The sequence below is a fragment of the Odontesthes bonariensis genome, chromosome 1 (assembly GCF_027942865.1).
Source record: "Odontesthes bonariensis isolate fOdoBon6 chromosome 1, fOdoBon6.hap1, whole genome shotgun sequence".
Classification (NCBI taxonomy): domain Eukaryota; kingdom Metazoa; phylum Chordata; class Actinopteri; order Atheriniformes; family Atherinopsidae; genus Odontesthes; species Odontesthes bonariensis.
The window spans coordinates 43,202,528-43,346,706 of NC_134506.1; the positions used below are offsets into that span (position 1 = coordinate 43,202,528).

The 144,179-nt window shown below is 42.2% G+C and overlaps 2 protein-coding genes and 1 pseudogene across 14 annotated transcripts; 2 read left to right on the plus strand and 1 right to left on the minus strand.

Annotated features, from left to right (window-relative positions):
* Positions 1-304: 304 nt before the first annotated feature.
* On the plus strand, positions 305-7,896 carry LOC142382063 (uncharacterized). Of its 2 annotated transcripts, XM_075467528.1 has the most exons (15): positions 305-478; positions 2,009-2,220; positions 2,363-2,500; positions 2,577-2,715; positions 2,807-2,997; positions 3,049-3,728; positions 4,271-4,412; positions 4,500-4,643; positions 4,726-4,794; positions 4,956-5,014; positions 5,299-5,489; positions 5,587-5,987; positions 6,149-6,248; positions 7,032-7,233; positions 7,320-7,896. In XM_075467528.1, exons 1-15 carry the CDS (start codon positions 353-355, stop codon positions 7,454-7,456), a joined length of 2,931 nt encoding a protein of 976 aa, XP_075323643.1. In that variant the 5' UTR covers positions 305-352; the 3' UTR covers positions 7,457-7,896. The 2 variants fall into 2 exon arrangements, with proteins under 2 accessions (XP_075323643.1, XP_075323634.1); XM_075467519.1 differs by having other exon boundaries at positions 2,807-3,728.
* A 5,748-nt stretch (positions 7,897-13,644) lies between these two features.
* On the plus strand, positions 13,645-89,089 carry ppfia1 (PTPRF interacting protein alpha 1). Of its 12 annotated transcripts, none has more exons than XM_075467559.1 (32): positions 13,645-14,769; positions 17,626-17,895; positions 38,368-38,469; positions 40,121-40,285; positions 41,500-41,574; positions 44,853-44,954; positions 46,207-46,434; positions 47,218-47,364; positions 47,849-47,983; positions 55,169-55,252; positions 55,345-55,476; positions 55,614-55,676; positions 56,665-56,744; positions 56,825-56,975; positions 57,310-57,533; positions 58,314-58,545; positions 61,426-61,455; positions 63,022-63,146; positions 63,623-63,795; positions 66,476-66,569; positions 66,922-66,933; positions 69,226-69,307; positions 70,901-71,101; positions 71,430-71,492; positions 76,597-76,623; positions 78,533-78,708; positions 81,043-81,140; positions 81,222-81,397; positions 84,640-84,708; positions 85,383-85,551; positions 85,701-85,763; positions 87,558-89,089. In XM_075467559.1, exons 2-31 carry the CDS (start codon positions 17,626-17,628, stop codon positions 85,754-85,756), a joined length of 3,741 nt encoding a protein of 1,246 aa, XP_075323674.1. In that variant the 5' UTR covers positions 13,645-14,769; the 3' UTR covers positions 85,757-85,763; positions 87,558-89,089. The 12 variants fall into 12 exon arrangements, with proteins under 12 accessions (XP_075323674.1, XP_075323665.1, XP_075323717.1 ...); XM_075467550.1 differs by having other exon boundaries at positions 87,536-87,625; XM_075467602.1 differs by lacking the exon at positions 85,701-85,763 and having other exon boundaries at positions 87,536-89,089.
* A 14,921-nt stretch (positions 89,090-104,010) lies between these two features.
* On the minus strand, positions 104,011-104,707 carry LOC142383879 (ankyrin repeat and BTB/POZ domain-containing protein 2-like; annotated as a pseudogene).
* Positions 104,708-144,179: the final 39,472 nt, after the last annotated feature.

The following is a 144,179-nucleotide window of genomic DNA, read 5'->3' on the forward strand; positions in this document are numbered from 1 at the left end:
AAACCAAAACAAAGTGAAATTTTACTAAAATCAAAGCATAATTTTCATTGTTTTTACTGACCTCTGTGCAATGAAAGAGTTAAGAGCAGTTTATGCCCAAATCAATGCAACCACCGTGCTTAGGTTTCTTTTTCCCAAGCCTGTCTTTGTGCTGCTTTTACAAGCATTTACAGTAAGCATCTTCAAACAACTCAAACCAGTTCTGCAGCTGCTTTATTGTTCTGAAACACTGAGTACATACCAATAAATCTCAGCTCAAGTGTCCCCACCTCCTCCGGACAGGTGTATATAAGATGCTGCAGGTGCATGTGAGCATCATCCCGGGAGACAGAGGTGAGTCTGGAGCATCAGGATGGCTTCATCAGTGCTGCTCCTCCTTCAGCTGCTCCTGCTGGTGTCGCTGGTGTCGGCGTCTCATTTCTTTGGTGGAAGCACAACCTTCAGCTACAAAGGAAGAAACCCTGATGGATCATATAAGGTGAGACATGGAGCTTTATATCTTATTCAGCGCGAGCCACAAATAATGTGTGAATCTGGACAAAATTAATCAGATTTTCACATCATTATTGCTACTGTTTCATATTTAAATCTAAGATTAGTTTCACTTTTTACTTTTTTGTCAATGTTTTTCTTTGATTTTTTACAATATTTTTTCTTCACATCTTCGATTTCAAGTTTTCAAAACATGTTTCAGTCTCCTCAATAGTCGTGTGAAATAAGAAAGACGGACTAGAAACTACAGAGAATAAAATATTTGGTTGCTTGGTAGTTTTCCAAGAATTTCTATGTGACTTTAAGAGACTTCATACGTAGGGAACAATATAATAGATGACAAATAATGATAATAATGGTGTATATACATTATATATACATATATTAGGGCTGGGCGAGTTAACTCGTTATTATCGCGTTAACTCGTTAATTATTTAACATCGATCGATATTTTATCGCGCATTAACGCAGGTTTTATTATTGTAAAAGTCTGTTGCTCACAGGCTTTTATTTTGTAAAACTCTGTTGCTGTCTGCTGTGGAACAGGAAAAGAAAGTAATCGGCGGATCCACCAAACATGGAGAAGGGTACGGAACTTTTACTCGGCCATTTTCATTTTAAAGTTCTTCCAGACGGCGGAGTGGACAGAACCAAAGTCATCTGTAAACACTGCCAAGTTGAATTGTCTTCTCAGCGTAGTAGTTCCAGTCTAAAATATCACTTAAAGGCAAAACACACAACTGATAGCAGCAAGTCATTCAAGGAAACAGACAGTGGAGCGAGGCTTCTACATAAAAACTACAGAAAGATGCTGATGTTAAAAGTGTGTTTGCACAACAAATGTTATGGCACTTTCATTCATATGGCAGCACATTTAAAATAAAGCTAAATGCTAAAAGCTATACACTACTTTTGGATTCATTTTTGGGATTCTGCGTACAAATGCGATTAATCGTGATTAATCAGGGAAATCATGTGATTAATTAGATTAAAAATTGTAATCGTTGCCCAACCCAAATATATATATATATATGTGTGTGTGTGTGTGTGTGTGTGTGTGTGTGTGAGTCTACAGAAATTGGTCAAATTTGCAGGAAAGTTACCAGATTATGAAAATTAATGATGAATTAAATATTTTATTTAATTTAGATTAACTGATAGATTTCTCTTTTTTTTACCTGAAAAAACCCAAAGAGTTAGTTTAATTAAATACTGTATTATCTGTGTTTTATCAATACATTTTCATTTACAGTATATGGTGTCACCCATGTCGTCCATTATTACTCCTTGTTGCCAACCTCACAGTAACTGGCCTGAAAATGTATAATCACACACCCAGCACACATCTACATGATGATCTTATTGTTAGTTTGTATTTTTCTGTGTCCTGGTTGTTGGGTCAAGCTGAGCTTTATAATATCATCTGAACTTTTCTTCCAGTCGTCATGAACCTTGGAAGTAAGTGAAGTCATGTCAGAAATCTTTACTTCAATATTAATCCAGTCTTTTCCCACAGTTGGTCATGCGCAACAGGGAAACCTTTGATGGATGTTGGTCTTACTGGTGGTGGTGGCAGAACTGTTACAGCGGCAACTGTGGTTACACCACTGGAACTTCGACAACTGTAATTGATCAGAGCACCAATGCACCACAATACAACAGCCAATGGTGTGAAACTGAAACAGTTGAGACAAGGATTCTCAGTAGTGACAAACCGTTTCAGATGTGGTGAGTTTTTACATTAAATTAATAATGTTGATGCTGTTGATATAATTTATCTGTTGGGTAGAGTTTGTAGATCTGACCCAACAAGACTTGCATAAAGTAATTTGCTGCCACATCTGAAAATTGTCTTGTCTCCTCATAACAGGGCAGCAAGCTGTTGCTGGGTTTCAACACGTAACTCAGTCTTTAGCTGGAGGCTGAATACTCTTGTGGATTTGGGAATAAGATCAGACACCAGAGAACCCAACAGATCACCAGACATTGCCATTCTTCCCTTCATGAGGTAATTCTTTGTCCCATTTTGTTGTTCTGATGTTTTTGGGAAGACTGTTTCTAACTTGTCTGAATGTCTGTTGAAGAGTTCCTCAGAACTGCCCACGGACTTACAAGCTGGCATCCTTCGATCCTGATGGTGATAAAGTCCGATGCAGGTATGGGAATATCCCGGGTCTGGAGTGTGACCGATGCGACCAACCCTCAGGCTTCCACCTCGATCAGGTTAGTGTGAAAGTTGAGTTATAACCGTGCATTAGACATAAACCAGGTTGCTGCTTTGCCTCATTTAATAGTGAAATGCTTACGTTGTCAGGACTCCTGCACATTACACTACCAATACTCCCCTGCTAATCCCAGCGTTTATGGATTTGAGATGGTGGTAGAAGACTACTCGCGAGGGCACATCGATCTATCTTACTCAGATGGATCCCGCTCTCACAAGCATCCACTGATTGCAAGGAGAAAGAGGCAAGCCGTGTTGGGTCAGACAACCACTGCGCCCACCTCAACTCAACAGCCCTGGTGGTGGTGGGGTCAGACAACCACTGCACCCACCTCAACTCAACAGCCCTGGTGGTGGCAGTCTACAACCACTGCACCCACCTCAACTCAACAGCCCTGGTGGTGGTGGGGTCAGACAACCACTGCACCCACCTCAACTCAACAGCCCTGGTGGTGGCAGTCTACAACCACTGCACCCACCTCAACTCAACAGCCCTGGTGGTGGTGGGGTCAGACAACCACTGCACCCACCTCAACTCAACAGCCCTGGTGGTGGTGGGGTCAGACAACCACTGCGCCCACCTCAACTCAACAGCCCTGGTGGTGGCAGTCTACAACCACTGCACCCACCTCAACTCAACAGCCCTGGTGGTGGTGGGGTCAGACAACCACTGCGCCCACCTCAACTCAACAGCCCTGGTGGTGGCAGTCTACAACCACTGCACCCACCTCAACCCAACAGCCCTGGTGGTGGTGGGGTCAGACAACCACTGCACCCACCTCAACTCAACAGCCCTGGTGGTGGTGGGGTCAGACAACCACTCAAACACCGACCATCACTCAAACACCGACCACCACTCAAACACCGACCACCACTCAAACACCGACCACCACTCAAACACCGACCACCACTCAAACACCGACCACCACCACCAGGTCGTACCGAACCTCAAGTCAGGCGTACGTCAACACTCCTCCCCTCAGTAAACTACCACTGCAGTTCTCTTTACTCGGTAAGGACGGTTGTTGTTGATGATTGTTGAACAAGCATGAACTGCACCCAACAAAACTCTGGGGTTGTAGTTCAACCAATCAAGTTTTTATACACAAGACGAACTTATAGGTCACATGACTTGAATGTGAACCTCCTTCCTCACTCTTACCACCCTGTCTGCAGTCTCTGTCTGCCCACACAGTCTGAAGGTGGGGAAGAGACTGCAGCCATGTCTCAGTGAAACAGCTAATACTGCATATTCTTTATACCGTTTCATTTACCACTTATCTCACCTTTCAAAGAATGTTAAAAAAAATCCCCAAATTACCAGCAGAGATAATTCCAGCAGGTCCAACAATTTACAAGATGATCGAAATAACCTTCAGTTGAACCTTTTTTTGGCTCAGCTCAAGATTCTTAAAAGAAAACACCCTAAAATTGTAGGAAGGAATAAATATTTAATTTTATTTAATTTTACTATTTTAACATAAATACCTGTTATTGTTGGATCCTAAATTGAGCTTTGGAACTTCATTGGATGTTTCTTTTTGTTAACTCCAGTGGACCCACCTGCTCCATCATGCCAGGAGGGAGTCTACCTGCCTAGGTTTCTGACTCCGACACCTGAAAACGGAGCTCACATCCAGGCGGAGGTCAACAAAGAGCTGGAGATCAGAATCAGAGCACAGGCGACACATTCAGTGTAAGTTAGATGGAGTTTAGCGAGGCCTGGTGGCAGCGTGACAACATCTGCTGTAATTAAGAGATCTCTGCTTTGTTTTTCATGCAGACTGCAAGATGTCATCTTCAGTGGCCCAACAAACGTCACCATGCACAGGACCACGCACGATGAGTTCGTCATCAGGTGGACACCCATCGAAGACGACCTGGGAGATCATTATCCAATCTGCTTTGCTGCGGAATCTGCAACAGGGTGAGATTTGGTCTCATTTAATTAAGGACAGAATTAGTTTGAGAGTGAAAAACCGTGACATGACTCTCTCCATATTTTGCAGGTCATCTATAAACAGCTATCAAACCCCTCCCCAATCCCATTCTCATTTCCATGCAACTCCAACCTCACAGTAAGTCACATTTACTGAGTTCTATCAAAGTATTTGATCAATTAATGAGAATGAAGCAGCCTAGATTTGAATTTGACAACTTTTGATTGAATGTAAGTTAAAGGAAGAAGTTCAATTTGAGAAGAACTTTCAACTTTTTTGCCTGAAATCGATGTTTGCAGGTCTGGCATCTATCAGTCCGAGATGAGGTGTGTTGTGGTGGACATCGTGAAGAAGCAAAGTGAGACTAAAGTGTATTTTCATGCAATGCAACAACGCTAAAATGACAGTTTTTGGTTAAATTGGCAAAAGTGTACTTAGAGGAGCTATTTTTTTAAGCTATGAAACATTGTCCCTTGTATCATGCTGCATTTGGTCATTTTAGCCATCTTCATAAAGAGATAGATATTTATTGATCAGATTATCTGATCAATAAAGTCAGAGCCATAATTGTGACACACCATTTCCAACCATCTGTCGTCGGATGTGTTTTTAAAGGTTTAAAGTATGTGTTTCTTGTTCCAGTCAAAGCCAAAGTGACCTGCGGTGAAGCCACGATGACCGTGGAGGTTGACAAATCTTCCTTCTTTGGACTCCAAGAGGATCATCTTCGCCTCAGTGACTCCACCAACACCGCCTGCAGCCTAGAGAGATACTCCAACAGCACCCACATTATCGCCGTCATCCCCCTCAACGCTTGTGGCACTCAGATCGAGGTAACCGGCCGTCATTTGTTCTATCACAAACACATTTCTGTCGGTTATTTATTGATTAGCAGCACAAGGACCGAACGCATCACCTTTCACTCTGCAGGAAGACGACGACAACCTTATTTTTAAGAATGAAATCACCACAGTGAAGGACAACAGCGCGCTGATCACCAGGAAGCACCTGGTGGAGGCTCGGTTCTACTGCCAGTACCCCAAAAAGGGGAACGTGACCCTGGGCTTCACGGCGCACAGAAAGAACGTCACAGTGTGGGAGAAAGGCTTCGGCACGTTCACCTACCAGTTTGAGTTCTACCCCGACAGCCAGTTCAGAGCCATGATTGACCCGAACTCCTACCCTCTGGAGTACGACATAGGGAGCAGGATTCACATGCAGATCGAAGCCTCGTCTTCGGTCAACAACACCGAGATGTTTGTGGAGTCCTGCACAGCTGCACCGTACGACAACCCCAACTACCACCCAACCTACCCCATCATTGAGAACGGGTAGGCATGAGAGCACGCTCAGGTGGAGATAAAGGACCATCAGGGCTTTCAGACTTACTTTTTGAGTTTTAAAATCAATTATTGTTTAAAAATGACAACAACCAGGCTCAGAGAAAGACTCTCCTGCCATTGTTTGAGCAACATGACTTTCTCTTTGACAGCTGCACGGTGGACCCGACCGTTCAGATCTACTCGCCCTCCAACGACAAGCAGTTCAAGTTCAGCATGGAGGCCTTCAAGTTCATCGGCTTGCACGACCAGGTGAGGAGTCTTTATTCTATCCCTGTGTATGTCCCATTCAAAACTTTCCATTTTATTTGATAAATGTGATAGTGACACAGCGATTCAGTCTCAGACTTTCATAAGGCCTTCAACCGCCAATAGAAAGAAAGAACCAAATTCATAGACATCAAAAATCCTTGATAAGACGCTTAAAAATGCGGCAATCACAAAAACGACCTGAGCACATGCGACGCCAATGCCAAAACACATGCAAGAGAGAAAAACACAACGGAAGTTCGCCAGGCCACTAGGGGGGTCTCGACCTGTGTGGGATAGGCCCTATACGATAGGGGATCGACTATGGGAGATCGACCAAAGTAACGAAGGAGAAGAAAGTCAAAAGGTACGTTGGGCTTTATGTCTTTATGCCAAGTGTTTAAAAAAGACATAAAGGACAACGTACCTTTTGACTTTCTCCCCCTTCGTTACTCCTCCGATCTCCCATAGTCAATCCACTTTCCCAAAGTTCGAGACCCCTAGTGGCCTGGCGAACTTCCGCTGTGTTTTGAGGGAACTTGCAGCGTTTCTTTCTTGCAGTCGTTTTGCCGTTTGCGTTGCGTGTGCTCAGGTCATTTTTTGTGATTGCAACATTTTACTGTTGGATTTGTTTTGCCGTTTGCATCGCGTTTGCACGTGTCGGCCACCGTATGATTGGGATGTTGAGACAAAGCTTTGAGGACGTTTTACTGCTATTCTGACATTTGCCCACTAGAGGGGGGTAACGCCCGCAGCTGCAATGATGCTGTGTGTTGTTGTGCTCAGGTGTACATCAGCTGCTCAGTCATGATGTGTGAAGCAGGGAACCCCAACACCAGGTGCGCACAGGGGTGCATGAACTCCACGTGGTTCAACGGTCACACCCACCACCACCGTAAGAGAGAGGCTGTCATCCAGAGCGCAAAGCACCTGGTTTCCCAGGGTCCCCTGCGCCTGAGGCGCTCAGCAGACAGCAGCGGAGGCTCAGGTATGGAAACAGTGTGGAGTGTTTTCTGAGTCCCACATCAGACGTGGACGGTGCTAAATCAGGGCTGTGCCTCTCCCTTTTCCCAGTGGTCAACCTGAACCTGAACCTGGTTTTCATCGCTGGATGTCTTCTTGCTGCTGTTGGGATGGTCTGCGGCGTGATCATTTACAAAAACAAAGCGTCACGGGTCAAATACCAGCCTCTGCCTTCCTGTGAGAGTTAAACCTGCAGCGCGGGCCAGCTGATTACATCAACCCGCTTTGATTACATCTGTGTCTGTTTTTTTGGGTTTCTGTGTCGTTTCTCGTGTGCATTGAAAGTAATTAATGCTTCTTTTTTTTTCTTAAACATCTGGAAGAATTTAAAATGCAGCTGTGTTCAGTTAAGCTAAAGGAGGAAATATTCTAGTGAGGAGAAATGTGAACAACTCAGGAAGAAGGATCATCTGCCCCTGCAGCTGCCGGTGACTGTCCAGTCACTTTAAATCTGATTCTGCTGTTAAAGACAACATCATGATATAAAGCCGGTTATAATCAGTACTCTGCTGCTTCAAATGAGCCGGCTTGAATCAGTTATTGCTAATTTTCTTTATGATTCAGCAAGAAATATCTTCTTTTAATGGCTTTTCTTTATTAATGGGTCAATAAAAAATGCCCAAGCATTTGTTTGTGTCCTGCTTATTTCTCTTCTTCCCATTTACAACATCTATCTTCTCTTTAAGCCAATAATAAAACAGTATTTTCTACCGTTCAATACGATTGTTTTCAAAGTCAAAGTCAAAATCAAGTTAATTTGTAGCACATTTCATGTACAAAACAGTTCAAAGTGCTTCACATAAAATAAAAGCATTGCAGCAGGGAGTGGAAGAAGCATTAAATTACATAAAAGAATATAAAGAGAAACAAATAAAATCATTTAAATGATTAAAAACAAGCAACAGTCCAGATGAGTTCAAAGATATCGTGCAGATTTCATGCATAGACACATGAAAACAGAAATGTCTTTAACCTGGATTTAAAAATGTCTCCATTTGGTGAAAGTTTAATCTCCACTGGCAGTTTGTTCCACTTGTTTGCAGCATAACAGCTAAATGCTGCTTCTCCATGTTTAGTCTGGACTCTGGACTGGACCAGCTGACCTGAGTCCTTGGATCTAAGAGCTCTGCTGGCTTTATATTCTCTGAACAGATCACAGATTGTAAACCATCAGCAGGCTTTTAAAATCTATTCTGTGACTGACTGGAAGCCAGAGTAAAGATTTTAAAGCTGCTGTGATGTGTTCAGATCTCTTAGTCCGGGTTAAAACTCCAGCAGCAGCGTTCTGGATGAGCTGCAGATGTTTAATGCTCTTTTTGGGAAGTCCAGTTAAAAGAGCGTTACAGTGATGGAGTCTGCTGGAGATGAATGCATGGAGGAGTTTCTCCTGGTCTGTTTGGGAGAGGAAACCTTTAATTCTGTTGATGTTTCTGAGGTGGTAAAAAGCTGCCTTGGTGACAGCTTTGATGTGGCTGCTGAAAGTCAGATCTGAGTCTATCAACACTCCGAGGTTACCAACTGGGTCAGTGATTGTAAGGTCCCGAGTCTCAAGATATTTACCAACGCTGACCCTCTTCTCTTTGCTCCTAAACAGAATGATCTCAGTTTTGTCTTCATTTAATTGTAGAAAATTCTCTCTCATCCAGATGTTTACTTCCTCCAGACACTGACTGAATTTCATGCAATTCAGCCATTTATTTAAATTTAATCTTCCACGTTGTCTCGATAAAGATCCTGGGGTTTATTATTTATAACAAATATTATTCTAATTAGTGGAATGTAATCTACATTAACTGAATAGTATCAGTATAGATGCAGTTCATGAGAATTTCACAATATTGAAGTCAATGTAAAAATCAGTCAAAATTGTGTTATTATCGGATTGTGAACGTTCACAGCCCTCAACGAACATAACTACAGTCACAAAAATGTAAATATATTGAATAAAAATCAATGTAATGCACATTCTGTCCTGCAAGAATTGTTGTGTTTGTGCACCACAAGATGGCGCAGCTACTCGCTTTATCCAGACAGTAGAGAAGATGTTAGATATCTGTAACTGTGAAAATACGATGTGAAAAGATCAATTCGAGGCACCACTCTCCATTTTCATCTGTTTGTTTACTTATCCGTTCATTCATCCTTGAAACATACTTGTGTACAAAGCTGTACTGTAAATGCTAAAAAATACAATACAGAGGGTTTTCTGTTAAAATAATCACATGTTTAGTGATGTCATCGGTGTAGTAACAGACCAATTTAAGGTCGCTTGTTAAAATCCGTTCTTTATTCCAAGTAAATCTGGTTTCATCCCCATCTTGTGTATCTTATTGGAACTCCTTCGTGCAGAATGTTAATTGGGAAAAAATTTGGTCTCTCCCACACAAGTTTTTTCTCACTAATAAAGTCAAAGAAGTCTCTTTTAAATTAATTCATAAATTTTATCCAACTAAGCACTTTCTTCAGAAATATAAAGCTGATGTTGATATTTCCTGTTCTTTTTGTAAGCTTCACCCAGAAACATCTGTTCATCTGTTTTGGAACTGTACATGCTCGAAGAAGTTCTGGAAAGACATTGTTGCTCTGATATCCAACTATATACAACCAGATTTCCTTCTTTTCTTTGAAAATTTTTTGCTTGGTATCACAGATTTCAAGGCGACAGATTCCTCTCCCACATACCTTATCAATCTAATATTGTTGCTTGCTAAATTTCATATTCATAAAAGTAAAATAATGCACAGGAAACCACTTTTCGACCTCTTTGTAATAGATGTAAAATTGTATCTTGACTCAATCTCAAATTCAATTAACAAAAAGGCTATAAAAACAATAAGTATTTTGAAAGGCTATAACTTATTTTTGTAACTCGCATTTACTTGTGTAATTTTTTTTTTTCCTTTTTCTCTCTCTTCTGTTCTAACAGTTTTCTATCGTTGTATTTTTAACTATGTTCTTCTTTCATTTTATGTCCTTTCTTCATTACTGTACACTATTTCTTTCATAACTACTGTTACTGTGATTTTGTGAAGTTAAATAAAGTTTATAAAAAAAAAAAGGTCTCTTGTTGAATCTAATCTGATCGGAAACAACAGTTCCGCCTTAAATTCTGATTCCATCAAAGAGTTTTAATTCAGGTTTCAGTGTGTGGTCGTGTTGCAGTGGAGGGTCTGTCTCTCATGCATTGTATTTAAATTGTGTAGATAAGATATCATGATCAGTCCAGTCCAAAAGCTTAAAAGTCCAACCTGAATTTACTCCTCAGGCTGAACTGATACACAATTAGAAGAATGTTTCTCCACCCAAACGCCTCCAATATGTCTGATTTTTATCTGTTTCTGTAGATCTGAATTACAACGTGTTGCATCAAAAGTTACATTAAAACATCCTGAAGAACGGCTTCCTGACAGCCACCCTTCCATGGAGCCCATTTCTGATGAGGCTTGGGCCAACAGCAGATGGATCAGCTGAAGGTCCAGATGCATCTCTCAGCTCCTGTGTCAGGTCTTTGCTGGATGTTTTCCTCTTTCTTAAGGACATCACTTTCAGATCCTGTTCATCTGCTGGAGATAGTTCTTTAGGCCTGACACTTCTTCTTCTGTCCTCCACTTGTCCAGTTTCCTCAAATGTTTTAAGGACACACTGCACACCATGCTGAGATATGCCAAGTTTTCAGCTAACAGCTCTTTGGGAATCACCTTGTTGCTGCAGAAATCCTGTTTTCTGTCTGTCACACTGTGTTATCTTTGCTGTTTTTCACACATGCAGCTAAAGAAATGGGAACAAATCTTAATTCCAGTCTAAAACCCACAAAGAGCTTCTAGATTATTCATTTCTGGTGGCATAAAACAGTTTATAATCATTTAATTTATATTAATTGTTCCATAATTAGTCATTAGATTATATCTTATATTCCTTTTTTAAGCTTTAAAATTAATCTTATTTACATTTTCTTGATGTTGTATAACATATAAATCTTATTATTGTCTATTTTTTTCCTACTTTTCTACTTTTAGACGTGATAACATTCATTTTTTCGGGAGTAGGATTTTTTTAAACTGAATTTCTTATATTAATTTGACTCTTTTGGTAACTGAAAGCAGTTTTAATGTAAATGTAGAAAAAAGTTGAAACTATGAAGCTGTTTTTCACAGATGCAGCTAAAGAAATGGGAACAAATGATGTGTCTCTGTGACAGGCTGCTGGGAACAAAGTGCCTAAAGATCCAGTTTAAAATGGCTTCTTTGCTGAGTTGTCTGTTCTGTGTGGACACAACACTGGTTCATCGTCCTTATCCAATCAATAAAGAACAATATCTTGAACATTCCAACTCCAAATTTGCATAAAATAAAGTTAGATGATTTGGACCTAGTAAGTGAAAAATGTAACAATAAATAATTAAAACACCTTATAACCAGGTATAGCAAAAAGCTCATTCATTCTTAGAGATTATAACAAATCTGAAAAATCAACTATTCAGACAAAATACTTAAAATTCCCAGTTCCCCCAAAATGTTAAGAAGTTAATTTAAAAAATATAAACAACATCTATCCTTCAAATGAATTTTTCAAAAGAAGATTTAAATGTCTTGTGGAAAACTGTTATAATTGCAAAACAAATCTGGAAACAACAGAACACCTATTTTATGAAAGTGAGACTGCCCAAAAAGTTGTGGAAATCTCTCCATGACTTATTATCGTCCAGTTCCATAAACACTGATTATTTCTGGTCTTTTCAAAACATCCAAGTAGGTGTAATCCTCAAAGATTAAAAAAAAAAAAAAAAACAGAGTTCTTGGTAAATAACCTCATCATTATTACTAAATATTATATTCACAAGTGTCGATATGCCAAATCCCCACCTTCATGGCTTGCATCAAAAAATGATATATCCTTGTTACAAAAATGTCTGAAACATATAAATAATCCCCATGCAGATAAATTATACACACTCTTAACCTGTCCTAACCCCTTGTAACTGTTTAGAATGGACTTACTTTTTCTTTTCTCCTTGTTTTTTATTAATTATTATCCCTTTTTTTCATCTTGTGCATCTAAGATCTTTCAATATTTATTTTTCTATAAGAGATAGCTCACACTACAATCATTTATTTTCTTTCAATTTGTACTATATGTGGAGGTGTGAATATGTGAAGTTAAAAAAAACAACACAAACTGTATACTTTTGAGTATGTCATTGTTCTGTCAATGTGACAAGTTTAAATAATAAAAAACGAAAAAACCAACACTTCATCCCTTGAGTTAGGAGCCTTTTTCTGCCTGGATGATTCATAGGTCAGAGTTAAGTGGTTTAACAAAGAAAAAACACATTTTTTCAGTGAAAAAGCAGAAAATGTCCAAAGAAAAACTCTGAAAGAGCTTCAGAAAGCTGGAGAACTGTTGATCAGGACCACTTTAAAAATGACAGGAAAGTCCGGCTGGTTGGAAGGAAAATATGAAGAAATGATGGCTGAATATTAATTTTTACGATGTACAAACCATCAGAAAATCCCCTATTTTATTACATTACAACGAATAAATAAAACCTTAATTAAAAAAAAATAACATAAATGTTAAAATCTTATACACATGCAGAATATGCGACTTTATAAAAAATAGTTTTATTACTGTGACGGTGAAAGTTTGAAGTTAGCAAAAACAGTAGAAACAATGCAATTAACTGTTGTAGTGACCATTTGTCCATAAAAAAACAAATCAAACTCAAACCAAACCAAACCAAAAGGCCACTGATGCATCATGGGGGATGTGGTTTAACACAGGCAAAAGAAGATGAATGTCCAAAAATGAATTCTTGCGTTTTTCTGATTATTTATTTCCAAACAATAAAACAAACAAAAGAACAAAGAAAACCAGCTGCTTTCCCTGGTAAAAAACTATCGGCCCACCCCGGTGCATGCTGGGACTCCAGGTGCCCAGTGTGACCCAATTAGCAAAATATTCTAAACAAATAACCAACAAGGAATATTAGCAAAAAAAAAAAAAAATCTAATCTAAATAAAGCACAGAAATTAATCAAATAAAGTTACTCATAATTAGCAAATTAAATTTACAACTAGAACAAAAAAAAAACAAAAAAAAAAAACTAACTCTACAAATAGCTCCTAAAAATGTAATTCTGAGACATTTCTTCGTGTTATGTGATGTTTTATAGTGTGATGGTTAATAATACTCAGGAGGATTGATCTTCTTTTTAAATCGTCGGAGACAAAACAACACATACTTGTATTGTAGTTGTCGACAAAAAACACCTGTTAGAACAAATAAATGCATTTGTTGATCACACATTCCTGCTTCCGCTTTGTAATTTGCTGCTGTGCGGTGGAGACTGAGCTGAGAAAGTCCTCGGGTCCCCACAGGAACTGAGAGTGCTGCTGCTCTTCCCTTTCCTCCTGTTGCCTGCCTGAGGAGCGCTCTCCTCCCGCAGACTGCAAGCCGAGAGCTCCTGACTGAGAGCCACCATTGGCTGTCCCGACTGCCGAGGCTGGCAGGCAAGAGGCGACGGGGAAGGACCCGGACTCACGGACTTTTAGGGGTGGAAATCCCGAGAACGACACCTGTAACTCCGAGGGAAAGGAGAGGGATTTAAGTTTTTATTTGCACTTTGGATTTCACTAACGGATTTAAAAACGTCGCCGACGTTCAGTTTTCAGGTGGAAGTTTCTTAGCTGAACGGTACCGTGATGTGGTGACGCGACTCCGCCGCATCGACGGGAAGCTAACGTTAGCCGCTAACGTTAGCTTGATAGATTAATTATTTTTAGCAGAGCTTTGGAGACCTATTTCAGGACAATAATATTTTAGATACTTCAAAATCCATTGTTGTCACATATTGTATCATTACATGTCATTTTATATCAAATAAATATTAAGATTGAGGGAGTTAGTACACCAAACTAGGGATCATTAGCTACCTAGCAGGCTAGTAGCTAACGTTGGCTAGCTGACGACTTTAAACTGACTCCAAGCCAAAGATTTCTGTTTTAAATTAGCTAGCGAGGCTGCATCAGTTTCCACGTCACCTAACTGTGTCGCTACATGAGTGTTAGTTATGAAATGTTATTTTCGTCGAGTTGAACTTTATATACTGCTGGGGCCGTTTGTTTTGAGGTGCAAAAATAGACACTTTACTTCCAAATCCAGGTATGCAATCATCGAGTCTCCAGCTCACTTACTGCTAGCATGCTAACGTTTAGTTAGCCGGCCAAACTTGGAATACTGCCCCCTGCTCAACTTTGTGTGGGTTTGAGGCCTTAAAGAGAAATACTTTCTAAACCATTTTTATTTTTGTTATTTTTTTTTAAACCAAGAGGACCGTTTCACGGCCTTAAAGCATCCCCGGCTTTCTGAACGAGTTTGGATATTTGTGCAGCTTGATTAAGGCTGTGCACTCACAGTTGGAGTACCTGGACTTTTGTTTTTTACTTCATCTTCATAACGGGGATTATTACAAAAGAACCTGGAATAACGCTGTATTTCAAAGGTGAGGAAGGATTGCAACTTTTATAGCCTTATTCCAGCTGTGCTGTCATTCTTTTCTCTAGTGGGTGATTCTGGACTTTTCCATTCACTTTTTTTGGCTCAGGATGCTTCATGATGAAAGCGTCATATAGACAGTCACACCTGTCTTAAGTTTAAAAACACAACTAATTTTACACTTGTATATGCAATGTGAATATTCCACGTTAATTGAGTGACAAACAGAGCAGCTGTCAACCGGTTTAATCCCAGTTCTGTATCCCCGGCTGTGCAGAAATGCTCCAACATTGTCCTCCTGCGGGGAGTAATTTTTTAAAGGAGTATGCTCCAGGGTTTAAAGATCCAGATCTTGATGGGTTCGTATTTAGTTTTTGACGTATGCCACACGTCTCTGCTAAGTTCCACTCAACCCACCATCTGTCACTACCTCTGATGCTTAACGACCCTCCCCCTCATTCCTGATCCTGAGTGGCCTGACCTCGATATGAAGCGTTGCTTTTAAATTAGGTTAAGTTTGGCTCATTCTACCAGGAAACAGTGTTTATCCTGTGAAACATGCGGATGATGAAGAGCTATTGTTTTGTCTGGTTAATTAGCATGTCACAAGTATGATAAACCAGCTCTGCAGCTGAGCTTTGGTGCACTGGACCGAGCACAGTGGCTCCTTAAAGGAAATGGGTTTTGGCACCTCTGGCTTTTGTAAAGAATGTGCTGAAGGGGGATAGCTCTGCCTGCCACGGAGCTCTTACTCCACTTGTTCTAATTTGTAAGTTGTTCCGTGTTAGGTATGTTAAATCCAGCTCACATGATTCTAGGCTTTTTTGTCTGGAAGCCTGTCTGCAGGACGTTAAGTCCCTTGGTTGTTGTGGGTGGCTTTAATTCCTGAGATCTTCCATCCTAACTGCATCATTCAGTGAGCTCAAGACACCCCCAGCTTTCAGATTTATGCCTCATTGTTTTTTTTGTCTAAGGTTAACTCGTGTCCCAGAAGTAGTTAAATGACAAATAACAGTTTCTTTTCCCTTCTGCTTAATCAATAAGCAGCTGTATGGGTCATGCTGATTAAATCACTTTTAAACTTGCTCCCTGTCTTATCTCAAACCTGTTAAGACTGGGATTGTGTCTTAAAACACGAGCAAAACCGGGCCAATTTTTTAAATCAAGTAAGCTGTGTTAGTCCTCGTATTTCCTCACTGTTTGCGTAGTTCTTTCTTTAAATGTAATTATTAGGGCTGGGCGAGTTAACTCGCTAATTATTTAACGCCGATGATTTTTTTTTTTTTTTTTTTTTTTTTTTAATCGCGCATTAACGCAGATGTTATTTTTGTAAAAGTCTGTTGTTCACAGGCTTTTATTTTGTAAAAGTCTGTTGCTCACAGGCTTTTATTATTGTAAAAGTCTGTTGTTCACAGGCTTTTATTATTGTAAAAGTCTGTTGCTCACAGGCTTTTATTATTGTAAAAGTCTGTTGCTCACAGGCTTTTATTATTGTAAAAGTCTGTTGCTCACAGGCTTTTATTTTGTAAAAGTCTGTTGCTCACAGGCTTTTATTATTGTAAAAGTCTGTCGCTCACAGGCTTTTATTATTGTAAAAGTCTGTCGCTCACAGGCTTTTATTATTGTAAAAGTCTGTCGCTCACAGGCTTTTATTATTGTAAAAGTCTGTCGCTCACAGGCTTTTATTATTGTAAAAGTCTGTCGCTCACAGGCTTTTATTATTGTAAAAGTCTGTTGCTCACAGGCTTTTATTTTGTAAAAGTCTGTTGCTCACAGGCTTTTATTATTGTAAAAGTCTGTTTCTCACAGGCTTTTATTATTGTAAAAGTCTGTCGCTCACAGGCTTTTATTATTGTAAAAGTCTGTCGCTCACAGGCTTTTATTATTGTAAAAGTCTGTTGCTCACAGGCTTTTATTATTGTAAAAGTCTGTTGCTCACAGGCTTTTATTATTGTAAAAGTCTGTTGCTCACAGGCTTTTATTATTGTAAAAGTCTGTTGCTCACAGGCTTTTATTTTGTAAAAGTCTGTTGCTATGGAACAGGAAAAGAAAGTAATCGGCGTATCCACCAAACATGGAGAAGGGTACGGAACTTTTACTCGGCCATTTTCATGTTAAAGTTCTTCCAGACGGCGGAGTCGACAGAACCAAAGTCATCTGTAAACACTGCCAAGTTGAATTGTCTTCTCAGCGTAGTAGTTCCAGTCTAAAATATCACTTAAAGGCAAAACACACAACTGATAGCAGCAAGTCATTCAAGGAAACAGACAGTGGAGCGAGGCTTCTACATAAAAACTACAGAAAGATGCTGATGTTAAAAGTGTGTTTGCACAACAAATGTTATGGCACTTTCATTCATATGGCAGCACATTTAAAATAAAACTAAATGCTAAAAGCTATACTCTACTTTTGGATTCATTTTGGGATTCTGCGTACAAATGCGATTAATCGTGATTAATCAGGGAAATCATGTGATTAATTAGATTAAACATTTTAACCGTTGCCCAGCACTAGTAACTATGTTTTTCAGCTACTAGATTTGACCTTTTCTGTTGTTGGTTAGGGTGGTTTCTGAGGAAGGGATATTGAACTCTGAAGGGAAATTATACGAAATTGTTGAGGATATTTTTAAATGGTTTTGTTGAGAGTGAATTGTAGGAGACATGAAGTTATGATTCTATTTGGATGAAGTGTTTCTGTTTAGACTGTAATATATATACTGCTATTTCCAGAGAATATTGGTAAAACCAACCATTTGAATGTGTGTATGGGAGAAACTGGACCTTCTCTCCTCACTTTTTTTGTGTTTTTTTTTTTTTTTTTTTTACAAACTCCTGCTCCGTCGTGGTCATTTTGGCTGCAGATGATGTGCGAGGTGATGCCCACCATCAGCGAGGCCGAAGGGCCCGGCGGGGGAGGTGGCAGCGGCCGCCGAGGCTCCGGCTCCCCGCTGCAGTCAGACTCCGAGGGTCACTTTGAGTCGCTGATGGTGTCCATGCTGGAGGAGAGGGATCGTCTTCTGGAGACTCTGAGAGAGAGTCAGGAGAATCTGGGTCTGACTCAGAGCAAACTGCACGAAGTGAGCCACGAAAGGGACTCGCTGCAGAGGCAGCTGAACACCGCTTTACCACAGGTGAGTCAGAGGGTTCATAACCCACCCCCCCCCCCGCAAACAAGATCCAGGTGGAGCGTTACCCTTATAGCCTTAAATCAACGTGTTCCAACGCGATTTGGCCTAAAAATAAAGTCTTGTTTTTTTTTTTTGTTTTTCTTTTAATGTATATATTTTTTTCCACTTTTTTTTCATAAATCTTTTATTCCTTTATAGATAGGACTGAAACCACTTAACTCACAGGAACAATGCGAATGTGAGTCAAGAGCAGCTGTTTTATAGATGAGCTTGAACTCGATCTAAAGAAAATTGATTTCCTACATTGTTGCAGTTCTAATTTCAGCGAGATTGAAGTTTTTATTCAGTTTTTATTTGAGGTGGGTTATTATGAGTCTAGAAATGTTTTTAAATTGCGATTTGTCAGTTCAACCATTTCAATAATCGTAGGAAAATAACATTGCGGTTTAATATTTAAACCGAAAAAAATCGCCCAGCCCTGCTTTGAATATGTTTTATAATGGATATTAATATATTGGGATGGGTGTAGTTTTCCTTTCATTGCAATTCCGAACGCGGTCACCAAGCGATCCATCACCGATGCGGAACCCCAAGCCCTGCTTTTTCTTGTTAGCGTCTTGTACAGCCAGGTAGCCAAAACAAGCGCTCCCGTTGTGAAATTAAATCACACAACGAGGTACAAAACTAAACCGCCTGAAAGGAAAGTGACGCAGAAACGATCCGTGTGAGTCCTTCCAGCATCAATGGCCAACATGTCGGTGTCACTTTTGAGTAAAAGTGAGTATATCTGCAGGGATTCTGCCCACTATGTCATGTTTAAAAGGCACTTTTCTTCCTGAAAGAGCAGCTAAACAGTGCTGTTATAAACATCCACCTGAAACAGGATAAACTCTTTAAAGTAAATGAGTCTGTGATGGCTATAACATTAATGTGGAGGAACTCCTGACCCTGGCTTTGTCCATCTGCTCGCAGGTCTTTGTTCTATTAATTACTCGTGTTTTTAAACCTTCCAGGGTTTCGTATTTGAAACGAGGGCTTCAGGTTCCACTTGTTAATTATGCAAAGGAAAGTAGAAGTCCGCTCATCTGTGAGGCGTTGTTGCAGTTTTTGTTTGAGCGTGCATCCATTACATAGAACCCACGTCGGTGTGTGTCTTGGATTTTACTAAATAAGGAAGAGAAGTGACGGGAGTCGCAGGCCGTGAGCGTTCACAGCCATGTGTTTAACAGCCAGATGAGTTGTGTTCTTTATCTGGAAAACAGCAGAGAAAAGATCTCATTTCTAACCTTTGTCTGGGCTTTAATTTACTCTGTTGACACTTGATATAAGTAGAAAAATACAAATATAAATGCGATTATAAAGTGTTAAACCACCAACATTCACAAACTAGTTTATCTGTTGATTATTGAAGCTACTCTCTGCTTGTTTAATCAACCTCTACAACAAATATATAGTTGCAATCTGTTACAATGCACAAGAGAATAAGGAAAATGTTAGTCGACATCCCGTGAGACTTGGAAATCTGCTGAACCTTGGAAAGATTTTTGAAACCTTTAGACAATGAATCTAGGATTTATTCAGGCTAAAAAGCTGAAGATATTAAAGCTGTAATCCTGTCGACAGAGGGCCATATCGCAATCATTTGCATGTGTAGGTTATTCCGGACTCGTCTTCAAAGCACCGCTTTTAAGCGGGGGGGGGGAGTGTAAAGAGAATATATATTTTTAGAAACGGTTTGTGCGAGCGTAGTTCAAATGTTTTTAATCACAAGTACATCTTTAACCCTTTCAGACCTGAGGCGGCATATGTGGCCCGATCATCTCATCCTCATTTTATTTAAAGACGCATGCAAAATAATGATAAATTTGTATTTTTTGGCAAACTTAAAGGCAAAGTCGATAATTTGCAACATGTTTTATAATTTATTCACGTCCCAACTATTCGTTTTATTTAGTAAATTTGCTCTTTAGCCTCTTTGTTTGGGTTTGAATATGTGCTTTTTGCTGTTGTAAAGCTGTCATCTATTAGATCTGCAGGTGCGTGTGTATCTGGAAGGCAACAGCGTCCAGATGTTCATGGTGTCGGAGCACATCTGTTCACATAAGTTACACTCTTTTCTTTTTTTTTAGTGCAGAAATAGTTGAGCAGCATTCAGTTCTGCCTCAGATTACTCTGCAGCAGAGGTGGATAGAGCAGCCAAAAATTGTACTCAAGTAAAAGTACTGTTACTTTAGAATAATAGGACTCAAGTAAAAATAAAAAGTAGTCATCCAAATAATTACTTGAGTAAGAGTAAAAAAAGTGCTCGGTGAAAAAACTACTCAAGTACTGAGTAACTGTTGAGTAACGTCTGATTTATTTGTTAACACAAGCATTCAATCAGACAGACAAAAATACTAAATAATCATCTTTAGGGCAAATTAGAGTTCATCCTATCGATAAAATAAATTTTAATTAATTACAAAATAGCTTAAATTAAAATAATCCAGATAAAATCAAGAACTTCAATAAAAAATAAGAGACTTAGGAAATGTTTAAAACATATGTAACCTAAAAAACAAACATTCACCTATCCATGGGGGTAATAAACGAGTTTAGGAAACTTAGCGCTACATGTTTCCTCAAGTTAGATGTTGAGTTTCTGCTGAAATGTGCGTTTGTTTTGGTTGACACAGAAGACACATAATGTAGCTGCTGTTTCTCACTCTTTGTAAGGTAAACATGCTTTCAGTATGAGGCCTCGTCTGCGTCTTCATTTCCCACCGTTGGTTCTGACATTTTTCATCTGTTTCTTTGTTTGTTTGCTACGACTGCTAATGCTAAAGCTAACCCGTCCTGCCGCTGAGATCGAGTACGGTCACGTGACCAGACTGCACGGCTGCGTCTGATTGGTGGAACACAGTCAGGTGGTAGAGCCTTTGGCGGAAGTCTCTCTCTCTGTCAGAATAAAACATTAAAATGAGGCGTACGCGGGGGGATAAAAATAATGAGGCGTAGAATACCAAAGAGGTAAGAAGAAAAGTAAGCAGCTCATTGTAGCCTAATGTAGCGGAGTAAGAGGACAGTTTCTGCTGCACACATCTACTCAAGTTAAAGTAAAAAGTATAGAGATTTAAAACTACTCCTGGAAGTATAATTTTTTTTAAAACTTACTCAAGTAAATGTGACTCGTTACTACCCATCTCTGGTCTGCAGTCGTCTCTGGTTTTTATCGTCCTCCGATTGGCCCGATAGGGTCCTGCTCTCGGGGCTACAGGAGTGGGCACAGCTCGCCTTTTTCTTCATAGAAACATGTTTAACAACCAGAGTGTCCGGATCTGACGCTGATGGGAACAACTCATGGACTTGAAAGGCTCCTCTCTGTCCGGCGGTGCAAGGCTGACGTCTTCGTTGCTTATCAGAAATCGTGGTTCCACACTCATGCGGTCACACTCAGAAGCTTTGCCCCCCCCCCCCCCCCCCCCCCGAGAGGTGGTGGTGGTTACTGGACCGGTTCTGAAGGCGCCGTAGCCTCCAAATCTGAGGATAAACACGGTAGTACCAGCTGTGGGATAGGATTAAATCAGCTTTATTTAACCAGATGTACCCATTGTTTGAGAAACCAGACGAGTTGAAAGCGAAACAAAGACGGAAAGATAAGGGTTTGACATGGTTTTTCATTTTAATTGCATCATGACTTAGCTGTGTCTAAAGCCCTTCTCAGACATGATATACGAAACATTAATGGCTTCATCGGTCTGGTAAAGCGACAGCTTTTATCATTCACACATTTCCATGACAATGAGAGACAGAGAAATGCTGCATTTCTGATATTTGTCACGACATCAGGACATAACGCGTGACGTCACCATTTTAATTACAACCAGAAATGTCCGAATATTCCGTTTTTCACCACCCTGTCCTTGCAGCCAAAATAACTCATAGTCATAGTTTATTTATTGAGCAGATTTAAAACAACCTCAGTCGACCAAAGAGCTGTACAGAAGCTAAAGCATAATGAAAATAATCATAAATACTACAACAACAAATACAACACAAGGGATACTAATTATTCAATATAAAACAAATTGAGATTAAAAGTGAAAATAAAAAAAGAGTAAGAGGGATAAAGAGAAGGCGAGAGAGAGCCAAGATTCCTCGCTCAGCTGGGAGTGAACTCCAAGGAGAAGAGATGCGTTTTGAGGAGTGTTTTAAAATGCTCAGCAGACTGTGCAGCTCTAACATGGAGAAATGTGCTGCTCCACAGCTTAGGAGCCACTGAGAAGGCTCGAGCCTGGACCGAGGGACCTAGCTCTGATAAATAAGGTGGGACCAAACCATTTACACATTTAAAAGCAATTAATAAAACCTTAAACTGAATCCTAAAATTAACAGGCAGCCAGTGTAAAAGAGGCGAGGACAGGGGGTGATGTGCTGCACGCCTTTTCTTTCCGGTCAGCAAGCGGGCGGCAGCATTTTGAATTACCTGCAAACGGCGCAATGCTGTCCGGTCGAGCCCAACAAACAAGGAAGTACAATAATCTAAACGTGCCGTAATAAAAGTGTGAATTAATCTTTAAAGGCCATTTCCTGGGAGATAAGCTTTCGCTTTTGCCAACAGTCTTAAGTTGAAAGAAGCGTGTCTTGACTATATTGGATATCTGTTTATCAAACCTAAAGTTACTTTCTAGGATAACGCCAAGGTTCCTTGCAAAAGGATGACGATGAAACTTAAGGGAGCCAATGGCGCTGTCACATCCATCAAGCAGATTTTGTTGACCAAATAAAGTTATTTCAGTTTTGCCTTTTGTTCAAAGACAGAAAGTTTACTTCATCCAAGTCTGGATGTCTTCAAGGCAATCTAGTAGAGCCTGAACAGAGGCTCACTCATTTGTCTTTAGGGGTAAATAGATTTGTACATCATCGGCAAAGCAATGAAAAGAGATGTTGTACTTTCTAAAAATGGATCCCAAGGGCAACATATATAACGAGAAGAGGAGGGGGCCTAAAACAGAACCTTGTGGAGCTCCACAACTTAGCTTCTGTCTGAGAGATGGGACTGAAACCACTTAACTCACAGTAACAATGCGATTGTGAGTCAAGAGCAGCTGTTTTTAAACAGGTTTTATAGATGAGCTTGAACTCGATCTAAAGAAAATTGATTTCCTACATTATTGCAGTTCTAATTTCAAAGTCAAAGTCAGGTTTATTGTCAATTTCTTCATATATACAAGACATACAGAGAGATCGAAATTGCGTTCCTAACTATCCGACGGTGAAGACAGGACAAGACATTTACCAACAAGTAACACATGACAGTAAACATTAAAGTGCACAGGAGACAGCAAATGAGGACAGGCTTATCCTCGTCATACTAAAATAAAACAAAATGAAAGTAACGGTGACAATAAAAGTGCAAATGAGAAGACAAAGTGCAAAGACAGACTGCCATAAATAGAGGCCGGAGTCTTGAGATCGGCGTGGTTGAAATCTCCAGCGAGGATGATGAAACCGTCTGGTCTGGGTGTGCTATCTGTTGTTCACTGATGGCCTGATACAGTTCACAAAGTGCCGACTGCTGTTGTTGGTGGGTGGGATGTAAACCGCCACCAGTAAAACCGCAGTAAACTTCCTTGGGCAGATAGAAAGGACGGCACCTCGCGATCATAAACTCCGCCAGCGGTGAACAGTGTTTGCATACCACCACAGCGTCCCGGCACCACGCATCACGGATGTAAACACAGACCCCGCCGCCACGAGTCTTTCCTCCGTTCACGAGTGCCCTGTCCGCTCGATAGCATGCTAGCTGTTCCAGTTGTACAGCGGAGTCGGGGATGTTGTCATTAAGCCAGGTTTCAGTGAAAACAAGCACACAGCAGTCACTCACTGTCCGATTTGTTGAACTCAGCAGTCGTATATCATCCATTTTATTGTCCAGTGATTGTACATTCACCAGGAGAATGGAAGGTATGGCTGGGCGAGTTGGGTTAGCCGCTAGCCTAGCTCGGATACCTCCGCGCTTGCCCCTCTTTCGCTTTCTCGCACACCGCTTTCGATGCCTCCTTTCCAGGTGAAGAGTAGCAGGCGTGTCCGTTGTGGTCACATGGCGACGGAGTAATCCTAGCTCCTGTAGCGTCACTGTTGTATTGTCCAAAACATCGCAAAACTTGGTCTTGCAGATGTCTAACAGAGCCTGTCTGTTGTACATATATTCCGGCGTAGACGGACGAAAACTTTGCGAAAAAACTTTTAAAAACAAACAAAACACCGCACGGTTGGGACAGAGAGAGGCCGCTGCGTCTACGCGCCGCCAGTAATTTCAGTGAGATTGAAGTTTTTATTTGAAGTGGGTCATTATTTTCATAATATCTGTTTGGTTTAGTTTCCAAACTGAGGATTTCAAATAGAAATAAATGTATTTATGGGGAAGTAAATTTCACTTTGGTTTGGGCTTTCAGGCGTCGTGGCTTGATGTTCCAGTAACATTTACTCACAGTAGAGTATGGCAACCCGACCGAAGCCCGATGGGCCCGGTCGGAACCCGACGGGCCGGGCCGGACTCGGACAAAAAATTAGAATGTCTTGTCGGACTCGGGTCGGGCTCGAAAGCAAGCAGACATCGTGAAAATTATAAACAGCCAGAGGACAAGTTTCAGTTCATTGCAAACGTCAGTTTTTGTGATAAACATAAATAATTGAATATGCATAAATGAAAATGTTGGTAGGCTATTCGTGCCTCATGCCGTGCAGCATGCATCTGTGTGCATCTGTGGTCTATGCATGCTCGGTGTGCACGCACGCATATCGAACATTCAAACTACTTTACATTAAACACGTGCGATCAGTGCAGCCGAGCTCAGTTGGCTGGAAGCGCTATGGAGGACATTAAAAGAAAAATAGCTTTTGGAGAACTGAAAGTCGTGGAAAATGAGAGGGGGAAATCCACTGTGTGGAAACGCTTTAAGCTATAATGGATTATGGTGGATAATGGTGCGCTGTCACCAATGTGTATTTACTGATTAGGGTGCGCCGTCTTGCGTTGGTCACTGGTCTCGGGCTTCCGGCGGGCTCGGACACAAATATTTTAATTAATCTCGGGCTCGGGTCGGATTTGAGAACTTTTCTGTCGGTTGAGGGCCGGGCTCGGACAGAAAAATCCGCCCCGAGCCAGGCTCTAACTCGCAGTGTAAGAAGCTGATCCATGTTCCACTGTGTGAAAGTGATGGAAAATAAGACGCACTTGAGTTTAAATGTTAGCCGCTGTTCTTCTTTCTCTGCTTTAGACTCCAACCTCGTGGCGAACACTTCACTTTTTACTCCCACGTGTTCTGTGCCAGTTTGAACACGCAGGCGTATTAAATATTTACGCTGAGGCGTGTCCCAACTTACTGTATGTTGCAGCGTAAGTGACTCATTACTTTGTTGATGTGTGTAAAGTCATTTTGGAAACTGGAATGCCAGAGTTTTTATTATATTTTTCTTTTTATTGAACTTTTCTTAGGCTTGGTACATGGCAAATTAAACATGTTTCTTTATACAGGAACAAGTAGTGTATGAGTAAAAAATAAAAATAATTCTAATAATTGACTTTGCCCATATTTTTCCCAAAATTAGGCTGCTGACACAAAGACAAGCTGAGTACATGATGATATTTAACTGCTGAGGCATACAGTATTACAGGACCCCACTTGGGAAAAGCACAAAAAAAACAAAAAGTCCTAGTTGTTTACCTTTATATAGTTCCAAAACCTGCCCCAGGGTGTCACCCCCTCTTCCCTATCACCACTCAATCTACTAAGCATACATTCATAAGACGCAGTTTCAGTCATTGCACACGCCCATTCTTTCACATGTGGAATTTCTGATGCCTTCCAATGTCTTAAGATTACTCGACAAGCTGTTGCTGTACCCGAATGCCAGAGTTTTTAATGTTTAGGCCTTTTCACACATTCCTTTCTAGCTGGTGCTGATGTGCCTTCAGATAACAGTTATTCTGTATCCGGAGCCTGGATCCACGCACACTTTCTGGCTGATTATGGGTAATCTCACCACCTCTGTTGACAGGGATTTGTTGTGGAGTTGTAAAGGAGTCTTTTTACAACAACAACTCAGGCTGACTTCACACCAGCTGTGTGGTGTGTTGCATGTAGGGTAATTCAGGATTTCCATTTGGCTGCAGCTGCTTCCCATCTCAGGGTTTTGGCACGGTGCCCATGGTACCTTTTTTTTAAAAGCAGTTCTTAGCTAAAATATACAACTAAAAACATTCGTATGTGATCGTATTGACCTCATATCCACAGCAGTGCATCTTTCGCTGTAGTTTCAGTGTTTAGGAAACATTTTACAGACATTAAAACTGCAGCTTATCTCTTACAAAGGTGTGTGAGACTGAAGCTTCATGTCTTGTATGAACCATCACACAGAACGCTGCATTCTTTGCCGTTACCAAAGGTATTCTTGAAGTGAAATATTAATGCTGGTAGTTCCAGCGCTGCTACAGAAAGGAAGTGAAAGGTGTATAGTCCCCTCCTCCTCCTCTCTGTCACTTGTTTTGGGTCTTTCCCTCCCCTCCTCCCTTTGTCTGCTGTGCTCTCCATTTCTGTCTCTTCCTCCCTTAGTCTCATCTTCCTCAGGGCCTCTGCGCTCTTCTTTGTGCTTTCATTCCATCAGTGTTCCAGAATATCTTATCACTTACCTCGCAGAGTTTAGAGAAATATCAGTAAACCGCTTTGAATCGCAGGAGTTGTTGATAACTGAGTTTTAAAAAAGGATTCTTACTGGCTTCTCGCTTGCATTTACAGTTCTAAGTATAGTTGGTGTTAACACTGATCTTTCTCTTTATTTGGGCTCAGTGTTTCCACGTCTACATCTTCACTGTGCTGCTAGTGTCTGAACCAGAGCAGCTGCTGTTTGACCATGAATATATATATTTTTTCATTTCTATTTATTTGTATTTTTTATTTTTATGTATTTTTTTATTTATTTTTATTTTTTATTCATCTATTTTATTTATTTTTTTATATTGTTATTGTTTTAAATTATACAGCTGTTTTATGTCTTTTAATTTATTCTTGTATTTTATTCTTTTTATTTTTTATTATAGTATTGTTATTGTTTTAAATTATATAGCTGTTTTATGTCGTTTAATTTATTTTTGTATTTTAGTCTTTAAATTTTTTGTTTTTATTTTTCTGTACTGCACTTTGGTCAACTGAGGTTGTTGTAAAGTGCTTTATAAATAAAATTGGATTGAATTGGACCAAAATGCAATGGAGAGTATATAAAGCAGTGTTTTTTTTTTTTTTGGGCTCAGGTGCCGGGAATAAACGCATTTTGACAGGGAATTATCAGAAAGCTTGGACGGGTCTGCTGTTAGTTGTCTTATAGAGTAATCTGTAGGATTAGAAAAGATGGGCTTCTATGTGGAAGTGATAAAGCTCAACGTTTGGAGCTCCTTGTTATTAGTACCTGGGGTTCAGGTCAAGTCAGTGACCTCTTACAGAAAGCTGATTTACAACATGTTGTGGCTTTCTGTTGCTCCAGCAGTGTGTTTGTTTACAGCAGCACTTCACTTTTTAGCTGGCTGCGAACTTTGCCCCTCGTTTTCGTTCTTTATCGGAGAACACATTTAATCACACTGGATACTTGGACAACAGCCTCATATCTGCGTGTGTTCAGCATACAGGCCTAGATAAAGTTGAGGGACAGAAGAACCTTTAAAAAGAACATCCTAACAGATTTGAGAGGCTCTCCTTGTTACCATAAGAGGAATAGAATTGGTGCCTCTAAGACCCAGGGGTAGGTGAAGGGGAGGCACAGTTTTCCGCCTTGTTCCCTCCCTCCTGGTGAGTACCCTCCGACTGGAATGCACAAACATTCCAGACCAGCTTGCTCACACGTCAGCAGCTCTTTCCAGCTTCACTGGTGCCCTGTTTGATGGTGTTTGGGTTTTTCTGGTGGAAATGTTCTGTGTTTAAGCTGAAGTGGTCACATATAGCCCACTGCCACCAGTTCTATTGTGTGCAGGCATAGCTGCCTCTCTAAGATTAGGACCCGCATGTGGTGGTAAAGGCAGTTTCTGTGTTCGAAACGGCCTACTACATGCTACATACTTCCAAACTGCATACTCATCGATCAGACAGTATGCAGAGCGTTTACCCACAATGCATTTCGCTCCTGCCCGAGCCGAAATCAGCCGGCCTGAAGCTGATTTCTCTTAAGCTCTAAACTCTGTAAACTTTAGCAACATTTGAAACATTTTCAGGTGAGAAAGTAGTCGTTTAGATCCCCAACGTGTTGAAAATCTGACAAAATACCGGCTGTTTACAATTTTGTTCCCACGAATTCAGCGCTACTAAAGCTAGCCGCAGTGAGCAACACACTTCCGGTTATTTTCACAAAATAAAATACCCGTTGCCTTTTATCATAGGGAAAGCCATTACGATACAATTGGTGCTTTTGTTTTGAAAACAGGAAGTGAACCTACCCTCGTTGTAGCTAGCTTGAAACTGCCGTTTTGACAGGAAATGACGATCGGCGACGTCATGTTACGTTGCATCTTGGGTAGTTTGAGTATGAGTAGTAACCTCATGATGCATACCCAACATTTTGGAGAATCTAGTATGCATCCGGGAACTTCTCGCTTACTCAAACTCGCATACTAACTCAAAAAGTTAGTAGAAGTAGTAGGAGAAGTATGCGGTTTCGAACACAGCCACTGCCTTTGTGTTTTGTCTCAGTTTCTGTAACACGTCATGCGTCGTTCTTCATTCGAGGTTATATTAACCTGATTTTAAGATCTGGCGAAGGACCAGATGAGTTACACAGCAGAAGCACCAATAAGACGTCACTGAGCTCCACTGTTAAAAGAAAATGTACAAGTATGAAACAACTGAGAAACAAACAGTCTTTATTATTATCTTTGCAGATACTTAATTGGCTACATTTCAAATAGTTTAGTAGAATGGGGTTTTGAACACAGCCAGTTTCTGTGTTGTAATAGTTTTGTCTCTGCTCGTGTGTTTGTCTGCAACTGCTAACGGCCTAATAAAAAGGCAGTTATAGTCGGTTACATGCTTTGTGTTGTTTATTTCACAATTTTCCATCCTTGCAGACTGGCAGCAGCCCACCAGACTGTTGCTGTTCTCCACTAAACTTCCAAACCTACAAAACTTAATAACCGAGACCATGTGGCATCATCAAAGGCACCAAAATGTCTCTTGTTTATTTGTTAGTTAAGAAGCTTCAGAGAGAATGTTTGCTGGTCTCCATCTGGCCTGAAACTGTCAGAGGGGTCACATGGCACTGAAAGGATCAGATTATTGGCTAAAAAACAATCAGACTGAGCTGAGCGAGGGTATTTCTCCTTGGATATCTGGCGGTGAATGAATGGGATCAGAGGCACAAAGCGTGTCATACCCCGGTATGATAGGTGGCGCTGTACCCATTCCAGCTGTTGCTAATAGAGCCACTTCCTGTTGACCTCTTCACCACCAACAACAACAACAAACTCAGGCGTTGGAGAAAGATGGAGAACACAGAGCCAGATGAAGCTACGTCCCTCTACATTTGGTCTGTGATGAGCTGCTTGTTGCACAAACTCGATGCCCAACGGAGCATTCTCCATCGCGTTGTTTGTTTCTTTCTGACGGCAACAACAACAGGAATATCGTCTCCTTTGACTTCCGGGTCACGACCCCGGGAAAACATCTGGAGCATGCGCAGAACGCAAAGTCTGATTCACCACGAGCTTCAGCGTCTACAAGCAGGTTTAGAGTGACTTTCAACCCAGTTATCTCGGGGTCTGAATCCGATCCGATCCAGTTCTTAGTCAGATTAAGGTGTCTACATGCACTTAATAACTCAGTCTGATTGTAATTTAGCCAATAATCCGATCCTTTCAGTGCCATGTAACCCCACTGAAACTTTTAAACCCAGGAAGAAGAAGTGAAAGGGGCTGGGGGGGGGGGGCGGCCTCGGAGGTGGTGCTGTGTGAGAACTGAAATGTAGAAAAATTCACAGTTCGCTGGTGATTTTCATTCTTCTGCTTCCTGCTGAGAAGGGACCAGCTGATTCTGTATTCTGGTCAGTGGCACAATGGGCTGAATTGAAAGTGCGCTGCGGTAACGGGGAGACAAAGGCCAACTTGTTCCACACAGTGACATGAAAGTGACGGAGGGCAAGTGTTGCCTTTTGCCAAATGTGAGCTGAATTAGCGGCTTGAAAGGAAATGGACACGGGACCAGAGGGACGGGGCCGCACCTCTTTGTTTCGTTTGGTCCGAAGGCCAATTGCTTTGCTGTCAAACTCCAGACTTCACCAGACAGTCCGTACACATCCGGTTCTCCCTCCTACCCTCTTTACAGATAATAGAAGGAAGCAGTGGCTTAGAGGTGGTTCAGTCACTCCATTTCAAAACATTCCTCCCACGTCCACACTCGGTATATATTCCACACAAGGTGCCGAATAACCCAGCCAATCGAATGAGATGCTCCACTGCAGCGCTGCTGGGGTCGAGGGTAACGAGACACTCCTGGTGGTTTGGCAGTGTTTTATCAGCTCGAGTGAAGACCTTAAAGGGGAACTCCGGGGCATTTGAAGCGTGTTTCCATTGCTAGAGGTTGTCAAATACTGCCAGTAGGACACAGAGAGGTGCAAATCTGCGCTCCCTGTGTGGAGATCGCGCTGTTCGTGCAGCCTGTCATGCGAGGCTAATACGTGGTGGCTAAGGGGCAAGCGCTAACCCTTCCACGTAAAACAACAACTTGCACACTGCAGAAACGTCACACCACTTTATAACCCATCCGACAATAAAGTCACAAGCCTTACCATCAAAACCATATGCATGGTTCTCACATTACTGATATGGGGACGTTACAAAACAACTTTATAAACAGCATGTCACTCACCGGCTGGTTGTAGGCTCGCGCATGTGAAAGCCCAAAAGAGTGGATGGACGATAATCCCATATACAAAACAATTATCTTCTCTAGAAAAACTGCGTTCAAGTATTTAAAACATTACAACAATATTACTGGGCATGTATTGTTGTAATGTTTTAAATACTTGAACGCAGTTTTTCTAGAGAAGATAATTGTTTTGCAGATTTGCACCTCTCTGTGTCCTACTATCAGTATTTGACAACCTCTAGCAATGGAAACGCGCTTCAAATGCCCCGGAGTTCCCCTTTAATCTTAATCTGATTCAGATCCCTCCACATAGTTTGAGAAGAAGCCGCTTCCATTATTAATGTAGATGTGCGGTAGGTACTATTTCTATGAGGAGCTTTTTACGTAAAGCCAACAAGTCTCCATCAGGCGCATCTGGACCATCAGTGAAGGGAATGTTTCTATCGTAGTTTTGGGCTGGGCGATTTTAGTTTAAAGGGATAGTTCGCCTCTTTTGGCATGAAGCTGTGTAACATCCCATATCAGCAACATCATTTCTGAACATCTTCTTACCCCCTGCTGCGTCCTGTGAGCAGAGTTCCAGCCTCGTTTTGGTGTTGATGAAGGTAGTCCGGCTAGTTGGCTGGGGCTTAAAAAATAAAGCGTTTCGCTTCTCAAAACAATATGCGTTCAACAGAGTAATACATTTGCATCACAAAATCGTTCTCCAGGAAAAAGTCAGACCTCATAATTGCTTGGCCCTATTTTCTCTCCCTTTGTATCACTGCCTGCTGCGTACACCGAGCAGCAAACACCGTAACAGGCGCGGCTGTCGGCAGCAGGCAGTGACGATATTACTAATATGGGATGTTATACAGATTCATGTCAAAAGAGGCGAACTATCCCTTTAAGTCAAAATATCTTTGCAATCTAGTGATTGTCTTTGCCGTGTTGACGTTGCGATGAAGTTTGTGCAACTTGGACTGAGCCGTAGATGTGATTCGCCCCCCTGATCTGAGTGTGATTTCGTTCAGACTTACATGTTTATTTTTCACCTGTAAATGTGCTTTATGTCTTTAGAACTAAGCTGGTTACAAGTCTGTAACTTTCAGACAGCTTGAAGGGTTGAAAATACGATAAAAGAGAAAAAAAAATCAACACTCTGTGAAAATGAGCTTGTGTTCTGTTCCCATCGCCGAATCCCAAGAGCTGCAGCTGGGCCTGAATGCCACACTGAAGCCAGATGTTTGCAGATAGAAAGGGCGTTTAATTCTTCATCTCATCATCTTATGAAAAATCTACAGTTTACTCCACTTGCAAAGACTGCTTAGAAACATCCAAATCTTTATTAATACTCTTAAGGGTTAGCAGTCGTTAAAGCGTGTGAATTTATTGGCTTTTGTTCGAGTTATAGAAAGCATTTAATTGAGAATCATCGACATTCAGCCTCCCCCTCATGCCTCCGTCTCGTGTCGAGACCGCAGGTTGTTTCTGCTTTTTCCGTTCCAACTTCTTAATAAGTCAGGAATCTGTCATTCCAGTTATGATCCGGCGTTTGGCAGCACAGAAAAGAGATAATTAAATAAACATCCTCTCAGACTGTCAGTCTGTAATGGGCAGCGGGCGGAGCGGCTCTGAATAAGAGCCATTGTGGCGTCTAATTAGTTTTTGATGGCGAGTCCTCCTGTGGGCAGAACAGATGCTCTGCGCACAGTGTCAGATTTCAGCGCACGCTTTAAGCTTTTAAGAACGGCTAAAGTCATTATGCAGGAGGTGGGAGGCCTGCTGGATCCGAGCTCGCTTTCCAAACTCTGGCGTGGAGGGTCGATGGCACAGAGTCGGAGGGACGAAGAGCTTATTCACGGGCCCGTTCCAACAGTTGCCACGCTGTGATACGCTGCCAAGTCGTACAATTCATAAATCCAGCGAATTAGTGTTAGGAAGGTTTGGAAATTAGCTCAAGATTTTAGTGGTTTCTATTGTGAGAAGTCTGAAGGAATGTCAGGCATTCACCAAATGGAGACATTTTTAAATCCAGGTTAAAAACGTTTCTTTTCTCATGTGTCTATGCATGAAATCTGCACGATAACTTATCTGGACTGTTGCTTGTTTTTAGATTAATTTAAATGACTTTATTTGTTTCTCTTTATATTCTTTTATGTATTTTTAATGCTTCTTACACTCCCTGCTGCAATGCTTTTATTTTATGTAAAGCACTTTGAACTGTTTGTACATGAAATGTGCTACAAATAAATTTGATTTGATGACACACAAATGATTATTTAACATTGTCAGGGAATGACATTGAGCTTCATCAAGCATGCCGTCATTTCCCACATGCATGACATCCTGTGTGTGTGTGTGTATATATATATATATATATATATATATCTCTTTACATTTCGGTATGACAGCGTAATCCTGACGGGAGCTTTCTCTGCAGGCTTTTTCCCGAGCAGTCGACGTCCTTCATGAAAACCAAAAAAAGAGGCAATGAAAAATGCTACATGACCAAAGTTATAACTGTTTTCTCGAGACATTATTAAATTATAGAAGTCTCATGTTCACATATTTTTCCCTCCGCCGTTGTGTTGTAACACAGGAATTAGTCTCAGCGCCGCTGCCGTGCGGAGCGCTCGGGAAGCTTTTTTGTGTGTTCTTCTGTGTTTTGGTGCACTGTTCCTTTAATAGGTTGGCACACATTCATGCCCCCCCCCCCCCCCCCCCCACTTTAATCCACTCCTCTGTTCTAAGGCTTACAGAGCAGCTCAGTCCTTCTAACCAGCATCTAACTCATCGACACTCGCTCGCTGAGCCGTGCACCAGTTTAACTTGCTGCAGGAAGACATGGGATCAGGCCTCTGTGCCCATAGCTGCGTGTGTGTGTGTGTGTGTGTGTGTGTGTGCAAGTTCACCATGCACGTATTCAAAGGGTGGGTTAACTATTTGAAATGTCGCCAATTAAGTATCTGCAAAGATAATAATAAAGACTGTTTGTTTCTCAGTTGTTTCATACTTGTACATTTTCTTTTAACAGTGGAGCTCAGTGACGTCTTATTGGTGCTTCTGCTGTGTAACTCATCTGGTCCTTCGCCAGATCTTAAAATCAGGTTAATATAACCTCGAATGAAGAACGACGCATGACGTGTTACAGAAACTGAGACAAAACACAGAAGCAGTGGCTGTGTTCGAAACCGCATACTTCTCCTACTACTCCTACTAACTTTCTGAGTTAGTATGTGAGTTTGAGTAAGCGAGAAGTTCCCGGATGCATACTAGATTCTCTGAAATGCTGGGTATGCATCATGAGGTTACTACTCATACTCAAACTACCCAAGATGCAATGTAACGTGACGTCGCCGATCGTCCCTTCCCAGATTGATGGGCAGCAACAGCTGCTTCTCTGAGATCATTGCTGATGTCTTTCCTCCTTGGCATCGTGTTAACACACACCTGAATGCTGCAAAACTCCTGCTTTTTTAGGGATCCTCACACTGGCTGTGTTCGAAACTACATACTACATACAGCATACTTGCATACTGATCGATCAGACAGTATGCAGAGCGTTTACCCACAATGCATTTCGCTCCTGCCCGAGCCGAAATCAGCCGGCCTGAAGCTGATTTCCCTTAAGCTCTAAACTCTGTAAACTTTAGCAACATTTGAAACATTTAGGAGAGGAAGTAGTCGTTTAGATCCCCAACGTGTTGAAAACCTGACAAAATACCGGCTGTTTACAATTTTGTTCCCACGAATTCGGCGCTACTAAAGCTAGCCGCAGTTAGCAACGCACTTCCGGTTATTTTCACAAAATAAAATACCCGTTGCCTTTTATCATAGGGAAAGCCATTATGTAACAATTGGTGCTTTTGTTTTGAAAACAGGAAGTGAACCTACCCTCGTTGTAGCTAGCTTGAAACTGCCGTTTTGACAGGAAATGACGATCGGTGACGTCACGTTACGTTGCATCTTGGGTAGTTTGAGTATGAGTAGTAACCTCATGATGCATACCCAACATTTCGGAGAATCTAGTATGCATCCGGGAACTTCTCGCTTACTCAAACTCGCATACTAACTCAAAAAGTTAGTAGGAGTAGTAGGAGAAGTATGCGGTTTCGAACACTGACTGATGATCAATTAATCAGAGCATTGATCAGCAGCACCTGGCTGCTACTTACCCTCTGAGTTCCTGAGGAAGCAGTAAGGGTTCACTAAGTTTTTTACTCACTGTTTCTGCATTCTGGCTTATTATTGTTAAATGGATAATAACTCAGGGGGATGTCATAGATTTAATCATCTGTGGTTGTATTTATGTAACTTTAAGACCTGGTGAGCATCAGATGATTCTGATCTATAAAACCTTAGAAACGACATAAACACAGAACTCTAAATAATGACTGAATAAGGTGAAAAAGGGAGGCTTGTAAATGGTAGAAACATGGATACATCTCGAAGCTGCTTTCCAACTAAACTTCAGGATTTGCTGTGGAATGTAGGAAGTAAGCAACTCTGTAATTACCCCCTCGGCCTTCCTCTTAAGGCCTCTCATTGGCCAACAGAGCGTGGAGATCTTATTTGTAGCCAATAGCAGAGTCCCCCCTTTCTCCTCCAGTCTGGCAGAGTCTTTGCCAAGTGCTGGAAGAGCTCAGAGGCTGAATGGGAGGAAAGGGAGAATAACTGCGGGTAGTGACTGAGAAGAACGATCAGTTCCAGCAGCTCTTTACTCCTCTCTGCCCCCCACCACCACCACGAGCACACACACCCTCAGAAAACAGCAAGACGATCTCACCACTCACTGTGCTTATGCTACAGGGCAAACAATCAGGATGGCGCATTCTTTAAGGGTCCAGCCATGCATGTAATCCCTAAAAGCAGCATGTGCATGTGTGCCTTGGTGTACAGCTGCATTTATTGGATGAAAACCTGAAGAATATGTGAGTAACGTAAGCCTCACAAAGAGGCCATGTGACGTGTCGGGGCTCCAGACTAAATTTTTTCACTGGGAGCTCTGTAGCCCCCCCGACTGAAAATTTATGGGGCACACACCGTAAATCAATATGCTGAACAAGTATTTACACATTTCTACTCATTGTCACTGTTTTACTCATAAATACCTTGATAATAGATGAATAAATTACAATGTGCTGTTTCAAATTCAGTGTCACATTTTATTGTGCAACTTTTGAAGGTAAACCGACGGCATTGAGCCGTTCTTCCTTTGAAGATCGAGCTGGCTTTTTGAATTTGGTGAAGGGAAGTTCCTCCTTAAATTTCAGTATCATTTCTGCCTCATCTGCATTGTGATTTACAGCCTCTCGTCTTCTAAAAGCAACCGGCAGTGGCGTTGCTTTTTCATTGGTTAACATGTCTCGGCGTTCTCCGTGCTTGAGGCTCACATTGTGTTTCACCAGTGTGTCACGTTTAAGCTGCGAAATAAATGCCTGCGCTGTCGGCGAACTTCGTGTTCCCCGCAGTTCTGGGGTAGCGACTGTTCATGGAGTTAAGGCCTCTGTATGCTTCTCCGTCGCTATCCGTCAATCTGACTCCGTGGTCACGGAGAGGCTGTTAAACCTTTCGAAGTTCTCCGTCGGGATGTCGGATACGCAAGGCAGTTCACCTCCCGATCAGTAGGCGGCGCTACGTTAGACGACCCAATCTGACTCCGTGGTCACGCAGAGGCTGTTAAACCTTTCGAAGTTCTCCGTCGGGATGTCGGATACGCAAGGCAGTTCACCTCCCGATCAGTAGGCGGCGCTACGTTAGACGACCCAATCTGGCGACGTCTATGGTGAAAGTGGTTGACTGATGGTTCACCTTCCGGCTCCGTTCCACTCCTCACAGTGAACGATGGCGACCGAGAGAGAAAGGCTGTTGGAGGAGTTGGAGCTTGTTGATGTTGAAATGCAAATAATTTGACCAAATGTTGACCGGCACACAGTAAACTCTTTCAGAAATGGCGGTGTTGTTGTTCTGAGAGGAAGGAGCTAAACCGGGAAAGCGATTCCAGGAAATTATGTTAGCCGACCAATCACAACCCTTGCAGTCTTCGCGAGTCTCCGTCTCCTCGACGGATTGATAGGAATGTTGGCCGACGCACGCAAGCGCCAGGAGCCTCTCCGTTGACGGAGAGGGCTCTCCGTAGGCGACCATAAATCACCCTTAAGTCTCCTTACGGTACCTCAACCAGCTGAATTTTTGCAGCCACTATTCGCGAAAATTTTGGGTTCACACCTTTTTCGCCACGCAAACCTCTGACTCTGTATCATCATCATCATCATCCTCCAACTGTGACACTGTAGACTGCGGCCCTGGCACACTCGCCGCAGGTCTGAAGAACGAGTCAATAGTTCGAACGCACACAGGTTGTGGTGTGAAATCTTTCACCTTCCACAGACGTTTGTAAATGCGCGCGATTAAAGGCTGATTTATGGTCGCCTACGGAGAGCCCTCTCCGTCAACGCGGACACTCTCCGTCGCTTGTGTGTGTCCTATCTATCCGTCGAGGCGATGGAGACTCGCGGAGACCGCAAGGGTTGTGATTGGTCGGCTAACGACATAATTTCTGGAATCACTTTTCCGGTTTAGCTCCTTCCTCTCAGAACAACAACACCGCCATTTCTGAAAGAGTTTACTGTGTGCCGGTCAACATTTGGTCAAAATTATTTGCATTTCAACATCAACAAGCTCCAACAACAGTCTTTCTCTCTCGGTCGCCATCGTTCACTGTGAGGAGTGGAACGGAGCCGGAAGGTGAACAACCAATCAACCACTTTCACCATAGACGTCGCCAGATTAGATCGTCTAGCGTAGCGCCGCCTACTGATCGGGAGGTGAACTGCCTTGCGTATCCGACATCCCGACGGAGAACTTCGAAAGGACAGAGAGCCTCTCCGTGACTATGGAGAAGCATACCGAGGCTTACGGATTCAATGAAGCGCCCCTTCCACGTTTAACGTGTAAAATGTAAAAAAAAAAAAGCCTAAACCTCAAATTTTGGTTGCGAAATGCCACCATTTGGTCACAGTCTGGAGCCCTGTGTGTTCTGCAGCATCCCACAGGTACAGATGTGTCCAACTGTGTTAGTGTGTGGTTTTCAGACAGCTTTATGAATGTCCTCTGAAGGATCGCAGAGCTTTAGGGATCTTATCGACAACGAGGGGTCGTCATCTCCGGTTCTGTGACGCGTCCTCGTCATTAACGGCACAGAAACGTGTGAAAATGCACTTATTTGTTGTTGGTTAATTGCATTAACTGTAACTGCACAAAGGAAGGGGATGTTTGAGCTAGTTTCTGATTGGTTTTAATATGGAGGTGACATTTAGTGAGATTTGACCAGATCGTGTTGCTATGACAACACAAAGATGGCAGCTGGAGGCGTTATTGTGCTGTAATCCATTATATGTTCAACACAGGTCATGATTGTAACTCTGTTTGCAGCCTAAAAACAGTCATCGGGTTGTTTTTAGGCTGTTTTGAGATCTAGAATTTTTTTTTGCCTCCATTCAAGGCCTCAAACTTTGAATATGCCAACTCGCCGTCTTTCTAACTGCCGTCATGTCTCCGTTTAAGCAAATAACGGGGTACATGTTACCGTCCATTTCTGTTTCAGGAGTTTGCTGCACTGACGAAGGAGGTGAACATGTGCCGGGAGCACCTTCTGGAGAAAGAGGAGGAGATTGCAGAGCTGAAAGCAGAGAGAAACAACACACGGGTCAGTAGAGCGTGCTGCACACACAGAATCCACCGCTGATGACAAAACTTTGGTTGCTCCGCATTCTTCTCTAGAAATACCTGCTGAATTCCTGTTTGTGTCTGTTTTGAGTGGAGATGGTTGTCAAAACACAGGCTGACAAGTCAGTTTCTGTTTTATAATCCGTAGCTTCGTCAAACCTGCTTAAAGGGATAGTTCGCCTCTTTCGACATGAAGCTGTATGACATCCCATATTAGCAACATCATTTCTGAACATCTTCTTACCCCCTGCTGCGTCCTGTGAGCAGAGTTCCAGCCTCGTTTTGGTGTTGATGAAGGTAGTCCGGCTAGTTCAATTCATTTTTATTTATATAGCGCCAAATACAACAAATGTCATCTCAAGGCACTTAGATAGTAAGTCCAATTCAAGCCAATTGGAATTAATTAATAATAATCATAATTCATAAAATAATCCAATTCGTTCATATAGAGCCAATTCAAAAACAATTTCCTAGCTAAGAAAACCAACAGATTGCACTGAAAATGTTTTGTTTTTCGGTCCAATCTCCCGGCCTGAGCGGCGTGCCTGAGGCATCTGTGGAGATGCCTCAGGCAGCGGCGGCACTGTAGCACCATTCAAAGGATATCTGTTGGAACAGGGAAACACGAGTTAATGACCACAATAATGTCACATATACATAAAGAGAGTAAAGTGAGGAAAGATGAGGACAGATGAGGCCCCCCAGCAGGCTGGCCCTATAGCAGCTTAACTATGGGATGTTTCAGGGTCACCTGAGCCATCCATATTCAGGGTAAACACAAGAAACTTGTGCTAACGAATAAATAAATAAATAAATAAAGGACCAGAGTCAGTGAGTAATTCCCTATACTCCCTATATAGATCTGCTCCTCACACCACAACAACCATCTTTTTACAGCCACAAGCTACCTCAGCCTCTCACAAACTGCACACCAGTCACAGCGGGGTGGGGATGCAAACCCTGGTTCGGGTAGGGGGTAATGAAAGTATAGAAGTTGGCTGGGGTTTAAAAAATAAAGCGTTTTGCATCTCAAAACAATATGCGTTCAACAGAGTAATACATTTGCATCACAAAATCGTTCTCCAGGAAAAAGTCAGACCTCACAATCGCTAGGCCCTATTTTCTCTCCCTTCGTATCGCTGCCTGCTGTGCAGACCGAGCAGCAAACACCGTAACAGGCGCGGCTGTCGGCAGCAGGCAGTGATACGAAGGGAGAGAAAATAGGGCCAAGCGATTGTGAGGTCTGACTTTTTTCCTGGAGAACGATTTTGTGATGCAAATGTATTACTCTGTTGAACGCATATTGGTTTGAGAAGCAAAACGCTTTATTTGTTAAACCCCAGCCAACTAGCCGGACTACCTTCATCAACACCAAAACTCGACTGGAACTCTGCTCACAGGACGCAGCAGGGGGTAAGAAGATGTTCAGAAATGATGTTGCTGATATGGGATGTTACACAGCTTCATGTCAAAAGAGGCGAACTATCCCTTTAATTATCAACGTATTTCAACCACAGACAACCAATCACATGACGGTTGCTGGTTAACAGGATTGCTGCTGCCGTTGTAGAAAATGTGGCGGTGTGAGCTTGTGTGTTTTAAGTTGAAAACTTTTTCTGCTGTGCGTGCAGCTTCTGCTGGAGCACCTGGAGTGTTTGGTGTCTCGCCACGAGCGGAGTCTGAGGATGACCGTGGTGAAGAGGCAGGCTCAGTCTCCGGCCGGCGTCTCCAGCGAGGTGGAGGTCCTCAAAGCTCTAAAGTCACTTTTTGAACACCACAAAGCCCTTGATGAGAAGGTACAATTTAGTGTCTTTTTTTATTTTTTATTTTTTTTGAGGTTTTTTTTTTGAGTTTTTGAACTGGGTGAGGAATGTTTACACACGCCAGAGGTGGGTAGAGCAGCCACTCAAGTAAGTTTATAATAATATGACTCAAGTAAAAGTAAAAAGTAGTCATCCAAATAATTACTTGAGTAAGAGTAAAAAAGTGCTCGGTGAAAAAACTACTCAAGTACTGAGTAACTGTTGAGTAACGTCTGATTTATTTGTTAACACAAGCATTCAATCAGACAGACAAACATACTAAATAATCATCTTTAGGCAAATTAGAGTTCATCCAATTGATAAAATAAATTAAAATGAATTAATTAATTACAAAATAGCTTAAATTAAAATAATCCAGGTAAATTCAAGAACTTCAATAAAAAATAAAAGAGACTCAGGAAATGTTTAAAACATATGTAACCCATATGTAACCTAAAAAACAAACATTCACCTATCCATGGGGGAAAAACGAGTTTAGGAAACTTAGCGCTACATGTTTCCTCAAGTTAGATGTTGAGTTTCTGCTGAAATGTGCGTTTGTTTTGGTTGACACAGAAGACACATAATGTAGCTGCTGTTTCTCACTCTTTGTAAGGTAAACATGCTTTCAGTATGAGGCCTCGTCTGCGTCTTCATTTCCCACCGTTGGTTCTGACATTTTTCATCTGTTTCTTTCTTTGTTTGCTACGACTGCTAATGCTAAAGCTAACCCGTCCCGCCGCTGAGATCGAGTACGGTCACGTGACCAGACTGCACGGCTGCGTCTGATTGGTGGAACACAGTCAGGTGGTAGAGCCTTTGGCGGAAGTCTCTCTCTCTGTCAGAATAAAACATTAAAATGAGGCGTACGCGGGGGGATAAAAATAATGAGGCGTAGAATACCAAAGAGGTAAGAAGAAAAGTAACCAGCTCATTGTAGCCTAATGTAGCGGAGTAAGAGGACAGCTTCTGCTGCACACATCTACTCAAGTAAAAGTAAAAAGTATAGAGATTTAAAACTACTCCTAGAAGTATAATGTTTTCAAAAACTTACTCATGTAAATGTAACTCGTTACTACCCACCTCTGACGCTCGTGCCGTGTTTGCACATGTCAGCGTCTGACCTACAGATTATTGGTAATGCAAAGCAGCGGAGTGTGAGACGGATATGGCTGGAGGTTTGTTTATATATCTGTCATGTTTTTAAGGTCAGAGAAAGACTTCGTGTTGCTTTGGAGCGATGCAGCGCGTTGGAGGAACAGCTCACCATCTCACACAAAGAAGTAAGCAAACGCAACACGCACCCACACCCGATATCCTTCCTCCAGCTCCTCCACTGTCTTTCAGAGGAGTCGATCAAAGTATAAGGACAGAACTGTGACTGGACTTTGCACTGTATTCATTAAAGGGGAACTGCGGTATTTTCAACATTGAGCCTCTTTTCTGAGTCGTCTGCAATGTTTTAGAACCCCCCTCACCGCTTTTTTGATGTTTACTGCTGTCTCCGGTATTTGCCTAATTTTGATTCTTCTCAACCTGCTTCAGAACGGCAAGCATGGTGCATGTCCTAAAAGGTCCGTAAAAGCACCATAAACGTCCGTTTTCAAAATCATCAACTCACCGGAGTGGTTACTGGTGTGCACTGGTAATCCATATCAAATTTCGTGGCGAAAAGTTGCTTCTGTCGTGTTTTATTTGGCAGCTCGTTCATGCTCGTGTAACCGTTGTCTGCGTTGTGTTAAGCTTTTTTGAAGAAGGACCGACACTCTTAACTTCAGGACTGGACTTTTATTGCCTGAATATTGATAAAGCATACGACTGGTCAGCTCACAGTCAAGCACAGCACTCGTTCGGCACAGCTTAATGAGAGAAATTTAGCAAGTTTAGCTTAGCCTTCAAGCCAAGATCGCTAACAAACATTACATTACAAGATAAAAACACATTTAGTCAAATGCAATGTTGTTGCCATCTTACTGAGCATGATATACAAATAATAATAATGCTAACTGCATTATTACATTAAATACAGTTTCCATATAACGCTGTGCTTTGTGTAACAACCTTACCATGGGCTCAATCCTCGTGCACTGGCACTGCGCATGTGTCACAGCCCATATTTATGTACTGAGGAGAGCCCTGCCGACCAGTGAGCATCCAAGATACATGAACAACAGCAAATATGATTGGCAGTCACTGTGGAAGTGGAATCAACACTATACACCCGTTACACTCGCACTATTTTCTTAGCGGTGGCGGAGTAATATCAACGAACATCCAGTACAAAATGTCAAATAAAACACAACAGAAGCAACTTTTCGCCACGAAATTTGATTTGGATTACCAGTGCACACCAGTAACCACTCCGGTGAGTTGATGATTTTGAAAAGGGACGTTTATTGTGCTTTTACGGACCTTTTTGGACATGCACATGACTTGCCGTTCTGAAGCAGGTTGAGAAGAATCAAAATTAGGCAAATACCGGAGACAGCAGTAAACATCAAAAAAGCGGTGAGGGGGGGTTCTAAAACATTGCAGACGACTCAGAAAACAGGCTTAATGTTGAAAATACCGGAGTTCTCCTTTAATGAATAACCCCGAACAGAAGAATCGAGTTGTGTGCACGTTAAACTCAAGATAAATCTTCCAGATGCACCAACGTTAGAGGTTTTAAATGAACCTTATCTGAGTGATGGGGCTCCTTCTATTTCCTGTATCACCATCCTGACTTTCTTCACTCGTGCACCAATCGTTCAAAGCGAATATGATAAAAAAGAGATGCACTTTCAGGACTTCTGTGTGCACGTGCATTCAAACGGAGAAAGACTCTGGACTCCGCTGTGTGTTGAATGGGATTAAGATTGACTAAAGGCCCAGAGGATGTCTGAGATTTGTCCTACATTTCCTCCGTGCTTCTTGCCGCTGCACTCGATACCAGAGTCATCTTTTGTTCCCTGGATTCAGCCTCAGACCAGACCAAACACACACACACATACACGCACACACACACACACACACACACACACACACACACACACACATAAAGTCGACCACTCTGGTTTTATTTGAAAACTCCTTAAGCGAGACAGCTCTCCACTATTCTTCTTTTGCACAGACATGCACGTTCATACACCGTGCTGATTTTATCCGCGCGGTCTTAAAAAGTCTTAAAATCCAATCATTTGAATTTAAAGGGATAGTTCGCCTCTTTTGACATGAAGCTGTATGACATCCCATATCAGCAACATCATTTCTGAACATCTTCTTACCCCCTGCTGCGTCCTGTGAGCAGAGTTCCAGCCTCGTTTTGGTGCTGATGAAGGTAGTCCGGCTAGTTGGCTGGGGTTTAAAAAATAAATTTGTCTTAAATTTGAATTAATTATGGTCTTAAAAAAGTCTTAAAAAGTCTTAAATTTGACTTGTTGAAACCTGCAGAGACTCTGTAGATAGAAGCAAAGCAGATGAGAGCCTTCGGTGAACCTGTTCTAGCTGTTACATTACATTACGGTCATTTTGCAGACGCTTTTATCCAAAGCGACTTGGTCTGAGCAATTTTATCTATACTGCGATATATATCGATATTTTGTTTCCCGATAAAGTGTCGATTTTTCGGCCACAAGTATCGATTTTAAAAAGAAAAAAGTACTTTTTTTTTTTTTTTTTTTTTTTTAATAATTTAAAAAAAAAGTTTTTTAATTTATTTCTTTATTTCAAAGCAAACTCTATTGAAAAGTCAGACGTTCCAATAATTGAAAACACAGAACATTAATATAATACAATACAATGTAGAATGTTTTGTCACATTCTACAAAACAGTGATAAATTAGTTCATAAAAATGTTATAAAGTGCACGGCTCTCATATTTGTTTCTGTTGGCGGTGTCGTCCTTCCTGTTCAAAGGACGGACCACCAGTCCACTCAGCGACGATTCATGTCCAATCACACCGTCCCTTTTTTTCAGAAAATGATGTAAGTGTATCGAATCGTATCGTTGGCTGAATATCGTATCGTATTGTGAGATTCGTGTATCGCTACAGCCCTAAAAGCGACTTACAATAAGTGTGTTCAACATCGGCCGGCAAAACAACTTCAGGTGCATTTCCTTCCAAAACCAAACAGCTAAGAGCATAACTAGTGCTAGAGTAAGTGCAATAAGTTAGGTACAGAGACAAATGGGGGGGAAAAAAGACAATTTAGGAAACAAATAAGTGCGTAGGAAGCTGGGACGAAACAGGTGATGTCCTAAGAGGGCGTATCTGGGTAGTGTTTCCTGAAGAGATGGGTTTTCAAGTTTCAAGACATGACATAACAATAAATAGGCAATATGGATACTACAAAATGTACATTTTACGCTAATTACTAGAGCTATACTGAACATATAATACACATAATAGCCTATGCTAATCTAAGACCTATACTAACCTAGAAACATAAGTTGGGTTTTCAGCCCACAGATGGAAGCAAAGCGGGTGTGAGCCTTCGGTGAACCTGTTCCAGCTGTTAGGGTCATCAACAAGTAAAGGAATGAGTCACGGAGGTGCTAACCGTCTGGTGTTTCCTGCAGCTGGCTTACCTCAGGGAGCAGCACAGTCAGAAGAGAGGCCTGGCAGATGGAACCAGCGAGGTCAACCACAACTCTGAAAACACACCCAGCACAAACGGCAAGGTGAGGTCACGCCATGTGTTAAAGGGCCCGGCTGTGTGACGAATATCTTCGGTTTGTTCGATATCAACTAATTAGACTTTAAATTCAGAAGACATGTCATATAATCTATTGTTTTTTTTTTTTTGTTTTTTTAATCTGATTTAATGTTTTTAATAAAAAACACAAGGTTGTGTAAAAAAAAAAAAACTACAAGATTTTCCTCATCACAGCAGGAAAACATGACCTGAAAGAGCTAAAGAGATACGCATGAAGGCTTTGTAGCTCTGCAGGTTCGTAAGGTTTGTGTTGGTGCATCATTGATGTCTGATTTCTCCTTCATCCTTTATTTTACAGAATTAAACATTGTATGTTGTGTATGTACAAACGCAGGCGAAATACGGTTACTGTAAAGGGGAGAAGTTTGAAACAGATGATGGTTAAACGTCAGCTCATCCTGATGCTTCCAGTCGTGTTTGCGTCCTTTAGATCCAGTTCAGTCACAGTTGAGTCTGTTTGGAGGTGATTTTTAACGATTATTTCACTGAAATTAGTGATATTCAGAATTCTTTTCTGTTCTGACCACAGAGACTTTCATCGGGGGTCTTTGGCAGTCTTTAGCTTTTTTTTTTTTTTTTGTCCTTTTTATGATACTGTGACAAGAATCATGTTTCCTGTAGAGGCATCTATTCACTTTTTTTGGGTCTCAGTCTGATTCTTATAGCTTGATTTAAATATCCGCTGGTAGTGAAATTTAATGAACCTTCCCTCTTTTCTGTTGATCTGGTTTATATGCATTTAAGGGTCTGAAGGGAGATGTTACGCTCGGGTGTGGGTGGGTTAGACCGAGGGTTATTCTATGAATACACACAGTAAACTCTTTCAAAAATGGCGGTGTTGTTGTTGTGAGAGGAAGGAGCTAAACCAGAAAAAGTGATTCCAGGAAATTATGTTGTTAGCCGACCAATCACAACCCTTACGGTCTCCGCGAGTCTCCGTCTCCTCAGTGGATAGATAGGATGTTGGCCGACGCACGCAAGCAACGGAGAGCGTCCGTAGCCTTTCCCGGACGCCTGTAAATCAGGCTTTAAATAAACTTCACCGGGGAAGCCGAGTAGACTATTTCAGATGATTAAAATATACACGTAAAGGGACATCTTTAGACATCCGTTATCGTGTTTCAGCTGTGCCAGCGGCCTTTGGTATGTATTTAATTTGGCTCGTATGCATTCAGTGAGTGATGTCCTAAGACGTGTGTGTTTGGTTGTACTCGCAGCGATCGTCAGACGGCTCACTGAGTCTGGAGGAAGAGTCCGGGTTCGGGAAGGTCGGCGAACTCCAGGAGGTGGTGGACCGTCAGACGGCTGACTTGGGCCAGATGAAGGAGCGCATAGCCTCCATGGTGTCGCGCATCAATGAGCTGGAGGAGGACCTGGACACGGCCCGAAAAGACCTAATCAAGTCCGAGGACATGAACACACGACTGCAGAGAGACCTGAGAGAGGTAAGCGTCCGTTAGTGACCCCAAGTTATTCTGACGTACATCAGTTAACTCTTTTGCCTCTTTTGACATGAAGCTGTGTAACATCCCATATCAGCAACATCATTTCTGAACATCTTCTTACCCCCTGCTGCGTCCTGTGAGCAGAGTTCCAGCCTCGTTTTGGTGTTGATGAAGGTAGTCCGGCTAGTTGGCTGGGGTTTAAAAAAATAACGCGTTTTGCTTCTCAAAACAATATGCGTTCAACAGAGTAATACATTTGCATCACAAAATGGTTCTCCAGGAAAAAGTCAGACCTCACAATCTCTTGGCCCTATTTTCTCTCCCTTCGTATCACTGCCTGCTGCTGCCTGCCGACACCCACGCCTGTTACGGTGTTTGCTGCTCGGTCTGCACTTCGGTCTGCACAGCAGGCAGTGATACGAAGGGAGAGAAAATAGGGCCAAGCGATTGTTAGGTCTGACTTTTTTCCTGGAGAACGATTTTGTGATGCAAATGTATTACTCTTTTGAACGCATATTGTTTTGAGAAGCAAAACGCTTTATTTTTTAAACCCCAGCCAACTAGCCGGACTACCTTCATCAACACCAAAACGAGGCTGGAACTCTGCTCACAGGACGCAGCAGGCGGTAAGAAGATGTTCAGAAATGATGTTGCTGATATGGGATGTCATACAGCTTCATGTCAAAAGAGGCGAACTATCCCTTTAAGTTCAGTGTAAGTGAAATAAACGCACCCTGCAGAGCGTTGTCATCAGGAAACTGATTCAGGTGTTTGTGTGTACAGTCGATGGCTCAGAAGGAAGACATGGAGGAGAGGATCACGACCCTGGAGAAGCGGTACCTGGCAGCTCAGCGTGAGGCCACCTCCGTCCACGACCTGAACGACAAGCTGGAGAACGAAGTGGCCAACAAGGAGTCCCTCTACAGACAAGTATGTTCTGTGGGAGTCGCATCAGTTTGTTTACATTTCATCCCAGTGTGTGCATACATCCACAGTGTTTCAGAGATGTCTGCCGGCAGGGACCCCTGCAGAGCTCCACAGCACTTTTCAGACTGCAGCTAATGAATTCTTGCTGTATTCAGACTCTGGCTGGCGCAGCGGGAAACTGAATGGAAAGCCTGGAAGACACTGGCTTGTTTCTTTACTTGCGCTCGCTGGAGATGGAGATGTCTTTCTCCTCTTTTCTCATGGGTTTTGTCTGCCTTTGTGTCAGTTTCTATGCTCTCTTCTTCACTTCCTGCCCACCCCACCCTTGCCCATCTCTTCACCCCGTCTCCCTTTGTCTTCCCCTCTCTGTCCCGACCCTTCAGTCTGAGTTTTTTTTCCTCTCTTTGTACCTTCTGGAACTGAATGCAAACACGGGACAGATGAGTACGTGTTTCTCGCTGCTGAATGTTTGGTTTGTTTATCGCAGACGGAGGAAAGACACCGGCAGCTCCAGGAGAAGCTGGAACTGGCTGAGCAGAAGCTGCAGCAGACCATCCGGAAGGCGGAGACGCTGCCTGAGGTGGAGGCCGAGCTGGCCCAGAGGGTCGCCGCCCTCACAAAGGTACGACTTCCTGTCTGCTCAAACTAACTTAATGTTTCATAACCTCAAACTCTGGTCCCGACTCAACACGTGAGATGATGCACACAATGCAACCGGGTTTCTTAGAGTTTCTGCTGAGGCTGCAGAGGAAGCCATTGTTTCCGTTCCTCCAAATATCCACAGGATCTATTTATAGAAATATGGCTCCTGTGTTTTGTTTTTTTCCATTTATAGTTTGAGTCTTTGTCTTGGACTCTCGCTGCAGCTCAGCTCGACCTTACGACTCAGCACCTTATTAGTATGGAGCCTGGCTCACAGCTCATCTCTGAGCTTTTTAATTCCATCTGTTTCCTTAGACTTTACTGGGAAGTAAGTCGCATCTGAAGTAAAGTTTTTGTTTGTTTTAAATGTTTTCAATTTCTGCATAGTTGGAGAAAATGACAGAAATGGAGAATCGAACCAAAATGTACTGATTTGATCCTTCAAGTAGTTGATTAAAAAGTAGGGTCTGGGCGAGTTAACTCGTTATTATCGCGTTAATTATTTAACGCCGATTGTGTTGTCCTCACTGCGGTGTAGCAACTGTAGCTATACAACCAGCTAACTCTGATGCAAAAGACGTCGCGTCGTAGTGAGCATTTTCTTGCTGTTTACTATGGCTTCCAACATCATCTTACATGACAGAGTGAAAACTGTAACAAAAGAATAAAGTTCGACTGTTTTAGCAAAAATCTTGCAATGAAATATACATGTAAATATATGTAAATAGAACGTTGTAACTAAGTGTAGTCTTTCCTTTTTAAATAGTATTTTAACATTAACTTATTAACCTAATCATAAATTTGTACTTACGACATTGCCTCTAGTGCTGGCAGCAGATGGATTTCACGTGCATACATTCAGTTTGTTTACTTTCCGATCTACAGGAAATGACCTCAAACTCCCAGAACCGATCTACAGTCTGTCAAATTAAAAGTCCTTTAAACATTTTGCCTTAATGGCAACACATCGGTAAATATTTTATCGCGCGTTAACGCAGGTTTTATTATTGTAAAAGTCTGTTGAATGCATCACATTCACACAGTTACAGCAAACACCACGAAGCATGGAGTAATAAAATAAAGATAAACTAGCAGCTAACATCACCGCTACAGGTGCTCCTCGGTCTCTGTGTGAAGCTAACGGAGCTAACCGACGCTACTTCCTGTTTGACTTGTTTCAACATAAAAGCACGTATTTCAAAATAATTTTTTTTTTTAAAAACTCCTGCATTTACAGCCAAGTTGAATTGTCTTCTCAGCGTAGTAGTTCCAGTCTAAAATATCACTTAAAGGCAAAACACACAACTGATAGCAGCAAGTCATTCAAGGAAACAGACAGTGGAGCGAGGCTTCTACATAAAGACTACAGAAAGATGCTGATGTTAAAAGTGTGTTTGCACAACAAATGTTATGGCACTTTCATTCATATGGCAGCACATTTAAAATAAAACTATATGCTAAAAGCTATATGCTACTTTTGGATTCATTCTTGGATTTTGCGTACAAATGCGATTAATCGTGATTAATCAGGGAAATCATGTGATTAGATTAAAAATTTTAATCGTTGCCCGGCCCGAGTTTTAACATTTTCAATTTCTGCATATCGATCAATCAATCAAATCAAATTTATTTGTAGCACTTTTCATGTACAAACAGTTCTAAGTGCTTTACATAAAATAAAAGCGTTTCAGCAGGGAGTGGAAGAAGCATTTAAAAAAAATACATAAAAGAATATAAAGAGAAACAAATAAAATCATTTAAATGAATTTAAAAACAAGCAACAGTCCAGATAAGTTAAAAGATATCGTGCAGATTTCATGCATAGACACATGAGAACAGAAATGTTTTTAACCTGGATTTTAAAAAAAAAAAATAGTTGAAGAAAAAGACCAATTGAACCAAAATGTACTGATTTGATCCTTCGAATAGTTGATAAAAATGTAAAAAGTGTTGTGAATAAATCCAGTAGGCTGCAGCAGCTTTTTTCCATTGAAATCAGTTGCGTTGCGTTAAGGATCAGAGGAAGTCGTGCACACAAATATCCTTTTTTCATCCTTTTAAACTCTTTTATTTTCTCTGCAGCTGCAGGAACCTTCAAACAAATCCCCTCAATTCAATAAATTATTCATTGTTAACAGAAGGATCTATTTAAGTTTCCTTTATGCTGCAATGTACATTGCTTAAAAAATAATCCTACCACAGGTACCAGTTTTCAGTTGTTTTTCTTTATTTTTTTAGATAAATGTTCAGATTTATTTCTCCGTTTTCTCGACCGTCTAACGGTGGTTTTTCATTCGCCGGCGAAGCTTTTTACCTTCATGCGTTTTTAATGACTTCAGGCTCATTTCCTCTGTGGTCTGCGGTTAAAGCCTCAGACTTCTCACACAACGTGGCAGAAATATACGGACCACCTGGATATGTTGAAACCCGCCAACATGTTTTAGGTTATCACCGTGCAGCTCCCGGACAAGAACACTCCATCCTTCTCCTCTCTTATTCTCAGATAAACCTGCAGCTCAGGGTCGCCATCACCAGCTTACTTGTGTATTTTTTAAGAATTGTCCAACATTTCTCATCTTTATTCCAGCATGTGTCCCTGCTCCGTCTTCAGCTGAAAGTGTTTAATCCACCTAATCATGCTCGCATTAAACGGACGCCGTGACCTCTCCTCTCTCCCATGTCTTTCTGTTACTTTCACGCTGTTTGTGTGGTCTTCATGCCGCCTCTACCACCTCCATGTCAAAGCCTTAGTGTGTTCTGTGTGGCTCTGAGACTCTGAAGAAGGTAGATCAGCTTTTTAAATGCATCCTCCTTGATGCAGGGAAGTTTTACTGAGCTTAACCAGCTTACATTTGCAACTCAAATTTGGACGTGTTCTGAAGACTGTAAACTAGGGCTGGGCAACGATTAAAGGGATAATCCGGAGTAAAATGCACTTTAGATCAATTTACGGGATGTTGGGAGTACATACGTTGAGTTGACATCAAAATCATGTCATTCGGATGTGTTTTGAGAATTTCGATTTGACCGTTTTTAGCCAAAACTCGTTAGCCTGGAAGTGAGCGGGGCAAATCATACAAATCATACAAAACGCTATTTTTACACCTCTTCTACAGCTCCAAACAACATAACAGTTACGTGGTAGTGAGTATTTAGGAGTTGATTGCCGAGTGTGGAGTAACACGCTCTGGAAATTCACAATTTCGTTGCCGTTTTTTGTACAAACATAGTCCAGTATTTCTTTCGAAAGTGAAATGAGGTTGTATGCAACAGCAAAGCCTAGCTTACTAACAGGTTGGAATTTTGAAATGTCACGTGACGTGATCTCTCGGGTGAGGTAGCCTCCTGTTGACGGAAGACGTCTTTGGCATGTGACTGGCTTGATTAAATTAATTCTGGACTCTATATCCGACCACAGGAAGTCCTCGGGACACTTCGGTTTGGCTTTAGGGACCCTCCACTCACTACCACGTAAGTGTTATGTTGTTTGGAGCTGTTGAAGAGGTATAAAAATAGCGTTTTGTAGCGGCGATATGATATGCCCCTCTGACTTCCAGGCTAACGAGTTTTGGCTAAAAACGGTCAAATCGAAATTCTCAAAACACATCCGAATGACATGATTTTGATGTCAACTCAACGTATGTACTCCCAACATCCCATAAATTGATCTAAAGTGCATTTTACTCCGGATTATCCCTTTAAAAATCTTAAATCTAATTAATCACATGATTTCCCTGATTAATCACGATTAATCGCATTTGTACGAAGAATCCCAAAAATGAATCCAAAAGTAGTGTATAGCTTTTAGCATTTAGTTTTATTTTAAATGTGCTGCCATATGAATGAAAGTGCCATAACATTTGTTGTGCAAACACACTTTTAACATCAGCATCTTTCTGTAGTTTTTATGTAGAAGCCTCGCTCCACTGTCTGTTTCCTTGAATGACTTGCTGCTATCAGTTGTGTGTTTTGCCTTTAAGTGATATTTTAGACTGGAACTACTACGCTGAGAAGACAATTCAACTTGGCAGTGTTTACAGATGACTTTGGTTCTGTCGACTCCGCTGTCTGGAAGAACTTTAAAATGAAAATGGCCGAGTAAAAGTTCCGTACCCTTCTCCATGTTTGGTGGATCCGCCGATTACTTTCTTTTCCTGTTCCATAGCAGACAGCAGCAGACTTTTACAAAATAAAAGCCTGTGAGCAACAGACTTTTACAATAATAAAATAAATAATAAAACAGGGGTGGTCTGTGGCGTAGTGGGTTGAGCAGGCGCCCCATGTACAGAGGCCATAGTCCTCTCTCCCTCCTGCTTCCTCTCTCTCTGAACTTTCTGATCCATTAAAGGCACAAAAGACCCCCCCAAAAAATGAAACAAATTTTAAAACTGCGTTAATGCGTGATTAAAATATTTATCGACGTTAAATAATAACGAGTTAACTTGCCCAGCCCTACTGTAAACATTTGTGACAAAAGGAGCGTGTTCCTGGTTAAGTGCAGTGTCGGACTCTTTGAAACGCTGAAATCTGGCTGGTGTCTGCAGGCGTGTTTGTGCTTCACGTGCTGCGCTGGTGCCCCTCTGCTGCTCAAACTCAAACAGAAAACTCTTCACTTTGGTGTATGATGCAAACAGGGAGTTCAGTCCGAGGCCTACAACAGAAACATTCCAGCTAAAGTACAGTTTATATCAGCTGTTACACACAGGTTATATTTCACTGTGATGAATCTGCTGTCTGTGTAAGTGTTTGTGGGTCATGATGCTTTGCTTTTCTCCTGTAACGAAGCTGTTGCATGTTTTTTTTTGCATGTTGTAGCAGTAAATTCACATGATGGGACAGTATTGTGCAAAAGTCCAGAACGCCTCCCATTTCTTCCCATTTTCCTTCCAAGCAGCCGAACTTTCCTGTAATATTTAAAGTGGTCCTGATCAACAGTTCTCCAGCTTTCTGAAGCTCTTTCAGAGTTTTTCTTTGGACATTTTCTGCTTTTTCACTAATTTTCAGTCCAGTTCTTGTACCTGATGTGTTTTTTCTTTGTTAAGCCACTTAACTCTGACCTGTGAATCATTCAGGCAGGAAAAAGGCTCCTAACTCAAGGGATGAACCAGTGTTGTGTCCACACAGAACAGACAACTTAGCAAAGAAGCCGTTTTAAACTGGATCTTTAGGCACTTTGTTCCCAGCAGCCTGTCACAGAGACACATCATTTGTTCCCATTTCTTTAGCTGCATCTGTGAAAAACAGCTTCATAGTTTCAACTTTTTTCTACATTTATGTTAAAACTGCTTTTAGTCAAATTAATATAAGAAATTCAGTTTAAAAAAATCATAATCCCAAAATAATGAACGTTATCACGTCTGAAAGTAGAAAAGTAGGAAAAAACAGAAAATAATAAGAATTATATGTTATACAACATCAAGAAAAAGTAAATAAGATTCAATTTAAAGCTTAAAAAAGGAATATAAGATATAATCTAATGACTAATTATGGAACAATTAATATAAATGAAATGATTAAACTGTTTTATGCCACCAGAAATGAATAATCTAGAAGCTCTTTGTGGGTTTTAGGCTGGAATTAAGATTTGTTCCCATTTCTTTAGCTGCATGTGTGAAAAACAGCAAAGATAACACAGTGTGACAGACAGAAAACAGGATTTCTGCAGCAACAAGGTGATTCCCAAAGAGCTGTTAGCTGAAAACTTGGCATATCTCAGCATGGTGTGCAGTGTGTCCTTAAAACATTTGAGGAAACTGGACAAGTGGAGGACAGAAGAAGAAGTGTCAGGCCTAAAGAACTATCTCCAGCAGATGAACAGGATCTGAAAGTGATGTCCTTAAGAAAGAGGAAAACATCCAGCAAAGACCTGACACAGGAGCTGAGAGATGCATCTGGACCTTCAGCTGATCCATCTGCTGTTGGCCCAAGCCTCATCAGAAATGGGCTCCATGGAAGGGTGGCTGTCAAGAAGCCGTTCTTAAGGAAGGGAAACAGGGAGAAAAGGCTGAGCTGTGCCAAAGGACACAAGAAGTGGGCTGAAAATCAGTGGCAGCAGGTCTGATGGAGGGATGAATCCTCCCCAGAGCCCGGAGCTCAACATTACTGAAGCAGTGTGGGATCATGTTGGCAGAGAACGGAACAAAAGGCAGCCCACATCCAAAGAAGAGCTTTGGGATGTCCTTCAAGAAGCCTGGAGAACTATTCCTGAAGACTCCTTAAAGAAAGGACAGAAAGCTGTCTGAGAGGGTTCAGGCTGTGCTGGAGGAGAAAGGAGCTCAGAGCAGAGATTCACTTTAAAGCTGCTCAGAGCTGAACTAACTCTGGTTCTGACTCAGATTCTGGGTTTATGTTCATGTTTGAACATGTTTCAGTGAATCTCTGCAGCTGTTACCATGGAAACATCTGCAGATATTCACTTTAAAGCTGCTCAGAGCTGAACTAACTCTGCTTCTGACTCAGATTCTGGGTTTACGTTCATGTTTACACCACATGGTTCAATAATTTGCTGGATTAGGACTTTACATTATTAATTCACTGTATTTAAATAGAATTATGTGCAGACAAAGTCTTCAATTAAGACATTTTAAATATTTTTATATTCTACGACATTTGCAAAATGTGACTTAAAGTTAAATGGAAGACTGTCATCAGTTTTTCAGACTTTTAGAGGCGCTTCCTCATTTTTTAGTCTCATTCTTTAGATTTAAGCTTTAAGAAAAGTGAGTAAAGTCTGTAAATGTTTGATGTGTCCTCCTATAAAAGGCTGTGTTGGAGAATAAAGGAGCTCAGAGCAGATGTTCACTTTAAAGCCGCTCAGAACTGAACTAACTCTGCTTCTGCCTCAGATTCTGCGTTTATATTACATATTTTATATGTTTCAGTAAATCACTGCAGCTGTTTCCTGTTTTCCCAGGAAATGTATAAAGAAATGAGGAGTTGTTGCAGACTTTTTGCGCAGCACTGTGTGTGTGGGGGGGTTATTCCATCCTTTGAAGGACTTGGCAAAGCTTATTCTGGCCTTTTTACTTAAGAAGATCCTTCTTTAGGATGGATGATGAAGCACAGGGGAGATCAGAGCTTTGCTGAGGATTAAAAAGTACAAACTCAAAAGAATATCCTGGTACAGAAAAGCTGGAAGTTTTGATGATCGTCCTCTTGTTTCCAGGCAGAGGAACGTCACGGCAACGTGGAGGAGAGGCTGAGGCAGCTGGAGACTCAGCTGGAGGAGAAGAACCAAGAACTGCTGAGGGTGAGCCTGACCTCTTACCTGCTCATCGCGGCTGTCCTGCAGCCCCAAACACGAGCAGCGACTTTTAAATGTTGTGCTTTGTGTTTCCGAAGGCTCGGCAGCGAGAGAAGATGAACGAAGAGCACAACAGGCGCCTGTCTGAGACGGTGGATAAGCTCCTGTCGGAGTCCAACGAGAGGCTGCAGCTCCACCTCAAAGAGAGGATGTCTGCTCTGGAGGATAAGGTGATTAGCTAAGTTTTTTAGCAGCATTTTCCCAACTCGCTGCGCTGAGGTATTCTCTGTTACTGTCCCGTGCTTTTAAAGCGGTAAGTAGCTCAGTCGGTACCTGTTGTCAGCAGCTAATTCCTGTTTCTCCTCAGAATGCTCTGATCAGAGAACTGGATCACACCAAGAAGCTGATCGAGGAGTCTCACCACGAGAAGGTAAGAAAGTGCTTTTTTTTCCCTGTTTTGGGGGGATATGTGTGTTTTGTTGTTGTTTTTTTTTTTGTCCATTTAGGTCCTCTAGAAGTGGTGTTTTCTTTTTTAGGGCTGGGCAACGATTAAAATGCTTTAAAACAGTCATAATTAGCTCTTTGAATGGGAATTATTTTGTTATTCACAATAACAGTAATTCATGTAGGTCATGTGACCTAGAACCTAATGATTTTACCGAATAATAAAAATACAATTAGTTTTTAATAGGGCTGGGCAACGATTAAAATGTTTAATCTAATTAATCTCATGATTTCCCTGATTAATCACGATTAATCGCATTTGTACGCAAAATCCAAAAATGAATCCAAAAGTAGCGTATAGCCTTTAGCATTTAGCTTTATTTTAAATGTGCTGCCATATGAATGAAAGTGCCATAACATTTGTTGTGCAAACACACTTTTAACATCAGCATCTTTCTGTAGTTTTTATGTAGAAGCCTCGCTCCACTGTCTGTTTCCTTGAATGACTTGCTGCTATCAGTTGTGTGTTTTGCCTTTAAGTGATATTTTAGACTGGAACTACTACGCTGAGAAGACAATTCAACTTGGCAGAGTTTACAGATGACTTTGGTTCTGTCGACTCCGCCGTCTGGAAGAACTTTAACATGAAAATGGCCGAGTAAAAGTTCCGTACCCTTCTCCATGTTTGGTGGATCCGCCGATTACTTTCTTTTCCTGTTCCACAGCAGCAGACTTTTACAAAATAAAAGCCTGTGAGCAACAGACTTTTACAAAATAAAAGCATGTGAGCAACAGACTTCTATAAAATAAAATAAATAATAAAACTTGCACGATTAAATATTTATAAAATACTTATATATAAATATATATGATATTTATATTATGAAATAATTAATGAGTTAACTCGCCCAGCCCTAGTTTTTTTTGCTATAAAACTACTTATTACAGCTGTTGGCCTCTGTCGTTTGTTTTAGGAGCAGCTTCTGATCCAGATTGAGACCATGAGGGCAGAGAATGAGCAGGGCAGGAGCCGGAGCAACTCCTTACCTTACGGGTACGCTCGCAGCATTCTGTTACTCAGCGGTGGGGTTTTTTGTCTTTATTTTTTACCTGCTGCGTTTGTCCTCTCTCCAGGCGCTCTCAGCTGGGAAGCACCCCAGATTTCAGGTATCCGGTGTCGGCTTCCTCGATGATGGACAGCAACTCGGACCATTACGGCGGCGCTCTCGTGCTGAGGCGGCCTCAGAAAGGACGAGTGGTGGCGCTGCGGGACGAGCCCTCCAAGGTGAGCTGACCTCCTGCTGGTTATTGTCAGCAGTCGTGTAAAAACCCGAGTTAAAGAGGACTGTATCTGCAGTTTGGACATTTCTATCTGCAGCCGTGTTGCTTTTATGTTTTTCTTCCCTCTGTAAGCTCTCTCTGATGATTTTCTTCTTTTCTGCTTCTCTCTGTTTGCTTCCCTTGTGGACCTCAGCGACATGTAAGTCAGTGTGCTTCGTACAACCGTGTCTGTGTGCTGCGTCGCTGACAGCTGCTCGAGTGTCTGAACGCAATGATCCGCTCTCCCAAACGTCATTAAACCCTCCCTCTCTGTTTTCTACCCGCGTGCATGCATCCAGGTGCAGACTCTGAACGAGCAGGAGTGGGAGCGCATGCAGCAAGCTAACGTGCTGGCTAACGTGGCTCAGGCCTTCGAGAGCGACATGGACGCGTCCGACCTGGAGGAGGACCGGGAGACCATTTTCAGCTCGGTGGACCTGCTGTCCCCTGCTGGTCAGGCGGACGCACAGACGCTCGCCCTGATGCTGCAGGAGCAACTGGACGCCATCAACAATGAAATTAGGTACCGCCAGCTGCTCAAATCAAATCAAACTTTATTTAGAAATCAAATCAAACTTTTATTTCAAATTTATTTGTAGCACATTTCATGTACAAAACAGTTCAAAGTGCTTCACATAAAATAAAAGCATTGCAGCAGGGAGTGTAAGAAGTATTAAAAATACATAAAAGAAACAAATAAAAGGATTTAAATGAATTTAAAAACAAGCAACAGTCCAGATAACATGTCTGTTCTCATGTGTCTATGCATGAAATCGGAACGATATCTTTGAACTTATCTGGACTGTTGCTCGTTTTAAATTCATTTAAATGATTTTATTTGTTTCTCTTTATGTTCTTTTATGTATTTTTAATGCTTCTTCCACTCCCTGCTGCAAAGCTTTGATTTTATGTGAAGCACTTTGAACTGTTTTGTACATGAAATGTGCTATATAAATAAATTTGATTTGATAAAAAGGTAGGTCTTGAGCCTCTTTTTGAAAACATCAACAGTCTGCAGCCCTGAGCTTCTCTGGCAGGCTGTTCCCCAGACGAGGTCCATAATAGTGGAAATGACATCTCACCATTAGTTTTTGTTTTAACTTTAAGAACAACTAAAAGGCCGGTACCAGAAGACCTCAGGGTCCGCGAGGGCTCATAATTTAAAAGCAGATCAGACAGACCATTAAAACATTTATAAACAACTAAAAGAACCTTTAAAATCAATCCTGAAACGCACGGGGAGCCACTGCAGCGATTTTAAAAGCCCTAATAACGCCCTCTGCTCGTCCCTCTGACCTCACAGGATGATCCAGGAGGAGAAGGAGAGCACAGCCATCAGGGCGGAGGAGATCGAGTGCAGGGTGGGCAGCAGCGACGGCCTGGGGGCCCGGTTCCGCTCCATGAGCTCCATCCCCCCATCGCTGTGTGCCGGCTCCTCGTTGGGCAGCTCGCCGCCCGGCTCGGGCCACTCCACGCCCAGACGAATCCCCCGCAGCCCCAACAGGGAACTGGATCGGATGGGTGTCATGACCTTGGTAACATTTCCTTTACTGTACTCTCCGTCTTTTTCCCCCAATTAACACGAAGCCGACCGGCAAATTAAGCTTATCTAGCATTTTATGGATGATTGACAGCTTGAGTCAGGATTTTAGTCTCTCTTAATCCTGGTTTAAGAGGTTTTTTTAATCTAAAAAGTTTAATAATGATGGTGTTTCATGTTTATCATGTATGTAATCATCTGTATATGCCACTGCCGCCTGCCCATAGCAGTATTGCTATGACCCCTACATCATCCAGAGCTCCCTCTCCCAGCAGACGGTAACTTACTTGCCGTACGGTGCCGCTGGCTTCAGCCCCCCCCCTCAGGCCTGTAGCTATGCGCCGTGCTTCCAGGTACCTGCAGATCTCCCTCCTGGGTGTGTGCGGCCTGTCACTTCCTCTCCCTTCTGATCCTTTTGTCAGCTTCAGATACACACAGGAAACGTTTGCTCCTTGCTGAGTGCTCCGACCAAACCTGCGGTCGCAGTGTTTTTTTTTTGTTCCGTTACGAACAAAAAAATGTTCCCTTTCTTAAGCTGTGTGATGGCTGATGAAGATTACTGCCTCTCAGGACAGTTTGTGATTTTTACAGGATGCAAAATGGCAAACAAACAAACAAACAACCTTTTGTGTTAAAGATCTATTTTAATCAAAAATCTTTATTGTCACTATGCAGGCATAATGAAATTTAGTTCTGGAGCTCTTGGCTTTGGATACACAAAAGATATAAGGCACACAGTATAAAGATATCTAAATAATATACAAAAGAATAAAAATAGTAAAAGTTAAAGTAAAATTTGAGTTCTGAAACTGAGTAGATGTCCAGGTCGGTGTTGGCAGAATGGAAGCTGCTGGTGAATGGGGTGAATTTAAAAGGGACCACACCTCAGCGGTTGAGGAGAAAGTCTTTTATTGCACAAAAACTTTTGTTTCTCTCTGGTTTTGTTGTAGAAACCAGAGAGCGCGCACAGTGCTTCTGCACCTGTGAGCTCCTCCTGCTGGCTTTTGAGCCTCTGGAGCTCCACAGCGGACCCGTCTGTGTCGGTGAATCACCGAAGCTTGTTGTGGGCCACAGGCTGGCCAACCGGTTATTCTGTTTGGGCCCCGTTACACCTCCTCTACTGGGCTGCGTTCATGCTGAACAAGAACAAATGGTTTATTTATGGCTGATCAAAACAGCAACATAAAGAACTGACAACTGAGGGACTGGATGCACGTCTGTTGGGTTCAGCTTCTCGGCCTGCGGCTATACTTCTGTGGACTGTAAACACTGAGCTGGGTTCATCAGCTCTGTGTTACTGCAGAGCTGATAATTAATTACAATCATTCAGGAGTAAAACGGAAGTTAAACCCTTTGTTTTCCAGCTTTTATTGGGACTTCTGTTCTGAGACTGAGGGAGTCGAACAGTTTTTAAGTATTTTCAAACAGCTAACACGTCAGTTTTATTTTAATTAGGGCTGGGCGAGTTAACTCGTTATTATTGAGTTAACTCATTAATTATTTAACACTGACAAATATTTGATCGTGCATTAGCGTAGGTTTTATTGTTCATTTTATCATTGTAAAAGTCTGTTGCTCACATGCTTTTATTTTGTAAAAGTCTGTTGCTCACAGGCTTTTATTTTGTAAAAGTCTGTCGCTCACAGGCTTTTATTTTGTAAAAGTCTGCTGCTCACAGGCTTTTATTTTGTAAAAGTCTGTTGCTCAGAGGCTTTTATTTTGTAAAAGTCTGCTGCTGTCTGCTGCGGAACAGGAAAAGAAAGTAATCGGCGGATCCACCAAACATGGAGAAGGGTACGGAACTTTTACTCGGCCATTTTCATGTTAAAGTTCTTCCAGACGGCGGAGTCGACAGAACCAAAGTCATCTGTAAACTCTGCCAAGTTGAATTGTCTTCTCAGCGTAGTAGTTCCAGTCTAAAATATCACTTAAAGGCAAAACACACAACTGATAGCAGCAAGTCATTCAAGGAAACAGACAGTGGAGCGAGGCTTCTACATAAAAACTACAGAAAGATGCTGATGTTAAAAGTGTGTTTGCACAACAAATGTTATGGCACTTTCATTCATATGGCAGCACATTTAAAATAAAGCTAAATGCTAAAAGCTATACACTACTTTTGGATTCATTTTTGGATTTTGCGTACAAATGCGATTAATCGTGATTAATCAGGGAAATCATGTGATTAATTAGATTAAACATTTTAATCGTTGCCCGGCCCTAATTATAATGCTTCTTATTTAGTCTCTTGATCAACATTTACTTTGGATAGTCGGCATCAGTGAAACCGGCCAAAGCATCTTGACTCCTAAATGAGAAGAGACGGCAAGAAAAGGAACATTTTTGGTGATTATACGTATTTTCGGCTCACTCCTCAATTTCCGCTTCCTGTTTCCCTTTTATAGCTCTCTAATCTCTTCCTCGGCCCGGCCTGTCTGCGTTAGCTGGGTGAAGGAAATGAGTGATTAGGTATTTTCCTCCTGGGGTCAGAGCAACTCCCAGAGAAATGTGGCACGCTGGTGCTTTATTTGCTCAGCTAATGCCATGTCTGTGAGGAATGTAGAGGCGGTTAAATTCCCTCCACTTTTTGTTTTTTTTTGTTGTTGTCGTTGTTCACGGTGGAAAGATATTACAAAAAACAGCGATGGTAGATCGATCAGGTGGGACTGAGCGCATGATGACATATAAAGCCAAACATTGAGCTCATAATAACGGTTTCTGTGTGTTTCCACTGATATGCACACGGGTGAATATACTGTGTAGCCTGTTCTGATTTCCTGCTCTGGTGTGTTTGTGCATGGCTTGGTTCCTCCGCTGATCTGTTTTGCATCTCACTAACTGCTGTTCTCCTCTCTCCCTTTTTGCAACGCTTCAGCCTAGTGACCTGCGCAAGCACCGCAGGAAGGTAAACTAGCAACCTGCTTTACAAGGCTGTTTAACATCCTCACTTCCTCTCAGATCCCAGCTGATTCCACCCCAAACCCTCTGTTCACCGTCTATTTATTTAAAGGGGTAGTTCGCCTCTTTTCACATGAAGCTGTGTGACATCCCATATCAGCAACATCATTTATGAACATCTTCTTACCCCCTGCTGCGTCCTGTGAGCAGAGTTCCAGCCTCGTTTTGGTGTTGATGAAGGTAGTCCGGCTAGTTGGCTGGGGTTTAAAAAATAAAGCGTTTTGCTTCTCAAAACAATATGCGTTCAACAGAGTAATACATTTGCATCACAAAATGGTTCTCCAGGAAAAAGTCAGACCTCACAATCTCTTGGCCCTATTTTCTCTCCCTTCGTATCACTGCCGCCTGCCGACAGCCGCGCCTGTTACAGTGTTTGCTGCTCGGAAGCAGGGGACTGCTCGGTCTGCACTTTGGTCTGCACGGCACATAGAGGCAAGGCAAGGCGAGGCAAGGCGAGGCGAGGCGAGGCGAGGCGACAGCCGCACCTGTTACGGTGTTTGCTGAGAAAATAGGGCCAAGCAATTGTGAGGTCTGACTTTTTCCTGGAGAACGATTTTTGTGAAGCAAATGTATTACTCTGTTGAACGCATATTGTTTTGAGAAGCAAAACGCTTTATTTGTTAAACCCCAGCCAACTAGCCGGACTACCTTCATCAACACCAAAACGAGGCTGGAACTCTGCTCACAGGACGCAGCAGGGGGTAAGAAGATGTTCAGAAATGATGTTGCTGATATGGGATGTCATACAGCTTCATGTCAAAAGAGGCGAACTATTCCTTCAAGCTGGTTATTCAGCACATAACTGTTTCATTTTTACCTTTATGTGACACTTTGGCCTGTCTTCGTCATCGGGTGGAGTTTGATTTTTCTAACTCTAGCAGCAGCCGTACTGCTTCCTCAGTAACTTAAAAACGGGATCCATGTGGAAGCCGCAAGTCGAGTTGGTCAAATGGGGAGCAAAAAAGTACGTTTTGGTTTGAAAGAATTAGATTTTAAGAGTTTTTTAGGACTGTAAATATACAATGTGTGTACCCAGAGAGGGATTTAAGGAATACCGAAGTGGTTTTTTGCCTTTTTTATAAAAGCTTTGGGGAGCTTTTTGCACATAAAGCCACATAAATGATCTCTTGTTTCTGCTTTATTCTGATTATTATCAGTGATAAACTTTTCATCAGGTCATCTTCAGCTGGTTCATAATGAGGTCTGCAGGCTCTGTGATCAGTTCTTAGACACGTTGCCTCCTGTTTTAAACCTCATTCCTGCTTCATTTTAATGTCTTACGTCCAGTCTTTTCCCGTCTCCTCACTTTGCTTCGTGCTGAAAGCTTTAAACTTTTCTAAAAGCAGTGGAACAAGTGCACCTCATCCCCTCCAAACATTTGTGATATCCGGTGTGCATGACCTGTAACGGCTTTGTGTCGATGAGAACGTGCACCCAGAGTGCGACGTCAGTGCCTTGTGTTACCTCAGAGTTTTTAAGGCGTACTAACGTGCCTTTCGCTGCTTTGATGCAGTCCGCTCAGGATGACAAGGCCACCATCCGGTGTGAGACATCGCCCCCCACCACCCCACGCTCCATGCGCCTGAACAGGGAGGCGGGGCACACTGCCAGTCATGAAGACATACGTGACATTCGCGGGTAAGACCAGTGCTGGTAGTTTTTATCTCTTCACCGTGTGTTTCTATAATCTCCCTCCTTTTTCAAATTAAAAAAAATATATATATATATATATATATATATATATATATATATTTTTTTTTAATGTATTTTTCTTTTTCTTTTTTTTTTCCTTTTTTTTTATTATTTTAATTTTTTTAGTTTTTTTTTTAATTTAATCTCCCTCATTTTTTTAATTTTAATTTACTTATTCATTTATTTACTTTTTTTTTAGTTATTTTTTATTCATTTATTTTTTTATTATTATTTATTTTATTTTTTATTCTTTTTAAAAAAAAAAATACTTTTAATTTTAATTTATTTATTCATTTATTTACATTTTTTATTTAGTTATTTGTTTATTCATTTATTTTTTATTATTATTTTATTTATTTTATTTTTTATTCTTTTTAATTTAATCTCGCTCCTTTTAAACCCTGACCTTTTGTGTTCTGTAGTCTGGGAAGCCTGCAGGACGGCCAGGGCAGTAACCCGAGCAGCAGCAACAGCAGCCAGGACTCTCTCAACAAAGCAGCCAAGAAGAAAAGCATCAAGTCTTCCATTGGACGCCTGTTTGGGAAGAAGGAGAAGGGCCGACCCAGCATTCCGGGGAAGGACTCCCCCAGCCAAGGTCGGGACCCCAGAAAGGGCCTTTATTTCATCATTGTTACATCACATTACATCACATTACATCACATTACGGTCATTCTGCAGACGCTTTTATCCAAAGCAATTTGCAATAAGTGTGTTCCACATCGGCCGGCAAAAGAACTTCAGGAGCGTTTCCTTCCAAAACCAAACAGCTAAGAGCATAACTAGTGCCAGAGTAAGTGGTCTTTACAATCCGCTCAGATGCAGAATAGATTTTAAAGTTCTGGAACGGTTTAGGTCCAGAACACATGAATGACATGCTGGCAGAGTATAAACCCAGCAGAGCTCTGAGATCTGCTGACTCAGGTCAGATAGTGGAGCCCAGAGTTCAGACTGGACCCGGTGAAGCAGCTTTTAGCTGTTATGCTGCACACAACTGGAACAAACTACCAGCAGAACTGAAATCAGCCCCAACTGTGAGCACTTTTACATCCAGGTTAAAAACATTTCTCCTTCCGTGTGCTTATGTTTGAGTTCCTTTAAATAATTTTTAAAGCATAATGCTATAAATCCTCTTAATTGTTTTATATTTTTCTTTTTTCCCATCTTCTTTGATTGCTTTTAACTGTGTGTTTTGTTTTTTATTCTCTTTAAATTGCTTGTTTTTATGCTGCTTTATGCTGTTGTCTTTATGTAAAGCTCATTGGACCTCATGCAAGAACATTTTCGTATTTTTGTTCTAAATTTCTCTCACTTAACACGCCACGTCAGATCCAACAAACGCTCTTAACTCCGGAAAAAGTGTGTAAACCACCTGCGTAAATGATGAATGCCACCCGTGCGTATTTAAGTGCACGAGGATAGTAGATTTGCATACTTCACGCTAGGGCTGAACGATATGGACAAAATTTCATATCTCGATATTCATGCCAGATATCTCGATATCGATACGATATGACTACGGGTTCGGTGAAAACCAAGCATTTTTCAGAAAAATAAAAACATCATAAAACAAAAGAGTGCAGTTTTATTGATTAATTTTCGCCAAGCACGACCTGCACAACACCTCGCTCTGGTCGACATCATCCTTTCTAAATCCAAAATACCTCCAAATAATGGAGGATGATTTATGTTTTGGCACAAAATTAGATTCTGCACTGCCACCGGCCGAATTATCTTCCGCGCTCATGTCACTTTTCTTTCGTTTCTTTCGTTTTGATTTCGCCGTGAATTCCCCGTGAATGTGTGTGGCTGTGTGCGTCTCAGCCTACTTCTCCCTCACTCCCACCCTCCTATGTTTGTCATTGGTTGGCTTCAGCTGGCGATCCACAGCGAGCGTGAAATAAGCTTTGTGGTTGGCTGGCGGTGGGGTGCGTTCAAGCGCAATCTTAAAAGTAATGTTTATGGTGAGTGCCGGAGCTGTATAAGCAGGGCGAGCGCGGGGGAAATATATCGTTTATATCGTTGCTTTTTTTAAATTACTTTCTTGAATGTTCATATCTCGATATAGATACGATAACGATGTATCGTTCAGCCCTACTTCACGCCCAAAATGATACCATATAAGGAGCTGTGCTTCCTCTCTCCTGTGCCAGGAAGTGTCGAGTCATGACAATGGCATCAAGGTGCAAAAAGAACAACTTTACGGGCTCTGAGACTGAAGTTCTGCTTTCAGAGATCCAGAAAGTCATTTTTAGCAGAGTCAGCAGTGGAATTACGGGACCTGCTAAAGCAAAGAAATGGGAAGCAATTAGGAGTGCTGTTGATTTAGTGTGTCACCTGTAGTTCGTAATTTCACCAAAATAAAAAAGAAATGGTTTAATATGAAAACAAACGCTGTATCCAGACACACCCACCTGGCCTTCAGCTCAGTGCGCTCCACAACATATATTTCTAATATATAGAATAGAATAGAAATAGATTAGAAAAATACTTTATTCATCCCCCAATGGGGGAAATTCAAATTAGTCAAGTAGCTAAAAAATTAAAAATTATTATTATTATTTACAATGATTGTATATTAACAACAACAATAATAATCCAAATTCTAATAAAAAATACTGCCACTAACTAATAATAATAAAATAAATTACTAAATAAAAAATCAATCAATCAATTTGAGAAGAACTCAAAAAAAAAAAATTAACCGTGCAATGAACCTTCAATTAGTGCATAATTTAAGTCAAACAGAATGTTAGCATCATTATGGGGTCTAATGTATATATTTATTTATGTTTGCTTCAAAGTAATTAAATATACAATCTATTAGTCAAGCAAACTTGATTAGAATAACAGCGGACTATTTTAGGAAACTTTTAAATTCTGTTCGTACCTGAAAGAAAGCGTAAAATACAAAAAGTTTGGTGAATACGGTGGTAGGCACGACTTAAGAACAAATCTGTGCGTAGGAACGGTTCTTGCATGAGGCCCATCTAGTTGCCTGTGGTATGAAATGCGCTATATAAATAAAGATGCCTTGCCTAAGTGCAGTAAGTTAGGTTCCGAGACAGATGGGAAGACAATTTAGGAAAGAAATAAGTGCGTAAGGAGCTGGGATGAAACGGGGGATGCCCTCAGGGGGCGGATCGGGGTAGAGTTTCCTGCAGAGCTGTGCTGACATCAGTCGGGAGGTCGTTCCACCACCACTGTTCATGTTTACGTGCAGCTCCACGACCATTCTGCCCCCGTTAAAGCTCTGAACGTGGTGTGTATGCTTCCAGCTGGCACTCCGGAGGCGGAGAACTCCCCGAAGGAAGGCCTGGGAATGGGCACGCTCGGGGGTCCTGCAGAGAAGAACAGGAAGCTGCAGAAGAAGTAAGTGCCCTCCTCACATCGAGCAGAAAGCTGATATAACGGAGAGGCTGCTTAATAATGGAACAGCCCGGGAGTGTTATGTGGGCTTTGTCCAGGGCCACCTCACATGCTCACCCCCCCCCACCACCCGACTCATGCTCACCTTCCTCCCACCCCACCCCCAGCCACTCTCATTACAGCTAGCACCTCCAGTAATTGACATTTTCCCATCGTTTCCAGGTTATGTGCGAGCACCATAAGTGTTGTTTTGCTTCCATGAACAGCTCATTCTCCTTTATTCTTTTTATTTGCCAACCTCACGCTTCTTCTTCTTTTTTTTTTTTTTACCATCTTCTTCCCATTCCATGTGTAGTCCAAAGACCGGGTAAGTGGATTCACGTTGCTTTTGCCTTTGCCTTCTCTTCTTTCCCACGCTGGGCTTCACATTCACCTCACCGGTAGCTCCTGCGGAGCCCAAAGCGACTGTCCCTCTGAGTGTCTGATGGCTTTTCCGTCCTGCTCTTTACCCGCTTTCCACAGAGGAGCTTAACTAACAGGAATGTGTGTGTGCTGATTTTTAGTGAGTGAAACATTTTCCTCTCAGAGCATGACGTTGTGCACCTCGGCCGTAGCAGAGACATTTGATGGAAGAATTCCGCAAAATAATGTCTTTATGTCTGGAAAATATCTTTATATAATACTTCTGTTCTCATTCATGTGTTTAATTCATTTTATTTGAGCTAAAAAAAACATGCTTTTTGTCTTATCTACTTGTTGCTGGAGCTTGTTCGGGCCAGGCGGCGCTCAGCCCCATCTAGTGGTCAAACGGAATGATTCTCCTACTAATGACCTTCATCACCGGCTCAGGACGTGCATGTGAATGTGCAGTACTTAAAACGGCCGATGCTGAAGTTTTCTGCCCCACGTTCTTCCTGCCGTGCATGTCCTGTTCCTGCAGAAGTAGAGGAATGCATTGATAAGTGGACTCTTTAAAGGGATAGTTTGCCTCTTCTGACATGAAGCTGTATGACATCCCATATCAGCAACATCATTTCTGAACATCTTCTTACCCCCTGCTGCGTCCTGTGAGCAGAGTTCCAGCCTCGTTTTGGTGTTGAGGAAGGTAGTCCGGCTAGTTGGCTGGGGCTTAAAAAATAAAGCGCTTTGCTTCTCAAAACAATATGCGTTCAACAGAGTAATACATTTGCATCATGCCGACAGCCGCGCCTGTTACGCTGTTTGCTGCTCGGAAGCAGGGGACTGCTCGGTCTGCACTTCTGTCTGCACAGTTTACACAGCACATAAAGAGAAGGAAAGGAGAGGGAAGGAAAGGAAAGGAAAGGAAAGGAAAGGACAGGAAAGGACAGGAAAGGACCGGAAAGGACAGGAAAGGAGAGGAAAGGAGAGGAAAGGAGAGGAGAGGAAAGGACAGGAAAGGACAGGAAAGGAAAGGAAAGGACAGGAAAGGAGAGGAAAGGGAAGGAAAGGACAGGAAAGGAGAGGAAAGGAGAGGAAAGGAGAGGAAAGGAGAGGAAAGGAGAGGAAAGGACAGGAAAGGACAGGAAAGGACAGGAAAGGAGAGGAAAGGGAAGGAAAGGACAGGAAAGAGAAGAGAAGGAAAGGACAGGAAAGGACAGGAAAGGGAAGGAAACAAAACAAAACAAAAGGAAACCAAAGAAAAGGAAGGAAAGAGAAGGAAAGGAAACAAAAGGAAAGAAAACAAAACGAAACAAAAGGAAAAAAAACAAAATGAAATGAAAGAAAAGGACAGGAAAGAGAAGAGAAGGAAAGGACAGGAAAGGACAGGAAAGGACAGGAAAGGACAGGAAAGGGAAGGAAACAAAACAAAAGGAAACCAAAGAAAAGGAAGGAAAGAGAAGGAACGGAAACAAAAGGAAAGAAAACAAAACGAAACAAAAGGAAAGGAAACAAAAGGAAAGAAAACAAAACGAAATGAAACAAAAGGAAAGGAAACAAAAGGAAAGCCGCCTGCCGACAGCCGCGCCTGTTACGGTGTTTGCTGCTCGGTCTGCACAGCAGGCCGTGATACGAAGGGAGAGAAAATAGGGCCAAGAGATTGTGAGGTCTGACTTTTTCCTGGAGAACCATTTTGTGATGCAAATGTATTACTCTGTTGAACGCATATTGTTCTGAGAAGCAAAACGCTTTATTTTTTAAACCCCAGCCAACTAGCCGGACTACCTTCATCAACACCAAAACGAGGCTGGAACTCTGCTCACAGGACGCAGCAGGGGGTAAGAAGATGTTCAGAAATGATGTTGCTGATATGGGATGTCATACAGCTTCATGTCAAAAGAGGCGAACTGTCCCTTTAACGCACTGGTTCTGGGAGAAAACTTAACCGCCGGCTAAACCCTGGCTACGAACCCCAGTCATCTGCCACAGTCTGAACAAAGGTTAAGAAAAATCTAAAAATTGTAAAAACTCGTCTTTATAGCTCAGTTTCCTTCAGTTTTCAGTCTTTCACGGGTTTCGCTCTCTTGTTTTCTCTCAAACTCCTGCTGTCTGTCGCGGTCGTGCATGTCGGCTGATGGTTTGGGGTTTGTTGTACTGGGAGTTTTAACTGGGGCTCTGCGTTTACAGGCCTGGTTCTGGGTTTTATCTGCTGCAGAATGAATGGATTTAGGCTCTAATACGTTTTTTTTTGTTGTCACAGGCATGAATTGCTGGAGGAGGCTCGGAGGCAGGGCCTGCCGTTCGCCCAGTGGGACGGTCCGACTGTTGTGGCGTGGTTAGAGGTACGTATTTACACACATTCTCTATAGTGTGGAGAAAAAATCCTGAGCCAACCCCTCATATCTTTTTATATTGCTAGGAAAACATGCTCAAACATAAGTATAAATACAGTTTGTCCAGTTTCCTCAATGTTTTAACTCAAATGTTTTAAGGACACACTGCACACCATGCTGAGATATGCCAAGTTTTCAGCTAACAGCTCTTTGGGAATCACCTTGTTGCTGCAGAAATCCTGTTTTCTGTCTGTCACACTGTGTTATCTTTGCTGTTTTTCACACATGCAGCTAAAGAAATGGGAACAAATCTTAATTCCAGTCTAAAACCCACAAAGAGCTTCTAGATTATTCATTTCCGGTGGCATAAAACAGTTTAATCATTTCATTTATATTAATTGTTCCATAATTAGTCATTAGATTATATCTTATATTCCTTTTTTAAGCTTTAAATTGAATCTTATTTACTTTTTCTTGATGTTGAATAAAATATAAATCTCATTATTGTCTGTTTTTTTTCTAATTTTAGACGTGATAACAAACATTTTTTTGGAATTATGATTTTTTTTTTTAAACTGAATGTCTTATATTAATTTGACTCTTTTGGTAACTGAAAGCAGTTTTAACATAAATGTAGAAAAAAGTTGAAACTATGAAGCTGTTTTTCACAGATGCAGCTAAAGAAATGGGAACAAATGATGTGTCTCTGTGACAGGCTGCTGGGAACAAAGTGCCTAAAGATCCAGTTTAAAACGGCTTCTTTGCTAAGTTGTCTGTTCTGTGTGGACACAACACTGGTTCATCCCTTGAGTTAGGAGCCTTTTTCCTGCCTGAATGATTCATAGGTCAGAGTTAAGTGGCTTAATAAAGAAAAACTGGACTGAAGATGAGTGAAAAGACAGAAAATGTCCAAAGAAAAACAATGAAAGAGCTTCAGAAAGTGTTGAAATTATTGCTGAAGATTACTTAAGCTGCTTGGATGCAAAATATAAAGAAATAAAAGGCGTCTCATGACCAAAATGCTTCAAAAAACGCATAAAATACTTAACATGGCTGTCAAAGTCATACAAATGTAGTTGGAAATTAATTGTTATATAAGAAATTATAATTAAATGTCTGTTTCTGTTCATTTTAGGCCACTATTTGAGTAAATTAATGTAAAAAAAAAAAATCAAAAAATTATTTGTTGCTCGTCTGACTCCAAATCTGAGGGAATTTTATTCCTGTTTGGTGAAATAAAGTCCTGTTTTTCACTTTCACTGGAGGAGAATGTGTGACAGGCTGCTGGGAACAAAGTGCCTAAAGATCCAGTTTAAAACGGCTTCTTTGCTAAGTTGGACACAACACTGGTTCATCCCTTGAGTTAGGAGCCTTTTTCCTGCCTGAATGCTTCATAGGTCAGAGTTAAGTGGCTTAAACAAAGAAAAAACACAAGAACTGGACTGAAAATGAGTGAAAATGTCCAAAGAAAAACTCTGAAAAACCTTCAGAAAGCTGGAAACCCTCAGAAACCCTTTAAAGGTTACAGGATCTGAAGAAAAGGAGGTGGCTCAGGGCTTTTTTCACAATACTGTGGCCGAACTTGTCTCTGATTTTCACCAGCTGTGGGTGGGCATGCCGGCCTGGTACGTGGCGGCGTGTCGCGCTAACGTGAAGAGCGGCGCCATCATGTCGGCGCTGTCGGACACGGAGATCCAAAGAGAGATCGGAATCAGCAACCCGCTGCATCGTCTCAAGCTCCGCCTGGCCATCCAGGAGATCATGTCCCTGACCAGCCCGTCGGCCCCGCCGACCTCCAGAACGGTACCATTAGCTTCGATGCTAATCAGCCCGCACATGTAGGGCTGTTTGACACCCTGAAACAGATCATTCCAACAGAATTTCACCCTTTCAAAGTTGTGATGACGCCTCTCACACTCCTGGCGTTTTATGAAGCATGCATTAACATTTTATTCATGTACTAATGATGTGATCTGACTGGCACACATTTCTGGTCAGGACTTCTGCTAACAGTGAATGAACCGATTCTTCCTGATCTTCTCTCCATCCTGCCCTCTTTGTCTGTCCTAAATCGCTGTTCCCTCTTTGTTTTTTTTTGCTCACTTGTGATTGGGGGGTGTCAAACGATCAGTCTACAGGAAACGTTTGGGTCACACATGAAGAAATGGAAAGTTTGGCAGCCACACCTCCTACGGTTAGTCTCCCTGGATTGGCTGTGCTTCACTCGTTTGCTGCGACTGTTGTCTTGTTTCAAGTTGCCTACAGAACAGCCCCCCCTCCTCCATATTAAGTGCACGTTTTCCCACTCGACTGATCCAGTTTTAAAGAGACTGGGAGGCAACTTGAAACAAGAAGTCACTTTTTCCACTAGTTAGACTTCTCTCTTTGTTTTTGGTCCTCGTGATGTCACTCAGTGGGGTCACATGGTGCTGAAAGGATCGGATTATTGGCTAAATTACAATAAGAATGAGTTGAGAAAGGGTAATTATCCTTGGATATATGGCAGTGAATAAATTGGATCAAACTCAGGCATTCGAGAAACATGGCGAACGAAGAGCAAGATGAAGCTACGTCCAGAGGTGGGTAGAGCAGCCAAAAAATTCTACTCAAGTAAAAGTAAAAAGTAGTCATCCAAATAATTACTTGAGTAAGAGTAAAAAAGTGCTCGGTGAAAAACTACTCAAGTACTGAGTAACTGTTGAGTAACGTCTGATTTATTTGTTAACACAAGCATTCAATCAGACAGACAAAAATACTAAATAATCATCTTTAGGCAAATTAGAGTTCATCCAATTGATAAAATAAATTAAAATGAATTAATTAATTACAAAATAGCTTCAATTAAAATAGTCCAGGTAAATTCAAGAACTTCAATAAAAAATAAAAGAGACTTAGGAAATGTTTAAAACATATGTAACCCATATGTAACCTAAAAAACAAACATTCACCTATCCATGGGGGGAAAAAAACGAGTTTAGGAAACTTAGCGCTACATGTTTCCTCAAGTTAGATGTTGAGTTTCTGCTGAAATGTGCGTTTGTTTTGGTTGACACAGAAGACACATAATGTAGCTGCTGTTTCTCACTCTTTGTAAGGTAAACATGCTTTCAGTATGAGGCCTCGTCTGCGTCTTCATTTCCCACCGTTGGTTCTGACATTTTTCATCTGTTTCTTTCTTTGTTTGCTACGCCTGCTAATGCTAAAGCTAACCCGTCCCGCCGCTGAGATCGAGTACGGTCACGTGACCAGACTGCACGGCTGCGTCTGATTGGTGGAACACAGTCAGGTGGTAGAGCCTTTGGTGGAAGTCTCTCTCTCTGTCAGAATAAAACATTAAAATGAGGCGTACGCGGGGGGATAAAAATAATGAGGCGCAGAATACCAAAGAGGTAAGAAGAGAAGTAACCAGCTCATTGTAGCCTAATGTAGCGGAGTAAGAGGACAGTTTCTGCTGCACACATCTACTCAAGTTAAAGTAAAAAGTATAGAGATTTAAAACTACTCCTAGAAGTATAATGTTTTCAAAAACTTACTCATGTAAATGTAACTCGTTACTACCCACTTCTGGCTACGTCCCTCTACATTTGGTCTGTGATGAGCTGCTTGTTGCACAAACTCGATGCCCAACGGAGCATTCTCCATCGCGCTGTTTGTTTCTTTCTGACGGCGACAACAACAGGAATATCGTCTCCTTTGACTTCCGGGTCACGACCCCGGGAAAACATCTGGAGCATGCGCAGAACGCAAAGTCTGATTCACCACGAGCTTCAGCGTCTACAAGCAGGTTTAGAGTGACTTTCAGCCCAGTTATCTCGGGGTCTTAATCCGATCCAGTTTTTAGTCAGATTAAGGTGTCTACATGCACGTAATAACTCAGTCTGATTGTGCTTTAGCCAATAATCCGATCCTTTCAGTGCCATGTGACCCCTCTGAGTGTGTGTGTTTGCTGCTCTTACATTAGCGGTTTGTGTGGTGATGTGTGATTTTGCTTCATCTCCTCCCGCTCAGCTGATGACAGTTTCTAAGAGTTTTGTTTTTATTTTACATCAGAGGTATCTGAGGACCTGATAAACTGATGGAGGCCTTTAATGAGAACTTTTCTAAAGTTTTATTTTGTTACATTTTTACCTCTTTCTGTGATTGCTGCCTGCATCAGGTCTGTGTGTGACTGATCAACACGTCTTAAATCATGATGAACCAGTCTGAAACACCTCGATTTGTTGGGTTTGGGTTGAGCCAAACGTGGGACTCCTCTCTGGTTATTATAGAAATGTAATGTTTGAGAAGAACTGGCATCAAACCCTAAATATCTGTGGGTGTTTGAACCTTTATTTAACAAACTCAAGTCCAAAGAATTGACTTGCAGTGTCTTCACTGGCCAACGACACAGGAAAAGAAAGTTAAAACAGATTCTCCAACCAGCAGGTTAGCTGCTGACAGGTGAGGGTGTCAGGATCGGGTATAACAGCAGCTTCCACCAAAGGTTCAGCCTCTCCAACAAGGACGGGTCGTGGCTCACCGCTTTGGGCCAAACTCCATCAGAGAATCATCAATAAGTTCAGCAAATGTTCCTCAGAGTCAGACTGTAAAGAACTTTGGTCTTTCAGCATCTACAGAGCAGAATATTGAGGACAGATTCAGGGAGTCTGGGGAAACCTCAGCGTGGAAAGGCCGAGGACAGAAAGCCCTGCTGGATGAGCTGGGAGCCCTCAGGCAGCACTGCAGGAGAAAGCGTCATCACGCCACCATGATCCATACAGCCACATGGGCTCAGGAGGAGCTGGGAGAACCATTTCCACTCAACACGGTCCAGAAATGTGAGCTGAAGCTGCACCACACCAGGAGGAAGCCATATATCAGCTCTGTGCAGGAGCACGGCCCAGTTCTGTGGACACCAGCTCGTCTCAGACGGACAGAAAGACAGTGGACACGTGTTCTGTGGGCAGATGAGTCCCACCTTTCAGCTGCTTCTGGAGTTTTCTGGAGTTTTCTTTGAGTTTTCTTTGAGGTTTCTTTGAGTTTCTGAGTTTTCTTTGAGTTTTCTGGAGTTTTCTTTGAGTTTCTGGAACACGGCCCAGTTCTGTGGACACCAGCTCGTCTCAGATGGACAGAAAGACAGTGGACACGTGTTCTGTGGGCAGATGAGTCCACGTTTCAGCTGCTTCTGGAGTTTTCATTGAGGTTTCTTTGAGGTTTCTGGAGGTTTCTTTGAGGTTTCTGGAGGTTTCTTGAGTTTTCTGGAGGTTTCTTTGAGTTTCTGGAGTTTTCTGGAGGTTTCTTTGAGGTTTCTGGAGGTTTCTTGAGTTTTCTGGAGGTTTCTTTGAGTTTCTGGAGTTTTCTGGAGGTTTCTTTGAGTTTCTGGAGTTTTCATTGAGGTTTCTTGAGTTTTCTGGAGGTTTCTTTGAGTTTTCTGGAGTTTTCTGGAGTTTTCTTTGAGTTTCTGGAGGTTTCTTTGAGGTTTCTTTGAGTTTTCTGGAGTTTTCTGGAGTTTTCTTTGAGTTTCTGGAGTTTTCTTTGAGTTTTCTGGAGTTTTCTGGAGTTTTCTTTGAGTTTCTGGAGTTTTCATTGAGGTTTCTTTGAGTTTCTGGAGTTTTCATTGAGGTTTCTTGAGTTTTCTGGAGGTTTCTTTGAGTTTTCTGGAGTTTTCTTTGAGTTTCTGGAGTTTTCTTTGAGTTTTCTTTGAGCTTTCTTTGAGGTTTCTTGAGTTTTCTGCAGGTTTCTTTGAGTTTCTGGAGTTTTCTTTGAGTTTTCTTTGAGTTTCTGGAGTTTTCTTTGAGTTTTTTTTTAGTTTTCTTTGAGGTTTCTTGAGTTTTCTGGAGGTTTCTTTGAGTTTCTTTGAGTTTTCTTTGAGGTTTCTTTGAGGTTTCTTTGAGTTTCTGGAGTTTTCTTTGAGTTTTCTTTGAGGTTTCTTTGAGGTTTCTTGGAGTTTTCTTGAGTTTTCTTGAGTTTTCTTTGAGGTTTTTTTGAGTTTCTGGAGTTTTCTTTGAGTTTCTGGAGCACGGCCCAGTTCTGTGGACACCAGCTCGTCTCAGATGGACAGAAAGACAGTGGACACGTGTTCTGTGGACAGATGAGTCCACGTTTCAGCTGCTTCTGGAGTTTTCTTTGAGGTTTCTTTGAGTTTTCTGGAGTTTTCTTGAGTTTTCTTTGAGTTTTTTTTGAGTTTCTGGAGTTTTCTTTGAGTTTCTGGAGCACGGCCCAGTTCTGTGGACACCAGCTCGTCTCAGATGGACAGAAAGACAGAGGACACGTGTTCTGTGGGCAGATGAGTCCACGTTTCAGCTGCTTCTGGGAAAAACTGCTGAGAAAGAGCATCCAGGCTGTTGTCAGAGAAAGGTTTAAAGCCAGCGTCTGTGATGGTGTGGGGGGGCATCAGGGTCCATGGCAGGGAGGGCTTCATCTGTGTGAAGGTGTGGGGGGGCATCAGGGTCCATGGCAGGGAGGGCTTCATCTGTGTGAAGGTGCCCCTGATGCAGAGCTGGATGTTGGAGTTCTGGAGAGACAGATGCTGCCATCCAGGTGACGTCTTTTCCCGGGAGCTCCGTGGTTATTTCAGCAGGACGACGCCAGCCCTCATTCTGCAGGACTTCCAGCAGCTTCATGCACACAGAGTGTGTGAGCTCCACCGGCCTGCCTGCAGCCCACATCTGACCACATCTGTCCACATCTGTCCACATCTGTCTCCTGCTGAACATGGACGGAGCATCATGAAGAGGAGAACCAGACAGCAACAACCAGGGACTGCTGAGCAGCTGGAATCTGGGATTCAGCAGGAATGGACCCAGATTCCTCTGAAAAACTGCAACAATCAGCGTCCTCAGTTCCCAAAGCGTTACAAAGAGTCGTTAAAGGAAGCTGATGGAACAGGATGGGAAACATGAGTCTGGAACAGCTTTCACTGAGTGCTGATGCTTCAGATTCTACTTTTGGTTCTGTTTTTAAATAGTTGGTCAGTGAAGACACTGAAAATAATTTCTTTGGACTCCTGATGAACTGATTCCACATTTAAGTTAACAGCTAATTTAGAAATGAGGTTTGTATCTCATGAACTTCATCTCCTGTGTGTTTTTAACCAAATAACCTTCAGATAATCTCTTGTGTTGTTTCGTCACCGTGTTTGTTTCCTGTTTGATTCTTTTTTTTTTTTTTTTTAAAGGATTTATTTGACTGGCTTGTTATTTGTTTCTTTTCTTTCTCACTTTTTATTTTCCTCTGGCTCTAACACTGCACTGCTGCCTCACTAACCCCTCGCCTTTCTGTTCTTCTCACCATGCTCACTCTAACCGCGCTAACACCAGGAGGATGACGAGAGTAGCTGGGCCCAGGTTTGCACACATTCCCCCCAAAACCCCTCACCTGCGCTCACTGATCCGTTCTAATGTTCAGTGTGGACTGATTATTCTAAATGTTGCCACACTTTTATATTTATGTCATGAATCTGCAGTTTTAGCCGGTTGTTTTTGGTGACTTTATGCAGCAGAACTATTGATTTAAGCTTTTAAACCTTCATTGTTTCTTAATGGGACTCAGATTCTCACTAAATCTGAAGCACTCCTGTGCCTGTGTTTGTAGATTGCTTAGATGACACTGAGATATCTTTATGAACCAGCTCAGGAATTTAAGAATTATGACATTTCTTCTAATTTCAGAAGGACTTTCTGAATATTTCCTGACTCGTACCACATTTATGTTCCAGCTCGCTTTATTTTCACCTGTTTTGTGTAATTTAAGGGCCGTGGTGTGCTGAGTCACACAAACAGAGAAAAAACGTGTTTCACACAAGAGCACCAGACTTTTTATAACCTTTATTTAAAGGTATAGTTCGCCTCTTTTGATCTGAATAAACTTTATATTAAAACATGACCCAAAGGATCAAATTCTAATTGAGAAACATCTAAAGATTCAAAACTCTAATGTAGTTTTTAAAGCATGTTTAATGAATACTTTGAAATGCCAGTAAAACTACATAATTTGCAAGTTCTGATCAGTCAAAAGTGTTTAAAAAGTACAAGTTTAAGGATAAAATGGCTCCTTGGTTAAAATTGCAAACAAAGAAATTGAAAATAACACGAGGCAGCAGCAAATACAAACCACAGCTACAAATTACGCAGATAAAAACACAAACAAATGAAAGAAAAAGCATTGAATTTACAAGCAGATCATGAAAAACAGGTACATGCAGTGGAGTCGGCCTCCAGTGTTCTCAGTTCGGATTTGAAGGCGCTCAAAGAGATCAACTCTGTTAGTTTCCAGTCATTCTGCAACATATTCCAGGCTGGAGCTGCAGAGCAGCCAGAAGCCTTTTACCCAGTTCAGTTCAAGAATTCTGTGCTCAGCACTCTGAGAACAGCAGATAAGCGTCTTTGTTTTCAAGTCGGGGCAACACGTATCCCAACGTATCGACCTGTGAGTGGAAAGTGACGTACAGGAAGCAGCAGCAGACGCTCAGGACCGTTCATTCAAACATCAACCCCCCCTCTGGAACATTTCAGGACTGCAGTGCACGAGCAGCAGCTCTGTTAACTGACTTTGTGTGTCTCATTCTGATAATCACGCTCCTTTATTTCAATATAAGAGTTGAAAATAGATGTGGAATGAGAAATAATACAATAATAATAATAATCTAATAAGTCTTTTAGAAAAAAATCTAAACATTTAGTGCATTTATTTCATTTTTAGACATATTTATGTCCTCAAAGATGTATTTATTTATATGATAATCACATTAACCAGCATTTCTCAGATGGACGAAATGTTTTTACATCTGAAAAGTTATGAAAATGTATTTACAGTGCGCAGCACAAGTTAAGTTAGCCTGCAAGGTGTTTGTCAGAGATCCACCAAAGCATGTTTACAGGTGAGGAGACTCACTTTGGAGTCATTTTAAATCAGAAACTCCTGAATATGATGCAGCGAAGTCTTTGCTCTGCAGTCATCATAACTGGGTTTCATCGTTTAGAGACGAGGTTTCAGAGGGATTTCCTCCTATTTAACCGCCTGGTTAAATAGGAGGAAAGTTGGCTAATTTCAGACAAAAAGACAAAATATTATCACACAGGTTTATGTCTGAATATGTCTGATACATTCAGTGTAAAATATCTTTATACGTTCCCAGTTTAATCTGATTTAAGCTCCTTAACATCTGTCCGGCGGCCTCGTCGTAAAGTTTTATTTAATGCTGGCCGTTGACGCTTTTTTCAGCTCTGATTAAGCCGCCGCCTTCTCTGCACGCAGACGCTGGCGTACGGAGAAATGAACCATGAGTGGATTGGAAATGAGTGGCTGCCCAGCCTGGGTCTGCCGCAGTACCGCTCCTACTTCATGGAGTCGCTGGTGGACGCCCGCATGCTGGACCACCTCACCAAGAAGGACCTCAGAGGGCAGCTGAAAATGGTGGACAGCTTCCACAGGTAGAACGCGCTCTGATGGGGGGAAGCGAAGGGTGTGTAGGATCCAGTTGTATCTCGTAACAAAGCTTCATTTAAGATCCACCTGCTGACGTTCAGGTTCAGGACAGAAAAGGACCTCCTGTCGTCTTTTCTAAGCTTAAAAACGTCACGAGGTTAAGGCGAGACACTACAGGTGAATAATATTTTAAAATAATAGATATCACCATGAAACTTCCTCAGTTGGTTACTTATACAAGTATGGATTAAAAATGTATTACAAGTTTTAGAAATTTTTATGTTTAATTATACAAATTAGGCATTATCTAATTAAATATGCGCAAATTTTCATATATTTCCGCAAGATAGATCTGAACATATGATAAAGCCAGGTGCAAAATTCTGTTTTCAGTTTGTTTACACACAAAATGAAAAGAAAATTTATAGAGGGATTTCAGGATATCTGCTTTCATTTCCTAGGAAATCAAAATATACTGTCCATAGCCTTACAAAACATCGATTTTCGCCATATGTTTTTATTATAATGTCACATAAATCAGGCCAGGAATGATTTATCAACAAATCCTTCTGTAAATATCTTCAGAATACTGCTAAGTGTATAACTGGAAAGTTTGGTGCTAGTAGGTGCTCCATAGGCTGAGATATTGATACTGGAAAAATACAAAAAACTGATTTTGAGAAAACGGCATTTAAGGCGAGACACTACAGGTGAATAATATTTTAAAATAATAGATGTCACTATTAAACTTCCTCAGTTGGTTACTTATACAAGTATGGATTAAAAATGTATTACAAGTTTTAGAATTTTGTGTGTTTAATTATGCAAATTAGGCATTATCTAATTAAATATGCGCAAATTTGCATTTATTTCCGGAAGATAGATCTGAACATATGATAAAGCCAGAGGCAAAATTCTTTTTTCATTTTGTGTGTACACGAAAGAAAATTACAGAGGGATTTCAGGATATCTGCTTTCATTTCCGAGGAAATCAAAATATACTGTCCATAGCCTTACAAAACATCGATTTTCGCCATATGTTTTTATTATAATGTCACATAAATCAGGCCAGGAAAGATTTACCAACAAATCCTTCTGTAAATATCTTCAGAATACTGCTAAGTGTATAACTGGAAAGTTTGGTGTTAGTAGGTGCTCCGTAGGCTGAGATATTGATACTGGAAAAATACAAAAAACTGATTTTGAGAAAACGCCATTTAAAGATTTAAATAGGGGAATTTAATACATTTGTATTAGAAACAATTGCTCAAAAACAGAATAAGTGCTCAGGCCCTCAGTAATACTAATACTGAATAAAATACTCTTATTAATAAAGAATACAAGCTCAATACAATACAATAAAAGATCGCATGTCAGTTCATTGAGACGTGCGACTTGTATGACCAACTGCTGTCATTAACTCCCCTCGGTTTCCTAGCAACAGTTTACGGTCAGGTGTGCTGCTTCCCGAAGGTTCATCAGCTGATCGATTCCACGTAAGCTAAACACGGGAGCGTCAGAGTCGACCACGTGATGCGTCTGAGCGAATCACGTTAGCAGAAACGAGCAGCAGCCAATGAGATTTCGTCATTAGCTATAAATCCGCCTTCAGACGTTCACGATTGGTTACTGATAGAAAGGAAGCGCCGTTATTTGGGTGACGTCATTGTGCGGGAGACTCGGAGCTTTCCAACGATGCCGGTCATGACAGACTTCAGGAAATAGACCAAGCTCGGCATGGCGCGTTGGAATGCTAACTTCTTGGTAAATTTGCGCCAAATGTACTGCTGCGAGTAAACAAAATGTATGTCCGAATGCGGCTATTGCTTCCCGCCCCCAACAACTCAAGCACAAGAAGCCCAACGAATAAAAACAGGTTTCATAAAAGGGCAACTCGCATACAGAAACGGTAAAGTTGGAGATTAAAAACGAGATTAACGCGCTAAATATGACTGCAGTTAATTAATCGCAATTAACGCCATAATTTGACACCCCCTAGTAACAACTAATGCAACAACAGCTGTTTGAACACGTTTACATGACAAAAAAAAACAACTAATTACTGCATTAGTCTGCGTAAAACCTTTGTTCTAATAAATCCTGATTTTATAACTGCGTCCTCATCCGTCAGAATCAGCGTTCAGGTAACTTAAAGATGGCGTCTGTCGGTGAATTCAGCTGCATTTAGAGGAACCACAGCCGCAGACATCACCCGATCAATAACCCCACCCCCTTCCCGTGGGTATAAACTGCTGGAAGGACGGCGGCCCCGTTAAATGGCGCCGTCTGGCTGTACCTTCAGCTCGACTGAACTGAGCTGTGCTGTTTGCGTCCAACAGGAACAGCTTTCAGTGCGGCGTGATGTCTCTGAGGAGGCTCAACTACGACCGGCAGGATCTGGAGAGGAGGAGAGACGACGCCCAGCTGGAGCTCAAAGGTAACTAACTGCCGCTGGTTTCCAAACACCAATGAACCAGATTCTGGAAGCGCCTGGTTTTTATACGTCGTGTCGTTTCAGACGTGCTGCTGTGGAGCAACGAGCGCGTGATCAGTTGGGTTCAGGCCATCGGGCTGAAAGAGTACAGCAACAACCTGTACGAGAGCGGCGTCCACGGAGCGCTGCTCGCCCTGGATGAAACCTTCGACCACAACACCCTGGCCCTGCTGCTGCAGATCCCCACGCAGAACACGCAGGTACCGGCCAAGTCCGAGTCATTCTGAGTGTCTGCCGAGTCCCGATCCGATACTTCTACAGTACATTAAAAAAATGAAGAACGGCGAAGAAACAGATCCAGGATGTCCCTGATTTAAAAAAAAAAAATAATAAATAAATAATAATAATAATTATTTACTTATTTTATCATTGAACTAATTTAATTATTTTTTTAAATTTAAAAAAAATATATATATTTTTTTATTTTTGGGCTTTTTTATGCCTTTATTATATAGGACAGTGTAGAGAGACAGGAAGCAGGGGGCAGAGAGAGGGGGAATAACACGCAGCACAGGGCCGTCCGATGCCGGACTCGAAGCGGGGCCAGCTGCATCGAGGACTATAGCCTCTGTACATGGGGCGCATGCTCAACCTACTACGCCACGGACCCCCCTAATTTAATTAGTTTTATTGTTTGAAGTGTTTATTAGTTTTTAGGGCTTGGTATCGTGGCCAATTTCCTAAATCGATTCGATTTCGATTCATGAGGTCCTGAATCGATTAATCACGATTCGATCCGCTCTTAAAGCGTCACTATGCAACTTTTTCATGGTCATAAAATTGCTTGGCTGACCCGTTCTGATGAAAACGGTGACATTTCCATCTCCATCTGGTGGCCCTAGCCCGAAACAGCGCTTGCAACTTTGCCTGTGGCGCCGCGTGCTTTGTTTAGCTCTGGAAGTCTCGCGACTCACGAGAGCCGAGAACTACTGCTTCACGGCAGGTCTAAAGGGCTCTGAGCCGAGCCAGGTAGCCTGATAGACACACCCTCTCTCCATTAGCTGTCGACGGCTCTCCAACTCTCTGCCAGTGTCTTGAAAAAATAAACCGTAAATTGCCTCTTGTGGGTTTACGACAGTCTGGCTAGACTGTCGCCTTATTTTCTACGGAGCTCCCCCTACAGCTTTGGGGTGTGCATTGCATGGTAAACAAACCCCGTATTACTGAAAGTTGCATAGCGCCGCTTTAAATAATGAAAATGGCTCAACTGTTTTACAAAATACAAATCTATTTTATTTTATATATTATTTTCACCATAAACAGCAGGTCTTAAGTCCAAACTTGTGAATTGGACAGTTTAAACTTCAGCTGTGAACACAACTGTCTCAAAAGTGCCGTTTTAAAATGATAAAGGAATCGCAAGTGAAAGTGTAACTTTGAACTACAACATTCCATCACTGCAGATTGTATTAAGGCATTGTTTCTTAATGCGCAAAAATGATGATAATGGTAACAAAACTAAAAGTAAAGCACGAGACTACTGGGGTTAACTTCATGGGGAAAAATCGATCTCATGCCCTACGAATCGCTTTTGCAAAATTTATCCAATATCTATTTATTTATTTATTTATTTATTTATCTATTTTACCCAGCCCTATTAGTTTGGTCAATTTAATCCTTTAATTAATCAAGTAATAAACAAATTCTTCACATTGTAGTATAGTGTAACAATGTCTAATATAAAAATGAGCAGCAGCTCAGCTTGAAATACCTGCAGGCATGTAAACAAATAAGCAAATAAAAGTGCCACAGTGTTCTAAAGGAAGGCCAGTAATGTGCTTTAACTGCACTCCTAATTCTTCCTCTCCTCCTCTGGCTTCACAGAAGGAAATGTACGTTTTTCTTGATGAAAACCAACATCTCTACCTTGTCAGGTTTGAGCCTGTTCCTGTTCTCACCAAGGATGTTAGCAAGGTTATTGTAGTTGGGGATAAACACCTTCCTTAGTTAAAATAAATGCAATGTGGAGGCATTGGAGACCCATCCAAGATGGCGGCCGCGCAGATACGTCAGCTCCAATAACAGCATCAGTCTGAGGCGTCTACGTATATTATGTCTGTGGTTGAGACGCTCTGACTCTGTGCCACCACATAACAGGAAATACTAAGCTGTTATTTTTTCCATTTGTTTTTTAAATATTATAGTTCTGATAAAAAATAAAGAGAATAAATATACATATTTGTCAGATTTCCACATATAAACTGAGTTTGATGGATCCTTTTATGTGGCAGCTGTTCTAGATTAAAGTAACTTTAAATCACAGCGACTTGAATCATACCAGCTTATTATAGTTGATCTAATGTTTGCAGTTTAAATTCTTCCAGAGCTTATATTTATCATTTATGTGCACTTTACTAAATGTATTAAAGTTACTTACTGTGTTACAACATAAATGATCATTTACTAACGAACACCTGCCTGTTCTGTGGGATGATCCCGGCCCGTAAACACACATCAGACACACGGTTAAATGGTACGAATGCTTGGAAAAGGATCAAAATGAGAAGTGCTCACTGGGGCTGAAATATTCACGATTATTTTGATCAATATTGAGATTATTTATCACAATTTTTTTCACAGATTTTTAGTGTTTTTCTTCCACTTTTCTGTGCTTCCCTCCACACTGAGCTACATTCCTGCTTCTTCTCATCAGAACCAAACTAATGATCCTCATTCAGATGAATTCAGAGCCGGTCTGGGAATATTCTAACAGGATAAAACCTGCTTTCTCTTTGTGTTTAAATGACTCAAACCTGTAGAAAACGTAGAAAACGGTGCTGTCGGTGCAGCTTGATGTCGGACCGGTCACGTTAACGACCATTCGACTGTTTTTCTCGGCCTTCATCAACAACTGCCAGCAAAGAATTCCTTGTAATAAAGCTGATTCGGACTAAACTCGGACTCAGAAATTCTGAACAAATTCAGTCACGTTTGAAAAAGGACTTCTTGAAGATTGAAACAGAAGTCCTGAGCCTGAATTCCCCTGGAAAGGCACTCCCAAGTCAGAAAGCCTCAGAAGTAAACAAGCAGTAAACAGACTGGAGTCTCTTTCCTGACGACCACCGGCTGTGATCCAGATCAGCAAGGCTCCACAGTAATTACATCTTTCTTTTTGTTCTCAGCAACACAAAACTAGTGAAGATCAAGAAGGAACCATCAAAAATGAATGCTTTAACTCTGAGGAATCTGGAATAAAAACGTCCAGGAAGGCGGTGCATGCTGCCCTTAGCGGACCGGTGATCAGCTCGGTAGATCTCAGAACCCACCGGCGTCTTTTACACAAAGAAAACTGGTTAAAAAAAGCCACAGGTTGTATTTCCACCAGGAAAAAAGGAAAAGAAACTATTAAAAATCAGAAACGAACCAAGAGACCGAAGCAAACTGCTCACAAAAATGGACAAATGTGTCCCATCTCATCCTTTTTCCCCTCTTTTCTCCGTAGGCCAGAGCAACTCTGGAGCGCGAATACAACAGTCTGATGGCGGTCGGCACGGACCGGAGAGTGGAAGAGGTGAGAAACGCACACTCGTGGGAACAAAATTGTAAATAGCCGGTATTTTGTCAGGTTTTCAACACGTCGGGGATCTAAACGACTGCTTTCTCGCCTGAAAATGTTTCAAATGTTGCTAAAGTTTACAGAGTTTAGAGCTTAAGAGAAATCAGCTTCAGGCCGGCTGATTTCGGCTCGGGCAGGAGCGAAATGCATTGTGGGTAAACGCTCTGCATACTGTCTGATCGATGAGTATGCAGCAGGCGGTTTCGAACACAGCCCGAGTCATCTTGAATGAATACATGAATTCGGCGCTACTAAAGCTAGCTGCAGTGAGCAACGCACTTCCTGTTGTTTTCACAAAATAAAATACCTGTTGCCTTTTATCATAGGGAAAGCCATTACCATACAATTGGTGCTTTTGTTTTGAAAACAGGAAGTGAACCTACCCTCGTTGTAGCTAGCTTGAAACTGCCGTCTTGACAGGAAATGACGATCGGCGACGTCACGTTACGTTGCATCTTGGGTAGTTTGAGAATGAGTAGTAACCTCATGATGCATACCCAACATTTCGGAGAATCTAGTATGCATCCGGGAACTTAAAAACAGTTAAAGTTAGTAGGAGAAGTAGGCGGTTTCGAATACAGCCTCAGACTGAGTGAGAAATGTGTGTGAACTCCGTCCTCCTCTTCCAGGACGACGATAAGAACTTCCGCCGCGCGCCATCATGGAGGAAAAAGTTCCGGCCCAAAGACACGAGGGGCGCGTCTTTGGGCGCGTCGGACACGCTGCCTTCCAACTTCCGAGTGACGAACAGCAACGCGGCGTCTCCCTCCATGCAGCCAAAGAGGAGTCCGATGGACGGTTAGTGCCTCGTCTTTCTGTCTGTCTGTCTGTGTGAGACTCTGCTCGCCGTGTTTCTAATGGAATGGCTTTGCTGCTCTGCTGTTTGTTCACGATGCTGTGACTAACGGCACGTCTCTGCATGTGATTCTGCCCACGCCGGCGCGCAGGAAGTCAGTCCATACAGCGGCTGGACACGGCCACAGTCAGGACCTACTCCTGTTAACACAACGGTAAGATCGCGCACCGCCAACAGAAGACGCGGGTACCAGATCGGCTCGGGGTCCGGCGTCTGCTGAACACGTCACAGTACGGCGGTACGCTTGGATGGGAGTACACTGTGGTTGGCTGTACGTCGGACAGCTGTGATTGGCTCGTTTTTTCTTTCATCTTATAACCTTATGTGGGCCTTGAACATGAACAACCAGATTTACCTTTGTGTATACGTGCCACATGTTTCTGTACATTTAGTTAAAATCTTTAATAAATAAGAAGTTGAGATCGGCTCGGACAAATTTTGTTGCGTTCGACTTTCACAACAAACGGAAGGATGGATGGATGGATGGATGGATGGATAGATAGATGGATGGATGGAAGGATAGATGGATGGATGGATAGAAGGATGGATGGATGGATAGATAGATGTATAGATGGATGGATAGATGGATGGATAGATGGATGGAAGGATGGATGGAAGGATGGATAGATGGATGGATGGATGGATGGATGGATGGATGGATAGATGGATGGATGGATGGATAGATGGATGGATAGATGGAAGGATGGATGGATGGAAGGATGGATAGATGGATGGAAGGATGGATAGATGATAGATAGATGGATGGATGGATAGATGGATAGATGGATGGATAGATGGAAGGATGGATGGATAGATGGAAGGATAGATGGATGGATGGATAGATGGATGGAAGGATGGATGGATAGATGGATGGATGGATAGATGGATGGAAGGATGGATAGATGGATGGATGGATGGAAGGATGGATGGATGGATGGATGGAAGGATGGATAGATGGATGGATGGATGGATAGATGGATGGATAGATGGATGGAAGGATGGATAGATGGATGGATAGATGGATGGAAGGATGGATAGATGGATGGATGGATGGATAGATGGATGGATAGATGGATGGATGGATGGATGGATGGATAGATGGATGGATGGATGGATAGATGGATGGATAGATGGATAAATGGATTGATAAATGGATGGAAACATGGATGGATAGATGCCATTTCTTTAAGCTAATTTTTCAGTGTGTGTATTTGTCTTATTTACCTAGACTGTGTGTGTGTGTGTGTGTATATATATATATATATCTATATCTATATCTATAGATATAGATATATATACACTCACACACGTAGAGTGTGTATATACACACATATCCAACAGAACAATATTTACAAGTTTTATATGCAGGAGTCCACTCGCATATAGTCAAAGAGGTTATTGGTGCTCAGCACACAAACCTGAAACTGAAGCTTCTCTTCAGAGTGAACCAAAGTGGCCAAAAATGATTAAACTAAACAAACTAGATCTTAAAGCTTTGGGGCTGGTGGTGGTCAAGGTGTGGTACACACTGTTTTGTAGGAAATATTTCATTTCTTCGTAAAAAGCTCTCCGTAGCTGCTGCCGATCACCGGAAGACCGAGAAAAAAAACTCTCCGACGCACAGCGCCTAGTTACGGTTACTATGGCTACTACAGCCAATCACAGTGTACTCCCATTCAAGCGGACGGCCATTTTGTGTGACGTCATCAGCCGACGGACCCCGAGCCGATCTGGTACCTGCACCGGCTCCGTGCCGCCCGCTGCAGAACTGCTTTTCTTGTTCCGGTTTCTGCTTTAATAACGCACGTTTTACGCCTCTCCTCTCTTTTCCTTTCGTTTCTCCTCCTCCTCCTCCTCCCATCCATCCACCCCCTGCTTCTGCCCCGCCCCCCCGCCTTTGTTGATCTCTCTCTCTCCCCTTCTCAGTTTATCCTCATTATTTCTATAGGTAACCGCTGGTCAGAGGATGAAGGGGAGTTCCCCGCATTCAAGACCAGGATGATGAATTGAAAATGACTTTCAAGGACACTAAGAAAAGAGAGACTGAACTCACCAATCTCAGTATCCCCGGCGGGACACTTCCTAGATCGATCTACATTTTTATATTTATGTCAACCAATGGGACATTTAATTGACTTTGGAATGCCTGTGTAACCTCTTTTTTTCGCCTGTTTCCCCCCTTAATCGACTCTCTTTTTTAAAAAGATCCTCCACACTTTGAAGCTCAGCTCTCAGATGTTATGTAACTGAATGTTTCTATTGTCTGGAGTTTGTATATTTCTACCAATAGACATTTTATCTAATCTTTTTTTTTTTATAATCCTGCTTTTATTGACCAGATGTATGTTTTTCTTCCTCTCTGATTCGAAACTCTAATCGTTGAATTTATTGCTTAAGTGACTTTGATACGCGATATAACTTAATTCATATCTCTTCGCCCGTTTTTAACTGTTGTAATTTTTTTGTAGCTTATTACCAGCGATCATGTGTAAAATGCAGCTCTTAGTTCAACGGATGTGTGAATATCAGACGTATATTGCTGGAGTTTCACAAACTGCTCGACACTGTGAGTCATCCATCGTCTTTAAAGTAAACTGCTGGCAAACCAGGCGACGATGACCACGGATATCATGTGAAACCAAGAGCATTTCCTCCTCCTTTATTTTCCATATCTATGATACCAAAATTGAATTTTTTTAAAGAATTAAAGCCATATATATATATATATAAATATATATATAACGGTAGCAGGAAAAGAAATCCGGATGCAAATGGAATCGGACTTCCAGGTTCTCTGTAGTTGACCTCGCATGCGGAGGCTACACCACATACCCCCCCCCCCCCCAGCGTTTCCCTTTAAGAAGAGCAAACCCCTCCCCACCTCCGGAGGAACGCACGCACAGATTCACTCCTTCACTCCTTCACAGAGACTTATAGCAAACGTATCGATGAGTCGGAAAGCGAAAACTCCTTCCATGGACCAACTTCACCGAGGCCTCAGCCGGTCCCCGCCGCGGTCACCAGATGACCTCGGAGGCGGCGGCGCGACCCACCCAAACACGCTCTTTGTACGAAGATTTCATATCAAGCCTTATTGTTTCTTAACTCCTCTCTTATTTATTATTCACCCACGTTGTGTCGTCGGTTATACTTTCAGAGCTGAAGCTCCCCTCTCATGTCTGACTTTGTCTCGTCCGCACTCACAACACCGGTTCCAACCTTCGCCCTCGCGGCGGCGGAGGAACCGAAGTCTTTCACCGTACACGTAGTCGCAGCTTAAAGTAGAAACCTTTTCTTTTTGTCATTTAGTCATTTATGCACAATGCAAATCATGTTGCTGTTGTTTTATTCCTGCTCTTTCCTGTTGAATCTCCCCATCTTGTAACAATGATGTACAGTCTGAGTACTTATAAACTATTTTTATCACAGTATTATTTATTGCTTACTTTCAATAAATAATTAAACTTATTTTCCACTGCAGTTCAAAGTACTTGGTGTTTGTTTTCCCGCCTGCTGGAGCTTTGGTAACCGAGACATTCACTCCATCCATGGCTGTGCAGGTTCCTCCCAGCCAGTGAAGCATCAGAGCCTTTTTTTTTCTAATCCGATGCTGTCTAAGTGCATTAAAACACTCTAATAAGGTGTCAGCTTTAGTAATAACTAGGCCTGGGCAACGATTAAAATGTTTCATCTAATTAATCACATGATTTCAAATCAAAATCAAATTTATTTGTAGCACATTTCATGTACTAAACAGTTCAAAGTGCTTTACATAAAATAAAAGCATTGCAGCAGGGAGTGTAAGAAGCATTAAAAATACATAAAAGAATATAAAGAGAAACAAAATCATTTAAATGAATTTAAAAACAAGCAACAGTCCAGATAAGTTCAAAGATATCGTGCAGATTTCATGCATAGACACATGAGAAAAGAAATGTTTTTAACCTGGATTTAAAAATGTCTCCATTTGGTGAAAGTTTAATCTCCACTGGCAGTTTGTTCCACTTGTTTGCAGCATAACAGCTAAATGCTGCTTCTCCATGTTTAGTCTGGACTCTGGACTGGACCAGCTGACCTGAGTCCTTGGGTCTAAGAGCTCTGCTGGCTTTATATTCTCTGAACATGTCACAGATTGTAAACCATCAGCAGGCTTTTAAAATCTATTCTGTGACTGACTGGAAGCCAGAGTAAAGATTTTAAAGCTGCTGTGATGTGTTCAGATCTCTTAGTCCGGGTTAAAACTCCAGCAGCAGCGTTCTGGGTGAGCTGCATCGCGATTAATCGCATTTGTACGCAGAATCCAAAAATGAATCCAAAAGTAGTGTATAGCTTTTAGCATTTAGCTTTATTTTAAATGTGCTGCCATATGAATGAAAGTGCCATAACATTTGTTGTGCAAACACACTTTTAACATCAGCATCTTTCTGTAGTTTTTATGTAGAAGCCTCGCTCCACTGTCTGTTTCCTTGAATGACTTGCTGCTATCAGTTGTGTGTTTTGCCTTTAAGTGATATTTTAGACTGGAACTACTACGCTGAGAAGACAATTCAACTTGGCAGTGTTTACAGATGACTTTGGTTCTGTCGACTCCGCCGTCTGGAAGAACTTTAACATGAAAATGGCCGAGTAAAAGTTCCGTACCCTTCTCCATGTTTGGTGGATCCGCCGATTACTTTCTTTTCCTGTTCCACAGCAGACAGCAGCAGACTTTTACAAAATAAAAGCATGTGAGCAACAGACTTTTACAAAATAAAAGCCTGTGAGCAACAGACTTTTACAAAATAAAAGCCTGTGAGCAACAGACTTTTACAAAATAAAAGCCTGTGAGCAACAGACTTTTACAAAATAAAAGCCTGTGAGCAACAGACTTTTACAAAATAAAAGCCTGTGAGCAACAGACTTTTACAATAATAAAATAAATAATAAAACAGGGGTGGTTTGTGGCGTAGTGGGTTGAGCAGGCGCCCCATGTACAGAGGCTATAGTCCTCGTTGCAGCTGGCCCCGGTTCAAGTCCGGCATCGGACGGCCCTGTGCTGCGTGTTGTTCCCCCACTCTCTGTCCCCTGCTTCCTGTCTCTCTGAACTTTCCTATCCATTAAAGGCATAAACCCCCCCCCCCCAAAAAAACCTGCATTAATGCGCCATAAAATATGTATCGATGATAATAACGAGTTAACTCACCCAGCCCTATGTATGTATGCATGTATATATGCATACATATATATATGTATATTATATATTATATATATATATATATATATATATATATACATATATATATATATATATACATATATATATGTGTGTGTGTGTGTGTGTATTGTAGCGTCTGGCAGAAGATGCTGAAAGGACGACGAGCTATTCCACAAACAATCAATTTATTATAGAGCCTAAATGGTACTACTACTACATTACTGACTAAACCAATCCTTCCAGAGACTACACAGAGCACATATCTTACATTTAGCTGTTTACAAAGATAAGCAGGGCTGCACGGTGGTGTGGTTTGGCACTGTCGCCTCACAGCAAAGAGGGTTGTAGGTTCGATTCCCAGCTGCGGCCTTTCTTTGTGGAGTTTCCATGTTCTCCCTGTGTGCAGGTGGGTTCTCCAGGTACTCCAGCTTCCTCCCACCATCCAGAAAACACGCATGCTTGGTTAGTTGGTGTCTTTAACTTTTATTTACTTTATCTATATAGCACCTTCCATGCATAAAATGTAACACAAATAGCCCCTAGGAGTGAGAGTGAGTATGCATGCGTCCCTGTGGTGGACCGAGCTTGTTCAGGGTGTACTCTGCCTCTCACCCAATGACAGCTGGGGAAGGATCCAGCCTCCTCTGCGACCCTGAAGTGGAATAAGCTGGTAAAGAAAATGGACGGATGGACAAGCACAAGCTCGTTGTTACTCGTCTCAATGTACTCAGACATTTCACCTCCACTGTCTTTATGAAGCACAGTCCTTTCTCTTTCTTCTCTGTATCGTGTTCAACTTCTGTCACAATAATACAATCTCTCCATGCACATTTCATTTGTTACATCTTTGCCATATGTTACATTCTGATCTTCATCCCTGGTATGTTTTATCATAAAAAAAAAAAAAACAAAAGCAGAATATTTACACATTTCAAGTACAATTTGAGCCAATGTTCAGATCTGTTCTTTTCCATTCATATATATTCTCTGAAAATAAACTAATCATTTGGAGCTGCAGAATTAACCAGACAGTAATTATTTTGAATTACTGAGAATCAAGATATTCATGAAATTAATGTAAAACTATAAAGTTTCCATCCTGATGACTGGAGCCAATTCCAGCTCATCGAACGGGAACAATTTACCATCAGGAGGAACTCAGATAAACCAGTTACACTGACTGCTGTCTTAAATCTGAACTTTAAATCTCCATTCATTACAGTTGACCACAAATATATTACTGAAACAACTGGAGAACTGGGCGGGTCCTAAACTGGTTCAAAACATACTTAGAGAAATGGAAGTACTTTGTGTCAATAGGTAACGTTACATCTGAGCACACCGAAGAAACTGAAGAACACATTGAAGGAAGAGAAAGAGAGAGGCCGACAAAGCAAGAGACCGTAACCGTACATTACCTCCAAGCCTGTAGGGGGAGCTCCATAATGGGCTTTTTGAGAAGTTACATTGTATTGCTGTAATACCCTGTAAAATATGTGTGTAGTACCCTGTGTACCTGGTGGAGATACTGTGTCAGAGACCCTATGGAGCCCCGGAACTACAATTCCCAGAATGCTTTGCCCCTGAACTGCAGTTCCCAGACTGCTTTGCAGCCCTGCTGGCCAATCACAGCCCGGCAATGAGTGAGTGACAGCTTATATTAGGGGGCGAGCCACTTGCGGGGGAAATGTTTGTTGATGCTGCAGCCAAGCACGTCGAGAGACAGAGACCGAGAAATGTTTGTTCTGCTGCTGGTACCGACTGTGCTGGTTGCCTGAGACTGAGCGTTTGGGGAGTTGTTTCACTCGTCTCTGCTGGTTTATACGCAGGACTCGGGTCGTGGTGTCTCCGGTGCGGGGCCCCAAGGGAGCTTCTTCTTCACCAGAGGTAGGTGATTAGCTCGTGGCTTCATCCAGCATCTCAGCTGTTTCCGGGAGGTTCAGGACGCTATCGCGCCGCTGTTGGGCTCTAAAGGCTGATTCATACTCGGCGCAAACGCGCAACTGTTCTGGCTCGAGAACCATTAATGACGTCATCGAAAGCGCCAGCCCCTTCACAGTTCCTTCAGCTCATAAGCGCAGTTTGCGCTGAGTATGCGTCACATTTGCAGTTCTCTCCAGACCAGCGGGCGTCACTGTTGAGGAAGCAAGCTGAAAAGCATACGAAGAAAGCATACACAATGCCACCTGTGGTGTCACGCCAGCAGAGGCTGGCACATCTGATGCGGAATGAATTTACTCTGGGTGTAGAACTGTATATGTATCTCAGAGCTAAGCGGCTGCAGCAAAAACAGAAGAGAAGGTGGAATGTTCGTCCTTTGCAACAAGACGAACTTTGCCAAACGTTGTCCCAGTGTAACTTCATAGACGTGTCGTACAGATGTTTGTAGAGGCGCACCCTCTCGGTCACCGCGGTCTCTGCAGTGTTCATTTTTTCTTTTTCTTGGTCAGCTGTTTCCGGTTGAGCGCGCGTGAAGTCAGAAAAACAGTTGTGTGCGCGCCCTTGCGCCGCGCGAGGATTTTCTAGCTTGCGACGGGGGGCGTGGCGGAATTTTGGGACACGTGACCGTTTGCGCCATTTGCGACCAGCTAGTATGAGCGAGGTCGCGCCGAGTAAGAATCAGCCTTAAGGACGGCGTCTCCTCTTCGGCAGCAGACATTTCCTCCTCTCCAGAGCGGGGGCCAGGCTCGTGTCTGCAGCGCACGGGGAACCGGTGCATCCAGCCCGCATCTCAGCTGTTGCGGGGGGATACTCCGGTGCCATCCCTCCCTCCAAGCGCTCGTATTGGCGGGTGGCTGACGTCACTGCTGGGGCTCCCCTCCAGAGCGACAGGTCGATTCTTTACCCCCCCAACTGCTCCTCCCCGGGGACCTCAGGGTATGTTTTAAAGGTTATATCCTCCGCCGGCTAGCAGTGGGTCACTGACTGGCCCAGAACTCTTTTTCTCTTTTTCCTTTTTGGTACCAGGGCTACCACAGACTCTCTGATTAGAGATGATTGTTTTGTTTTGTTTGTTTGCTATTGGGGACCAGTTGTCCTGCCATGGGTATACTGTAACGGTTGTAAATACTCTCTGTTGTTTCACAATTCAAGCAGCTTTGTTTAACATATGAATCAACTCACTGTGTTCCCGGCTGTTTGTTGTTCAGAAATTCCGCATCATTTGCTCCTGGACTTCAGCGTTTTCTATAGCTGTGAGGTCAGAACACACAGTTAGACCACATCCTGGATCAGGAATAAACAGCTGACAGAAACAGGCCTGAAGAAGTAAAATATAGAGGTCTGTTGTTACCACACAACGTGAGATTTATACTAAATAAATGTATTACTTACGAGATGGAGGGCGGTTGGCTGAAATGAAAGGAAGAAGAAAAAGCTCATAATTACAGCTACTACACATTAAACATTCTCATACAGATCATGTCTTACAGCATCTTGTAATATTCACATTCTCATGTAAATGGCTTAGAGTCGTTCACTGCTTATTTTTTATTTAAAGCAATACAATGTAACTTCTCAAAAAGCCCATTATGGAGCTCCCCCTACAGGCTTGGAGGTAATGTACGGTTACGGTCTCTTGCTTTGTCGGCCTCTCTCTTTCTCTTCCTTGCTTCATCAGTCAACGTCTTCTTCTGTTTCTTCGGTGCCTCTGCCATGATGATCGTACTGACAATGTTGTGCTAGCTTGGCCTTATACCTGGGAGCGTGAGAGGGGTCTATTTGTTTTTGCGGTAGGTGTGCCAGAAAGCAAGTCGAAGTACTTCCGCTCAGCTCCCGGGCCGGTCCAGCAAAGTTACATAGCGCAGTTTTTCCAACTCAGACCCCCGAAGGGCATAGGAGACAGGCCCATCGTAATATTAAAACTCATTCTAGCCGCACAATTTTCTTCAAGCTGTTATTTCAAGGTAGAAAAGTTACATAGTATTGCTTTAACCTAATTTTGTGATTTTGATGGAAATTTCGTTTTTTTCTTATTCCAACTCTACATTAAGTCAGAATACTGAGAAAGTAGAAAACGTGGTGCTCTCCCACCGTTCTTCTTTTAAACAATAAAGTGCTTCACATAAAATAAAAGCATTGCAGCAGGGAGTGGAAGAAGCATTAAAAATACATAAAAGAATATAAAGAGAAACAAATAAAGTAATTTAAATGAATTTAAAAACCAGCAACAGTCCAGATAATCAGAATCAGAATAACTTTATTAATCCCTTTTGTTGCAGTGCTCTTATTTACAGGAAAATAAAGATTAATAAGAATAAGATAGGGAAAAAAATAAAAATAAAATAAGAATAAAAATATCGGTATGTACAAAAATAGAATAAACAATAAACAGTATTTACAATGCTACTCAGTAGCTAATTATTATTGTTATGACCGGGTTATTGCACATGGTGAAGTGATGTCAGAGACTGGAATTATACAGTTTGATGGCCACAGGCAGGAATGACTTCCTGTGGCGCTCTGTGGTGCAGCGTGGTGCTATCAGTCTCTGGCTGAAGGTGCTTCTGTGGCTGCCCAACACATTATGAAGAGGATGTGCAGGATTGTCCAGCATGGATTTGATCCTGGACAGCATTCTTCCTTCTGACACTGCTGTCAGAGAGTCCAGCTCCTCTCCGACAACGTGGCTGGCTTTGCGGATGAGTTTCCTCAGTCTGTTGGCGTCCTTCACCTTCAGTCTGCTGCCCCAGCATGCAACAGCGTAGAGGATGGCACTGGCCACCACAGACTCATAGAACATCCGCAGCATTGTCCGACAGATGTTGAAGGACCTAAGCCGCCTCAGAAAATAGAGACGGCTCTGGCCCTTCCTGTAAAGGGCGTTTGTGTTTTTTGTCCAGTCCAGTTTATGGTCCAAGTGCACCCCTAGGTATTTATAGTCCTCCACCATGTCCACGTTGGCCCCACAGATGGAGACAGGGGTCACTGGGGCCTTACTCCTTCTCAAGTCCACCACCAGTTCCTTGGTCTTTGCCACGTTGAGCTGCAGATGGTTCTGCTCACACCAAGTGGCAAAGTTGTCCACCACACCCCTGTACTCCGTCTCATCACCATTACTGATGCATCCAACTACTGCAGAGTCGTCAGAAAACTTCTGAAGGTGGCAGGTCTCTGTGCAGTAGCTGAAGTCTGTGGTGTACAGGGTGAAGAGGAAGGGAGAGAGGACGGTCCCCTGCGGGGCCCCGGTGCTGCAGATCACCTTGTCCGACCCGCAGTGCTGCAGGCGCACGTACTGTGGTCTGCCAGTCAGGTAATCCACAATCCAGGACACTGTGGGGGCATCCACCTGCATCGCCGTCAGTTTCTCACCCAGCAGAGCCGGCCTGATGGTGTTGAATGCACCGGAGAAATCAACGAACGTGACTCTCACAGTGCTCGCTGGCTTGTCCAGGTGAGCGTAGACACGGTTGAGCAGGTAGATGATGGCGTCCTCAACTCCTAGTCGGGGCTGGTATGCGAACTGGAGGGGGTCCAGAAGTGGTCTGACCATGGGCCGGAGCTGTTCCAGGATGAGTCTCTCCAGGGTCTTCATGATGTGTGACGTCAGTGCCACGGGTCTGTGGTCCTTATGGCCGCTGGGGCGCGGCACCTTCGGCACAGGAGCGATGCACGACGTCTTCCACATCACGGGGACCCTGTGAAGACTCAGGCTCAGGCTGAAGATGCTGTGGAGGACTCCACATAGCTGGGGGGCACAGGCTTTGAGCACCCGGGGGCTCACACCATCCGGGCCTGCAGACTTGCCTGAGTGGAGTCTGCTCAGCTGTCTCCTGACCTGATCAGGGGTGAAAGTCAGTGGAGAGGTGACAGGAGGGGGAGGGGTGGAGGTGTTCTGCCGGAGAGTGCAGTCAGCCTGGGAGCCGGGGGAGGAGGTGTGAGGGGGGCCATCCCTGGAAGATGAGGGGCTGTGGGACGGGGGAGGGAGAGAGTGGGGGGTGGGTGCTGGCTGCAGGTGAGCAAGGTTCACAGAGTCGAATCTGTTGAAAAACAGATTCATCTGGTTGGCCATGTCCACACTGCCTTCCACTCCTCTGCTGCTGGATGGTCTGAAGCCAGTGATGGTCTTCATTCCACTCCAGACCTCTCTCATGTTGTTCTGCTGGAGTTTCGACTAAGTTAAAAGATAGCGTGCAGATTTCATGCATAGACACATGAGAACAGAAATGTCTTTAACCTGGATTTAAAAATGTCTCCATTTGGTGAGAGTTTAATCTCCACTGGCAGTTTGTTCCACTTGTTTGCAGCATAACAGCTAAATGCTGCTTCTCCATGTTTAGTCTGGACTCTGGACTGGACCAGCTGGCCTGATAAATGAACATCTTCTTACCCCCCGCTGTGTCCTGTGAGCAGAGTTCCAGCCTCGTTTTGGCGTTGACGAAGGTAGTCCGGCTAGTTAGCTGGAATTTGTGGTTTTGCGCATGCGCCGAGCCGATTTTCTAAGTTTCGTTTTCACGCCAAGTAGCACAAATCGACAGAACACCGGCACGGAGGAGCAAAGATCCGAGCAGGCTGCTGAAAGGCGGATTGAATTCAAACTTTATTTTCTGACCGGTAAGAAAAAAAATGCACCGGCGGCCCAGCAGAGAATAAGTTACGTGCTGTATTTGGGTTAGCCTACAGTATGTCTGCGCACTGCGCACTACTGTAATTACACTTGCATGATAATAAAATTCAGTAAATGCTGAAGCTATCCGTTTCATTTCATTTTTCTCATTGAAAAACGATACAAATGGCATTTAGATGATATTCTGCATAAAAAAATAAGAGAAATACCTGTACTGTAAAACAAATTCGGTTTTAGATCAACCGCTGATAGTGTTCAAATTGGCTCTGGACCAACGTGATCACTAGAAGCGGTTTCCACTGTATTACATTTATTTATGAAATATTGCTTGAGATGTCTTCAATGCCAATGGTCCAGTTGTATCGACTACATATTTTGTTCTTATAAAATGTGTTTGTGTGTAACATGCTGGGAGTATCCAATGCTGCTGTAATAAAAAAAAAGAATCTACCTATCACTCGCTGCCACTGGAAAAAAATAAATAATAAAATAAAATAAATTCCCTACCTACCCATGACATCAACTGACAACCAACAGGAACCACACTTTTTTTTTTTTTAGGCCCAATCTGAAATTTAAAGTATTCCCATTTCTGGTTCCACTTCAGTGTTTTAGACTTTAGTAACAAACAGCAAGGACAAGGTTTTTCTTTTTCTTTTAAAGTATGTATATTCATGCCTTATAAGAACATTAAGAGATGTTCTACAATCAACAGTTTTTTACATTAAATGACACAGTGCTCAAAAGGGAGTTCTAGAACGAATTGTACAGTTTCCCCTTGTTAAACTCATTCTAGAACTGTCTAAGCACAGTGATGGAAACGTTGTAGTTTGGACTTGATTTGCACCTTCGGCTTGTGTTTTTAAGAGGCAACAGATTCACGCAACTTTATTTTTACAATTCAACCAGTACAGTAAGTGTTAATAATGTTAATAGATACATGTTAAAGAACAGTAAGAAGTAAAACACGGTATGGTACAAATCTGAGTACAGTGCATGAGTAGAAGTACCTGGTTAGGTTCAACACTGAGAAGTCTGCCCCTTATCTGACGGGACTGTTTTACACGAAGAAAAGAGAAAGTCTGAGAATTGAATTTTAATTTGTTTATTGAATTTTTTGCATTTAATTTTCTAATTCATGGACATATACAACTTAGACACGCTGACTGTTCCGGTCCCTGACCTCCGGGGGGGGGCTCTCTTCATTACCCTTTCCTGTGTTTCAGGCCTACCTTGCTGCCACAGGTGTTTGGTGTTACAGCTCGTCAGCTGCTCCATAAAGACTTTCACCTCAGATGTGCCAAGCCCCTTCCTTTTTCCTCTGGGCCTTGATCTGGTGGGATCTGGATTGTGTATTGTGCTGTGAAAAGGTGTACAGTAGTTTGGTATTTGCTTTCGGTCACTGACGAGTAATTTGTGTTTTGTTTTCTCACAGTGGAAGCTGGTAGGGGTTCTCTGCCATTTTTGTTCTCACTCTTTTCTGGGCTCGTCCGTTCAGTCGAGCATCAGGAATCTTGGCGTCTGGTTTGGTCAGTCTTTGTCTCTTGACTGCCATTCTAGACACTTAGTAAAAAACTGTTTTTATCTTTAAGAAATATTGCAAAGTTAAGGCCAATCCAGTCCAACTCTGACCTGGAAATTGTGATTCACGCTTTTATCTCTTCACGTGTGGATTATTGCAATTCTCTTTTTATTTGTTTTAACAAATCTGTTTTAAATCGTCTTCAAATGGTCCAAAATGCAGCAGCTCGACTTTCAACAGGATCAAGCAGACGGACTCATATTACGCCCACTTTATCTTCCTTGCACTGGCTGCCGATCAAATATCGTGTAGATTTTAAAGTTTTAGAGTTGACTTTTAGAGGCCTGCACGGGCAGAGGCCCAGTTATGTCTCTGACCTGCTGTGTCCCTACAGCTCCGGCCGCTCCCTTCGGTCCTCAGGCCAGAACCTCCTCATGGTCCCACGGACTTCCTTTAAAAGCAGAGGAGACTTGTCTTTCCAGGCTTTTGCTCCTAAATTATGGAACAAGCTGCCTGTGTCCCTTGGTGAGGCGGAGTCTGTGGATTCTTTTAAGAAGCAGCTGAAGACATTCTTCTTTGTATCCATATATGAACTTGTTTTCTCTTTGTCATTTTGTTTTACTGTGTAAAGCACTTTGTGATTTTTATCCAGGAAAGGTGCTATATAAATAAAAGTCCTTCTTCTGCTGCTGCTCTGGAGGTCCCTGCTGGTTGGCCAACACCTGCTGCACATCTGCCGCGTGTTGCCGGCTCTCCGCTGCCTTCACGGACCTGCGAGCCAGCTCCTGGTGCTCTGCCATGGTTTTCACAAACGGCTCCAATATGTCATCAGCCGCCGCCGTTAGTCGCTGCTTCACCAACTGGCTCAGCACCTCTCCTCTGGACATGTTTCCGCAGAGACGGACAGAGGCACCAGTACAGAAGAAAAGGTGAAATGTTGGCGCTGTCCAGCTTTGTTAACGTACAGCTAGCAGGTTAAGCTGCTGGTTTTTCCATCCAGGCTCAACCGTAACACTGACCAGTGTTGTGGATCATGTCGCTGCTTCACATGCTGCCATGAGGTCGGGTTGGATTGCTTACTTTAAATGTCAACTCTGGGTAAACCAGAGTCAGCGTCTGGCTTTTCCTGAGAGAGAACGTGAGTGAGATCCACCCTGGGTGATGGAAAGGATTCCAGTGCATCTTCATCCTCCTGAAGCTCGGCGACACTGAAATCCTGTGACTGACGGCTTGATAAAATGTCACTTGCAATGGAAGGAGGGGGGGCTGATATATGGTGTTTCGGTTTAAAATCTTCATCCTCGCGTGGAGTAGCATCAGGGACATCTGCGTGCTGGCTGGTTGATGGAAATGACCCATGTTTGGCAGAAAGCTGGGGGGGGTTTGCGTCCTGAACTGGACTGACCGGTGAAACCTTTGGCTCTCTTCGGAATAACTTCGGCACTTTTTTTTGCCACCACGACATGAGCTTTAGATACTGCGGCTTTTTTGCTTTCTCGAGCTCCTTCTCTTTGTCAAAAAGCTCCTTTTTTAATTCCTCAATTGTCTGCATCAATTCGATATTTTCTGCAGTTGTTTTGTTCAACTCAAACACATGAACATCTTTAGAATATAAGTTTTCAGCATATTCTTTGGCCCTCTCCAGTTGCATTTTCTCACATTTGTGATGCCGCAGGGTTCGCTCAAAAAATCCTAGTAAGGTTTCTATTTTGTACTCATAATACTCTTCATTTGAAATGAAATCAGTTAGGTCTTCTTTGTTTACATATTTTCCTACCAGCTTTTTAAATTTGACTCTAAACGGCCTTGGCCGGCTGAGCACATTGGCGCAGGCCTGCAGATCATGCTGGAGACGCAGGTACCTGTGAGTCTGGATTCCAAGACGTTGCTCCAGCCTTTCAACCTCTGCAGTTTTGGTTTTCAGACAGAATTTTTCAAAATTAAATTCTTCATTTAACGTTTTGTGTTTGGATTGTAATTCTACCAATTGTTCTCCTATGGCTTTCATTCTATTCTTATGCATCTGTATTTCCTCGTCATTTTCTTCAATTTGCTCCTCCTTCATACTCAATGTTACTTCGAGGATGCCATTTTTGGATTGGAGTTGATTTATGTCTTTTAAGTTGTTATCGATGGTTTTCTCTTTAGCAGTAATCTCCCGTTTTTGGTTTTTGATTTGAGTGCGCAAATCTGAGTTACTGTATTGTAACTCGGCCACTGTCGAAGAGAGATCCCTCTCCATTAAAGCTTTGATTTCTTTTTTCATATTTTCTATGTTTTGTTCCAGTTCAGTGATTATTTCTCTCCTCTTGTTTGCCTCATTATTGTGTACTTCCCGTTCTTTTTCCATGACTTTTTTTTGCTCTGCCATCAGTTTCTCTAAATTTTCTATCTTCTTTTTGTTTCGATTGTTATTTGTTTCCAGTATTTTTATTTCTTTTTTATAGTTCTCTTTTATCTCCTTGTCTTTGTTTGCCCTCTCTTTTAGTGATTTTATGGTTTTTTCAGAGAGTTCCTCTGCTTGTTTGTTCTTTTCTTTGTTCAATTCTTTCAATCTTAACACAGTCTCTTTATTCTTCCGTTTCATTTCCTCTACGGTTTCTGCGAAACTGGTCGAAGACTCACGTAATTCTTGTTTAAGTTGGGTTATTTTAGTCCTGCCTTCCATGGCTTCGTCTTTAAATGGTGTCAGCTTCGCTATGCTTTCCTTAAGAAACCGATGTAATGCGTCATTCTTTTTAGTGTCACATTGGTAAGTGGCAAGCAGATCTTCTACCTTTTTATTGGTAGTTCTCAGACTGTCGTTTTCTTTCATCAGCTCAACAAGTTTTTCGTCATAAATCTTTTTTTGTATTTCCAAGTCTCGGTTGGCTTTTTCTTTCAACCATTCTGAAAACTCGTCTTCTTGGAATTCTTCCATTTCTTGTTTTTGTTCCAGGTATTCCATTCCAAAATACTTTATTTATCCCAGAGGGGAATTAAATGCTGATGTAGCTCAATTAAATCAAGGAGTTATTATAGATGCTGATGGCTGTGGGCAGGAGAGATTTCCTGTAGCGGTCCGTTTTACATCCAACTGAAGAAGCCTTTGACTGAAGAGATGTTTTCCTGATAAGTCTCATGGAGAGGATGTTCAGGGTTGTCCTAATTCTCTTGATGCAAAATCCTTTATACTACTAGTGGGTGACATCACCGACACTGTGATGTCATCACCTCTGCTATAGCAATGCAACATCAGAGGTGATGACATCACCGACACAGTGATGTCATCACCTCTGATGTTGCATAGCAACAGGGGGACAGGCTCCGCCCACAGCCACACCCACTCCTAAAGAAGAGAACTCTAGACGCCTCTATGATGAACAACTACAGACCTGTCTCTAATCTCTCTTTTATATCCAAGATTATTGAGAAAGTTGTATTTAACCAGCTCAACGACTTTCTGAATGAAAGTGGAAGTCTTGATAACTTTCAATCAGGCTTCAGACGTCATCACAGCACTGAAACAGCTCTGGTCAAAGTGTTAAACGACATCAGGTTGAATACTGATTCTGGTAATGTTTCAGTCCTGGTTCTGTTGGACCTCAGCGCTGCGTTTGATACTGTAGATCACAGAATCCTGTTGCACAGGCTGGAAAACTGGGCTGGACTTTCTGGAGCGGTCCTTAACTGGTTCAGGTCCTACTTAGAAGGCCGGAGTTATTTTGTTACAATTGGCAGCTATGAATCTGAGCAAGTGGCCATGACTTGTGGAGTCCCCCAGGGGTCAATTCTTGGACCTCTTCTGTTTAACTTGTATATGCTCCCTTTGGGTCAGATATTGCAGAATTTTAACATCAATTATCACAGTTATGCCGACGATACACAACTTTATGTGTCTCTGTCACCGGACGACTGCAGCCCAGCAGACGTACTGTGTCAGTGTCTGGAGGAAGTAAACACCTGGATGAGAGAGAATTTTCTACAATTAAATGAAGACAAAACTGATTTCTGTTTAGGAGCAAAGAGAAGCGGGTCAGTGTTGGTAAATATCTTGAGACTCGGGACCTTACAATCACTGACCAGGTTGGTAACCTCGGAGTGTTGATTGACTCAGATCTGACTTTCAGCAGCCACATCAAAGCTGTCACCAAGGCAGCTTTTTACCACCTCAGAAACATCAGCAGAATTAAAGGTTTCCTCTCCCAAAAAGACCAGGAGAAACTCATCCATGCATTCATCTCCAGCAGACTCCATCACTGTAACGCTCTTTTAACTGGACTTCCCAAAAAGAGCGTTAAACATCTGCAGCTCATCCAGAACGCTGCTGCTGGAGTTTTAACCCGGACTAAGAGATCTGAACACATCACAGCAGCTTTAAAATCTTTACTCTGGCTTCCAGTCGGTCACAGAATAGATTTTAAAAGCCTGCTGATGGTTTACAATCTGTGATCTGTTCAGAGAATATAAAGCCAGCAGAGCTCTTAGATCCAAGGACTCAGGTCAGCTGGTCCAGTCCAGAGTCCAGACTAAACATGGAGAAGCAGCATTTAGCTGTTATGCTGCAAACAAGTGGAACAAACTGCCAGTGGAGATTAAACTTTCACCAAATGGAGACATTTTTAAATCCAGGTTAAAAACTTTTCTGTTCTCATGTGTCTATGCATGAAATCTGCACGATATCTTTGAATTTATCTGGACTGTTGCCTGTTTTTAAATTAATTTAAATGATTTTATTTGTTTCTCTTTATATTCTTTTATGTATTTTAATGCTTCTTCCACTCCCTGCTGCAATGCTTTTATTTTATGTAAAGCACTTTGAACTGTTTGTACATGAAATGTGCTATATAAATAAATTTGATTTGATTTTCATTGTTCACCAATAAATAATAAATATATACATACATAATTTCAATATATACACAATATAATCACCCATTTACAAATCCCTAAACCATTAATTAACACCCTAAACATATATACATGGATAAACATATTTACACCTCATGGCTTCCTTTTTACATGATTCTTTTTTTTAAGAATCCGCTGTAATGCGTTGTTCTTTTCAGTGTCACATTTATAAGTGACAAGTAGAGCTTCTAAAAGGTAGAAGCTCTACTTGTCACTGGCAGTTTTCAGACTATCATTTTCTGTCATCAGAACAAGGAGTTTTTCTTCATACGGTAAGTCCTTCTGGAATTCTTCCATGACTTCTTGTTTTTATGGAGAGCCCGCGGACCCGCGCCTCCTCCGTAGAGTCCCGCCGCCCGCAGCGCGCGTCCGGCCACTTCCTCCACCAGACTTTCCACGCAGGCCGTTAGACAGACTGCAGCGTATTTGTGTACGCGCACCGACACGCGTGTCTCCACCATCCACCTGAAGAAGCGGCCCACGGAGACCGTGAGCCCGCAGCGCGCGGACTTGCCCCGCCGGAGCGCAGTGTCCCCGGAGCTCATGCAGTGCAGGGACGCCGCGCGCACGGCGGAGGACACGCACATCTCGGCCAGACCCCAGCTGAGCACCAGCTGAGCTCCGCTTGTGGAGCTCGCACAGCCGCTGCGCCTCGCGGGAGACCCGCGCCACAGCCCTCCGGAGCAGGACGCACAGCTGGTGAACTGCCTCCGGGGTGAACGAAGCGTCCGAGCCGGACACTTTACGCACCACTTCCCGGAAATCCTGCTCCGTCCACGGATCCTCCTCCAGCTCCGGCAGGCTGGGACACCGGGCCAGGATGTCCGCCGTGTCCTCCGGCAGGGAGATCACCGTGTCCCAGCTGCCGTTCCTGCTGCTGAGAATGACCCGATTTATCGGAGGACGACAGACTCTCTCCGGCCCCATAACCCGAATCCGCTGTAATTCGTTGTTCTTTTCAGTGTCACATTTTTAAGTGACAAGTAGAGCTTCTAAAAGGTAGAAGCTCTACTTGTCACTGGCAGTTTTAAGACTATCATTTTCTGTCATCAGAGCAAGGAGTTTTTCTTCATAAGTCCTTCTGGAATTCATGTCATCAGAGTAACAAAGACTTAATCTAAGAGTTAAATTCCTGGTATTCTGAACTGATTTCTGACTGAATTCCTGAGGTATGCTGAAAATAGTGTGAGACGTGTCTTCATTGCATTTTCACAAATAAAATAAAGGTTTAAAAAATATGAGATTGTGTTATGATGAATGTTTGGCCTCTGTACATTAATCCAGTCCTGATTTGAGAAGTCTAGGTACAGTGGTTTTTGAACTGGATCTGGTCTAATGTGGTCTACGTGCTGAAAATAGTGTGAAACGTGTTTTTATTGCATTTTCAAAAATACAATAAGGGTTACAAAAATCTGAAACTGTGTTATGATAAATCTCCAGGTTCTGTACATTAATCCAGTCCTGATTTGAGAAGTCTGGGTACAGTGGTTTTTGTTCTGGACCTGGTCTAATGTAGCCTGGGCGAAAGCCGACTGTTGACTCTGTCAAACAGTCTGGGAAAACCCAAGAGGAATCCGTTTCCATGGAGGGCGGGACCTTACCCAGCAACTTAAATTCATTGGAGTAACGGAGTTCCCTTAACCAATCATAATGTTTAGAAATGACGTTGGTTATGCGCCGAGGTTCATGCTTTCTCTCGCGAGGCTCTAGCTCGCGAATCACGCTTCCCACATCCGCTTTCATTATACCGGTACCATTTGAGAAATCAAACTTTTCCCAAAGCCAGTTGGAAGCAGAGCTGGACATCCTTGCCACTAACAAAATTGACGAGGCATTCCTCTTGCTCTCGTTTTAATTGTGTAATGCTCTTCAGAGTTGAGACAACTTCATGGATAGCTTCTAGCATTCTTCCGTCGCCATGTTTATTTCCGCTGCGGTTGAACTACAATTAAATGGACTACAATGGACTCCGCGCGTGAGTTTTGCGTCACCACTCGCAACTGTTTGCTGATTGGCAAAACACTGAGCGAACCGAGGTAGGGGGATTTGGCCAGACTATGTGCGGAGCCAAAATCTTTGGGCGGAAGTACGTAGGATGGCGTCGCCAGGCTAGGTCTAATGTGGTCTACATGCTGAAAATAGTGTGAAACGTGTCTTTATTGCATTTTCAAAAATACAATAAGGGTTACAAAAATCTGAAACTGTGTAATGATAAATCTCCAGGTTCTGTACATTCATCCAGTCCTGATTTGAGAAGTCTAGGTACAGTGGTTTTTGTTCTGGACCCGGTCTGATGTGGTCTACATGCTGAAAATAGTGTGAAACGTGTCTTTATTACATTTTCAAAAATAGAATAAATATTTCAAAAATCTGAGACTGTTATAGTAAATCTTCAGGGTCTGTACATTAATCCAGTCAAAATTTGAGAAGTCTAGGTACTGTGGTTTTTGAACTGGATCTGGTCTAATGTGGTCTACATGTTGAAAATAGTGTGAAACGTGTCTTTATTGCATTTTCAAAAATACAATAAGGGTTACAAAAATCTGAAACTGTGTTATGATAAATCTCCAGGTTCTGTACATTAATCCAGTCCTGATTTGAGAAGTCTAGGTACTGTGGTTTTTGATCTGGACCTGGTCTAATGTGGTCTACATGCTGAAAATAGTGTGAAACGTGTCTTTATTGCATTTTCAAAAATACAATAAGGGTTACAAAAATCTGAAACTGTGTAATGATAAATCTCCAGGTTCTGTAAATCAATCCAGTCCTGATTTGAGAAGTCTAGGTACAGTGGTTTTTGATCTGGACTTGGTCTGATGTGGTCTACATGCTGAAAATAGTGTGAAACGTGTCTTTATTACATTTTCAAAAATAGAATAAATATTTCAAAAATCTGAGACTGTGTTATAGTAAATCTTCAGGGTCTGTACATTAATCCAGTCAAAATTTGAGAAGTCTAGGTACAGTGGTTTTTGAACTGTATCTGGTCTAATGTGGTCTACATGCTGAAAATAGTGTGAAACGTGTCTTTATTACATTTTCAAAAATAGAATAAAATATTTCAAAAATCTGAAACTGTGTAATGATAAATCTCCAGGTTCTGTACATTAATCCAGTCCTGATTTGAGAAGTCTAGGTACTGTGGTTTTTTTATCTGGACCTGGTCTAATGTGGTCTACATGCTGAAAATAGTGTGAAACGTGTCTTTATTGCATTTTCAACAATACAATAAGGGTTACAAAAATCTGAAACTTTGTTTTGATAAATCTCCAGGTTCTGTACATTAATCCAGTCCTGATTTGAGAAGTCTAGGTACAGTGGTTTTTGATCTGGACTTGGTCTGATGTGGTCTACATGCTGAAAATAGTGTGAAACGTGTCTTTATTGCATTTTCAACAATACAATAAGGGTTACAAAAATCTGAAACTGTGTAATGATAAATCTCCAGGTTCTTTACATTAATCCAGTCTTGATTTGAGAAGTCTAGGTACTGTGGTTTTTGATCTGGACCTGGTCTAATGTAGTCTACATGCTGAAAATAGTGTGAAACGTGTCTTTATTACATTTTCAAAAATAGAATAAATATTTAAAAAATCTGAAACTGTGTAATGATAAATCTCCAGGTTCTGTACATTAATCCAGTCCTGATTTGAGAAGTCTAGGTACTGTGGTTTTTGATCTGGACCTGGTCTAATGTAGTCGACATGCTGAAAATAGTGTGAAACGTGTCTTTATTGCATTTTCAAAAATACAATAAGGGTTACAAAAATCTGAAACTGTGTTATGATAAATCTCCAGGTTCTGTACATTAATCCAGTCAAAATTTGAGAAGTCTAGGTACAGTGGTTTTTGATCTGGACCCGGTCTGATGTGGTCTACATGCTGAAAATAGTGTGAAACGTGTCTTTATTGCATTTTCAACAATACAATAAGGGTTACAAAAATCTGAAACTGTGTAATGATAAATCTCCAGGTTCTTTACATTAATCCAGTCTTGATTTGAGAAGTCTAGGTACAGTGGTTTTTGATCTGGACCTGGTCTAATGTAGTCTACATGCTGAAAATAGTGTGAAACGTGTCTTTATTGCATTTTCAACAATACAATAAGGGTTACAAAAATCTGAAACTGTGTAATGATAAATCTCCAGGTTCTTTACATTAATCCAGTCTTGATTTGAGAAGTCTAGGTACAGTGGTTTTTGATCTGGACCTGGTCTAATGTAGTCTACATGCTGAAAATAGTGTGAAACGTGTCTTTATTACATTTTCAAAAATAGAATAAATATTTAAAAAATCTGAAACTGTGTAATGATAAATCTCCAGGTTCTGTACATTAATCCAGTCCTGATTTGAGAAGTCTAGGTACTGTGGTTTTTGATCTGGACCTGGTCTAATGTGGTCTACATGCTGAAAATAGTGTGAAACGTGTCTTTATTGCATTTTCAACAATACAATAAGGGTTACAAAAATCTGAAACTGTGTAATGATAAATCTCCAGGTTCTGTACATTAATCCAGTCAAAATTTGAGAAGTCTAGGTACAGTGGTTTTTGTTCTGGACCCGGTCTGATGTGGTCTACATGCTGAAAATAGTGTGAAACGTGTCTTTATTACATTTTCAAAAATAGAATAAATATTTAAAAAATCTGAAACTGTGTAATGATAAATCTCCAGGTTCTGTACATTAATCCAGTCCTGATTTGAGAAGTCTAGGTACAGTGGTTTTTGATCTGGACCTGGTCTAATGTAGTCTACATGCTGAAAATAGTGTGAAACGTGTCTTTATTGCATTTTCAAAAATACAATAAGGGTTACAAAAATCTGAAACTGTGTAATGATAAATCTCCAGGTTCTGTACATTAATCCAGTCAAAATTTGAGAAGTCTAGGTACAGTGGTTTTTGTTCTGGACCCGGTCTGATGTGGTCTACATGCTGAAAATAGTGTGAAACGTGTCTTTATTACATTTTCAAAAATAGAATAAATATTTAAAAAATCTGAAACTGTGTAATGATAAATCTCCAGGTTCTTTACATTAATCCAGTCTTGATTTGAGAAGTCTAGGTACAGTGGTTTTTGATCTGCACCTGGTCTAATGTAGTCTACATGCTGAAAATAGTGTGAAACGTGTCTTTATTGCATTTTCAACAATACAATAAGGGTTACAAAAATCTGAAACTGTGTAATGATAAATCTCCAGGTTCTTTACATTAATCCAGTCTTGATTTGAGAAGTCTAGGTACTGTGGTTTTTGATCTGGACCTGGTCTAATGTAGTCTACATGCTGAAAATAGTGTGAAACGTGTCTTTATTACATTTTCAAAAATAGAATAAATATTTAAAAAATCTGAAACTGTGTAATGATAAATCTCCAGGTTCTGTACATTAATCCAGTCCTGATTTGAGAAGTCTAGGTACTGTGGTTTTTGATCTGGACCTGGTCTAATGTAGTCTACATGCTGAAAATAGTGTGAAACGTGTCTTTATTGCATTTTCAACAATACAATAAGGGTTACAAAAATCTGAAACTGTGTAATGATAAATCTCCAGGTTCTGTACATTAATCCAGTCAAAATTTGAGAAGTCTAGGTACAGTGGTTTTTGTTCTGGACCCGGTCTGATGTGGTCTACATGCTGAAAATAGTGTGAAACGTGTCTTTATTACATTTTCAAAAATAGAATAAATATTTAAAAAATCTGAAACTGTGTAATGATAAATCTCCAGGTTCTGTACATTAATCCAGTCCTGATTTGAGAAGTCTAGGTACAGTGGTTTTTGATCTGGATCTGGTCTAATGTAGTCTACATGCTGAAAATAGTGTGAAACGTGTCTTTATTGCATTTTCAACAATACAATAAGGGTTACAAAAATCTGAAACTGTGTAATGATAAATCTCCAGGTTCTGTACATTAATCCAGTCAAAATTTGAGAAGTCTAGGTACAGTGGTTTTTGTTCTGGACCCGGTCTGATGTGGTCTACATGCTGAAAATAGTGTGAAACGTGTCTTTATTACATTTTCAAAAATAGAATAAATATTTAAAAAATCTGAAACTTTGTAATGATAAATCTCCAGGTTCTTTACATTAATCCAGTCCTGATTTGAGAAGTCTAGGTACTGTGGTTTTTGATCTGGACCTGGTCTAATGTAGTCGACATGCTGAAAATAGTGTGAAACGTGTCTTTATTGCATTTTCAAAAATACAATAAGGGTTACAAAAATCTGAAACTGTGTTATGATAAATCTCCAGGTTCTGTACATTAATCCAGTCAAAATTTGAGAAGTCTAGGTACAGTGGTTTTTGATCTGGACCTGGTCTAATGTAGTCTACATGCTGAAAATAGTGTGAAACGTGTCTTTATTACATTTTCAAAAATAGAATAAATATTTAAAAAATCTGAAACTGTGTAATGATAAATCTCCAGGTTCTGTACATTAATCCAGTCCTGATTTGAGAAGTCTAGGTACTGTGGTTTTTGATCTGGACCTGGTCTAATGTAGTCTACATGCTGAAAATAGTGTGAAACGTGTCTTTATTGCATTTTCAACAATACAATAAGGGTTACAAAAATCTGAAACTGTGTAATGATAAATCTCCAGGTTCTGTACATTAATCCAGTCCTGATTTGAGAAGTCTAGGTACTGTGGTTTTTGATCTGGACCTGGTCTAATGTAGCCTGGGCGAAAGCCGACTGTTGACTTTGTCAAACAGTCTGGGAAAACCCAAGAGGAATCCGTTTCCATGGAGGGCGGGACCTTACCCAGCAACTTAAATTCATTGGAGTAACGGAGTTCCCTTAACCAATCATAATGTTTAGAAATGACGTTGGTTATGCGCCGAGGTTCATGCTTACTCTCGCGAGGCTCTAGCTCGCGAATCACGCTTCCCACATCCGCTTTCATTATACCGGTACCATTTGAGAAATCAAACTTTTCCCAAAGCCAGTTGGAAGCAGAGCTGGACATCCTTGCCACTAACAAAATTGACGAGGCATTCCTCTTGCTCTCGTTTTAATTGTGTAATGATCTCCAGAGTTGAGACAACTTCATGGATAGCTTCTAGCATTCTTCCGTCGCCATGTTTATTTCCGCTGCGGTTGAACTACAATTATATGGACTACAATGGACTCCGCGCGTGAGTTCTGCGTCACCACTCGCAACTGTTTGCTGATTGGCAAAACACTGAGCGAACCGAGGTAGGGGGATTTGGCCAGACTATGTGCGGAGCCAAAATCTTTGGGCGGAAGTACGTAGGATGGCGTCGCCAGGTTAGGTCTAATGTGGTCTACATGCTGAAAATAGTGTGAGACGTGTCTTTATTGCATTTTCAACAATACAATAAGGGTTACAAAAATCTGAAACTGTGTAATGTTAAATCTCCAGGTTCTGTACATTCATCCAGTCCTGATTTGAGAAGTCTAGGTACAGTGGTTTTTGTTCTGGACCCGGTCTGATGTGGTCTACATGCTGAAAATAGTGTGAAACGTGTCTTTATTACATTTTCAAAAATAGAATAAATATTTCAAAAATCTGAGACTGTGTTATAGTAAATCTTCAGGGTCTGTACATTAATCCAGTCAAAATTTGAGAAGTCTAGGTACTGTGGTTTTTGAACTGGATCTGGTCTAATGTGGTCTACATGTTGAAAATAGTGTGAAACGTGTCTTTATTGCATTTTCAAAAATACAATAAGGGTTACAAAAATCTGAAACTGTGTTATGATAAATCTTCAGGGTCTGTACATTAATCCAGTCAAAATTTGAGAAGTCTAGGTACTGTGGTTTTTGAACTGGATCTGGTCTGATGTGGTCTACATGCTGAAAATAGTGTGAAACGTGTTTTTATTGCATTTTCAAAAATACAATAAGGGTTACAAAAATCTGAAACTGTGTAATGATAAATCTCCAGGTTCTGTACATTAATGCAGTCAAAAGTTGAGAAGTCTAGGTACAGTGGTTTTTGTTCTGGACTTGGTCTGATGTGGTCTACATGCTGAAAATAGTGTGAAACGTGTCTTTATTACATTTTCAAAAATATAATAAATATTTAAAAAATCTGAGACTGTGTTATAGTAAATCTTCAGGGTCTGTATATTAATCCAGTCAAAATTTGAGAAGTCTAGGTACAGTGGTTTTTGTTCTGGACCCGGTCTGATGTGGTCTACATGCTGAAAATAGTGTGAAACGTGTTTTTATTACATTTTCAAAAATAGAATAAATATTTCAAAAATCTGAGACTGTGTTATAGTAAATCTTCAGGGTCTGTACATTAATCCAGTCAAAATTTGAGAAGTCTAGGTACAGTGGTTTTTGCTCTGGACCCGGTCTGATGTGGTCTACGTTCTGAAAATAGTGTGAAACGTGTCTTTATTGCATTTTCACAAATAGAATAAATATTTAAAAAATCTGAGACTGTGTTATGGTTAATCTTCAGGGTCTGTACATTAATCCAGTCCTGATTTGAGAAGTCTAGGTACAGTGGTTTTTGATCTGGATCTGGTCTAATGTGGTCTACATGCTGAAAATAGTGTGAAACGTGTCTTTATTGCATTTTCAAAAATACAATAAGGGTTACAAAAATCTGAAACTTTGTTATGATAAATCTCCAGGTTTTGTACATTAATCCAGTCCTGATTTGAGAAGTCTAGGTACAGTGGTTTTTGATCTGGACCTGGTCTAATGTGGTCTACATTCTGAAAATAGTGTGAAACGTGTCTTTATTGCATTTTCACAAATAGAATAAATATTTCAAAAATCTGAGACTGTGTCATGGTTAATCTTCGGGGTCTGTGCATTAATCCTAACCTGGTTCTCAATTTTTTCGTTGCCTAGCTGTTCTCTGCTGTGAGTAGACGGGGGTTGTATTCAAAAACCTCTCGAACCTGATTGGAGAATTTAATGTGTGTGTCACGTACTACTTCGACCAATCATATTGAAAGCGGACGTAACGCTTTGGAGCGTGACCAGTCTCTCGGTCTGTGGTGGAAAATAAACAAAACACAACAGCAGCGAGCAAAGCAGGAGCTAGCAGCATCTAATCTGTTAACACCCCGCCCCACGATTGTGATTGCATCTAGGCATAGAGGCGGGCCCGGTTAAGAGGTAACCGAAGACTTTGGGCTCAACAAGGCGCGCCCAGACCCTCGTGCGAGCTCACGAAGTGTAACGAAGATGCACGAAGCACGAAGGGTCTGCGTTAATCCAGTTTTGATTTGAGAAGTCTAGGTACAGTGATTTTTGATCTGGACCTGGTCTAATGTAGTCTACATGCTGAAAATAGTGTAAAATGTGTCTTTATTGCATTTTCCCAAATAGAATAAATGTTTTAAAAAATCTGAGATTGTATTGTGATGAATGTTTAGCCTCAAAGAGCCGGCTCTTAGAGCCGATACTTGTGCGCATGACCAATCACTAGCGAGCAGTGAGACAGAGCCGAGCTCGAGCAGATTATAAATCTTTCTTTCTTTATCTAAATCTATTTTATGTTCTGCAAATAATTTATAGTCCACATTCAGAAGTGTAATGGGTCTCCAATTATCTATACATAAAGGGTCTTGGTTTGGTTTTGGTATTAAGGCTGATTTATGGTCGCCTACGTATAATTTCGAAAGGACGGAGAGCCTCTCCGTAACTACGGATAAGCATACTGAGGCCTTCAGGCTAATTAAACCTTGTTTCATAGTTGATGACATTTCACTGGTTGTAATACAATCCTTATACATATTCAAAAGTGGAGTTTCAATAATATCCCAAAAAGTTTGATCAAATTCAGCAGATAAACCGTTGATCCACGGAGATTTCCGGGTTTTCGTGTGTTTCAAAGCTTCAATGAGTTCCACATTCCAGTAATCACAATGTTGTTTAAAGTCTTCTGAGGTGATAGGGATAGAATCCTTAATAATCTCTTGGAATTTTTCACAGTGTTCAGGTTCATACTTAGATTTATACAGTTTTTCATAAAAAGCACAAATATGTTCTGCTATTTCTTTGGGATTAGTATTTAGATTATCATTTATTCTCAGTGCCGAAATGTTAGATCTTTTTCTATTACGTTCTTTCAAGAGCAAAAAAAGTAACTCGAGTTTCTTTCACCATGTTCTAACCATTTTGCCCTATAACGAATAAATGCGCCTTTGGCAGCTTCATTGTATAAATGATTTATTTAATTTTGAAGTTGCAATAATCTAACGTGTTCTTCTTCCGAAAGATTTTCCTTATTTAGAAAAGTTTTTAATTTGTTTAATTCATCATTTCCTTTTCTTTTTTGTCTTTAGCTTTTTTGATATTCTTACTGCAGAGGGTGGCCATTTCTCTGATCTCACATTTAAAGGGACATGCCACCCCCAGGCCATATTAAGTGTATCCCCGCATTCCCTAGACATAAATAAGTGTGTGGGAGCGTTTTCCTGGTGACCCAGGCATTGTCCGAATCTCACAGCATTGACCACTGCTTGGTTGCGCGTAATACATACATGCTTGCGTCGCCAATCGAAATATTTCGCCCAAACGTGAATAAATTTACTTGATTTACCTTCTAATTACTGTGTGAGTGGTGTACTTTCACCTCGAGTGCAAATGACTGAGTAAATCTACACGGAAGGTTTGGTTTGCTCATGCCGGTTTTTGACATGTTTCCTGTGCGGAAAACACAGCCGAAGCACACTCAGGGGGGGCTGATATATGGTGTTTCGGTTTAAAATCTTCATCCTCGCGTGTAGTAGCATCAGGGACATCTGCGTGCTGGCTGGTTGATGGAAATGACCCATGTTTGGCAGAAAGCTGGGGGGGGTTTGCGTCCTGAACTGGACTGACCGGTGAAACCTTTGGCTCTCTTTGGAATAACTTCGGCGCTTTTTTTTGCCACCACGACATGAGCTTTAGATACTCCGGCTTTTTTGCTTTCTCGAGCTCCTTCTCTTTGTCAAAAAGCTCCTTTTTTAAATCCTCAATTGTCTGCATCAATCCGATATTTTTTGCAGTTGTTTTGTTCAACTCAAACACATGAGCATCTTTAGAATATAAGTTTTCAGCATATTCTTTGGCCCTCTCCAGTTGCATTTTCTCACATTTGTGATGCCGCGCGGTTTTGTCAAAAAATTCTTTTAAGGTTTCTATTTTGTCCTGATAATACTCTTCATTTGAAATGAAATCAGTTAGTTTTTCTTTGTTTACATATTTTCCTACCAGCTTTTTAAATTTGACTCTAAACGGCCTTGGCCGGCTGAGCACATTGGCGCAGGCCTGCAGATCATGCTGGAGACGCATTAGCAGTAATCTTCCGTTTTTGGTTTTTGATTCGAGTGAGCAAATCGGAGTTCCTGTATTGCAACTCGGCCACTGTCGAAGAGAGATCACTCTCCTTTAAAATAGTGATTTTTATTTTCATATTTTCTATTTTTTTGTTGCAGTTCACTGATTATTTCTCTGCTCTTTTCTCTGGCTTTACTGTTTTCATCCCTTTCTTTTCCATGACTTTTTTTTGCTCTGCCATCAGGTTCTCTACATTTTCTACCTTCTTTTTGTTTCGACTGTTATGTTTCCAGTCTTTTTATTTGTTTTTTATAGTTCTCTTTTATCTCCTTGTCTTTGTTTGCCCTCTCTTTTAGTGATTTTATGTTTTTTTCAGAGACTTCCTCTGCTTGTTTGTACTTTTCATTGTTCAATTCTTTCAATCTTAACACAGCCTCTTTATTCTTCCGTTTCATTTCCTCTACGGTTTCTGTGAAACTTGTCGAAGACGCACGTAATTCTTGGTCAAGTCGGGTTATTTTAGACTGGCATTCCACGGCTTGCTCTTTAAATGGTGTCAGCTTCGCTATGCGTTCCTTAAGAAACCGCTGTAATACGTTGTTCTTTTCAGTGTCACATTGGTAAGTGGCAAGTAGATCTTCTACCTTTTTAGTGGTAGTTCTCAGACTGTCATTTTCTTTCATCAGTGCAACAAGTTTTTCGTCATAAATCCTTTTTTGTATTTCCAAGTCTTGGTTTGCTTTTCCTTTCAACCATTCTGACAACTCGTCTTTTTGGAATTCTTCCATGAATTCTTGTTTTTATGGAATTCAGAGTAACAAAGACTTAATCTAAGTTAAATTCCTGATATTCTGAACTGAATTCTGACTGAATTCTTGAGGTATACTAAAGTGGGTGACACCACTTCTGATGTTGCATAGCAACAGGGGTGACAGGCTCCGCCCTCAGCCACACCCACAGAAGAGGACCCCAATATGAGACCACTCCTCATCAGAAATAGACAGTTTGTGAGCTCAGACATGCAGTACAACACACACACGGGGAAAAATTCCTCTGATTTTTCTGTCCTAATCCGAAAATTTGGGACGAAATCTAGTTCCGTGACATTTTCTGTGTATCTTTGGCTTGCAGACAGGATTTTTCTAAATTAAATTTTTCATTTAACTTTTTGTATTTGGATTGTAATTCATCCAATTGTTCTATCATGGCTTCTTTTTCCTCCTCAAGCATCTGTATTTCCTCGTTATTTTCTTGAATTTGCTCCTCATTCCTACTCAATGTTACTTCGAGGATGCCATTTTTTGGTTTGGAGTTGATTTATGTCTTTTGACGTGTTATCAATGGTTTTGTCTTTAGCAGTAATCTCCCGTTTTTGGTTTTTGATTCGAGTGAGCAAATCGGAGTTCCTGTATTGCAACTCGGCCACTGTCGAAGAGAGATCACTCTCCTTTAAAATAGTGATTTTTATTTTCATATTTTCTATTTTTTTGTTGCAGTTCACTGATTATTTCTCTGCTCTTTTCTCTGGCTTTACTGTTTTCATCCCTTTCTTTTCCATGACTTTTTTTTGCTCTGCCATCAGGTTCTCTACATTTTCTACCTTCTTTTTGTTTCGACTGTTATGTTTCCAGTCTTTTTATTTGTTTTTTATAGTTCTCTTTTATCTCCTTGTCTTTGTTTGCCCTCTCTTTTAGTGATTTTATGTTTTTTTCAGAGACTTCCTCTGCTTGTTTGTACTTTTCATTGTTCAATTCTTTCAATCTTAACACAGTCTCTTTATTCTTCCGTTTCATTTCCTCTACGGTTTCTGTGAAACTTGTCGAAGACGCACGTAATTCTTGGTCAAGTCGGGTTATTTTAGACTGGCATTCCACGGCTTGCTCTTTAAATGGTGTCAGCTTCGCTATGCGTTCCTTAAGAAACCGCTGTAATACGTTGTTCTTTTCAGTGTCACATTGGTAAGTGGCAAGCAGATCTTCTACCTTTTTAGTGGTAGTTCTCAGACTGTCATTTTCTTTCATCAGTGCAACAAGTTTTTCGTCATAAATCCTTTTTTGTATTTCCAAGTCTTGGTTTGCTTTTCCTTTCAACCATTCTGACAACTCGTCTTTTTGGAATTCTTCCATGAATTCTTGTTTTTATGGAATTCAGAGTAACAAAGACTTAATCTAAGTTAAATTCCTGATATTCTGAACTGAATTCTGACTGAATTCTTGAGGTATACTAAAGTGGGTGACACCACTTCTGATGTTGCATAGCAACAGGGGTGACAGGCTCCGCCCTCAGCCACACCCACAGAAGAGGACCCCAATATGAGACCACTCCTCATCAGAAATAGACAGTTTGTGAGCTCAGACATGCAGTACAACACACACACGGGGAAAAATTCCTCTGATTTTCCTGTCCTAATCCGAAAATCTGGGACAAAATCTAGTTCCGTGACATTTTCTGTGTATCTTTGGCTTGCAGACAGGATTTTTCTAAATTAAATTTTTCATTTAACTTTTTGTATTTGGATTGTAATTCATCCAATTGTTCTATCATGGCTTCTTTTTCCTCCTCATGCATATGTATTTCCTCGTTATTTTCTTGAATTTGCTCCTCATTCCTACTCAATGTTACTTCGAGGATGCCATTTTTTGGTTTGGAGTTGATTTATGTCTTTTGACGTGTTATCAATGGTTTTGTCTTTAGCAGTAATCTCCCGTTTTTGGTTTTTGATTTGAGTGCGCAAATCGGAGTTATTGTATTGCAACTCGGCCACTGTCGAAGAGAGATCACTCTCCTTTAAAATAGTGATTTTTATTTTCATATTTTCTATTTTTTTGTTGCAGTTCACTGATTATTTCTCTGCTCTTTTCTCTGGCTTTACTGTTTTCATCCCTTTCTTTTCCATGACTTTTTTTTGCTCTGCCATCAGGTTCTCTACATTTTCTACCTTCTTTTTGTTTCGACTGTTATGTTTCCAGTCTTTTTATTTGTTTTTTATAGTTCTCTTTTATCTCCTTGTCTTTGTTTGCCCTCTCTTTTAGTGATTTTATGTTTTTTTCAGAGACTTCCTCTGCTTGTTTGTACTTTTCATTGTTCAATTCTTTCAATCTTAACACAGCCTCTTTATTCTTCCGTTTCCTTTCCTCTACGGTTTCTGTGAAACTTGTCGAAGACGCACGTAATTCTTGGTCAAGTCGGGTTATTTTAGACTGGCATTCCACGGCTTGCTCTTTAAATGGTGTCAGCTTCTCTATGCGTTCCTTAAGAAACCGCTGTAATACGTTGTTCTTTTCAGTGTCACATTGGTAAGTGACAAGTAGATCTTCTACCTTTTTAGTGGTAGTTCTCAGACTGTCGTTTTCTTTCATCAGAGCAAGGAGTTTTTCGTCATAAATCCTTTTTTGTATTTCCAAGTCTTGGTTTGCTTTTCCTTTCAACCATTCTGACAACTCGTCTTTTTGGAATTCTTCCATGAATTCTTGTTTTTATGGAATTCAGAGTAACAAAGACTAAGGGCGAATTCAGACCAGGAAAGTCCGATAGTTCACTTGCTTTGGTCCGAACCTTTTTTTTTCATTTTGGTGCGGTTCGCTTTCAGACTTTACATTTCAGTAAACGGACCAAAATATGTCAACAAAGCCACGCGCCCTGAAGTCGTTCAGCTATTGGTCAGAATCGACACGCGCAACACAAAGTGCTAAGTTCAAAAGTGAATGTAGTCATGGACACTTTCCGTGCCGTTATTGCTTTTAATATAATCAAAACTACATGTTTTTTCAACGTATATGATATGTGGGCATCTGCACAAACGTCCACAAGAGCACGGGTCTCCTCTTCGGCCCATGTTTGTCCCCTACTCATTTTCGGTCTAGAAATATTATTTTCGGTCTTTCGTTAGCTTTACCACAGCCGGTCTAGTAATTAGAAGAACGACGCTCTGTTCTGTTACCTAGCAGCAGACAAACGACGGATGCTCCCGAGGTACAAAAAAGCAAAAAGTCTGGGATTAGGTCCGGTCTGCTTTCACACCTCCAAAAGATCCGCACCAGGATTCGTTTGGTCCGCTTGTTTGGTCCGGACCAGAGTTCGGTGGTTTGTATTCAGACCATCCCAAAAGGTCCGAACCAACGAAAATCTGGTCCGTTTGGTCGTTTGGTCCGGACCAAACGAGGTAGGTGTGAATACGCCCTTAATCTAAGTTAAATTCCTGATATTCTGAACTGAATTCTGACTGAATTCTTGAGGTATACTAAAGTGGGTGACACCACTTCTGATGTTGCATAGCAACAGGGGTGACAGGCTCCGCCCTCAGCCACACCCACAGAAGAGGACCCCAATATGAGACCACTCCTCATCAGAAATAGACAGTTTGTGAGCTCAGACATGCAGTACAACACACACACGGGAAAAAATTCCTCTGATTTTCCTGTCCTAATCCGAAAATCTGGGACGAAATCTAGTTCCGTGACATTTTCTGTTGGATCCAATTACAGCCACAAATCATTTGCATGCATGCATGCGTGTGCACCTGTAAATGATAATGTAAAAGCAGTAGGGGTGGGACGATATGCTTTTGTCACGATTCGATTTCTATGACGCGTCTTAATAATTGCGATTCTACAAGTATTATATATAATCAGTAGGGGTGGGAATCGCCAGAGACGCCACGATACCAAATATCATGATATATAGCAAAATTTTCAGCTGCAAAGGATACCAACATAATTAATTTTGATCAACATGCTTATCTGTTAAAAAAAAAAAAAAATTTCAGTCAATTCATCTTCAAATATTTACTCCAAATAAATGGACTGCTCATTCAACAAGTGCAAACACTCAGTTAAAACTGAATAGAAAATAGAACATGTCTGTCTTTTCCCAGCTACAATAGAAAAACTACAATAGAGAATGTCCTCGTTACCTGACCAACGTAACTGTTTGTATTTCAGTCGAGTCATTTTGTTCCGCGTGAACGATGTTCGTCTCATTCAAAGTGAAGATTTCCCTGCCGCACCTTCTCACGGGAGACAACAGGGCTGCACGAATTGCAGGCTGTTGTCCAAGACACCTCAGAAGCATTTCGTATGCACTATTCCATCACGTGGTTCCGTCAGTTTTTAGTTTGTGGCTCGGAAGCTGCAACATTTTCTGCTTTAATTCCAAAATGTGCCACCGTATTTCTGTTGAAAAAGGCAGTGATGCGCCGCACTCTCGCCATAAGCCTGGCGACTGTTGGCAGCTTTAATGCCCGCTGTGATGCCAGATTAAGTGTGTGGGCGAAACGCTTGACATGGACGTATCCCACTAACTGAATGGTGACACACATATTAGAAGCGCTGTCTGTTACAACAGCCAAGTGTTTGTCTGCAATCCCCCATTCTTCTGCTGCATTTCGCAGGAGGTCTGCGATGTTGGCCCGGTGTGGCTCTCATGTACCGCTCGCGTTTGGAGTCGGCTACATGTGACTGCAGTTCCCAGTCCTCTGCGATGTGGTGCGATGTTAGTCATGTACGAGGCCACTGACCTCGACGTCAAAGCGTCACTAGTTAATGCAACCCTTCCTGCTGTTCTCAAGGATTCTTCCACTTCAAGCTTAGTTTCTCGGTAGAGTTTAGGCACAGCCGTCTCGGCAAAGAAACAGCGAGACGTAATCGCATACCTGCGCTCAAGCGTCTTTGACATGTTGCAAAACCCGGCATTTTCCACCACGCTGAATGGACGTAAGTCTTTCACCATGAAGGAAACAATGGACTGAGTTAATATCCTTTCACGCTCAAAATGTGAAGGTAGCTTTGCTAATCTCAGAGTGTTCAGTGTCAGTTGGTTGTTTTTTGTTTTTTTGTTGTTGTTTTTTTTTGCAAGTGCTGGTTTGGTTTGCCCCCCCTCACCTGCCAGAGCTGCTGGGTGGTGGCGGAGAGGTGAACTCTCATGTTAGTTGTGTTCCCGGAGTATTTCACTTTCGCACAACAGTCCCTGCAGATCGCATGTGTCATGTCAATGTCTTTCTTTCCCTCTTTGTTCAAAAGTCCAAAATAAGTGCATTTATCAGTTCTGCTTCCTACATGTTGCTGTGCTGTGATCACCTATGCCCTTGGTCACGTGCCAGCCAGATCTCACGAGAGCCGGCGCTTCACTGTGTTGAGCTCACCAGACAGTGAACGGTTAGCACCATTTAGTGGACTAAAGCAGCAATTGATCTTATTTAGGTGCATAATACAAAGTTTATTTTTTTATGTGTATGTGACCAAAATATCGATTATTTGGCGTCTCTGAATCGATACAATATCGCGATATGTCACTGTATCGATATTTTCCCCCACCCCTAAAAAGCATCATTCTCCAATAGAATGGAAAGACAAGAATGTGATATAATTTTACTGAACCGTATTGAAACGGAATAGAATAAAATGACAATTTAATAGTCTAAGAGGGCTTGAAGAGAATGTCTTTGTAGAGAATGATTATGTGGGGCTACTGCTGTGCAGGTCCTTCTTGCAGCAGAGCTGAAGAAGAAGTGTACTAATTGTTGTCTCATTACTTTTTGTGTAGGGTTGTCTATTTTGATGACAAGCTTGCACAATATTCAGCTTTTATCCTGTTACACTAACAGATTACTATTTAAAAAATGGTCTCTTTCCACCACAGACTTATAACAGATAAGAACTTTCTGCACGCTTGAAAGGACCTAAGCTTCCTTAAGAAGTAGTCAGGTCCCTTCATGTAGACACACTTTGTGTTGCATTTTCAGGTCATTCTGATGCCCCTGTGAACTCAAAAGTATCTGTGGTCATAAAACTGTTCATCTCTTTAGTTAGGTGCCTTTTTTCTGCTTGAATGGTTCATCAGTCAGAGTTAAGTGGCTTAACAAAGGAACCAACAATCAGGAGAACAACAGAATAGGCAAACAACATTTGTCAAATGTTTTCAGTGGGACTGAAAGCCAAAGAAACAAGCTGCCTGGAACAAATCAAATTAGATTTCTGCGTGAGTCCACAGATGAGCTGAACTGAATGAAAGGGGAGGCAGAAGGAGCTCCTGAAAGATGGAATCCCTCAAAGAGTTGGATCTCTCATTCTCCTACAGTAAAAGCTGCTACAACAAACCTCATTTCACATTCATTTGAAGTGAGCAAAGTTAACATGAAATGGAGCTAGCTTTAAACATGTCTGTCAGACGTCGTCTATCTGATCAACACTGGAGTTGATGGAGATTTTCCTTCTTGTCTTTGTCCGTTAAACTTCTGCCGACGTCGGTGTTCATCAGGCGAATGTGGAAGGAACAGAGGCGAGACAGGACCATCTCCAGCGTGTCGGAGGAACACGAACACTTAACCTTCAGGGGAGAAAGCAAATAAAGAGTCGCCTCATGACAAAAGACAACATTATGTCAGACTTGGAATGAGACTTCTTGTCTTTCACCTGAGATGATGGCTGCCAGTTGGTCCACCCTGCTGACCTGCACTTAATAACAAACCCTCCTCTTCCAGTAACTTCTGACAGTACAAAACATCTGCTTCCACCCTGAGTATCTAAAATGTAACTCATAAACAAAATAACTTAAAGACTATACACAATTCCTCTCCTTCATAGCCTCCTGATTTAGGGAAGCAGGCGTCTGCACACTCTTTACTCGTGAAAAAAAAATATTTTGTTATTTTGCATTTAGTGAAAATATGAACCAAAACCCTGTGAATTTTATTACAACAATGGCCCTGCTAACATTAAATGCTAGTTCTTTAGTTTTGCCACAGTTTTGTGAAATCTAAGAGGAATCTTATCAAACATTAGATCAAGAGAACTGTGCTAAATCAGGCAGAAAAAGCCTCTGCAGAAACAAGCTACTCATTTCTGTAGTTTGCTTTCAGTTTTGGTCATGTGACTACAACCTGATGATTTCATTTGTTCCAAAAAAATTAGTTTGATGCCATAAAGAGCAAAGAAAATGATGGAGGATCAAAGCTGCTACATGCGGAATATTTGAACATGGTTGGTAGGTTTTGGTGTAATAGCCAAAGCATGCAAACACTTTGGTGGGGTCCTTTTTTAAGTGGCAGTTTTTACATGGATGTTGTACAGGTCTGTGTACTCTAACTATCCAAACCTCGGCCTGCTCTCTGATCTCGCAGTGGCGGCTCCTCCATGGGGCGATTTGTGCGACGCACCACCAAACAGTTTTTTTTTTTTTTTTTTAATCTAGTTGCTAAGGTGGGACTGATCTGCTGTAGGCAAACTGGTTGTATATGTCATTGTCCAATCAGATTAAGGTCGCGCCTGGTGTTGCTACGCCCATTTTGTGCGATTTCTGTCAGGGTCGAATTTGCACCAGGAAGCTCCCATTGACATGAAATGTACGTCAGTTTTTTTCAAAAATCATGCTCCCAATACATTTTCTATGAGGGTTTATGTGCGCGCACAAACGACGCACAACGTGCTTTCGTCATATGTCTGCTGCGCGGGACCATGAACTTTCTACGTTGTTATTGTAACATTGTGGTTTTCAATAAAGAAAAAAAAAAATTCTACGAAGAAGATGGCGAGTGTCGAGTGCAACAATACGGTAGTGTTTCTGACAGAAGTATCCTTTAGTCGTCGTACTAATGCGGAGAAGGAAGTTTGGAAGAATTTTGCAGGATTTTCGGGCTCGCCTTGCGAGGCAAAGATGAAACCCAGGGCTCCACCAACCCTGCAATTTTTCCAGGTAGTTTTTGATGTAGCTAAATAACTTAACCTTTTGTGCTCAGTCATTGACTTGTAATGATTTAAATCTTTTATATAATGTTGACAATAATTGCAGAATGTATAATGACACATTCATTGTTAATGGTGCAGTATTATATTTAAAAAAGAGAGAAATCTCACATAAGTAAGCTGCACTTAACCATGTTTGACAATTGGTTATGCTTTTCTAAGTCATATTTTCCAAAACTTTAATAAACACTTGACTTGGATTTATATGCTGTCATTTTAATTACATTCTTTAGAATGAAAATTGAATGAATCTTATCATTAAGAGCGTATGTGTTTACTTATTTCATAGAATCCTGGAACAATATGAGGAAAATAAATAAATAATGATTAAGGTGTAATATTAACTGATTGGCAAATTATGCAAAAAATAACAAAAAATTATTACAATAAATGATGCTACCTAGACAAATATACCTCAGTCCTATGGACTTTTATGGTACTTATGGACATAACGGGGGGAAATTGCAGAGTCACTTTGGTTATTAGGCAGACCAAATAACCCCTCGACTCTGCGTTGTGTTTATTTAAGGAAGACAAGGAGTTTCTGGACGATTGGACATTTTATTTCCTGCGTGGGAACATAACAGGTTTGCATCAGTGCAATCGGTTCAGCTTCGCACAGCACACTCTGATGCAGCTTTCACAGACTGGAAATTGCCATCCATCCATCCATCCATCCATCATCTTCCGCTGGTCCGGGGATCGGGTCGCGGGGGCAGCAGCTTGAGCAAAGAGACCCGGACGTCCCTGTCCCCGGCCACTTCCTCCAGCTCTTCGAGGCGTTCCCAGGCCAGCCGAGAGACATAGTCTCTCCAACGTGTCCTGGGTCTTCCCCGGGGCCTCCTCCCAGTGGGACGGGCCCGGAACACCTCACCGGGGAGGCGTCCAGGAGGCATTCTCACTAGATGCCCGAGCCACCTCATCTGACTCCTCTCGATGCGGAGGAGCAGCGGTTCTACTCCGAGCCCCTCCCGGATGACCGAGCTTCTCACCCTATCTCTAAGGGAGAGCCCAGACACCCTGCGGAGGAAACTCATTTCGGCCGCTTGTATTCGCGATCTCGTTCTTTCGGTCACTACCCACAGCTCGTGACCATAGGTGAGGGTAGGAACATAGATTGACCGGTAAATCGAGAGCTTCGCCTTCTGGCTCAGCTCCTTCTTTACCACGACGGGCCGGTGCAGAGCCCGCATCACTACAGACGCCGCACCGATCCGTCTGTCAATCTCCTGCTCCATTCGTCCCTCACTCGTGAACAAGACCCCGAGACACTTGAACTCCTCCACTTGGGGAAGGATCTCATTCCCGACCCGGAGAGGGCATTCCACCCTTTTCCGGCCGAAGACCATGGTCTCGGATTTGGAGGTGCTGATTCTCATCCCAGCCGCTTCACATTCGGCTGCGAACCGCTCCAGTGAGAGCTGCAGGTCACGGCCTGAGGACGCCAACAGAACCACATCGTCTGCAAAGAGCAGAGACCCGATTCTGAGGTCGCCAAACCGGACCCCCTCAACGCCCTGGCTGCGCCTAGAAATTCTGTCCATAAAAATTATGAACAGAATCGGTGACAAAGGGCAGCCCTGACGGAGTCCAACCCTCACAGGAAACATGTCCGACTTACTGCCGGCAATGCTGACCAAACTCTGACACCGGTCATACAGGGACCGAACAGCCTGTATCAAAGAGTCCAGCACTCCATACTCCCGGAGCACCCCCCACAGGAGTCCCCGAGGGACACGGTCGAACGCCTTCTCCAAGTCCACAAAACACATGTAGACCGGTTGGGCGAACTCCCATGCACCCTCCAGGATCCTGCGGAGGGTATAGAGCTGGTCCACTGTTCCACGGCCAGGACGAAAACCACACTGCACCTCCTGAATCCGAGATTCGACTATCCGGCGGATCCTCCTCTCCAGTACCCCCAAATAGACCTTACCAGGGAGGCTGAGGAGTGTGATCCCCCTATAGTTGGAACACACCCTCCGGTCCCCCTTTTTAAAGAGGGGGACCACCACCCCAATCTGCCAGTCCAGAGGCACTGCCCCCGATGTCCACGCGATGCTGCAGAGACGTGTCAACCAAGACAGCCCCACAACATCCAGAGCCTTGAGGAACTCAGGACGGACCTCATCCACCCCCGGGGCCTTGCTACCGAGGAGTTTTTTGACCACCTCGGCGACCTCAGTCCCAGAAATGGGAGGTCCCACGTCCGAGCTCCCCAACTCTGCTTCCTCATCGGAAGGCGTGTCGGTAGGATTGAGGAGGCCCTCGAAGTATTCCCCCCACCGACTCATGACGTCCCTTGTAGAAGTCAGCAGAGCCCCGCCCTCACCATACACGGTGTTGACGGTGCACCGCTTCCCCCCCCTGAGCCGCCGGATGGCGGACCAGAATCTCCTCGAGGCCGTCCGGAAGTCGTTCTCCATGGCCTCCCCGAACTCCTCCCAAGCCCGAGTTTTTGCCTCAGCAACCGCCGAGGCCGCGTTCTGCTTGGCCTGTCGGTACCCATCAGCTGCTTCCAGAGTCCCACTGGCCAAAAAGGCCCGATAGGACTCCTTCTTCAGCTTGACGGCCTCCCTCACCACTGGTGTCCACCAGCGGGTTCGGGGATTGCCGCCACGACAGGCACCAACCACCTTACGGCCACAGCTCCGGTCGGCCGCCTCAACAATGGAGGCACGGAACATGTCCCATTCGGGCTCAATGTCCCCCACCTCCCTCGGGACATGGTTGAAGCTCTGCCGGAGGTGGGAGTTGAAACTCCTCCTTACAGGGGATTCCGCCAGCCGTTCCCAACAGACCCTCACAATACGTTTGGGCCTGCCAGGTCTGACCGGCTTCCTCCCCCACCAGCGGAGCCAACTCACCACCAGGTGGTGATCAGTTGAATGCTCCGCCCCTCTCTTCACCCGAGTGTCCAGGACATACGGCCGCAAGTCCGACGATACAACCACAAAGTCGATCATCGAGCTGAGGCCTAGGGTGTCCTGGTGCCAGGTGCACATATGGACACCCTTATGCCTGAACAGGGTGTTCGTTATGGACAGTCCGTGACGAGCACAGAAGTCCAACAACAAAACACCACTCTGATTCAGATCGGGGGGCCGTTCCTCCCAATCACGCCCCTCCAGGTCTCACTGTCATTGCCCACGTTAGCATTGAAGTCCCCCAGCAGGACGAGGGAGTCTCCCGGAGGAGCACTCTTCAGTGCCTCCTCCAGGGACTCCAAAAAGGGTGGGTACTCTGAACTGCCGTTCGGTGCATAAGCACAAACAACAGTCAGGACCCGTCCCCCCACCCTAAGGCGAAGGGAGGCTACCCTCTCGTCTACCGGGGTGAACCCCAATGTACAGGCGCACAGCCGGGGGGCAATAAGTATGCCTACACCTGCTTTACGCCTCTCACCGCGGGCAACTCCAGAGTGGAAGACAGTCCAACCCCTCTCGAGGAGGCTGATTCCGGAGCCCAAGCCATGTGTCGAGGTGAGTCCAACTATGTCTAGCCGGAACCGCTCAGCCTCGCGCACCAGCTCAGGCTCCTTCCCCAGCAGAGAGGTGACGTTCCACGTCCCAAGAGCCAGCTTCAGTAGCCGAGGATCAGACCGCCAAGGTCCCCGCCTTCGGCTGCCGCCCAGCTCACACTGCACCCGACCCCCATGGCCCCTCCCACGGGTGGTGAGCCCGTAGGAAGTTCTGGATGAGCTGCAGATGTTTAATGCTCTTTTTGGGAAGTCCAGTTAAAAGAGCGTTACAGTGATGGAGTCTTCTGGAGATGAATGCATGGATGAGTTTCTCCTGGTCTTTTTGGGAGAGGAAACCTTTAATTCTGTTGATGTTTCTGATGGTAAAAAGCTGCCTTGGTGACAGCTTTGATGTGGCTGCTGAAAGTCAGATCTGAGTCTATCAACACTCCGAGGTTACCAACTCGCTCAGTGATTGTAAGGTCCCGAGTCTCAAGATATTTACCAACGCTGACCCTCTTCTCTTTGCTCCCAAACAGAATGATCTCAGTTTTGTCTTCATTTAATTGTAGAAAATTCTCTCTCATCCAGGTGTTTACTTCCTTCAGACACTGACACAGTACGTCTGCTGGGCTGCAGTCGTCCGGTGACAGAGACACATAAAGTTGTGTATCGTCTGCATAACTGTGATAATTGATGTTAAAGTTCTGTAATATCTGACCCAAAGGGAGCATATACAAGTTAAACAGAAGAGGTCCAAGAATTGACCTCTTGGGGACTCCACAAGTCATGGCCACTCGCTCAGATTCATAGCTGCCAATTGTAACAAAATAACTCCGGCCTTCTAAGTAGGACCTGAACCAGTTAAGGACCGCTCCAGAAAGTCCAGCCCAGTTTTCCAGCCTGTGCAACAGGATTCTGTGATCTACAGTATCAAACGCAGCGCTGAGGTCCAACAGAACCAGGACTGAAACATTACCAGAATCAGTATTCAACCTGATGTCGTTTAACACTTTGACCAGAGCTGTTTCAGTGCTGTGATGACGTCTGAAGCCTGATTGAAAGTTATCAAGACTTCCACTTTCATTCAGGAAGTCGTTGAGCTGGTTAAATACAACTTTCTCAATAATCTTGGATATAAAAGAGAGATTAGAGACAGGTCTGTAGTTGTTCATCATAGAGGCGTCTAGAGTTCTCTTCTTTAGGAGTGGGTGTGGCTGTGGGCGGAGCCTGTCCCCCTGTTGCTATGCAACATCAGAGGTGATGACATCACTGTGTCGGTGATGTCATCACCTCTGATGTTGCATTGCTATAGCAGAGGTGATGACATCACAGTGTCGGTGATGTCACCCACTAGTAGTATAAAGGATTTTGCATCAAGAGAATTAGGACAACCCTGAACATCCTCTCCATGAGACTTATCAGGAAAACATCTCTTCAGTCAAAGGCTTCTTCAGTTGGATGTAAAACGGACCGCTACAGGAAATCTCTCCTGCCCACAGCCATCAGCATCTATAATAACTCCTTGATTTAATTGAGCTACATCAGCATTTAATTCCCCTCTGGGATAAATAAAGTATTTTTGAATGGAATACCTGGAACAAAAACAAGAAATGGAAGAATTCCAAGAAGACGAGTTTTCAGAATGGTTGAAAGAAAAAGCCAACCGAGACTTGGAAATACAAAAAAAGATTTATGACGAAAAACTTGTTGAGCTGATGAAAGAAAACGACAGTCTGAGAACTACCAATAAAAAGGTAGAAGATCTGCTTGCCACTTACCAATGTGACACTAAAAAGAATGACGCATTACATCGGTTTCTTAAGGAACGCATAGCGAAGCTGACACCATTTAAAGACGAAGCCATGGAAGGCAGGACTACAATAACCCAACTTAAACAAGAATTACGTGAGTCTTCGACCAGTTTCGCAGAAACCGTAGAGGAAATGAAACGGAAGAATAAAGAGACTGTGTTAAGATTGAAAGAATTGAACAAAGAAAAGAACAAACAAGCAGAGGAACTCTCTGAAAAAACCATAAAATCACTAAAAGAGAGGGCAAACAAAGACAAGGAGATAAAAGAGAACTATAAAAAAGAAATAAAAATACTGGAAACAAATAACAATCGAAACAAAAAGAAGATAGAAAATTTAGAGAAACTGATGGCAGAGCAAAAAAAAGTCATGGAAAAAGAACGGGAAGTACACAATAATGAGGCAAACAAGAGGAGAGAAATAATCACTGAACTGGAACAAAACATAGAAAATATGAAAAAAGAAATCAAAGCTTTAATGGAGAGGGATCTCTCTTCGACAGTGGCCGAGTTACAATACAGTAACTCAGATTTGCGCACTCAAATCAAAAACCAAAAACGGGAGATTACTGCTAAAGAGAAAACCATCGATAACAACTTAAAAGACATAAATCAACTCCAATCCAAAAATGGCATCCTCGAAGTAACATTGAGTATAAAGGAGGAGCAAATTGAAGAAAATGACGAGGAAATACAGATGCTTAAGAATAGAATGAAAGCCATAGTACAACAATTGGTAGAATTACAATCCAAACACAAAACGTTAAATGAAGAATTTAATTTTGAAAAATCCTGTCTGAAAACCAAAACTGCAGAGGTTGAAAGGCTGGAGCAACGTCTTGGAATCCAGACTCACAGGTACCTGCGTCTCCAGCATGATCTGCAGGCCTGCGCCGATGTGCTCAGCCGGCCAAGGCCGTTTAGAGTCAAATTTAAAAAGCTGGTAGGAAAATATGTAAACAAAGAAAACCTAACTGATTTCATTTCAAATGAAGAGTATTATGAGTACAAAATAGAAACCTTAATAGGATCTTTTGAGCGAACCCTGCGGCATCACAAATGTGAGAAAATGCAACTGGAGAAGGCCAAAGAATATGCTGAAAACTTATATTCTAAAGATGTTCATGTGTTTGAGTTGAACAAAACAACTGCAGAAAATATCGGATTGATGCAGACAATTGAGGAATTAAAAAAGGAGCTTTTTGACAAAGAGAAGGAGCTCGAGAAAGCAAAAAAGCCGCAGTATCTAAAGCTCATGTCGTGGTGGCAAAAAAAAGCACCGAAGTTATTCCGAAGAGAGCCAAAGGTTTCACCGGTCAGTCCAGTTCAGGACGCAAACCCCCCCCCCCAGCTTTCTGCCAAACATGGGTCATTTCCATCAACCAGCCAGCACGCAGATGTCCCTGATGCTACTCCACGCGAGGATGAAGATTTTAAACCGAAACACCATATATCAGCCCCCCCTCCTTCCATTGCAAGTGACATTTTATCAAGCCGTCAGTCACAGGATTTCAGTGTCGCCGAGCTTCAGGAGGATGAAGATGCACTGGAATCCTTTCCATCACCCAGGGTGGATCTCACTCACGTTCTCTCTCAGGAAAAGCCAGACGCTGACTCTGGTTTACCCAGAGTTGACATTTAAAGTAAGCAATCCAACCCGACCTCATGGCAGCATGTGAAGCAGCGACATGATCCACAACACTGGTCAGTGTTACGGTTGAGCCTGGATGGAAAAACCAGCAGCTTAACCTGCTAGCTGTACGTTAACAAAGCTGGACAGCGCCAACATTTCACCTTTTCTTCTGTACTGGTGCCTCTGTCCGTCTCTGCGGAAACATGTCCAGAGGAGAGGTGCTGAGCCAGTTGGTGAAGCAGCGACTAACGGCGGCGGCTGATGACATATTGGAGCCGTTTGTGAAAACCATGGCAGAGCACCAGGAGCTGGCTCGCGGGTCCGTGAAGGCAGCGGAGAGCCGGCAACACGCGGCAGATGTGCAGCAGGTGTTGGCCAACCAGCAGGGACCTCCAGAGCAGCAGCAGAAGAAGGACTTTTATTTATATAGCACCTTTCCTGGATAAAAATCACAAAGTGCTTTACACAGTAAAACAAAATGACAAAGAGAAAACAAGTTCATATATGGATACAAAGAAGAATGTCTTCAGCTGCTTCTTAAAAGAATCCACAGACTCCGCCTCACCAAGGGACACAGGCAGCTTGTTCCATAATTTAGGAGCAAAAGCCTGGAAAGACAAGTCTCCTCTGCTTTTAAAGGAAGTCCGTGGGACCATGAGGAGGTTCTGGCCTGAGGACCGAAGGGAGCGGCCGGAGCTGTAGGGACACAGCAGGTCAGAGACATAACTGGGCCTCTGCCCGTGCAGGCCTCTAAAAGTCAACTCTAAAACTTTAAAATCTACACGATATTTGATCGGCAGCCAGTGCAAGGAAGATAAAATGGGCGTAACATGAGTCCGTCTGCTTGATCCTGTTGAAAGTCGAGCTGCTGCATTTTGGACCATTTGAAGACGATTTAAAACAGATTTGTTAAAACAAATAAAAAGAGAATTGCAATAATCCACACGTGAAGAGATAAAAGCGTGAATCACAATTTCCAGGTCAGAGTTGGACTGGATTGGCCTTAACTTTGCAATATTTCTTAAAGATAAAAACAGTTTTTTACTAAGTGTCTAGAATGGCAGTCAAGAGACAAAGACTGACCAAACCAGACGCCAAGATTCCTGATGCTCGACTGAACGGACGAGCCCAGAAAAGAGTGAGAACAAAAATGGCAGAGAACCCCTACCAGCTTCCACTGTGAGAAAACAAAACACAAATTACTCGTCAGTGACCGAAAGCAAATACCAAACTACTGTACACCTTTTCACAGCACAATACACAATCCAGATCCCACCAGATCAAGGCCCAGAGGAAAAAGGAAGGGGCTTGGCACATCTGAGGTGAAAGTCTTTATGGAGCAGCTGACGAGCTGTAACACCAAACACCTGTGGCAGCAAGGTAGGCCTGAAACACAGGAAAGGGTAACATGAAGAGAGCCCCCCCCCGGAGGTCAGGGACCGGAACAGTCAGCGTGTCTAAGTTGTATATGTCCATGAATTAGAAAATAAAATGCAAAAAATTCAATAAACAAATTAAATTTCAATTCTCAGAATTTCTCTTTTCTTCGTGTAAAACAGTCCCGTCAGATAAGGGGCAGACTTCTCAGTGTTGAACCTAACCAGGTACTTCTACTCATGCACTGTACTCAGATTTGTACCATACCGTGTTTTACTTCTTACTGTTCTTTAACATGTATCTATTAACATTATTAACACTTACTGTACTGGTTGAATTGTAAAAATAAAGTTGCGTGAATCTGTTGCCTCTTAAAAACATAAGCCGAAGGTGCAAATCAAGACCAAACTACAACGTTTCCATCACTGTGCTTAGACAGTTCTAGAATGAGTTTAACAATGGGAAACTGTAAAATTCGTTCTAGAACTCCCTTTTGAGCACTGTGTCATTTAATGTAAAAAACTGTTGATTGTAGAACATCTCTTAATGTTCTTATAAGGCATGAATATACATACTTTAAAAGAAAAAGAAAAACCTTGTCCTTGCTGTTTGTTACTTATTTCATCTCAAAAACCGAAGCCGGCAAAAGTCACTCCTCGTTATCACTTGGGCCCTATACTGTCTCTCATTGTGTATCAGTGCGCACGTCATTCTGACCGCAAGCTGTGCACACGAGTTCACTTTGTTTACTGCTCGGGAAGATGTCTGACTACGAGAGCGACGAGGAACATATTGACTTCCGTTCAGAGCCAAGGTGGTATCTTTATGAACCCGTTTATACTGAGGAGGAAGTTCGCCAAATGGACTTAGATCGGGCAGAAAGAGAGAGGGTGGACAGAGAAGTGATGGAAACAGAAGCTGGAGCCACTGCTGGAGCTGCGATACCCAGGGTGGCCGACAAATCCTGGTGCACTTGTTTGAAGTGCGAAGTAATGCAGACAGAGGTGGAATGTTACTGCTGCCACGAGTGGGATTTAGTTATGCCCCAGATACAAAACCTTTCCATAGATGAGGATGTCGGCGGGACAGCTGCTGCCTGCATCACAAATAACGGTGACTTCCCTGCACTCCTGAATGCAGGCGTCTGAGAACTTTTTTCCATGTTCCCAAGATCAACTGGAAGAGGCGTCCCAGACCAGCTGGACCCGATGGCCAGTTGTCTGCAGAGTAAGTGTTGAGCACTGCCAAAGAACAGAAAGACTCGTGCCCCCCCCCCCCCCCCCCCCCCCCCCGGCTGCTTCACGCTGGCTTGTTTGAGGAAGTGGGGGGGGGATTTCCCAAAAACGTAGCGGGGAGTGTGCTTCGGCTGTGTTTTCCGCACCGGAAACATGTCCCAAACCGGCATGAGCAAACCAAACCTTCCGTGTAGATTTACTCAGTCATTTGCACTCGATGTGAAAGTACACCACTCACACAGTAATTAGAAGGTAAATCATGTAAATTTATTCACGTTTGGGCAAAATATTTCGATTGGCGACGCAAGCATGTATGTATTACGCGCAACCAAGCAGTGGTCAATGCTGTGAGATTCGGACAATGCCTGGGTCACCAGGAAAACGCTCCCACACACTTATTTATGTCTAGGGAATGCGGGGATACACTTAATTTGGCCTGGGGGTGGCATATCCCTTTAAATGTGAGATTAGAGAAATGGCCACCCTCTGCAGTAAGAATATCAAAAAAGCTAAAGACAAAAAAGAAAAGGAAATGATGAACACTGTGAAAAATTCTTAGAGAGTATTAAGGATTCTATCCCTATCACCTCAGAAGACTTTAAACAACATTGTGATATCTGGAATGTGGAACTCATTGAAGCTTTGAAACACACGAAAACCCGGAAATCTCCGTGGATCAACGGTTTATCTGCTGAATTTGATCAAACTTTTTGGGATATTATTGAAAATAAATAAGGATTGTATTACAACCAGTGAAATGTCATCAACTATGAAACAAGGTTTAATTAGCCTGAAGGCCTCAGTATGCTTATCCGTAGTCACGGAGAGGCTCTCCGTCCTTTCGAAATTATACGTAGGCGACCATAAATCTGCCTTAATACCAAAACCAAACCAAGACCCTTTCTGTATAGATAATTGGAGACCCATCACACTTCTGAATGTGGACTATAAATTATTTGCAGAACATAAAATAGATTTAGATAAAGAAAGAAAGATTAATGCTCTGCTCGAGCTCGGCTCTGTCTCACTGCTCGCTAGTGATTGGTCATGCGCACAAGTATCGGCTCTAAGAGCCGGCTCTTTGAGGCTAAACATTCATCATAACACAATCTCAGATTTTTTAAACCTTTATTTTATTTGTGAAAATGCAATGAAGACACATCTCACACTATTTTCAGCATGTAGACCACATTAGACCAGGTCCAGATCAAAAACCACTGTACCTAGACTTCTCAAATCTGGACTGGATTAATGGACAGACCCCGAAGATAAAAAAAAACACAGTCTCAGATTTTTTAAATATTTATTCTACTTTTGAAAATATAATAAAGACACGTTTCACACTATTTTCAGCATGTAGACCACATCAGACCGGGTCCAGAACAAAAACCACTGTACCTAGACTTCTCAAATTTTGACTGGATTAATGTACAGAACCTGGAGATTTATCATAACAAAGTTTCAGATTTTTGTAACCCTTATTGTATTGTTGAAAATGCAATAAAGACACGTTTCACACTATTTTCAGCATGTAGACCACATTAGACCAGGTCCAGATCAAAAACCACTGTACTTAATCTTCTCAAATTTGGACTGGATTAATGTACAGAGGCCAAACATTCATCATAACACAATCTCAGATTTTTTAAACCTTTATTCTATTTGTGAAAATGCAATGAAGACACATCTCACACTATTTTCAGCATACCTCAAGAATTCAGTCAGAATTCAGTTCAGAATACCAGGAATTTAACTCTTAGATTAAGTCTTTGTTACTCTGAATTCCATAAAAACAAGATGACATGGAAGAATTCCAGAAGGACTTATGAAGAAAAACTCCTTGCTCTGATGACAGAAAATGATAGTCTTAAAACTGCCAGTGACAAGTAGAGCTTCTACCTTTTAGAAGCTCTACTTGTCACTTAAAAATGTGACACTGAAAAGAACAACGAATTACAGCGGATTCGGGTTATGGGGCCGGAGAGAGTCTGTCGTCCTCCGATAAATCGGGTCATTCTCAGCAGCAGGAACGGCAGCTGGGACACGGTGATCTCCCTGCCGGAGGACACGGCGGACATCCTGGCCCGGTGTCCCAGCCTGCCGGAGCTGGAGGAGGATCCGTGGACGCAAGGCCGGATTAACTATATGGGCCTGGGGCACAGTGCCCAGGGGCACCAACCATTCACAGCCAGTGGGGGGGCACCACAAGACAAACTTTAAAAATATTTTTTTCATGAATGTTTGTACACTTAAAATGATTACACTTGACATAAATATTCATATAAAATTCATTATTAAAACTAATGTGATAATAACAGCAACGATATATCATAATTCTGAGCAATAGTGGCCTAATGTGAACATTAACCCCCCTCCCTCAACCTGTCAGTTGAGCCAGTCCACCTATGGTGAAATGCATCATGTTTTTTAAAAAACGCGGTAAAAATAAAAATAAATGGATAGACATCAATTGAGTGGTTGTGCGAAGAGAAAAATAAAAAAATAAAGACTCCAGGCGTTTAGCGGCAATTAAAAATGTTCCAGTGTTAGATGTTTCTTTATAAAAACATCGACAACTGCTGACAACCAGCTGGCTATTGCTAACGGTCCCACCATCTACCACAACCGGGCGGCTAAATATGCAGCATCAGCACGGCACGACGGTAAGAAAACCAGGTTTCTTACAAATGATCTCTTCCAATGCCAGCTGCCGAACAAACAGTCAGTGTCTAGAGATTGGCTAATCTATTCCCCTTCAACCGGCATGGTGTATTGTTTTGCGTGTAAATGCCTGGCCGGGCAGCAAAATGCTTTCACCGAGGCCCGGGGTACAGTGACTGGAAACACCCGGACAGTCACAGCCCACGAGAAGAGCGCAAGCCACCGCGAGTGTCTGCTCGCACTACTCGGGAGGTCACACGGGATGCGTGTACGGTTGATGTTGTTCTCAGACAACAAAAAGAGGATGCGGCGAAGTATTGGAGAGAGGTGTTGCGACGCATTGTGGCCGTGATGAACAGGGTGCTTGCGTAAGTCTTGAAAGTCTCAATAAGTATGGAATTTTGAAGCACTGTTTTCCAGACCTTGAAAAGTCTTGGATTTTGTGTGAAAGTCTTAATAAAGTATGGAAAATAAATGTATGGTAGAATTTTACAGTATGCTCAAAGGCATTGTGAAATGAGAAATAGGAAGGTGGGCTATAAAACTATAATTTTACTAACTGGTCACGTACTGTATTAGCCTAATGGGATGAGATGTGAGTGAAGAGACTGAATTCTACATACATACATCCATCCATCCTTTTTTTTATAGATAGTTTTTGTGACACTTGTTTGATGTGAAATTCATGTACTTGTGATTTTCATATTTTGAAACGTTTTCATCAGTAAAAGCATAATTTACTGTGAATAATGCATTTGTTCATTGAATACTAGCCTATAAAAATTAACATTTCTAATAAACACAGTTGGTACAATCTCAACCAATGAAGTAGGCAGTAGGAACACAAGTTACAAGTACATAAAGTTAAGGTCTTGGGGAAAAAAAGTCTCAGTTTTAAAAAAGTCTGGAATTTTGATTTGGAAAAAGAGCAAGCACCCTGATTAAGTTTTTAAGTGTGCGTGGTTTGGCATTCCGGGGAGACAACTTATGGTGCTCTGGGACGGCTGTGGCAATGACGTCCCCCTGGATAATAGGAGTGTTGTTAGTGCTGCATAGGTGGATGCTCTTTGAATTGATAATATATTTCAATATAGACAAATGCTCTTCGAATTGATACACATTTTGAATCTGTACATTTTAATATATGGATGCTGTTTGGATTGATAGTGAATTGAATTGATTGGTTTTAAATGGAGATATTTGAATAATCCTACATACTGTATATAGATGGATGCTGCTTTAATTGTTACTGATTTTGAATGAATACGTTTGAAAATGTAGCCTAGGGGCACTTGAGGTTTAGTGCCCAGGGGCACCACATTGACTTAATACGGCCCTGGTGGACGGAGTAGGAGCTCCGGGAAGTCGTGCGTAAAGTGTCCGGCTCGGACGCTTCGTTCACCCCGGAGGCAGTTCACCAGCTGTGCGTCCTGCTCCGGAGGGCTGTGGTGCGGGTCTCCCGCGAGGCGCAGCGGCTGTGCGAGCTCCACAAGCGGAGCTCAGCTGGTGCTCAGCTGGGGTCTGGCCGAGAGGTGCGCGTCCTCCGCCGTGCGCGCGGTGTCCCTGCACTGCATGAGCTCCGAGGACACTGCGCTCCGGCGGGGCAAGTCCGCGCGCTGCGGGCTCAAGGCTGATTTTTACTCGGCGCAAACGCGCAACTGTTCTGGCTCGAGAACCATTAATGACGTCATCGAAAGCGCCAGCCCCTTCACAGTTCCTTCAGCTCATAAGCGCAGTTTGTGCCGAGTATGCGTCACATTTGCAGTTCTCTCCAGACCAGCGAGCGTCACTGTTGAGGAAACAAGCTGAAAAGCATACGAAGAAAGCATACACAATGCCACCTGTGGTGTCACGTCAGCAGAGGCTGGCACATCTGATGCGGAATGAATTTACTCTGGGTGTAGAACTGTATATGTAGGTATGTAGGTTGCGCCGAGTATGAATCAGCCTTCACGCTCTCCGTGGGCCGCTTCTTCAGGTGGATGGTGGAGACACGCGTGTCGGTGGGCGTACACGAGTACGCTGCAGTCTGTCTGACGAGCTGAGTGAAGCTGACACCCCACCCACGTGAAAAATTTAAGCAAATAGATTGATCTGTTAGTGCTCCGTTTGTGCTGGTTTGTGCCGTTAAAATTTTTGTTTGTGCTGCTTTGGTTTCTGAGATATTAAAGATTATTTTTTAGGTCATCCAAAGGTCACCATCCCCCCATATTACTCCAAAACAAACCAAAGTAGTCTACTTTTTTAGTGCTCCGTTTGTGCAGGTTTGTGTTGTTAAAACTGGCGTTTGTGCTGCTTTCGTCTCCGAGTTACAATTTACTTTCAGTTGATCACATGATTTCACTATATTGATCAGGAGGCAATGAATTTCATCTGCTGCAGGTTGTAGTCGTTCTGTTTTGTTCCAGTAAGTTCTTTTCGCCAATTCAGTCAGTGGGAAGTTGTCGGATATGTTGCTAACGCAGGAGAGAACAGAATTAACACCCTTGAGTGACATTCAGTGACGGTAATGCAATCCTTGCCAACCATCAATAAACTAAATAAAAAAATACTGACTCCGTAAAATACATATAACTTTATTATTAGGCTAATGTCACTGTTATTTGCAGAAAGGGATTTTAAAAAACAAACTGGCTATCTTCTGTTCTCTCCTGCGTTAGCAACATCCGACAACTTACTGACTGAATTTTAACGGCACAAACGAACTAACCGATCAATCTATTTGCTTGAATTTTTCACGTTGAATTTTTTGTTTTGGAGCAAGATGGGGGGATGGTGACCTTTGGATGACCTAAAAAATAATCTTTAATATCTCAGAAACCAAAGCAGCACAAACGAAAATTTTAACGGCACAAACCAGCACAAACGGAGCACTAACCGATCAATCTATTTGCTTGAATTTTTCACGTGGGTGGGGTGTCAGCTTCACTCAGCTTGTCTGACGGCCTGCGTGGAAAGTCTGGTGGAGGAAGTGGCCGGACGCGCGCTGCGGGCGGCGGGACTCTCTGCGGAGGAGGCGCGGGTCCGCGGGCTCTCCATAAAAACAAGAAGTCATGGAAGAATTCCAGAAGGAAGAAAAACTCCTTGCTCTTATGACAGAAAATGATAGTCTGAAAACTGCCAGTGACAAGTAGAGCTTCTACCTTTTAGAAGCTCTACTTGTCACTTATAAATGTGACACTGAAAAGAACAACGAATTACAGCGGATTCTTAAAAAAAGAATCATGTAAAAAGGAAGCCATGAGGTGTAAATATGTTTATCCATGTATATATGTTTAGGGTGTTAATTAATAGTTTAGGGATTTGTAAATGGGTGATTATATTTTGTATATATTGAAATTATGTATGTATGTACATATTTATGATTTATTGGTGAACAATGAAAATCAAATCAAATTTATTTATATAGCACATTTCATGTACGAACAGTTCAAAGTGCTTTACATAAAATAAAAGCATTGCAGCAGGGAGTGCAAGAAGCATTAAAAATACATAAAAGAATATAAAGAGAAACAAATAAAATCATTTAAATGAATTTAAAAACAGGCAACAGTCCAGATAAGTTCAAAGATATTTCATGCATAGACACATGAGAACAGAAATGTTTTTAACCTGGATTTAAAAATGTCTCCATTTGGTGAAAGTTTAATCTCCACTGGCAGTTTGTTCCACTTGTTTGCAGCATAACAGCTAAATGCTGCTTCTCCATGTTTAGTCTGGACTCTGGACTGGACCAGCTGGCCTGAGTCCTTGGATCTAACAGGGTTTCCGCGAGTCATAAAACGTCATAAATTTAATAATAAGAATTTTAGGCCATAAAAAGTCATAAAAACATCCAGATTTTCCAAACAAGGTCATAAATTACATTTCGCCACGTCTTAAATTTATATGCTCGTTCATTCATTAGTTCTACCATCGCCTCTCCACCTCGAGCCCATACGCTGGTGGCGGAATTCATTCGTTTCGCCTGTTGCAGTAGGCTAGCAAGCTAGGCTACTGTTGCAGTTCTGCCTGAGGAATCTGGGTGGTATCGCGTGAACTTCAAGATCCATGCGCCAGTGTAGCACTTCCATAGAACGCCCCGCGAACTTCAGAGCTTCACTGCCGGTGTTCTGATCATGTAGCCTTGGTCTATGGTCGCAAGGTCTACTTAGCCTAGCTCGTGTTGGCCCTCATTTATCAAGCCGTCGTAGAAAGCATCGTTGATATGAGCGGAGAACTCGTCGTACGCAGAGGCTCAAGTGAGATTTACAGAACATGCGTACCACACCAATCCCATCGTAAGACCGAGCGGCTGTTGATAAATCCGGCGGCTGAAATCCATCGTAATGATCCTAACCACGCCTTCTAAAAAAGGCCGCACCTCTAGAATTTGCGACATGGATAGACGAAAGGCGCAAGGAAACGCTGTCAACGCTGTTGACAGCTGGGAGGGCTGTCAACAGCGTTGGTGATGTCAATCGCAGACCGGACGAGGTATGTATTTTCCAGGCATGCAAACTTGCCACCTTTCGGCGAAATTCGCCGTTTTGAAATCAAAATGGGTCATTCTTCTGAATCGCGTAGATCCGAGGAGAAAAAAAAAATGGGGGGGGGGGGGGGGGGGGGGTGAGCATGTCAACTAGCGAGTGGAACTGTGAACCTCAAAACAACACTAGACCTATCACCGCCGCTCTCTTCTCGTGACAACAAATGACTGACAAGAGTGGCGTGTGAGAGAAGCACTATCACCAATCAGAAGTGAGGAGGGCGAACCCCTATTCCCCCCACCCCCCCACCCCCACACGGTGGAAATTGCGACAAGGACAGGTAGGGATTAATGTCTTCTGAAGCTAAAATGCTACAATTTGACTGATGTCCTGAAATAGTCTTCATAACGAATTGTGTCGTTAGATCAATTAATGTGCTTTTAATAGTGTCTTTAATACAAGTGTCAGCTAAATGTCTTGATAACAGACTTGAAATAGTCTACAATTCCTCGATATTTCACCGCCTCACAGAACTCCGTTTGTGTTAGTGCTACTCGAGGTAACTGTAGAGTGGCTAACTAGCGCCTTCCACACAAGTTCAGGGCTTTGCTAATACTTTTAGCCAATGTCAATGGAGACCTTAATTGTCGCCGGACTTGGCTTTTTAACGAGGTATGCCCCTTCATAATACCCTCCGATAATCACGGAAAGGGAACATTTTGCCCATTTGAGGAGGTCGTTTCATTCGTCGTGAGTTTATCAATGCAGAGTCCGGAGAGCTCTGCCACAGGTCGTATTTGAGAGTGCGACCCCCATCCCCTCGCTGTTCGCCCACACCCCCGTTGATGATGACAGCCTACAGGTGCACTCGTGTTCATCCAGTATGATGCACCATCAATCGAAGTTAAAAGGGGCACAATGTAGGATTACGTAGTGCTCGTGGCATGCATGTCTCAAAACTCACACTGTCATGAAAAAATGCCGTTTAACTAAGCTTGCCGCGAGAATGTTTTTCATGTTAGAGTGCCAGCTGTCGATACAAATTTGTCTCTGGCGGTACGTCAAGTGAATTGCTGATATAAGTTTTTCCCGTGGAGCTCGTTTGGCTCGGCATGGCAAACGTTCACTTTAATGGTTTAATGACAGCGGACCGCGAAAGTGGTCGGGAGAGTTATCGTTCAGGCTATTACTAAGCATAGGCTGTCTTGGGGCAGTAATTAATTAAACTTTTAATCCTACATACTTGTAGTATCCCTTTAAGGACCATGGGACTAACTTTTTCGTTAAATTTAATGTAATTAAATGTATGATACTACAGTTAAATGTTTTTGAAGACCTGTGATGTTATATATCAAACACATAATAGTACAGTAAATGCAATTGATAGGCCTACTGTACCTATAAATTCATCTTTTATGCTGCACAGCTGTTCTCTACTTAATGCAAATGGGACATATTGTATATTTTATAATATATATTTTGTATAATTTACAACTTAATGCGTCTCATGTTTCCGCTTTTCCGCGCGTGCCGTGTGTCCGTGTACCCTTGTCACCTTTTTCACCCCTTACCAGTTTGCATGCCTGATTTTCCCCTACTGTGATGGTCAATAAAATGTGATAAACTCCAGATTAAATGAAATCTAAAATTGAACGATGTTTTACTTTTTCTCCAATAAGATCAGGAAGAAGTGGTCCGATATGAAATTTGCCACCAAAGAAGGTCGCAGAGCTCTCCGACGCAGCATGTCACAAACAGGGGGGGGGCTCCGATCCAGCTTTGGATTTGAGTGCCTTGGAGGAGAGGGTGGCTGGCCTGATCGGAGCTACATCTTTGCGTATGCGCAGTGTTAAAGCGCCTCTCCTGTACGGCTCATAAGCCACTCATCATTTTCCCGAAAGAAATCCCGCCGGTCCCGGAACACTCTCTCGCGCCTGATGCGTGCGTTCAGGTCCTCTAACAAAGCCAGATCTGCCATCGTTTCGCCATTACCGCGCCGCTAGAATCAGCTCTTAAATAGGCGGTTGAATAATGAGCCATCACTCTTCCAATTACGGAGTTGTACTTGTTTAATTTTTTTATTTTTTTAATTTGCGTTCATGTTTATATTTATGTTGCAGTCAAATAAAACATGGGCCTTCTTTGAAGTGATAAGTCTGTAATTTTAACCTAGGGATTTGTCGCGACTCATGAGGCACGCACTAGTGACGCTGCTGTTTATGTATGCTATTGCAGTCACCGCAAGTCAAAATGGAAAAGTGCGTACACGGCTTCAGACCTGTCGTGGCGATCTCATCTTTCCTGCGCTCACGATGGATTTGATAAATGCCAACCTTTGCGCAGAAAAGAACGTACACACGACCTACGCATGTTTTTCGTCTTACGCAAGTTTGATAAATGAGGGCCACTGAGTGTCTTAGCTTTTACTGTCTTCGTGGATTAGTGAACCTATCGGCGTATCACAATGGGAAAGTGCACATTTAACGTGTTATGGCTAGAAGACGGTGCGTTTAAGAATTGGCTTAAGCCCGTCGCGAACAATAGATACCAAGCCTATTGCACTCTGTGCAAAAACACTAATTAAAGCCTTGAATTCACATGCAAAATCAGACAGGCATAAAGTCTGTGTACAAGGTTTGCAGCGGGTGCAGGCCATCACTCAGTTTTGATCTCCGTCACTACCCGGTCCAAGCGCAGCACAGCATTCCGTTAGTCTCGCTCCAGCCGCCACACACGGTGCTTTCGGATCAACAGCCACGTCGAAAGCTGAGGTCCTGTGGGTGTTGAACACCGTTACGAAACACCAGTCGTACAGCGGGAACGAAGACGTTGCCGAACTTTTCCGAACAATGTTCCCGGACTCAGAAATAGCCAAGACCTTTACGTGTGGGAAAGATAAGACCTCGTACATCACACGCTTTGGCTTGGCAGAGTACATTAAACAAGACCTCGTCTCCAAAATCACGGGGCCTTACGTCTTCATGTTTGATGAGAGCTTGAATCAGACAAGCAAGAAAAAACAGCTGGACGTACACGTAGACATTTTTTTCAACTCAATTAAATAAAAGAGCTCTTCCTAACATTTTATTTTGTTGATTGGTTTAATAGGCTACTGTTGTGTACCACCGTTAATTTACAGTGGTACAGTTTACAGTTGTAACAGTTATTACAGCTGTACATGGTACAGTTGTTTACAGTTGTTAAGTGAATAAAAAAAAGATTTTTTAAAGGAATCGACTAAAGTTATTTCTCGTAATTCGTGTAGGTCATAAATTTAAATTATCATGGTCATAAAAAGGTCTTAAATTGTCTTAAATTTGACTGACTAAACCCTGCAGAAACCCTGATCTAAGAGCTCTGCTGGGTTTATATTCTCTGAACATATCACAGATGTATTTTGGGCCTAAACCGTTCTGGGATTTGTAAACCATCAGCAGGCTTTTAAAATCTACTCTGTGACTGACTGGAAGCCAGAGTAAAGATTTTAAAGCTGCTGTGATGTGTTCAGATCTCTTAGTCCGGGTTAAAACTCCAGCAGCAGCGTTCTGGATGAGCTGCAGATGTTTAATGCTCTTTTTGGGAAGTCCAGTTAGAAGAGCGTTACAGTGATGGAGTCTGCTGGAGATGAATGCATGGATGAGTTTCTCCTGGTCTGTTTGGGAGAGGAAACCTTTAATTCTGTTGGTGTTTCTGAGGTGGTAAAAAGCTGCCTTGGTGACAGCTTTGATGTGGCTGCTGAAAGTCAGATCTGAGTCTATCAACACTC

Coding starts and splice junctions, on each gene's coding strand:
- LOC142382063 (XM_075467519.1), top strand. CDS start 353: ATGGCTTCATCAGTGCTGCTCCTCCTTCAGCTGCTCCTGCTGGTGTCG. Junction 2,716..2,806: donor CAGGCTTCCACCTCGATCAG/GTTAGTGTGAAA, acceptor TTACGTTGTCAG/GACTCCTGCACATTACACTA. Junction 5,988..6,148: donor TACCCCATCATTGAGAACGG/GTAGGCATGAGA, acceptor TCTCTTTGACAG/CTGCACGGTGGACCCGACCG.
- ppfia1 (XM_075467541.1), top strand. CDS start 17,626: ATGATGTGCGAGGTGATGCCCACCATCAGCGAGGCCGAAGGGCCCGGC. Junction 69,308..70,900: donor CTGTTGTGGCGTGGTTAGAG/GTACGTATTTAC, acceptor GATTTTCACCAG/CTGTGGGTGGGCATGCCGGC. Junction 76,624..78,532: donor ACGAGAGTAGCTGGGCCCAG/GTTTGCACACAT, acceptor CTCTGCACGCAG/ACGCTGGCGTACGGAGAAAT.